Raw genomic sequence first — 120,084 nt, 5'->3', positions numbered from 1 at the left:
GTTAAATAACCTATGCGCCTATGGCGCAGGGGATTGTGGGAATGCGTTGCCACTCTCCGTATCTTCCGCTAGCTTGGCCTTTCTTCAGTCTAGCAGACAGTGTTATGTATGTGTAGCCCGTGGAATTAGATACCACACAGGACACAATTACTTCCGGGGTTCTTGTAGCTTTAATTTTATTGTTTGAACCTTCGAATGCAGATCGTTTTACTGAGTGCATAAATTCCTGTGTCTTTCGAGCAAACAACTCATAAATGTTCACAGATGTGGCAAGTTTAACAGAAAAGATTTTAAAAGGAAAATAAATACAACATACAACATACGGTGCAAAATACGGCAGTGGACTATGTACGTTAAACAGGGTTTAACAAAGACATGTGGAACTTCCTGAAGATCGCGCAACTTCTCACTCTGTCAGTTACCTTGTCATGCCTGCAATGGCGAACAGTGGCCGACGGCTCGCGCCCAAAATCACCGAACATCAACTCCAGTAGCGTCTTTACTTACTACGGAGTCAGAGCACCGTCACACCGCAATCTTCAGGTGCTCCACACAAGAAAAAAAAGAAAGAATACCCAAGATGCACTTGGATAACTTGCACGGAGTTACAATAAAAGTCCGCAACACTGCCACTTACTGGTCAAAACATGCAATGACAACCAAAACTATAAAAATACACTCACAATCTGCTTCACAATTTAACTACATCAAATGACATTTTACATGGCTTGACAGTGTAACAATTACATATATTAACAGTTAAACTATACTAAATTTAAGTGGAAAATTGTTTCAGTAGGCTATCTTATAAAGAATGACACACACACGAGTTGCTCAGTGCAGCCAAGTATATTCAAAGTGATGTAACATGTTCCTGAGCGCGGGTCATGTGTATCTAAGGTAAACTAATGGATAGCCGATGGCATCGATCTATCTAGACCCGTAACATCCTCCTTTTCCAAGTATAAACACATACACATGAAGTTAGTGCAAAATAAAATAACTTTCATATACGAACAACCAATAACAGTGCAACAGCAGTAAATCTCTTCATATCCCATACCAGTGTAATAACCACAGTAGCGTATGATAACATTTCTCCTCTTTTCCCCCTCTCTCCCACATAGCAACCATCAACATTATTCAGATTACATAGTGAGTTTCAGTGGAGGTTTAGACAGCCGTCCAACCCTTGTGTAAGTGTGTCCATCCGAACGCGGAGCGCCAACAGGAGTAGATGGCGCCTTGGGCATGGACCTGATGGGGCTCGGCTCGAACACAGCCTGAGGGGTCTCAACAACAGTTTCTGTAGCTGGATCCCCGTCCGGTGTGTGTGCCGCAGCGGGTTCAACAGGATCGTGCGCGGCTCGTGCAGCTGGCTCAGCCACTCTGAGATCGATCCTGTTACGACGGTACAGGGAGCCATCAATGTCCACAAGATAAGACCTCGGCGCAACCCTGCGGAGACAAGTTCCGACTCTCCAGCGGCCAGTGATATCACCTGGCAGGGGCTTCATCCGTACGACTTCCCCAATTTCAAGTGCCGGCAATTCACGGGCAGATCTGTCATAGAAGGATTTGGCGAGTTGCTTCCTGTGGCGCAGCTTTTCAGTGACGCCCACGACAACAGCTGGTTCCAGGAGCTTGCTTGCCGCCGGGATGGACGTCTTCAACCGGCGGGACATGAGGCGTTGTGCTGGGCTGCTGCCCATGTTTTCCGTAGGTGTATTCCTCCAGTGAAGCACGGCTTTCCAGGGGTCTTCACCATCATGCGCGGCCTTACGCAGAAGATTTTTTACAATCTTCACGGCCGACTCGGCCTTGCCATTCGCTTTCGGGTGTCTGGGAGAGGAGGTCACGTGCTCAAATTCCCACTCAGAAGCGAACCGTGTGAACTGAGCTGTGAACTGAGGGCCGTTGTCTGTAATAACCTTCTCTGGCTGACCATGTCGGGCGAACTGTGCCTTACATCGCTTGATGACTGTCTCTGCAGACATGTCGGGTAGAAGCTCAATCTCCCAAAAATCGGAATAGTGGTCGACTATTAGGAGATAGTCTTTCTGTCTGAAGCTGAATAGGTCCATGCTCAAGACCTGCCATGGCCTGGTTGGTACTTCGTGAGAGAGCATGGTCTCCTTTTGCTGATTGTGGGCGTACACATTGCAGGTCGAGCAGCTGCTTACAAAGTCCTTTATCTCTGACTGCATGTTGGGCCAGTACAATGTCTCTTGAGCGTGTCGGTAGCATGCATCACCCCCTATGTGACTTGAATGTATGCGCGTCAACATTTCTGGGCGGAGTGACTTTGGGATGATTACTTTTTGCCCCCGGAACAGAACTCCGTTCTGCACACTGATTTCATCCCTGAAGGGCCAGTACTCCCTAGCGATGAGGGGCGCTTCCTCCTTTACATCTGGCCAGCCCACGAGAACAGTGTTCTTCAGTGCCTGTAAGCATTCATCTCTGTCGGTGTGTCGTCTGATCTGTTCCAGCCGCTGGTTAGTCACATTCAGGTACTCTGCCTGGTTCACGTGCTGTATGTCTTCCTGCTCTTGTTGCAGAGAGCAGATAGCGTGTCGCTGATATGCAGTCCCTCTGCCGGAGCATCCAGCCGTAGCTCTGCTGAGCGTGTCGCTTATGAACATCTCTGGGCCTGGTTTGTAGATTACCCTCAGGTCGTAGTTCTGCAGAGTCATGAGCATGCTCTGGAGTCTCTTGGGCGCATCGAGAAGTGGCTTGCTGAAAATAGAGATCAGAGGCTTATGGTCCGTCTCTGCTGTGATTGGGTCGCGGACATATAGGTAATGGTGAAACCTCTGGCAGGCGAAGACGATACTGAGACACTCCTTCTCAATTTGTGCATAGTTTTTTTCGGTGGGGGTAAGAGCCCTCGAGGCAAATGCGATGGGCTGACCTTCCTGCATGAGACAACAACCGAGACCGCTCTGGCTGGCGTCGCTCTGGATTGCGATTGGCTTAGTTACATCATAGTAGCGCAGGACGGGCATGGCTGTCGCCAGCGCCTTAAGCTCATGAACCGCCGCCTCATGCTTAGGCAGCCAGTGCCAGGGTGTGCCCTTGTCCAACAGGCGTCGCAACGGCTCGCAGACAGTAGATAGATGAGGCATGAACTTGGCTAAATAGTTAGCGAAGCCAATGAGACGCTGCACGCCCTTGGCATCTGTTGGGTTCGGCATGTCAATAATGGCTCTCACCTTCTCTGGATCGGGCTTCAGTCCAGCAGATGAGAGAATGTGGCCATGAAACTGCACCTCAGCCACCTTGAACTGCAACTTCTTCAGGCCGAGGCGAAGCTTGACCTCGCGGCAGCGTTCCATCAACGCCGCAAGCTTGACGTCGTGGTCGTCCCCAGCCTCCTTGTCTGTGTCCCCGCAGCCGACGACCAGGATATCGTCTGCAATGGGCTCAACGCCCTTCAGACCGGCGAGGAGCTCGTGCTGCTTGCGCTGATATACCTCGGGCGCCACCGATACTCCAAATGGTAGCTTGAGCCACCGCTTCCTCCCCCAGGGGGTCCAGAACATGGTCATGAGGGTACTCTCATAGTCCAGTTTGCATTGCAGGAATGCATCCCGAGCGTCCACTAACGTGAAGACTCTGGCCTTGGGCAATTTATACAAAATGTCCTCCAAGGTAGGCATGATGTAGTGAGAGCGCTTTAGGGCTTTGTTCAATGGTTTAGGGTCAATGCATATTCTCAGCTTCTCCGGTTTTTTAACAATCACCATGTTGCTGATCCAATCTGTAGGATCTGTGACAGGCGCAAGGTGGCCGTCAGCCTCGTACTTGTCCAGCTGGGCTTTGACTGCTGCTTTCATTGCGATTGGGACATTGTGAGGGGCACTCTGTACTGCAGCAACACTAGGATCAAGGTCAAAATGGACCTCCCCAGGCACGGATTCCACAGGGGAGTTGAACACGTCACTGTATCTGTTGATAAGCTGTTCTTTAGTTAGGGCTCCTGGTTGTGTGTGTTCCATTTTGAGCACATCCTCTGGAATTGTGAAATGCATGAGCCCTAAGCGTTCACAGGTGGAGCCTGACAGAAGAGGATGTTGGCTGGTCCTCACTATTTCGAATGAGAGCTTGTGTGTTTGGCCTCTCACAGTACAGTCAGTCTCAAAGGTGCCCATAGAGCTCAGTGTTTCCCCCGAATACAGCTTCAGTCTGGTGTCACTCGGGCGGAGAGGTGTGTTTGGGGCCAGCCTTTTCTTGTCTTGAAAGCCCATTACATTGCAGGTGGCTCCAGAGTCCAGCTGACATTGTTGTGGCTTGTCGTGGAGTTTCAGAGTCACAAACCACTTCTTTCCTTTGGTGTGCACTGCGCCGATTGACTCAAACATGTACAGATCATCTGCACCATTACTATGCTCTGGGGGTTCTTCTGTGTATTCCACACAGTTTACCTTGCCCTCAGCATGCCCCTTTTTGCTCTTTAAGCACACTTTAGAAAAGTGATTAAGTGTCCCACATGACCTACATTGTTTCCCGAAGGCCGGGCAATGCTCTCTGCCCCTTGAATGCGAGCTGCCACAATATTTGCAATTGCCTGCATCTCCTGCTGTTCTGGGTGGATTGCTCTGTTTCCATTGGTTTTGTCTGGGTTGCCTAGCAACGGCATGCACTGCCTCCGGCTGCGGTGTTGTTGCAAACTCCATTGCTCTCATACGGATGTCAGTTTGCTCTGCTGCGCGACACATGTCAATAGCTGTGACCATGTTCAAATCCTTCTCTCTCAACAGCCTGCGCCTAACGGCCTCGCTTGCAACTCCCAGGACTATCTTATCACGGATCATTTCATCTTTCAACTGTCCATACTCACAGGTTGCTGCCCTCTCTCTCAGTCTCGTCACAAAGGTATCAAACGATTCTCCTTCCTCCTGCTTGCAACTCCCGAAAATGTACCTCTCGTATATTGTGTTTTTTGCTGGCTTGAAGTATTTCCCCAACTCTCTCAGTATGGCGTCAGGATCCCCTTGATCATCTTCTGAGAGGTTCAGATTGTGGCGGTAAATATGCCTGCATTCACTTCCCATCACACTTCTTAGAGTAGCCGCTTGTATTTTCTTGTCCTTGCCAAGTATGCCCGTGACGAGGACGTAGTCTTCGTATTCGGCCCGAAAAATGTCCCAATTGACACGCCAATCGCCTGTGAAGCTCATCGGGGACGGTGGTGGAATATTCACGTTAGCTGCCATTGTATGTGGTGCTATCGGCGCCGGTAATGCTAGCGTTAGCTCCTCTGTGACAACGTCTTCAGCAGAAGTACTTTGCTCTGAATCGGAATCCTCCGACATGTGACCTACTCAGGCCTACAAACTTAAACATGCGAGCTAGTAAAATAAGAAATAAGTTCTCCGACTTCTGGCACCATGTTTCAGTGGGCTATCTTATAAAGAATGACACACACACGAGTTGCTCAGTGCAGCCAAGTATATTCAAAGTGATGTAACATGTTCCTGAGCGCGGGTCATGTGTATCTAAGGTAAACTAGTGGATAGCCGATGGCATCGATCTATCTAGACCCGTAACAAAAATCATTTAACATATTTAACAGATTTACCACCCGGCTACATATGCACACATCGACAGTGCTGCATTTGATTTGGTGCTGTTCTATTGTGCTGGGATCGATTGGTGATGCCTGCGGGCTCTGGGTTGTTTCATCGGGTCTGCCTTTGATGCTGTGTCAGTCTAAATAAAGAATGCCAGGGAGAGGTTGTGTCGAGCGACAGCGCTGTGTCCTGACGTGATTTAAAAAATACAATATTGGCGACGAGGATGGCTGATATCTTTCTCCCACCACCTGCCCCCTTCCTGGCATTACCTGGCGAGCCTCCGGTACCATGGACTCGCTGGCTACATAGTTTTGAAAATTACATCATCGCCTCAGGGCTCGACGACGTGAGCCAGGCTAGGAAGACGGCTCTGTTGCTACACTGCTTGGGAGCAGAGGGTCATCGTGTGCTCGGGACTCTGGGAAACGTCACAAACTTTGCCGAAGCTGTGGGACTTATGAGCACCCATTTCGCTGCTCCACAGAGTGCCCTCCTTCGGCGATTTATATTCCGTCAGCGACACCAACTGCCTGGTGAGTCTGTGCGGCAGTACGTAGCTAATTTGCGAGGGCTAGCTAGCTCATGCAAGTTTGGCGCGCTTCAGGACGAGATGGTTCGCGATCAGCTAATCGAACACACCAACAACGCAAAGGTGCGTGAGACTCTCCTGCTGGAAAAAGACGATCTGCTGCTGTCCAGAGCAATTACCATCGCACTACAGGTTGAGGGAGCAGCTGAGTGTGCTGCTATGCTAAATACACAGCAAGTGGCCACCTCCAGTCAAGCTGCCAACGACTCCTCCCTCTACTCACGGCTGCCCCTCGGGACGCAACCCAACCAGAGCGAGGCGGGCGCTGACTCCACTGGGGACGTCTTGCAACTGCAACGACGGCGTTCTCGGCCCCGCCCTCAACAGTCCTGTGGTAACTGTGGGTCTCGTCTCATGTTTCAAGGGCTCAGAACTGCCCTGCCCGTGGCCAGACATGCCGTAGCTGCGGTAAGCACAATCACTTCTCCAACGTCTGTCGATCTTCCCCGGCTGGGTCAGAGGGCCACACCCCCCAGTCTTCAACCGCCGTCATTCACAAGGTGAGCTCTGGGCCAGTGTCATTCAAATCATGCACAGTCAACATTAATGATGTGTGCATCCCCCTGCTGTTGGACACCGGTGCAAGTGTGTCTCTCCTGAATGTTGATACCTACAGTCAATTTTTCGGTTCACTGCCACTGTCCGCACCCTCAGCTGTCCTCTGTGGGTATGGTGACTCCAAAATCGATCTGGTTGGCTCTCTCCAAGTGACTGTCCGCTATGGAACCAAGCTGGTGCCCAATGCAGTTTTTCATGTGGCACGCCGTGGGGCCAACCTGATGGGCCTGGACCTGTTCTCCGCTCTGGGGTTCTCCCTCTTAGACACAAGGGGGGCAGCAATCCTGACCGTCGCCACACCTTGGCAGCAGAAGTGGCCATCGCTGTTTATGGGGCTGGGCTGCCTCTCCGCCTTCACCCATCAACCTCTCCTCAACCCTGCTGTGAAATCTGTCATCCAACCACTGCGCTGCATCCCGTTGGCTCTCCGTGATGGGGTCTCCGCCGAGCTGCAACAACTGCTGGGAGCTGGCATCATTGAACCGGTGGACGCGTCACCTTGGGTCTCAAACCTCGTGGTGGCTAAGAAGAAGTCGGGGGGCCTGCGTGTCTGCGTCGATCTACGTGCAGTAAATAAGGCAGTGGTCCCTGATAAGTATCCACTGCCCACCTCAGAAGAACTCACTGCTGAGTTCTATGGCTCTGAGGTGTTCTCCAAGCTCGACCTCAGACAGGGGTAATTACAGGTGCCCCTCCACCCCAGCAGCCGAAACCTCACAGCCTTTGTGACACATGCAGGAGTGTTTCGCTACACCAGGATGCCTTTCGGTCTCAGCTCCGCCCCTAGCTGCTTCCAGAAAATCATGGTCTCCGTGCTGGCTGGCATACTGGGCGTGGCCATTTATCTGGACGATATAGTGGTACACGGGCCCACCAGTGAAATCCACGACAAGCGCCTTAACATGGTCTTCGCAGCCCTGTCCAAGCACAAGCTAACTCTCAATGCTGAGAAATGTGTCCTCTCTGTGCCAGCCATCGACTTTGTGGGGTTCCGGCTGTCAGCGAGCGGTGTAACTCCACTACAATCCAACGTGGACGCCATTCAGGCCATCCCTGAGCCCAGCTCGGCCGCCCAGGTCGCCTCCTTCCTGGGTATGACAAGTTACTACCTGAGGTTTCTTCCCCAGTACTCTGCGACCACAGCCCCCCTGCGCCAGCTGCTGCGTAAGGACGAGCCATGGGTGTGGTCAAAGGCATGCAGTGACGCTGTGCGTGATCTCAAGACTCAACTGACTTCACCACCAGTGTTGGCTCACTTCGACATCTCCAGCTCCACCTTTGTGACCTGTGACGCATCAGCCACAGCGATAGGGGCTGTGCTGTCTCAAACCCAGAACGGTGTGGAGAAGCCCATTGCCTTCGCCTCCCGTGCCCTCAACCTGACCGAGCAGCGGTACTCTGTGGGTGAGCGTGAGGCGTTAGCCTGTATCTGGGCTTGTGAAAGGTGGCACCTCTACCTCTATGGCCGCTCCTTCACCCTCAGGACAGATCACCAGGCCCTGACAGCGCTGCTGTCCACATCTGGGACAGGCCACAAACCCCTGAGGCTGCACCGCTGGTCTGACCGCCTCCGCCAGTACAACTTCAGCCTGCAGTTCACCCCAGGCAGAGACAATGTTGTCGCCGACCTGCTCTCTCGCTCTGTCTCCACCCCAGCTCCACAGACGGACACTGACTGTGTGGAAAAGGACATTGTCCAAATGCTACACACACCCCTCCAGGCCACTGTCTCTCTGCAGGAGCTGAGGGCAGCGTCCGAACAGGACCCTGTCCTCTCCCAGCTCCGCACCTAGTACATCCAGAACGGCTGGCTTCACAAGGTCCCAGAGGAGCTGGCTGCGTTCGCCCGAGTCAGACAGGAGCTCTCCTGCTGGAACGACACCTGCGTGGCACGTGGGTTTTGCACAGTGGTCCCAGCTGCTCTCCGTGCACGTGTTTTGAATACGGCGCATGAAGGCCACCTGGGCATTGTGAAACTGAAACAGCGCTGCCGAGACCTGGTGTGGTGGCCGGGGATAGACAGAGATATTGAGGCTCTGGTGAAGGACTGTTCTGCCTGCCTTGTGAGTGGCAAGACTGGCCACCAGGCTCCCCCACCCCTGCAACCTCTCGCCTGGCCCTCTCAGCCCTGGGAACACCTGCAGATGGACATTTGTGGTGAGATCCATGGAGTTCCCCACCACCAACGCTTCATGGTGGTCGCCTACGATCTACACTCAAAATGGCCTGAACTCACCACTTCCGGCACTGTGACCTCACAGATCATCATCGACTTCCTGGACTCTCTTTTCTCTCGCTGGGGCCTCCCAAAGGCCATCACCACTGACAACGGCCCTCAGCTGGTCTCTGCTGAGTTCACTGCTTATCTCGAAAGCAAGGGCATCCGTCATATACGCACTGCGTACTACCACCCCCAGGCCAATGGCGGCGTTGAACGTTTTCACCAGTCACTGAAGAACGGCCTCAGAGCACACATGGCCCAAGGGTGCTCTTTCACGCAGGGCATCCGTCACACTCTGCTGCACTATCGGGCCACACAGCACTCGACCACAGGCGTCTCTCCAGCCTCTCTCATGCTAGGCCGGGAACTGTGCATGCCCCTTGACAGGCTCCGCCCCTCCACACCTCAGGCACCTCCCTCTGGGGTCAGAGCCTCAGTCACTCGTCAGCAGACGCGGATGAAGCAACGGTTTGACCAGTCAAAACGAACCAGGGTGCCAGACATCAATGTGTCAGACTGGGTCAGGGTCCGCAGGCCCCACAGGGACAATAAAATGGCTTCATACTGGTCCTCTCCTCTCCAAGTCACCCGTCAGCTGGGCCCAGCCACTTACCTCCTCAGCGATGGCACTCGGTGGCACTCCAGTAGTCTACGGAAGGTGTCAGCTCCGCCACACACAGCTGGTGACACAACCATAGCCATTCCCTCAGCATGGCGAGACGCCCCGGGGCTTCATGCAGCTCCTACACGGGCCCCAGACATTCCTGGGCCTCAGCTTCCCCTGCCTTCTCCCTCCCCACCTCGGCCTGCCCAGCCTCAGGCCGCCCCGCGACCTGTTCGCACACGTTTACGCCCTGGCCACCTAGAGGACTTTGTGTCAACCTTTCATGTTTGAAATCCTGCCGGGGGGGGGGGGATGTTATGTATGCACACATCGACAGTGCTGCATTTGATTTGGTGCTGTTCTATTGTGCTGGGATCGATTGGTGATGCCTGCGGGCTCTGGGTTGTTTGATCGGGTCTGCCTTTGATGCTGTGTCAGTCTAAATAAAGAATGCCACGGAGAGGTTGTGTCGAGCGACAGCGCTGTGTCCTGACGTGATTTAAAAATACAATAGACAGCAAAGACGGACAGCGATGAATACATGTTGTTGCTGAATGTATTTACGATACGCTTCTGCTTTGGAGACGATTTGTCTGTAAGTAACGTATGTAAATTAACGTATGTAATTATCAAACACATTTTCTTAAGGAATGTCATGTCAGAAACTTTTTTTTATCATTTTGGTAAACATGCGCTCTGCTAGTTAGCAGTTACAGCAGTAGTTAGCTCTGTTCACTAATGATTTTTTGATTTGTAGTTGTGCTGTCGTTTTATACTATACTGTGCATGGATAAGAAGACACGCTGGCCGCTGGCCGGCGGGTCTGACCCTTTAGTCTAGCGGTTAGCGATGACCGCAAGAGACATCGGGGCGATACGGGTTCGCTTCCCGGCCGCGGCAGTTCCTGTGGTTCCGTTGTCCCCCGAATTCGCTACATTGGTGTCAGAAGTGGGATGGAGCGGCCGTAAGGCCATCGGAAGCGTAGGCGGCGTGAAGGAGCTGATATGCTTAAGCGCGGGGACGCGCTTCCCGAAGGAGGGGGGGTAGTCTAACGTTCATGGATAAGAAGACACGCTGGCCACTGGCTCGCGGGTCTGACCCTTTAGTCTAGCGGTTAGCGATGTCTCCTGCGGTGCGGGCGATACATGTTCGCTTCCCGGCCGCGGCAGTTCCTGTGGTTGCGTTGTCCCCCGAATTCGCTACAATACAGTACATTGCTGCTTTATATGTGCGTTTATGTAGTTATGTAGTTCTGTGTATAATACATTAACGAATTCAGGGGGCAGCCGGGACGCAAACTCGGCTTCCCGCACCACGGGACTAACGGGTCTGACCTGTTAGCCAAGGGCTAGCGAGTCTAGTTATCTGTGGTAGTTACAATATTTACTGTCAATATGACTATCTTGATGTTTCTATACCCATTTATTTTCTTATTTCTGAAATGTTTCAGTTTTACAAAACAGAAGAAAAAAAAACAACAAAAAAACAAAAGAGGAAACAAGACTTCAGTAAAATACAAGAAAAGTCAAGCCTTGTGTGTTTCTTGGAGGACTTTTGGGTGTTAACCGGCTGTCTAGCTTTGCAAAAGAGTACGTGCTGCGAGGGCAGTACAATGAATATGAACCATCTGTATGGAGTTCACAGGTTAGATTTGACATGTATTCTCTGAATTTACTTTTTTTTTTAAAAAAAATCTGCAATAAATGAATAGACCAAAGACTACAACGAAAACACTCAGTTGTGAAACTTTTAACAGAAATAAATGCGCTTACCTTAGTGCAGAGTTAGTATTTGAAGGATAAAACACAGCTCTAGATAAGTTAACGGACGAGTGAACCAGTCAAACCTAACAGAGAAACTCCGTGTTTGCGAAGAGGACCAGACTTTACATTGTCTGGATCGCTGACCATTCCCTAAGGTAGAGAGACATCTTGCAAACATGTCTTTGTCAAATTCTTTAGTGGTGACCCCCGGACCCTTCAGTTAACACCTCTTCACCACATTTTCAAGATGGTTAGAGGATAAAGCATGCAGTGCAACAGAGCAAGCGGACTGTCATTTACAGAGAGGGTGTTTGATAGAAAACTGATTTACATCATTGCATTGGAAGATGACGCAAATCGATTTTCCATGTTCCTTCAGCCAGTTAAGTAATTTCTCTTGAAAATCACTCATAATGGGAATTCACATGCAGGGAGTGTGAGGCGTGGCATACAACATCTTGGCTTGATTGCTGTATATGTACAGCCGATGCTCATGATTGTCTAAAGAAAGTTGAGAGCTTGGATGGTCTGGCTACAACAGATCACTTACCTGTCTCTATGATATTAAATTGGGCAGCACGGTGGCCCAGTGGTTAGCACTGTTGCCTCACAGCAAGTAGTTCCTGGGTTTGAACCCCAGGCCATCCCAGGTCCTTTCTGTGTGGATTTTGCATGTTCTCCCCATGTCTGCATGGGTTTCCTCCGGATGCTCGTTTCCTCCCACCATCAAAAAGACATGCATGTTAGGGTTAATACTCCTGTCTGTACCTCTGAACAAGGCAATGGAAAGAAGAACTGGAGTTGGTCCCCGGGCGCTGCACCTGCCCACTGCTGTTATACAATAGGATGGATTAAATTCAGAGAACAAATTTCATTGTAAGAATACAATGACAAAATAGTGGTTTCCTAAATGTTGAGAGCCTACCTGAGTTGACTAGTTTTGATAACCATGAACAAAGTGGGAAATTAGATTGGTCAAGACTTACAGAAGATGAATTCTTCTAGCATTACAATTCATTGACCGATAAGCGCCCAAGTAATACTGACATACTACTTGATGCTATTCCATGTTGCAACATTAAATGTAAGAACCACAACCACAATAGTGTTCTATGTATAATACATGATAAAATCGTGAATTGTCTAAATGATGGCAGTAAATCATTCTGCCAAAAAAAAAGAAAAAAAAAAGGGGGGGGGGCTAAAAAACACAATTTCAGGCCAGGATGGAATGAATGTGTCTGAACTCCATGTAGAGAGGCCGAAGAAGCTTTTAAGAACTGGGTTATATCAGGAAAAGCTAGGCATGGCCCAGGGTATGAACACAAGAAACACGCAAACGCTTGATTTAAACATGCTGTACGCTTTAATAAAAGAAATGAAGAGGGCATGAGGATAAACTTCATGGCCAAACAGCTACAGCAAAATAATGCCTATGAATTCTGGAAAGCAGATAAGATGATCAATAACAGTACGATGGGAGTCTGGGTGGCGTGGCGGTCTATTCCGTTGACTACCAACACGGGGATTGCCAGTTCAAATCCCCGCGTTACCTCCGGCTTGGTCAGGCGTCCCTACAGACACAATTGGCCGTGTCTGCGGGTGGGAAGCTGGATGTGGGTATATGTCCTGGTCGCTGCACTAGCGCCTCCTCTGGTTGGTTGGGGGTGCCTGTTCGGGGGGAAGGGGGAGCTGGGGGGGAGTGGCATGAGGCGACTCCACATGTATCGGAGAAGGCATGTGGTAGTCTGCAGCCCTCCCCGGATCGGCAGAGGGTGTGGAGCAGTGACCGGGACTGCTCAGAAGAGTGGGCTAATTGGCTGGATACAATTGGGGAGAAAAGGGGGGGGGAATAACAGTAAGATGCCCTTGCCATCCAGTATTGATGGGGTTACTGAGTCTGAAAAATGTTGCTGAACTGTGGAGAAAAAATTATAAGGGATATTTTTAACTGTGTTAACTGTGTTTCTAACAATGATGGTGTGGTTATTAGACCTGATGAAGTGTGCCATGCCACTGAGAAATTGGCAGTGAACAAAGCACATGGCCTTGACCAAATAACAGCAGAACATCTGAAGCATGCTAGCCAAACAATCTCAGTGTTACTCGCAGTGTGGTTTTAAGAATAAACATGGCAGATTTGTGCACCGAAGGAAGTTGTTAGTAAGTTTAGAAGACATAATACTACAAAATTGACTGAGTTAGTCATGGTAAATTGTTTGTTTAACTACGAGAGCGAGGGGTCCCACCATATTTAATAAGGATATTGTTTTGTTTTGCCCCTCCCCCCCCTTTTCTCCCAATTGTACTTGGCCAATTATCCTATTTTTCCGAGCTGTCCCGGTCACTGCTCCACCCCCTCTGCCGATCCGGGGAGGGCTGCAGACTCCCACATGCTTCCTCCGATACATGTGGAGTCACCAGCCGCTTCTTTTCACCTGCCAGTGAGGAGTTTCACCAGGGGGATCACGCTATTCCCCGCAGTTCCTCCTCCCCCCTCAGGCATCCTGACCGACCAGAGGAGGCACTAGTGCAGCGACCAGGACACATACCCACATTCGGCTTCCCACCCACAGACACGGCCAATTGTGTCTGTAGGGACGCCCGACCAAGCCGGAGGTAACATGGGGATTTGAACTGGCAGTCCTCGTGTTGGTAGACAATGGAATAGACCGCTATGCTACCTGGACGCCCAATTAATAAGGATCTTGCACTTTTGGTATTCGCATCAAACCATGCAAGCTAGATGGGGTAAGAGTATCTCTGGACTCTTCCTAGTGACCAATGGGGGGGTTAGATAAGGTGGAATACTGTCACCTGTTCACTTCAATCTGTATATGGATGATCGTTCTAAAAAGTTAAGTGTGTAAGCCTGTATGTATGGGGAATAGTCTCATTAACCATCTGATATACGCTGGTGACTTAGTTGTCCTGTTTTCTTATAGTGCTGGCTTGCAGCAACTGCTCAGGTTATGGTGTGCACTGTGACATTAAATTTAACTCTAAAAAGAGTTTTGACATGATTGCTAAAACCAAGGAAGATCAGAAACATAATTTTCCTTCATTCTTTATGGCAGACCGAGCGCTAAATGTGGTGAACAAAGCTATCCGGGTCATATCATCAGTGAAGATGACGTTGTGCAGCGCCAATGTTGCAAAATGTATGCACACGCCAATATACTGGTGCACAAATTTCATGTGTACAGATGTTAAAACAACCCTTTTTAAAGCCTACTGTACTCCACTCATTCCAGCTCACTTGTGGTGGTTATAGTAGGCAAAAATGAAAATGAACAGGTGGCATTTAATGATGCACTCACAATTTTGCTCAAGCTCCCAAAATGGACAAGTGCAAGTTATATGTTTGTGACTAGTAATGTTCCCACATTTCATGCTGTGTTTAGGAATTTCATGTACAAATTTGTGTCGATTAATTAAAAAAATGTAATCATAATGGCCCTAACTAACCTTACTTCTCTTGTTTTTGGAAACATTGGAACAAATGTCTATGTGTTTTAATCACTGTGAACTGCAATGATTATATCTTTGTGTTGTTGTCCTCGTATTGTATTGTTTTTTTAATACTGATATGGACCCATGTGAATGATTTCGCTTCCGGTGTGGAAAGATGGTGGCGTGAATTCATGTTTGCAGCGGCCTCACCCAATACCGGTGTGGGAAGATGGCGGCGCGAATTCACGTTTGCAGCAACCTCACCCAGTACCGTCCATGCAGTGTCTTTGTCCACGTCTGCGTCTTAGTTTTGTCTTCGTTTGATGGCTGGGAGAACTGGCACTGGATTGGCCTGTATCCTGTGGGCCCAGGGACCACGGCCCTGCCTGGAGCCTTGCCCCAGAAAGTAACACCGAGGGCGGTCTGAAAGGACACAGAAGCGGGGGAGGCTAAGTTAACTGCTAGCCCGTGCAGACTGGCAGTTCCAATAATAGTAGGGTGTTCTGGCGGCAGCCTCGCCTGGTGTTGACTGTGGTGTTTTTTGGTGTTGTCGTGGGGAGGTGTGTTGAGGGTGTCTGGCTGGGAGAGCTGGTGTTGAATCAATCGGCTGAGGGAGCCTGGTCTGCTGCATCCGGTGGGCCCAGAACTGTGCCCCAAGAGGAAACACAGAGGTTAGTCTGACAGGACGCGGAAGCGGGGCAGGCTAAGCTAACTGCTAGCCCATGCAGACCGGCAGTTCTGACAGTCGTCCTGGCTGGTGTTCGTTTCCCTGGACAGCGATTTTTTTAGTTTGGATATATGTGTTAGTTTGGTTATGTGTTTTTGTCTTTGTGTTGCACTGCTGTGGGCTAGGGGAAATATTTGTCATTTCATCTCATGTACTTGTGCACATGAAATGAAATGACAGCGTTGCTGATTCCCGAAATAAAAGTTAAATTGAATTGATTTTTAAAATTACTTCACCTTTGGTAAAGTCGGACACAATTCAATGTGCTAAACAAGACAAGCTCATCATTTACAAAAACCCAACTGTCCAATAGAAGGAAACACCACTGAATGACAGGAAAAGTTTGTAATTAATGGATCCTTTCTGTCTAAAGACAAATTCTGGAAGGAAAGACCAGAGTAATCTTAAAATTGTGTAACTAGTATGCACGTCTGTCTAACTAGTATGCACGCAGCTTAGATTTGTGTAGTGTAAGAAACATCCCCCCCTGTTTGGAAAGAGTTGGGAGTGGGATATGTCATGAAAGCAAAAGGTACTATGCTTAAATTAAAATGACCACAGGCATGGGTGCAAGTCCATGAATACTGGGATGGCATCCAGCGCTTTACCTGTGCCTCCATCCATAGGGTAGTGGTTGTGTCAGGGAGGGCATCCGACTTAAAATGTTGCCAAATCATTATGCGGATTGACAAGACCGCCATCGGTGCTGTGCCCTTAAATTAAAGCCGTTATTTGCTGTATGAAAAGATAATATGCACCCGCAACTGTGAAATTATTTTATTTGGAGCACATATCTAAAGCATATCTCATTCAAGCCTTGCCTGTAAAACATTACAACTTAATCAAAAACAAAAATTTGCATGTGCCAACTGCAAGAGATGTTGAATCGAAGCACTGAATTGAACTTTGGTCAGGCAAGTTGAGATATCTTTGCAGCCAGCACCTGGTTAAAATCCAAGATAAGCAATGTACACATATTTTGTCCCTTTTGATTGAACTTTTGTAATCCACAATCTATGTCAATAGTGTATTCAGCAGCCAATGTTATGTATATTTTTTGTTTTACAATTTAAGGTTTTTATACTATTTTCATATTGAATAATAGACAACTACAAAAAGGGTCAACCTGAAAAAGAAAATTGAAGGGCTAACGTTTTAGTCACAGATCAGGCCACAGAGTAAAGAAACCAGTGGAAGCGGGTTTCATAAAGACTATTTCTTTATACTGCAAAAATGCTTAATGCCTGAAACAAGAATTAAAAGGAGAGATCCCTTGAAGATCATTCTTTAAAAGAATTGGGTTTTTTTTCTTATTAACTTGACTTGGAGGGAGATTTCCTATCTTTACTAATGTCCAATGTGTGCATACATGTTGTGCAATATAACACTCCAGTCAGTTAGTCCACCCTGTAAAAATAAAGTTCACTTCAAACACACAAAGCTGATATGATCCATCAGAATCAGGCGTCCTGTTTGGTGATGGGAGTTGGAAAGGACAATGGTGGGACAGGGAGGTGGCGTTTGTTAACGGTAGTCCATCCTTAAGTACAGCTCTGCTGTGTGCCCTTTAATTTCCATATGTGCAGGATTCCATAGGTCCATGGGTATGTAAACTCTCCTTGTGTAGGGTAAGAATATTGTTGTTCAGTTCATATTAAGTCCAGTCTGTGTTTATGTGTGCTCATGTTCTCATGTGGTCCTCAGCTCTCAGACCTGACCCTCTGAAGTGTGGACTGGAGGGTGTTTTTGGCACTGCCGCACGACTCCAGGGCCTTGTTGTTTCTATGGGTCAAAAAACAAAAACACTCTTAAGCAGTATTCATGTAAAAGTTCTCAGAAAAACCAACGCTGTTGTTTTAAGTTTTTACAGCCTACAGCCAGTCAGGGTGGGTGGGGGTATGAACAATAGTTATACAATAATACAGCTTGTATGCAATAACAGTTGTATTATTGTAAAATCCAACAAATTATTCTTTGAATTTGGGTTGAAAATTTTCCTATGCCTCCCACAATCCTTATATCCAGGAAAAGATGGATGTTATTGCCCTGGGATTATATAGCGACCACAGTTGGGGCCGATCCGATCCAATATCGGTATCGGGTGCCAATACTGATGAAATTCACTCATCAGATATCGAACTGGCGTTACCGATCCACGACCGATCCAGATCAGGGACAATTTCTTGTCATTTCATGTACTTGCGTACACAAAAGAGACAAAATTTCGTTCCCCCCACCCAGCAGTGCAACACAAAAGACAAAAACACATAGCCAAAACTTCCCAAAAACAGAGAACAAAGCAAAAAAAACCCCCCCACAAAACAGTTAACAGCACAGTCCACCCAGTGCAACAGTCCAAAAATTCCACTGTCCAGAGAACGAACGCCAGCCAGGATGACCGTCAGAACTGCCGGTCCGCATTCTGTAGAATCTAGTCAGATTCTATAGTCTGATGTTTTTATGAATTATAAACATGTAGTAATGCAAATTTAAGCCCATAGCAAATGTGGTATATGAAAGTTCAGGTAGTATGAAGTGTTTTGAGTGTGGGGACGTGGAACAGAAGCGCTTTGCTTGCCCGCATAGAGAGTGGGAAGCAGAGGATACGGAAGCCGCTGACCAGGCAGCTGAAATGGGGGGAGCAGCGAGGAGACGGTGAAGTAACAAGGCCAATGGACATGGGAAAACAAGTGAAATTCCACGAAATGTGCGCCTGGATTCTCCTAAAATCTACAGTAATTCGGAGAAAGCTAAAATGTCCATAGATGACGTAACTGTATCAGAGGGACTCAGTGTGTGTGTGTGTGTGGAGTTAGTGGTGCTGCTGCATAGCCTCCCTGGTGCACGAGGTGCAGTGATGGTGAGAAGGTGGCGGCGGACTGGCCTGTCACCGAAAGCTAGGAGAAGAAGGATGACAATATTATCATCCTCCTTCCCCTAGCACTTGGTGACGACAAGTGACAGGACATCTTCCATTGCTTTATCAAGATTATTTTCACAATTTGATTTAATTGAGGCTTGGGAGAGAGAGAGGAAAAAAAAAAAATCAACCACCAGACAGTACACATGGGTAAAGGTTTCAGGGGCCAGGGTCAGTGCTACCAGGCTAGACAGGGTGTATATCACCAGACACCATGTTTAGTCAGGAGCAACATATTTCCAGTTGGTTCTGAAGATCACCACTTAGTCAATGTTGTTTTATGTCTTTCACCAACAAAAAAATATAAATCTTTCTGGCACTTTAACATAAAATGACTACAGGATAGGTCTTTTTGTCTAAAAAAAAAGAAGAAGTATATTTTGGGTAATTTGAGGAAGAAAGAAGCACAGCTTGACTCTAAGTCAATTAACACGTTAAAGGTGTTGCCCTAGCAATTTGCACTCCTAGACCCATTTGTATGTGAAGCCGACTTACACTACAGTTCAAATAAATTGCTATGGAACAAATTCAACTTTTAATGCATTTTTGTATATTTTTTGCTCTTTCACTAAGGAGTGCTGTGTGGTTTACAAAAGCCTCATGTAACCTTACACATAATAATAATAATGATGATAATAATAGTAATCAAGAAAAAAGAGCTCTGGTATTAGCTCTGGTATTGGTAGACATCCAAATTCAGCTATCCGAATCGGAACTGGAAAAAAAAAAGTGGATCTGTGCACCTCTAATAGCGACTGTATATGTTTTCTGTTCTTCTGGAAAAGGACCATTGTAAGCTTTGCATCATACACCGATCAGCCAAAACATTAAAACCACCTGCCTAATATTGTGTAGGTCCCCCCTCGTGCTACCAAAACAGCCCTGACCCCTTCGAGGCATGGACTCTACAAGACCTCTGAAGGTGTCCTCTGGTATCTGGCACCAGGACGTTAGCAGCAGATCCTTTAAGTCCTGTAGTTGCGAGATGGTGCCTCCATGGACCGGACTTGTTTTTGCAGCACATGCCACAGATGCTCGATCAGATTGGGATCTGGGGAATTTGAAGGCCCAAGGCAACACTTTGAACTATTTGTCATGTTGCTCAAATCATTCCTGAACAATTTTTGCAGTGTGGCAGGGTGCATTATCCTGCTGAAAGAGGCCTCTGCCATCAGGGAATACCGTTGCCATGAAGGGGTGTACTTGGTCTGCAACAATGTTTAGATAGGTGGTACCTGTCTAAGGAACATCCACATGAATGTCAGGGCCTCTGCCTGCTTGCCTTCTTCCGATAGTGTATCCTGGTGCCATCTCTCCCCCAGGTGAATGACGCACACGCAATTGGTTGACCACATGATAGGTGCTTTCGGTGGTGGATAGGGATCATCATGGGCACTCTGACTGGTCTACGGCTATGCAGGCCCATGCACAGCAAGCTGCAATGCACTGTGAGTTCTGACACCCATCTATGGTAACTATTATTAACTTTTTCAGCAATTTGATCTAGGGTAGCTCTTCTGTGGGATCAGACCAGACAGACTAGCCTTTCCTCCCCACGCGCATCGGTGAGCCTTGTTGCTGGTTCACCGGCTGTCCTTCTTTGGACCACTTTTAGTAGGTTGTGAAGGCAAATTGTCTGCCATATAATCATATATGGTGTTTGCTTACTTTTAACCTTTGACCATGTTTAACTTTAGTCTATATTGCTTAGATAGATGCTTAAAGTTCGTATGTAACAGAACAAGGCTAGTGTTATTAAATGTCTTCTCCATGTGAACAAATAAAGGCCTATTGTTAACTATTAGCTGATAGCAGACAAATATGAGAAATTCACTGAGTGTAGCAAAGTCTGTACACAATAATTGGAGAAACAGCTTTGGTGGGACGTGAGCTGGAAAACATGAGATGAGGAGGACAGATAACTGCCCTATAAGAGACTGTAGTGTACTGATTGGCGCGTACTTCAGTGTCTATGCTTTGTGTGCATGTTCATGAGCCTATTAAGTGTGACAATAAAAGATTTTTGTCTTGCTCCTCATTTATTGTCAGAGTAGAATTAAATAATTGCCAAGACATAGGTACTGACCACTGCATACCGGGAACACCCCACAAGATCGGCAGTTTTGGAGATGCTCTGACCCAGTTGTCTAGCCATCACAATTTGGCCCTTGTCACAGTCGCTCAGATCCTTATATGCTTGCCCATTTTTCCTGCTTCCAACTCATCAACGTCAAGAACTGACTGTTAACTTGTTGCCTAATATATACCAACCCTTGACAGGTGCCACTGTAACGCAATAATATTCACTTACCTGTCAGTGATTTTAATGTTTTGGCTGATCGGTGTACAATGAGAAGAAAGCCACTGTATTTTGTCAATGTACCTTACAACAAATTGTATTTTTTGAATGAAATGTTCTCTGCATTTAACCCATCCTATTGTATAGGAGAAGTGGGCAGCTGCAGTGCCTGAGGACCAACTCAAATTCTTTTCTCCATTACTTGGGTCAGGGCCACAAGCAGGAGTATTAACCCTAACATGCATGTCTTTTTGATGCATGTCTTTTAGACAGTAGGAAATCGAAAAAAATGTTCAGTGAAACTGATTGCTGAGTTGACAGACTGTAATTCTCACATTCCATAAATTTATGGAAAAATCCCAGCAACACACCTAATAATGAACATAACTGTATTTGTGATATGTATGCACTCTAGTCACTACTATACCCACCACGTGCATATACAGTACATTTATGAGTGTGCATTATCCTTGAAGGTGACAGTCATGTTTAATCTACAATGAGAGGGGATACCTGGGAGCTGCCTGCTGTCTGTCTCATTCAGTCACGCCCTTACCGGGACATGAAGGCCTCCAGCACAGCCACATTCTCTTTGGGGAAGTAGTCTTGTTGAACAATGTGCTCCAATACCTGGAGGTGCCCAGGCACCACACGCACAGGCTTTACCTTGTCCTCACTCTGGACAAGGAGGGATGATGGGAAGGAAAAGTTGAGAGTGGGGAGAGTTGTGCAGAAGGGGTTGGAGACAAAACAGTTTGGAATGAAAAATTGGAATAATTGCAAGGAAGGAATAAGAGAAGAGGACATGGATGAATTGAGAGTTATATTGAGGATGGGATAAAAAGGGAGCAGTCAGAAGCAGAGAAAAAAAAAGATGAGTAAATTGTCAGGAAGGGAGGGCAATGTGCCCACAATTTGACAAGTTATACTAATGTCAGCTTTCTCCAGAGGTAGAGACATATATATATATGATATCAATCAAGCATACCTTGATCAGTCCAAGCAACACTAGCAAAGATGATACAAAACTGTAACCCTGAAAAGTAGGCGTGGCAAAAGCTTTCTTCAGAACTGCATCTGAGAGAGAGAGAGGGGGAAAAAACAGCTTCAAATAGGAAGTTGGGCTTTTCCACCAGTCAGTTTGTCAGACATTAAAGCAGTGTAGAGATAAAGACACTCTCTCACCAATACTGTCCAACACTGCATTCTTAATGTCCTCGTCATCTTCTTTGTACACAGATGAGATCTTTAGGAAGGCCTCAGCCATCTTCGCAGGGTCTGACACATCCACCTAGACCAAGAAAAAGACAGAAAGTCTTCTTCCACCATATAAAAACACACAAAAAACCCCTACAGCAGCGGTCGGGAACCTATGGCTCGCGAGCCATATATGGCTCTTCCGGTGACGGCATATGGCTCCCAGACAATTTTGAGTTGAAAATTATTTTTTTTTTCAAAAAAATCAGTTTGGAACTGATTTTAAAATACTTGTGATATTTCTTAATAATACTGTGTCATTTTAAAGTAAACAGAAATTAGTTTTGAAGATAAGTTTCACGGGTCACCCGTGGGTCGGGTCGGGAACCAATGGCTCGCGAGCATTTCCGGGTCATTGTAAAGGTGAAGAAATCAATTTTATCAGATAGCCAACTAGTTTATCCGCTTCAACCCTTGTAACGGAAAAGATGGCGAAAAGAAAAAAAGACGATGATTACCGTGCATTCCAGGCTGCGTGGACAGAGGAATTTGCATTTGTGGAGAGAGCAGGATCTGCGGTATGTCTAATATGCAATGATAAAATTGCATCGATGAAACGGTCAAATATAAAGCGGCACTTCGATACGCACCATGCTTCATTTGCATCGAAATATCCAGCGGGGGACAGCAGGAAAAGGGCATGCGAGGAGCTACAGCGGAGAGTGCAGACGAGTCAGCAGCAACTACGTGTGTGGACCAAGCAAGGTGACGGGAATTCCGCTAGCTTTGCGGGGGCTTTGGCAATAGTAAGGAATGGAAAGTCATTCACAGATGGCGAGTATGCCAAAACATTCATGCTTGATGTGGCCAATGAACTGTTTGATGACTTCCCAAATAAAGACAAGATAATCAAACGAATAAAAGACATGCCCCTGTCAGCAAGAACTGTGCACGATCGTAGCAATCAAGTCGAGGAAACACAAATTAAGGACATAAACGCCGGGACATACTTTTCTCTCGCGTTAGATGAGTCAACAGACGTTAGCCATCTATCTCAGTGCAGTATCATTGCCAGGTATGCTGCAGGTGACACACTGCGTGAGGAAAGCTTGGCTGTTTTGCCAATGAAAGGGACAACAAGAGGAGAGGATTTATTCATGTCTTTCATGGAGTTTGCTAAAGAAAAAAAACTACCGATGGATAAACTTATTTCTGTCTGTACTGATGGTGCACCCTGTATGTTGGGAAAGAACAAAGGATTTGTAGCGCTTCTCCGTGAACATGAAAAGAGAGCCATCCTAAGTTTTCATTGCATCCTGCACCAGGAGGCGCTTTGCGCTCAGACGTGTAGCCAGGAGCTTGGCGAGGTGATGTCTCTGGTCATTCGAGTGGTCAACTTTATTGTTGCCCGAGCTTTAAATGATCGCCAGTTTAAAGCTCTGTTAGAAGAAGTTGGGAATCATTATCCCGGTCTGCTTTTACACAGCAACGTGCGTTGGTTGTCAAGGGGGAAGGTGCTCAGCCGTTTTGCAGCTTGCCTGAGTGAAATCCGGACTTTTCTTGAAATGAAAGGCGTCAAGCATCCTGAGCTAAACACTGACTGGCTCCTGCAGTTTCACTATCTCGTGGACATAACTGGCCATCTGAACCAGCTCAATGTGAAAATGCAAGGTATTGGAAATACAATCTCATCCCTTCAACAAGCAGTGTTTGCATTTGAAAGCAAGCTGGAAGTCTTTCTCAGGGACATTGAAACAGGTCGTCTTCTGCACTTTGAAAGACTGTAACAATTTAGAGATGCATGCTTAGCAAGTGACTCCACTCAACATCTGGATCTCCAGCAGCTAGCTGGCTTTACGTTCAATCTCCTGCAGTCATTCAAAGCACGTTTTGGAGAATTTCGTGCGCGCACTGGTCTTTTCAAGTTCATCACTCATCCACATGAGTGTGCAGTGGACAAAATCGACCTGACATGCATCCCCGGGGTCTCTATCGGAGACTTTGAGCTGGAAGTTGCTGACCTGAAGGCATCAGACATGTGGATGAGTAAGTTCAAGTCACTTAATGGAGAGTTGGAAAGTCTTGCGCGACAGCGAGCAGAGCTGGCGAGGGAACACAAGTGGACAGAAATTAAAAATCTTCAACCTGAAGACCAGCTGATTCTTAAAACTTGGAACGAGCTTCCTGTGACATACCACACAATGCAGCGTGTGAGTATTGCCGTATTGACCATGTTTGGCTCTACATATGCATGTGAACAGTCTTTCTCGCATATGAGGAACATTAAGACCAACCTACGCTCACGTTTAACTGATGGAAGCCTCAACGCCTGCATGAAGCTCAACCTCACCACGTATGAACCAGACTACAAGGCCATCAGCAAAACCATGCAGCACCAGAAGTCGCATTAAAAGTAAGACATATTTAATTTATTATACGTTAAAAATACTATATGGCTCTCAATGAAATATATTTAGAAATATTTGGCTTTTATGGCTCTCCCAGTCAAAAAGGTTCCCGACCCCTGCCCTACAGGGTAAAAGGGTAATCATATCCTTATATCATATTAACATCAAGGTCCTTGTTGAACATGTCCACTTTTTTTCTATCTAGGCATTGTTTCATCAAGTGTACGCCTGTGGTACACCTATCCATCCTGGAAGAGGGCTCTCTCCTCTAATGTTTTTCCTGAGTTTCCTCCCATTTTTTTCCTGAGCACTTTTGCTTCATTCAAATCCTTTTTATCCATTTTTAGAGAATGTAATGTGAATAAATGACCGTAACTTTGATTTAGGGCTATAAAAAACTCAACAAAGAGGGAAAAAGCCTCTCTCCCACGGTGGAATACCATCCCAAATGTTACATTTGCATCCCCAAACTCTATTGTGCAGTTCACACAAATGGGTCACTGTAGTTAAAAAAAAATTCCACTGTAGTTACAGCAGCTAACTTCAGAAAGGCATGTTTATATTTGCGTGTATACACACACATCCCCTATACATACCTGCTGTTCGATGAGCAGGGCTCTCTTGGCGCCCAGTTTAAGCAGCTTGTCTGGGGAGGGGAAGCAGAGGAAGGAGGAGACATCCGGGGGCCGGGAGGCTGGTGTAGGGGTAGAAACCTGGGAGGGATGATTTGGGCGGGCGGGAATAGGTCAGCTAATACCATGACATTAAATATACAGACTATGAAACTAATGTTGCCTTTAAAATAGTCTGAAGGATAGATGGTTAAAGAGGACAGATGTAATAAATGTTCAACATCTCTGGGTATTCTTAAGGGATTCAAATTTCGCAACACACATGCTCCTAAAAGTACATTTGTGATATTAAGGAAAAAAGTAAGATGTACAACTTTTCATTCAGACTCCACTTCAGTAGTTTTTACAGATCATACTTCTATACAGCTCTTCAGCTTTTATTTTTTTCAACTCATATGAGCACATACACAGCTTAGAAAATAAATATCCATGAGCCATGACCTAAGGTCAAGCATGACAGCTCTTCCAAATAGCAACACTGACTAGAAACTAATAGGACCATGAAAGAGCAACCCTTATTTAGCAGACCTTGTTCCCAGTGTTTTCCTCTTCTACTTCCTCCTCCTCCTCCTCCTCTAACTCTTCCTCATCCAACTCATCATCTTCATCATCTTCATCATCGTCATCCTCATCTTCCAGCTCACCCTCGTCGTCACTGCAGCAAATCAGCATATAGGTTACTTCTAAGGACTGTTTCTACTGTGAAATGCCATCTTTTTAATCACACGGTTCCAGATGTTGAACAGGCAGACTGTAAGGTGCTCCAGTGTGGAAGAACCAATTATCCTTAGCTCCTGTCACTAAATTATTATTTTTTATTTTATCCCCCCCCCTTATTTTCTCCCCAATTGTATCCGGCCAATTACCCCACTCTTCCGAGCTGGGGAGGGCTGTAGACTACCACATGCCTCCTCCAATACATGTGGCGTCGCCAGCTGCTTCTTTTCACCTGACAGTGAGGAGTTTCGCCAGGGGACATTGCGCGTGGGAGAATCCCGCTATTCCCCCCAGTTCCCCCTCCCCCCTGAACAGGCATCCCGACTGACCAGAGGAGGCGCTAGTGCAGCAATGAGGACACATACCCACATCCGGCTTCCCACCCAGACACAGCTAATTGTGTCAGTAGGGATGCCCGACCAAGCCGGAGGTAATAGAGGGATTCAAACCGGCGATCCCCGTGGCGGTAGGCAACGGACTAGACCGCTATGCTACCCGGACGCACCTCCTGTCACTAAATTATTGAGAGAAACTATGACAAAGATTTGTTTTTGGGTTATATGCATGGTTTTTATATTGTTTTAGCTGTTTCATGTCTATTTTGTTCCTTATCAGGGATTTGGTTTTATCTGCTCTGGCCCAGGATCATATATCATATCAAGTAGGGACCGAATACCAATACACCTGTGAGCCATTTTAGGTTCCTCCCAACATTTATTGTTACATTTCAGGGCTTATCTAAACATTAGGTGTATTTATGTTAGCAAAATCTTTAACTTGGAGATAGAAGACAATTTTCAGGACTGTAGCTTTAAGGACATTTAGAATGATATAAGTATTTTGATTACATTTCAATTATATTTTGAAGAGCAGCACTGAAAGACCCTTAAAGGGGGCATTTACCCTGCTTACTAGGGTTCCACATGTTCAAAATGAATGTAAAACTCAAACTTAGCTGTCACCTATTATCTGCTCAGGATCCAAAGTTCAGAACATCTTTTCAGAGAGAACAAAAATATATAAAATCCAATAAACTAGTTATTAAAAGCATTATTTAGGGCAACAGTGTTAGAACAGGGGTTGTCATAGCGTAATTATGATCTTTAGAATAATCCAGAGTTGGGTGTCTGGGTAGTGTAGCGGTCTATTCCGTTGCCTACCAACACGGGGATCGCCGGTTCGAATCCCCATGTTACCGCTGGCTTGGTTAGGCAACCCTACAGACACAATTGGCCGTGTCTGCGGGTGGGGAGCCAAATGTGGGTACGTGTCCTGGTCGCTGCACTAGCGCCTCCTCTGGTCGGTCAGGGCACCTGTTCAGGGGGGAGGGGGAACTGGGGGGAATAGCGTGATCCCCCCACGCACTACATCCTCCAGGCAAAACTCCTCACTGTCAGGTGAAAAGAAGCGGCTGGCGACTCCACATGTATCAAAGGAGACGTGGTAGTCTGTAGCCCTCCCCGAATTGGCAGAGGGGGTGGAGCAGCAACAAGGACAGCTCGGAAGAGTGGGGTAATTGGCCAAGTACAACTGGGGAGAGAAAGAAAAAAAAAAAAGGGGGGGGGGCAAAAAAAAATTAAAAATAATAATGCAGAGTGAATGCACGAGGCCATTACCTGAGGGAGCCAAGTAGGTCTCCCATATTTATGCCATCCATGGTTTCCCGTAGGGCCTCGCAGCCCTCCTCCCCTAAACAGTTTCCTAAGGAAATGGAAACACAGGAAAATGTTAAATAGTGCAAATTATGTAAAAATGAACCAAAGGAACATACATATAAATTAAATTCAAAATAAACAAATTTGAAGACAGAGTACTGTATATATTGCTTGTGTGATTACGTCACCTTTTGCAACTTAATGGTGTAGTACGTAGTGGCTCACATCCAACAAAGTACACAGCATTTTGTATGACATATCACAGCCACATAAGCAGACACAAAAAAGCAGTGCCACAGTATTTTATGATCCATGACAGACGGTGCTTACACCATCTCTGATGAGGAGGCTGAGCAAGACAGAAAGCTACTATGATGGATATTTATCAGCTGGGAGTGATCAATGCAAATATGTCCCGCTCCAGGGATGTAGCATAGTGGTGGCAAATGTCCATAATAGCCAGCTAAAGTGTACATTGTCAGAAGCCAATGTCAAACACATGCCCTCTCTCAAGTAAAATTGTTAATATCAGGATTCTTTATTTGGAGTGGACAGCTGATCTTGGCATCAACCACTGAGGCCAAGGGTCCATCCTTTAGGGACGTCTGATTCAGCCTCAAAGTTTATAGGGGTTGGGACAGGCTCAATCGACAAGTAAGCAGCTCTTGTGCAACATGGAAAACAATTACTTTGAGCTAAATCAAAAGGGACAAAAATGAGCTAAATAGGAAATGGACAGAAGGGTCATCCCTCCACCATATCTTTAGACCTACTCAGGTGAATGCTGGCTGGATTAAAGTGAAAATGGACTGCCTTTAAAACAGATAAAAATTAAGATAAATAAAAATGAACTCTTTTAGCATGTATACCATTAAGGTCCAGCTTCTCCAGCTGGGCTTTGTCCTTAACTGCCTGTGCCACTGTTAAAGCAGCTTCCTCTGTGATTTCTCCGAATGACAGATTCAGCTCCTGTTGATAAATCAAGCCAAAGAAACACTGAGAATCGTGAAAAACATCAAATCAAAAGCAACAGAAAACAATGGCAAGACAAAGACCGTCAACATTCAGTCAGTCAAGCTACATTTTATATAGTGTTGGAAAGACTAAGAAAATCACACAAAAATACTGTAGTGTGTGTATATACTGAGCAACATTTGTAGTCTACCAGTGCTGCCACTTGTGATACCTTGAGGATCGGCAGTCCCTCTGATACAATTTCTGCAATAGCAATGGCTCCTTCAGACCTCACCAGACAATCGCCAAAGTTTATCACCTGGATATTGCGTAAATGTTTCAGGGCCTGTGAAGGACAGATTTGTTTCAGCTTTATGGTGCCTCTCATTTACATACAAATCAGCAAACAAATAGACAAAATGGCAACTGCAGTTTGGTGACTGATTTGTTTAGGGAAAAAAAAGAGCTATATTTGCTATATATATTACATTCTTAACATATCCTCACAATCTTAGCATTTCAGTGTTTGGCAAATACATGACTTTACATCTAAACACATGAAGCTAATCTTCTGGGTGACGGCACCTGAGCCATGGCGATGGCCCCCTTCTTGGTGAAGGTGTTGTCATTAAGGTTGAGGACGCGGAGACCTGGGTTGTGCTGCATGGCTGTTGCCAGGGCAGTCACTCCTGGGTGATTGATGCCATTCTGAGGCATGTGAACCTCTTCCAGACTTCCCATCAACTGGAAAAACAAGAGTTACCAGAGTGAGATAGGGATAACAGTAGGTTGCTTTAATTGCAATGCTTTTTTACCGGGATTAATGCTTTTTTACCGGGATTAACCCAGCCACTGAGGATGCACAAACTCAGTACAGAAGGGTATACGGCATAAAATCTTTGCCAAATCAAATATGCAGATCATAAATTAGATTTCTATACCAGATCGGTCGAGGCCCGGGTTACCAACAACCACTGCTGGTACTGTTAACCAACAGGGTGCCGGTGGAAACTATGCTACTTTTGGATGAAGGAGAAGGAGAGGGGGAAGGCATGTCCAGAGGCAGCGAGAGAGGAGGAAGGGTAGGAGTGTGGAGGTGAGAGTCGGAACTTTGAATACTGGCACTATGACTGGTAAAGGGAGAGAGCTGCCTGATATGATGGAAAGAAGAAAGGTAGGTATACTGTGTGTGCAGGAGACCATATGGAAGGGGAGTAAGGCCAGGAGCATCGGAGGCGGGTTCAAACTCTTCTACCATGGTGTGAATGGAAGGAGAACTTCCTAATTCTTAAGGAAGAATATGCCAAGAGTGTGCTGGAGGTGATGAGAGTGTCAGACAGAGTGATGAGTATGAAGTTGGAAATCGAAGGTGTATTGATGAATGTTATCAGCACATATACCCCGCAAGTTGGGTGTGAGATGGAAGAGAAAGAAGAATTCTGGAGTGAGTTGGATGAAGTGGTGGAGAGTGTAGCCAAGCAGGAGAGTGGTGATTGGAGCAGGCTTCAATGGGCATGTTGGTAAAGGGAACAGAGGTGATGGGTAGGTATGGTGTCAAGGAGAGAAATGTGGAAGGACAGATGGTGGTGGATTTTGCGAAAAGGATGGAAATGGCTGTGGTGAATACATATTTCAACAAGAGGGAGGAACACAGGGTGATGTACAAGAGTGGAGGAAAGTGCACAAAGGTGGACTATATGTTATGTAGAAGGTGCGATCTGAAAGGGATTGGAGACTGCTAGGTGGTGACAGGGGAGAACGTAGCTAGGTAGCATCGGATGGTGTTCTGTAGGATGACTTCGGAGACCAAAAAGAGGAAGCAAGTGAAGGCAAAGTCAAGGATCAAATGGTGGAAGTTGAAGAAGGAAGACTGTTGGGTGGAGTTCTGTTGTGAAGAGTTGCCGGATGGGTGGGTAAGCAGTGCAGAAATAGTGAGGGAGACAGATAGGAAGGTACTTGGTGTGTCATCAGGACAGAGGAAGGAAGACAAGGAGACTTGGTGGTGGAACGAGGAAATACAGCAAAGTATACAGAGGAAGAGGTTGGCAAGGAAGCCGTGGGATAGTAAGAGAGATGAAGAAAATAGGAGTACAAGGAGATGCAGCATAAAGCAAAGAGAGAGGTGGCAAAAGAAAAGGCATATGGTGAGTTGTATGAGAGGTTAGACACTAAGGAAGGAGAAAAGGACTTGTACTGATTGGCTAGACAGAGGGATCGAGCTGGGAAGGATGTGCAGCAGGTTAGGGCGATCAAGGATAGAGATGGAAATGTGCTGACAAGCGAGGAGAGTGTACTGAGAAGGTGGAAGGAGTACTTTGATGGGCTGACGAATGAAGAAAATGAGAGAGAGAGAGAGAAGGTTGGATGATGTGGGGATAGTGAATCAGGAAGTGCGGTGGATTAGCAAGGAGGAAGAGTGAAGGCAGCTATGAAGAGCATGAAGAGTGGAAAGGCAGTTGGTCCAGATGATATACTTGTGGAGGCATGGAGGTGTTTAGGAGAGATGGCAGTGGAGTTTTTAACTAGATTGTGTAACACAATCTTGGAAAGTGAGAGGATGCCTGAGGAGTGGAGAAGAAGTATACTGGTACCAATTTTCAAGAATAAGGGCGATGTGCAGAACTGCAGCAACTACAGAGGTATATAGTTGATTAGCCACTGCATGTAGATACGGGAAAGAGTAATACAAGCTAGGTTAAGAGAGGTGACGGTTAACGAGCAGCAGTATGGTTTCATGCCACGAAAGAGCACTACAGATGCGATGTTTGCTTTGAGAATGTTGATTGAGAAGTATAGAGAAGGCCAAAAGGCGTTACATTGTGTTTTTGTGGATTTCGAGAAAGCATATGACAGGGTGCCAAGAGAGGAGGTGTGATATTGTATGAGGAAGTCAGGAGTTGCAGAGAAGTATGTAGGAGTGGTGCAGGATATGTATGAGGGCAGTGGTGAGGTGTGCGGTAGGAATGACAGATGGGTTCAAGGTGGAGGTGGGATTACATCAAGGATCGGCTGAGCCCTTTCTTGTTTGCAATGGTGATGGATAGGTTGACGGACGAGAATAGGCAGACTATGTTTGTGGATGACATTGTGACCTGCAGCGAGAGTAGGGTGCAGGTTGAGGAGAGCCTGGAGAGGTGGAGGTATGCACTGGAGAGAAGAGGAATGAAAGTCAGTAGGAGCAAGACAGAATACCTATGCGTGGATGAGATGGAGGACAGTGGAATGGTGAGGATGGAAGGAGTAGAGGTGAAGAAGGTGGATGAGTTTAATTACTTGGGGTCACCTGTCCAAAGTAACGGGGAGTGCAGGAGAGGTGAAGAAGAGAGTGCAGGCAGGGTGGAGTGGGTGGAGAAGAGTGTCAGGAGTGATTTCCGACAGAAGGTTACCAGCAAGAGTTAAAGGGAAGGTTTAAAAAATGGTTTTGAGACCAGCTATGTTATATGGTTTGGAGACAGTGGCACTGACGAAAAGACAGGAGGCGGAGCTGGAGACGGCAAAGTTGAAGATGCTAAGATTTTCATTGGGAGTGACGAATGACAGGATTACGAGCGATTATATTAGAGGGACAGCGCAGGTTGGACGGTTTGGAGACAAAGCAAGAGAGACAAGATTGAGATGGCTTGGACATGTGTGGAGGAGAGGTGCTGGGTATATTGGGAGAAGGTTGCTGAATATGGGGCTGCCAGGGAAGAGGAAAGGAGAAAGGCCAAAGAGAGGTTTATGGATGTGGTGAGGGAGGACATGCAGGTGGCTGGTGTGACAGAGGAAGATGCAGAGGACAGGAAGAAATGGAAACGGATGATCCAGCTATGGTAACCTTTAACAGAAGCAGCCGAAAGTAGTAGTAGCTTTTTTACTGGGATTGTGATAGCCGTTTTGTGCAGAAAATAGATGGCACTGAGTGAACAGACAACATTCGTCTCATGTTAAGGTTAGTGGTAAATGTCACCTGCAAAACCTCTGCTTTTTAGGTTATCGTTGTATTGAAAAACTGGTTGCACAATCACAGCTTTGGTACACAAAAAAGTAAATTGTATGAGAAAATTCAACCTTTTGCCGCCTTTGACAGTGCATTGTTTCCACTATTTACTCACAGCCATAGAAAAGCCTAGATATAAAATGTATAAAGCCCAGTGGATAGTTAGTACAGCGTACCTGGAAGGCCTGAGCCAAGGCTGTGGCTCCCTCATTCTCCAGACGATTTCTTCCTGCAACAAACACCCTCAGGCTGAGGGGGGCACCTTGAGCACTGGACCTTTTATGGCATTCTGTCAATGCTGCAGCCAGGATCTGTCAAGAGAACAGGGATTATAACTTAAGATAAACACAGAACGACGTTATTTGAACAGGAAATGGGAATTATATTTCAAGTCACTTCCAGAAGATTTATACACAAACAAATGTTTTTTTTTTTTGATATTCTATTGCTAGTGTATTTAAGAAAATAGCAAACCCACGAACATTGACTGGAATAATGAGACAAAAACGAATTCATAGAGCCATATCACTCTTCTCTCAATTCCTTCACTGGTGGGAAAAAATTCACCATTGCATTAAAGGGACTGACAAGCACAGAGAGGGAATAAATGTCACTCAGCAGTGACAATATGTGTTGTGAAGGGGTTGCATTCATTTTCAAAAGTTGAATTGCTTTCATTTAGGTAGGTAGGGCTGCGCAAGATATCGTTTCAGCATCATCATTGCGATGTGCACATGCGCAATAGTCACATTGCAAGACATGCGATGTAAAGTAAGATAAATTAACTCAAACACCTCAAAATACAACTTTTTGGTGCTTGATACAAAAGGCAAATTTGTACTATTCTCATTTTCCATGACTAATCTACAAGAGATGCCTGTCTGATAGAACATAATTTACTCCGATTTTGCCGTTTGGACAAATGACACGGTGATGCGTTTGTCTGCGTCTCAGCTGGTGATGTGTGAATCGCAGTTATATCCGCAGGCACTGCGGTTAATCCACGGACTGGGAAGGCCGAGTCATAAAAAAATTAACATTCTGAGTAATAGCGGATATGTTGAGGGTGGGTGGAATAATACATCATTAATGAGGAAAATATTAATTACATTCTCTAAAATGTGGACACATTTGTGCCTGATGAAAAATGAAGCGTTTTCATCAGGCACAAATTAACAGACTAGACTCATTGTGCCGACTGTGGCCTCCATTTGTCTTAAGCAGTAATGAAGGCAAAAAAGAACCGAGAGAAAATTAAAAAAGAAGAATTAAAAACAAAAAAGGGCAGAAAAGTCCCGTGTGGGAGCGATTTAGTGAAATACTTAACCTTGACCTGTCAAGTGCTGGGTACGTACGATGCAACAGCTGCTAAGCACTGTATATATATGATAGCCACAAAACTGGTACCTCAAACATGGTGTAATATGTTACCATATCATCATGCTTACATACATCCCACTGAAAAATAGCAGTCATATGTGATGAGAGCCGGGTGCCTAAATCAGAGAAAATAATTCGGTGGATGATGCGCACAATATTGCAATGAGTTTCTAACTATATATACACATATGTGTGTGTGTGTATATATGTGTGTGTGTGTGTGTGTGTGTGTATATATATATATATACATACATATACACACACACACACACACACACACACACACATAGAAGAAACTCATTGCAATATATAAAACATATGATAGATATCCTGATTATCAATTACAAAAATGAAATTGACTGTGTATGTGGTTGGTATTTTTTTTTTTTTTAAGACCCCCTCCCCCCCGCTCTTTCTCCCCAATTTAGTCCATGGGCCAGAGCCCAAAATTTCCTATTTCGGTACACTCAAGGTGGCAAAACTTACTTATAATTTTTGAAAGGATCCATGTCTGTAGATGATATTTTGGTATGATAACCATTCCTGAGTGGCAGCTGTATCACAGTTATCAGCTCATGAAGTTAACCCCCCGCTAAACTAAATTGCATTTTAGACGCTGGTGCATATCCTGGTTTAGCCTCATGGTCAGGACATTTTTCAATGTTCTATAATATTGTCTTTGGTATCATTTTAAAGGGGACCTTCTTAGCTTTCATTCAAGCCCTGTTGTGGATATTTCTCACAAATATAGAGGTCACTTGAGCTCTTCAACCCGTCAATAACACACATCTTTCTGCAATTTTCGCCTAAACTATATACTTTCTTTTAGCCCTGTGGCATCTAGGAATATCAGGGACACAAAACACAAAAACTGGAATACTCACAGGACTGTAAAGATTCAGGAAATGTATAATATACCCATACTATTTCATTGTGTGAGGGGATTGTGAACCTTAAATTAGAAGGGCATTATTACTAAGAAACTAACTAGACCGAAGCCAGTTAGTCCATGGGACAGACCAGATATCGATATCACCCAAGGTGACACAACTTCACTGGTGCCATTTTATTTGGTACACTAACAGAAGTAAAATAATACATGATAACCTTTCCAAATGAGCAGCTATTTCATTTTTCTTTCAGGAAACCTGTTTCTGTGCCTCTCACGATTGTGTATTTGCCCAGATTTTTACAAATATAGCATTTCAACACCCCTGGTACTGATTAGCCTAGCTTAAACTCTGGGACAGTTCTTAGTTGGCCAACAACCAAGGATAATCAGTACTGTGTACTTCCATTCATTGTGCTAAGCTAGGCTAACGTGCAGCCAGATAGCTTTCTACTAAACACATATAGAGGAAACTGGTATCTATCTTCTTGTCTCACTCTGGAGAAGATTGTAAGCTAATTTCCCATAATGTTAGCATGTTCTTTTAATGTATATGTTAATATGATTAGTTAAAGTGGCTACGAGGAACTTTCATCTTGTGTTGATTTTAGCGGCCTCATGTGGACAAAATACAGCTGTTGCATAGCAACTAGGTAATGTATCTATTTGTGGCTATGTAAGATAAATAATGGTAATATGACGCTGGTGAAGCAAAGTAAACTTTGTTTTAGTAGTGTTCATACACCTAAGTTACATGTATTTGTTTGTATGTCGCAGGTGAAAACTGACTGAATATGGCCACTGGTGAACAAGCAAGTTTTTACCCAATACCAAAGCGCCCACGGGTGGAGTGCATTATCCACTGTTCTGATGATACAGATAAGCTGGTTTCACTACAAAGTGTCGACTCATGGAGAACTCTGCTCAGGGCAGCTCAGATACGAAATCATGCACCAGTTTTGAAACTGGCAAAAGACATTCCTGAGGGACAGATTCCAGCAATCTACTACCACAGAAAGTGTCGCAGTATCTTCACTATGAAGCAAATTCTTGATGGCCTCCTTGCAAAAGAAAAGAAAAGTTGTGTCTCTGCTGAAGAGAAACAATCTAAGAGAGTAGCTCGACATGCTCCAAGTACATCTAGGACTTATGATGCAGAGTGCATATTTTGTCAGAAAAACAGCAAATATTCCAAGAGACAGAATACGAGAGAAGTACTGGTGCAGTGTCGAGAACTGCGAGCTGATGCAAAGATCAGGAGTGCAGCCACAAAGAAAAGGGACAGCAGAATCCTTGCCATTGTGAGTAGAGACCTTGTAGCAGCTGAAGGGCACTACCACAGGTCATGCTATAGACTTTACACCAAAGAAGAGGTTTCCAAAGGAGAGGTTGCCAGCAATGAAGATGATGATGCTGCAGCCCAGTATGAAGCTGCTGTGAATAAGGCATACAATGAGCTGTTCCTCTTCATCAGGATGGAGCTTTTTGGCAATCCTCACGTGATGACAATGACTGATCTCTCTTCTAGACTGGTAGCTTCAATGAACTCCCAAGGCATTGCCCAAGTCAAGGAATCAACCAAGAAGCACATAAGGCGAAACCTGGAGAGTGAGTTTGCTGGAGCCTTGCAGATATTCCCTGATGAGAAAGGAAAATTCCTCCTCTATCCCGATAACTTGTCCATGAGGGAACTTGCCAAAGAAAATCAGTCTCTCAAAAGGGAGCTGCAGACCCTGAAAAGTGTCAGTGCACAAGATGTTATAGCCAAAGCAGCTATCAAATTGAGAGCAGACATTAAAAGTCAAGATGTTCCTCAAACCTGGCCGCCTGAAGTCAAACCAGAAGCAGAATGTCCTACCATTCCAGAGTCGCTCATTATCTTCCTGTACTCTCTACTCACAGGCTCAAATGATCCTGATCATGCATCCCAGAGAGTGCAGTGCCTTCTGCAGTCATTTGGCCATGACATAGTATATGCAGTGACATGTGGAAATACCAAGCCTTCCAAGCACATTGTTCTGCCATTCAGTGTCAAATCGTTGACAGGAAATGTAGAGTTGATAAACATCCTCAACCGACTTGGTCACAGTGTGTCCTATTCACAGATGGAAGAGATCAACACTGCCCTGTGTCTCCAGAAACTCTCATCATCAGGGAGTGGCATTGCCCTTCCAGCTAACATCCATCCTGGCATATTCACAACTTTAGCCTGGGACAATATCGACCGTCTTGAAGAAACTGTCAGTGGTGAGGGAACATCTCACAGAGTCAATGGGATTGCTGTGCAAGCAAAGCCAGTCAACCCACTTCCTGTCCAACCCATGCCCACTGTTCCCAAAACAAAGAAGAGAAGCATTGATGGACCCCCACCAATGTTACCAACTTACAATGCTGGACAACGGGTAGGGCCACCACAAAGCAAAAAGTCAGATGCCGATACTGCAGCCAATACTAAGCTTGCCAGAGAGAAAAACCTTCTTTGGGTCCTAGCACGCATGTCACAACAAGAACAGTCAGTCAGCAGCTGGACAGGCTTCAACATCCTGACTCGAGGAGAGATGACGGTCATCCCCGACAATATAGGCTATCTGCCTACCATCAATGCTCCAGCGACACAAATGTCTACTGTCAACGAGGTGCTTAACCAGTCACTGAGCATCATGCAGTGCTTAGGCCTGAGGAAGATTGTCTGTGTCTTTGACCAAGCCCTGTATGCGAAGGCTGTTGAGATCACATGGAAACACCATGACAAGTTCCATGATATCATCGTTAGGCTTGGGGTATTCCACACCATCTGCACACTGCTGGCAATAATAGGAAAGCGTTTCCAAGATGCTGGACTCAAAGACCTCTGCATTGAGTCTGGCATGATTGCAGAAGGCTCAATTGCTGGTGTTATGGATGGCCGCAAGTACAACAGGGCAGTGTGACTACACAAGCTCCTGTATGAGGCTCTCATGCGACTGACCTTGAATGGTTTCCTGTCCTGGTTGGAAGAAACTCACAGGAATGACATGGTTCACCTGAATGAGACACTGAAGACCATTGACAGCCTTGGGAAAGAAGTCTCACAACATGCTTTGAAGGAGGTCCTCGAGAACAGCTCTTGTACACGCATCATGGATCTATTTGAAGTCTACCGTGAGTTCCTTAGAGGTGGAAACGGCAGCCTCTCGAACTTCTGGATGTCCTATTTGGACATGGTTGAAATCTTGTTGGGGCTCATCCGAGCATCCAGAGAGGGAGACTGGATGCTTCACTTGGCTAGCATTCGAGCAATGACCCCATGGTGCTTTGCTTATGACAGGATGAATTATGCACGCTACCTCCCCTACTACTACGCCCAGATGTCTGAGCTGCCCATCACACACCCAGATGTGTACACAGAATTCATGGAAGGAGGCTTCTCAGTCCAACTGGGCTCCACCAATCCCTTTGGCCGAATCCCTGTTGACCAAGCTATAGAAGAAACGGTGAACAAAGACACCCAAACAGCTGGAGGGACAAAGGGATTCAGCTTGAAGCCAGGAGCTGTGACCAAATATTATCTCACAGCTGAGTATAGAAGCATGTACCTCAGACAGCTGAGAGACCTGACAGGTCAAGGCAGGTGCAAATGGTCTCATCCAGATCTACAGAGTCCAAGGATCAAGAGAGATGAAGCAGATGTCCAGTCTCTCATGGACCTTATGGAGAATAACTGGCTCAATCCTATGTCCCCTGATGAGATTGATTTGGTTAGCCTCTCCACTGGCAACATGGCTCCACCTGATGTGACCATAGATCTCTTGAGAGCTCTTGAGAAAGGAGAAGAGGCCTACCAAGCATTCCATTAAACAAGGTTAGATGCAGACCCACCACCTGTGAAATTCCACGACAAGATGACCAAGCAAAGTCTGAAAACATTCTCCAATGTCAGCACAAAACAAGCTCATGGAAAGAAAGCACAGGATGTGGTTCTGAAGGCAGATAGAAACCTTTTCAGTCACATGATCCTGGTGGCTGAAAGCAGGAAGGTGAATCTGAAGGATGTCCTTGCCTACCCATTGGGCCCACTACCATGGGCACTGGCAAATGCTGATGGGTCCTTACGAAAAACAAACAAGGCTGCACTTGCCAGAGAGCTTGAAAAGAATGTATCTCCTGCAGAAGACATCCCAATCCCATCTACTTCCATCATTGATGGGATGAGCCTGGTCCAAAAAATGAATGGCAACAACAAAACCTTTGCACAGGTGGCAGAGTCAGCCTTGACCCAGGTCCTCCATGAGGGAGCACAGAGTGGGAGGATTGATGTTGTTTTTGATGTCTATCACCAGACTTCGATCAAAGATTCTGAATGACTGAACCGGGGTGGAGACATCACTCTCCAGTACAAGAATCTTGCAGGGGGACACCACGTCCAGCAGTGGAGAAAATTTCTGTGCAGTTCCTCCAACAAGACCAGTCTCATCAAGTTTCTGGTGGAAGAGTGGAAACTCCCACGATACAGAGCTATGCTGCATGGCAAGGTGTTGTACATGACCTGTGAGGAAACCTGCTACAAGTTGACAGAAGATGGGTGTGAGGAAGCAGCAGAACTGCACTCCACACATGAAGAAGCTGACACCCGTCTGCTCCTGCATGCATTGCATGCAGCAAATGCAGGCTCAAAGTCAGTTATCATCACAGCTGAGGACACTGATGTCATGGTGCTTTGTCTTGGCTTCCAGAAGGACATCACCTGTCCCATCTACCAGAAGTGTGGGACTCAGAACCGCACACGGTTTGTCGACATCACCAAACTGGCAAGTTCACTTGGAGACAGCATCTGTGACAGCCTAATTGGCTTACATGCCTTCACAGGCTGCGACACTGTCAGTGCATTCGCTGGTCGAGGGAAGCTGAATGCCCTGAAGATAGTGGGAAAGCACACTTCCTGCCAAGAGACTTTTAGTCAACTGGGACAGACATGGAATGTGAGTGATGAGCTGTTCCAGAAAATTGAGCAGTTCACCTGTCGGATGTATGTTGCTAATAGCAGCACTGCTGAGGTGAACAAACTGCGTTACCAGCTCTTCTGCACCAAAAGGGGAGAGGTTGAGTCCAGCCAGCTGCCACCATGTAGAGACTGTCTCTTTATGCATGTTCAACGAGCCAACTATCAGGCAGCAATAAGGAAGTGCTGTCTGCAGGCTAACCCTGTGGTGTCAAGCCCTACTGAGTATGGATGGACAGACGATGAAGGCAAGCTGGCCATTTACTGGATGCGCTCCCCACCTGCACCAGATGTGGTCTTGGAAATGCTAACATGCAAGTGTGTGCATTCATGCAAAATGCCAAGCTGCATGTGCCTGTCAAATGGACTTCCATGCACAGACATGTGCAGGTTACAGACCTGCAGTAACCAAAAACAGCAGGATGGTCCAGAACTGGACTTTGAACTTGGGGAGTCAGATGATGAGAGAAACGAGCAGTTTGATGAATGACAGTGTGATGATTCTGATGGTATTACTGTGGTAGTAGTCTATTGATGCACAGGATGTTGATTCTGGACTTGGTTACCCAGAGCTTGATAACAATAATGTAACCATATTCACATATACCCATTACCCTACCCATTACCATTACATATACCCACTAATGATATGGGATTACATGTATCATTGACTAAGTATATGTAAATGTCAATGTTGTTTAAAATATTAAAATAGTTCATTACCTCACTATGGTATTCCTTTTTATCATGTATTTTGATTGTGAATTTAAACAAATGTATAGAGACCAGTTTGTGACCTAACTGGCTTTGGTCTAGTTCTCATTTAAGGCTCACAATCACCTCACACAATGAAATAGTATGGGTATATTATACATTTCCTGAATCTTTACAGTCCTGTGAGTATTCCAGTTTTTGTGTTTTTTGTCCCTGATATTCCTAGATGCCACAGGGCTAAAAGAAAGTATATAGTTTAGGCGAAAATTGCAGAAAGATGTGTGTTATTGACGGGTTGAAGAGCTCAAGTGACCTCTATATTTGTGAGAAATATCCACAACAGGGCTTGAATGAAAGCTAAGAAGTTCCCCTTTAAAATGATACCAAAGACAATATTACCCATTACGCTGGCCCATGGACTAATTGTATCCAGCCAATTACCCCACTCTTCCGAGCGGTCCCGGTCGCTGCTCCACCCCCTCTGCCGATCCAGGGGAGGGCTGCAGACTACCACAGGCCTCCTCCAATACATGTGGAGTCGCCAGCCGCTTCTTTTCACCTGACAGTGAGGAATTTCACCAGGGGGGATATAGCGCGTGGGAGGATCACGCTATTCCTCCCAGTTTCCACTCTCCGTCGAACAGGCGCCCCAACCAACCAGAGGAAGTGCTCGTGCAGTGACCAGGATACATACCCACATCCGGCTTCCCGCCGCAGACACCGCCAATTGTGTCTGTAGGGACACCCGACCAAGCCAGAGGTAACATGGGGATTCGAACTGGCGGCCCCTGTGTTGGTAGGCAACGTAATAGACGGCTACACTACCTGGACGCCCTATGGATGGTATCTCTAATATAGTAAAATTATCCATCCATCCACTATCGGAACCACTTATCCTCTCAGGGTCACGGGGATACAGCCTAGTCCAGCAGTCATTGGGCAGCAGGCGGGGAGACACCCTGGACAGGCCGCCAGGCCATCACAGGGCCCACACACATACACACACACATTAATTTCCTAGGGACAATTTAGTATGGCCAATTCACCTGACTTACATGTCTTTGGACTGTGGGAGGAAACGGAGCCCCCGGAGGAAACCCACGCAGACACGGGGAGAACATGCAAACTCCACACAGAGGACAACCCGGGATGACCCATCAAGGTTGGACTACCCCCGGGGCTCGAACCCACCAAGGTTGGACTACCCCGGGGCTCGAACCCACGACCTTCTTGCTGTGAGGCGACCGTGGTAACCACTGCGCCACTGTGCCCCCATAGTAAAATTAGAATTCTGTAATACTGCAGGGTGATGATCAAGGTCCCAAACCCTAAATACTATATTAAGATGGGTTTTGCTTTTGAGACATTTTGGTCCCTCAAAAATAATGATTATAGTTGGAAGCAAGAATTGGTAAGAACTATAAATTTGATACGTAGACCTGTTATGGATTAAAAAAACATCCAAATGTTACCAAGCCCTAGACGTCTGCCACCCTAAAACAGAATTTATGACACACAGATATAAACATCACCTTGCCCCCTCCGATGCCCATGCCACAGTTGTTGAGCTTCAGTTCCTGTAGTGTGTAGCAAGCAGAGCTTTTCAGTAGCTTCTCGATGCCCTTCACCCCATCCGGCCCAAAGGCATTGTCACTGAGGTCCAAAACAGTTAGCCTGGCACCTGCTGTCATCACAGCATCACCCAGGGAATTCTTCAACACAAAAGCGAAAAACAGAAAAATTAAAGGGCAAGACAAGAGCAGGATAGAAGGCAAAAGTATAGTTGCAATGAAAGTGGACTTGCCGAAAACTGTACTGTAGCCAAACGTGTAAATCCCCAGCAGTTTCATACACATTGTTTTACCGACACTCCATGCCAATGGGGTGCATGGAGATTACAGATATTTTGCCATCTTTACCGTCTGCTCACAAAAGGTGCAGCCCCCCTTTAAACAATTCTCAGCAGGACCAGATTTGAAAAGATTCATTCATACCCCTTTCCACCAACGCAAACCTAGTTCTAGCTCTGGGCTGGTTCTAGTGACGGTTCGCATTTGGTTAAACTTGCAAACCTTCTAAGAACTTATTTGCATTTCCATGGGCTACAGCTGGCTAGAGAGCCAAGTCACTGTATACATCTCTGCTTTCCCAGGAAGATGAGACGAGAAATCAGCTGTAGGTTTTGCATATTTTACAATTTACGTATGCCATTTCATCATTAAATTTATGTCTGAGAATTTTTGAGGTGAGAAATCAACTGTGTAGATTTCAAATACTGGCAGTTTTATGAAAATTGATGGTGGATCGAAAATTTGCTCCATTTTCAGAGTTGAGAAGCGCCACAGACTGGTGACCAGCCGGCCAGTCACGCTCACAGACGCCGCTGTGAGCTGGCTGGAACTCTCTCAAGAGACTGGTCTCGTAGACAAGAGGCTTTTATTTCCCTGTTTAGAGATCATAACACAAATGTCCATTATAAAATTAATGGAACGTGTGATCTGCCTTGTGGGGTGATTGGTCTGAAATTTACAAGGTTGCCTTGATTAATCTCTCAATATTTCTTAGAGCGAACTCTTTGGTATTCTTTGTCGATGTGTTTTTACATAAAGGATTTCAGATAGTTATACTACAATTAGGTTTTTACTTGCAGATAAATAAATATGGGGTGTCAAATTCACTCTTTCAAAGTGAATCAAATAATCTATGTACTGATAAAACGCATTATTCGGCAGAACTGACTGTTGCTGCTGGGTAAGTCTTGTTGGTCATGATATTCCCGCCCCAGCCCCTGACGTAGGCGGTTCTTTCTTTTAGCCCAGCAAAGAGTTGGTGCCGCTCTGGAAGCAGTTTTCCTGACTGAGAGCCGGTCTTTGGCAGTTGAAACACTAAACTGGTTTGAGATTAGGCACCAGCTCTGAACCAGCCCTCAAACTGCGTTGTGGAAAAGGGGTATCAGAGGACTTGCCTAGGTGATGTAAGCGCAGCGATGTAAACAGAAGCAAGAATTTTTCAGAACCCAAAACATTCCACTTAGGCTACAGCCACACGTGCGAATGCCGGCAAATGACCATCGCCTGCTGAGGTGAAATTCGTATCTTGTTGTGCTGAATGTGGGCAGTGCAAGATATGACGCACAAGGAAATCAATTTGTTGGTTTGTAGTCTGTTTGAGTGGTTATGGTTGTCGATCACATATGAGCGGTTGTTTGCGATGGGAAAATGTACACTTAAATCCAGAGAAAGATAGATACATTGTTTTCACTTAATTGTCTCACTTGTACATGTTATAGTTTCATAGACAAATACAGAGGAAGAACATTGGTGTACAAGTTATATTTGTATACCGCAAAATATGAATTGATGTTATCAATACATTTTCCATTTATTTACATTCAATGCCTGTCTACCGACTCACTGCCAGCCAGGCAGCATCTCTTTTGTGGGGCAGTTTGTATTTTTCATGGACAATGTCATACAATGCTGGCTGGTTAGACACAGCAACAATCAAAGTCTCCTCCATCCTGGCTCACCAAGAAAACTATAGCCAATTACAGCCAAATGGGGTCAACCACACACACTTCTTTGCTATTGATTGAGGCTGCGGATTTGCCGGTGAAAGTTCACCAAAGTTGAACTCCACGCGAAGCGAAGATGCAAATTTCCTTCACCATCGGAAGCGAGTGTTTGATTCATCCCTTTGCTCGCATTGAATGGAAGTGAATGGAAGGCAAATATCCACCAGTGTTAATTTTGCGCATGTGTGACTGTACCCTTATGGTTTATGGATGTCTGACTGCCTAGCATCTAAATGAAATCCTATGGTTTATGCTTCAAACAAGTATCCTTAACTATTGCCATAGTGTGTAACCTTTGGTTGTTCAAATAGTTTCCTTTTTAGGAATCATGTGAATTGATACATACACTACCGTTCAAAAGTTTGGGATCACCCAAACAATTTTGTGTTTTCCATGAAAAGTCACACTTATTCACCACCATATGTTGTGAAATGAATAGAAAATAGAGTCAAGACATTGACAAGGTTAGAAATAATGATTTGTATTTGAAATAAGATTTTTTTTACATCAAACTTTGCTTTCGTCCAAGAATCCTCCATTTGCAGCAATTACAGCATTGCAGACCTTTGGCATTCTAGCTGTTAATTTGTTGAGGTAATCTGGAGAAATTGCACCCCACGCTTCCAGAAGCAGCTCCCACAAGTTGGATTGGTTGGATGGGCACTTCTTTGAGCAGATTGAGTTTCTGGAGCATCACATTTGTGGGGTCAATTAAACGCTCAAAATGGCCAGAAAAAGAGAACTTTCATCTGAAACTCGACAGTCTATTCTTGTTCTTAGAAATGAAGGCTATTCCATGCGAGAAATTGCTAAGAAATTGAAGATTTCCTACACCGGTGTGTACTACTCCCTTCAGAGGACAGCACAAACAGGCTCTAACAGGTACTATTTAATGAAGATGCCAGTTGGGGACCTGTGAGGCGTCTGTTTCTCAAACTAGAGACTCTAATGTACTTATCTTCTTGCTCAGTTGTGCAACGCGGCCTCCCACTTCTTTTTCTACTCTGGTTAGAGCCTGTTTGTGCTGTCCTCTGAAGGGAGTAGTACACACCGGTGTAGGAAATCTTCAATTTCTTAGCAACTTCTCGCATGGAATAGCCTTCATTTCTAAGAACAAGAATAGACTGTCGAGTTTCAGATGAAAGTTCTCTTTTTCTGGCCATTTTGAGCGTTTAATTGACCCCACAAATGTGATGCTCCAGAAACTCAATCTGCTCAAAGAAGTGCCCATCCAACCAATCCAACTTGTGGGAGCTGCTTCTGGAAGCGTGGGGTGCAATTTCTCCAGATTACCTCAACAAATTAACAGCTAGAATGCCAAAGGTCTGCAATGCTGTAATTGCTGCAAATGGAGGATTCTTTGACGAAAGCAAAGTTTGATGTAAAAAAAATCTTATTTCAAATACAAATCATTATTTCTAACCTTGTCAATGTCTTGACTCTATTTTCTATTCATTTCACAACATATGGTGGTGAATAAGGGTGACTTTTCATGGAAAACACAAAATTGTTTGGGTGATCCCAAACTTTTGAACGGTAGTGTACATCTCCTAAAATGTCACAATGGGGTTTCACTAGCATGAGGAGCATAAAACTCACAACTGCTAGATCATAATATACGGTGGTGCTTGAAAGTTTGTGAACCCTTTGGAATTTTCTATATTTCCGCATAAATATAACCTAAAACATCATCAGATTTTCACACAAGTTCTAAAAGTAGATAAGGAGAACCCAATTAAACAAATGAGACAAAAATATTATACTTGGTCATTTATTTATTGAGGAAAATGATCCAATATTACATATCTGTGAGTGGCAAAAGTATGTGAACCTCTAGGATTAGCAGTTAATTTGAAGGTGAAATTAGAGTCAGGGGTTTTCAATCAATGGGATAACAATCAGGTGTGAGTGGGTGCCCGTTTTATTTAAAGAACAGGGATCTATCAAAGTCTGATCTTCACAACACATATTTGTGGAAGTGCATCATGGCAAGAACAAAGGAGATTTCTGAGGACCTCAGAAAAAGCGTTGTTGATGCTCATCAGGCTGGAAAAGGTCACAAAACCATCTCTTAAGAGTTTAGACTCCACCAATCCACAGTCAGATAGATTGTGTATAAATTGAGGAAATTCAAGACCATTGTTACCCTCCCCAGGAGTGGTCGACCATCAAAGATCACTCCAAGAGCAAGGCGTGTAATAGTCGGCCAGGTCACACAGGAACCCAGGGTAACTCTAAGCAACTAAAGGCATCTCTCACATGGTTAATGTTCATGAGTCCACCATCAGGAGAACACTGAACGACATTGGTGTGCATGGCAGGGCTGCAAGGAGAAAGCCACTGCTCTCCAAAAAGAACATTGCTGCCCGTCTGCAGTTTGCTAAAGATCACAATAGCCAGAAGGCTATTGGAAAAAAAATCTTTTGGACGGATGCGACCAAAATAGAACTTTTTGGTTTAAATTAGAAGCGTTATGTTTGGAGAAAGGAAAACACTGCATCCAGCATAAGAACCTTATCCCATCTATGAAACATGGTGGTGGTAGTACCGCGGTTTGAGCCTGTTTTGCTGCATCTGGGCCAGGATGGATTGCCATCATTGATGGAACAACAAATTCTGAATTATACCAGCGAATTCTTAAGGAAAATGTCAGGACACGTGTCCGTGAACTGAATCTCAAGAGAATGTGGGTCATGCAGCAAGACAATGACCCTAAGCACACAAGTTGCTCTACCAAAGAATGGTTAAAGACGAATAAAATCAATGTTTTGGAATGGCAAAGTCAAAGTCCTGACTTTAATCCAATTTAAATGTTGTGGAAGGATCTGGAACAAGCAGTTCATGTGAGGAAACCCATCAAATATCCTAGAGTTGAAGCCGTTCTGTACGGAGGAATGGGCTAAAATTCCTCCAAGCCGATGTGCAGGACTGATCAACAATTACCAGAAACGTTTAGTTGAAGTTATTGCTGCACAAGGAGGAGGGGGGTGGGGGTGGGGGGGTCACACCAGATATTGAAAGCAAAGGTTCACATACTTTTGCCACTCACGGATATATAATATTGGATAATTTTCCTCAATAAATAAAAGACCAAGTATAATATTTTTGTCTCATTTGTTTAATTGGGTTCTCTTTATCTACTTTTAGGACTTGTGTGAAAATCTGATGATGTTTTAGGTCATATTTATGCAGAAATATAAAAAATTCTAAAGGGTTCACAAACTTTCAAGTACCACTGTATCTGTGTTTTAAATGATAATTTAGATCACTCAAGTGACAAGGTTTTCTTCTCACAACAGCAATAAAATCTGTATACTTATTTCAAGAAGAGGAAGTCTTACCAGGGCAGGAGGGATCTCAGAGCGCAGGCGGCCAGTGAACATGTCACTCCAGTAACAGCACTGAAAAAGACAGTAAAGAAAAACGAAATGTTGAGACATCAGCTGGCAGACACTGGGGAAGACATCCAATTAAAAAAAAAAAAAAGTTTAATCCACCATAACCGCTTATCCTGCTCTCAGGGTCACGGGGATGCTGGAGCCTATTCCAGCAGTCACTGGGCGGCAGGCGGGGAGACACCCTGGACAGGCCGCCAGGCCATCACAGGGCCCACACACACGCGTGCGCGCGCACACACACACACACACACACATTCATTCCTAGGGACAATTTAGTACGGCCAATTCACCTGACTTACATGTCTTTGGACTGTGGGAGAAAACCGGAGCCCCCGGAGGAAACCCACGCAGACACGGGAAGAACATGCAAACTCCACACACAGGATGACCTGGGATGACCCACCAAGGTTGGCCTACCCCGGGGCTCGAACCCAGAACCTTCTTGCTGTGAGGCGACTGCGCTATCCACTGTGCCACCCAAAAAAAAAAAGTTCAATGTGCCACCAAACTATTACTGCCGTTTATACTTCTGTTCCTCAAATCCATACCTGCTAATGTAACACAGTTTGGCATAGAAATGTATAAATGTATCTATGTCATTTAATGGGGTAAGCCATTACATTTCACAAGAATTGTTTTAAAGCCTACTACTTGTAGTGGAAGGGATTAGGGCTGTGTGTAACATTTTGACCCAAAACCAAAATAATCAAGCCATTCATTGCCACAAGAACATTAAGCAGAAATATACTCCAAACCTTGAACTCGCTCTTTGTCTCGAGGGCCTTTGCAATGGCTTGCGCAGCTTCCACCCCAACGGTATTTCCTTCCAACCTCAGAGCCTGTAAACCTTGGAAGTCTTGGATTTCTTTCACAATCTCCTCAACTGGAAAGACGGAGCAGGGTGGGAGAGCAAGAGAGCAATAACAGAGAGAAATAAATGGAAAGACAAAGCATTAGGGATGCCCCCCGAAACCCGGTTCTAAACGGGAACCGGTTCTAAATTAGTAAAAACCGGAGCATTTTTAAGATCCTACGTTTTCGGTTCTGCTATCGGTAGCTGGTAGGTACTCGAGAAATCATGGAGTGAGATTTATATTGTGGCAATTGTGTTTTTCGAGGAATTTAAACGTCGCGAACATAATCTTGTTTGCCGTTTTCTCCATCTCTCTGTCTCTCTCTCTTACTGCGCGAGGGGCGGGGCTGTGCTGTTTTCCACACACTCGCTCACACACGCACAGACAGCTCTGCTCAAGGGCTCATCATGGCGGAGAGAACTAAACGTTCAAATGTTCGGGTATATTTTTCAAAAGTCGATGACAACAACGCTCGTTGCCACAAGTGCAACAAATCATTTGCCAGTAAGGGTGGCAATACAAGCAATCTGTCGAAACATCGTTTGTCGAAACATGGTATTAATCTGCGGAAATGCGGAGTTTTCGACTGCTTTGCTCGTAGTGTTCCATCCACGTCCACTGCAGGTAAGCCGTATGAGCCATAGATACGGAGTTAGCTAGGCTAATAACGAATTATTACGAATAGGCCAATAAATAAAATATAATTGCTTAGCTAATTGTTTAGCTACAAATATATAAGCCATAAATACGGAGTTAGCTAGGCTAATAGCCGGGGACACTATAAGTCAGGAGAGATCACGACTCCTTCCGGAGAAGGCAGATATGTTGATTTTTCTGCAGAAGAACTGTTAGGATAATGTTCTAGGTTCTTGTTTGTTTGAACTTCCGTTAGGCTTTTGCTGTAAAAATGTATTTTTAATATATATATATTTCTTTATCTTTATCTACTTTTATTTTTTATCTTATTTGTTGTTGTTGAATGTTGATTATAAAGTCTATAATTCAGACGCATTTAAAACATTGCTGCTGCTGTTGCTGCTGAATAAATAATATTTGTTTATATTTATATAAAGTTATATAATAGAATAATAAAGCAATGTCGATTCTGTTCTTAATTAAGCGTCTTTTTTTCTTGCATAATAATCAAAAAGAACCGATAAGAGTATCGATAAAGTACCGAACCGATAAGCAGTACCGATAAGAGTAGTAGTATCGATAAAATCCTAACGATACCCATCCCTACAAAGCATAAACAAGTAAGGAGACAAAATGCATTTAAGTATTGGCCATAGCTTGCTAATAGTAATATACAAAAAAATTATACTGATTATGCGGCTATATCTCTTCTCTCCTCCGGCATAATTGTCATAACGAGAAGGTATAGTATACAAAGTTTGTAACAGCCAACACTCACCAGACTCAGCATTGTCTAGCTTTCTCCCTTGGCCCTTGTAGCTCAGTTCTCCTTCCTCCACTCCAGTCTTGGCCAGGGAATCGGCCAACTGTGAAACAATATCTGTCGCCATCGGGGCACCTGAGAAATCAAAACATCCTTCAGTCTGTTATATTCAGATCATCATGGTGTAAACTTTCACTTCGGCCACTAGTCGAAAAGGACCTCTACACTTGCTACGCAGATGACTGAATTTAAATCTAACGTCAGACTGACATGAGTTAATCCCTTGGACACCTAACAGTAAGAAAAAAACAGCGAACACATAACCGGCTATCACGTTTAAATACGAATGAAAGTATTTACCGAAAAACTGCTTAGCCACTTCTTTCTAAGGCAGACCAAATAGCTGACTGCGCTGTTTCCAACTGAAGGCTGTCAACAGCTCACGCTAGCTAACCGGTTGGAGAGCAGAAAAAGGAACTTTATTTACAATAATATATAATACAAAATAAACAAAAACACACCACAGTCAAACATCATTAAAAGTACAGATACTCCCAATATTTTAAAAACATTCATACTGCATTGCTTCTCGTATCAGATTGAAAGATATCCCTGAGAGGGGCTAACCGGTTGGTTGTTGCTAGGTTGATACACAACAAATGACCAATTAAAGCCAATGTTACTAAACACGGAAATCGGCGAAAATCGGTGACGATAATCAGTCAATAAAAGGTTTTGGTCTGAGCGAGTACGCAAGCTTTACTACTTAATCTGGTTAGGCGGTTAGGTAAGCTAGCTCTCTGTGCTAATGCGGCTAAGTTAACTAGCTCGCACGTGTGAAGAGGCTCGCCTGGTAACTCCAACTCACTCATTTGAGAGAAGATCGCTAACTAACGTTAAAACAGTCCAATCTGGAAACGTCTTTGATGCTTTTTAGTATGTAGAACATTCCTATTCTCTGCTTTTGTCCTTACCCGGTAATATCACCCTCACCACAGTCCTATTGCGCTAGCGGGCTATTTCCAAATGTCGTACTCCCGCTCAGTCCGGACGTTCAAACCCGAACACAACACCGCGGAGGACCACGGGACTTGTAGTTCAACACGCCCACCGGCACATGCCTATGGTGCCATTTCAATAAGACGAAATGTTTGTCTTCATTAACAATCAACCCAATATTCTGTTAACTGTCGGCGACCAGGCTGCGGAAAAATATCGTGATTTTAAATTTAAAAAAAAGTGAATTAAAATATGGTACGCAGGGACGAACAGACGCGCCGTAGAAAGTACTTCGTTTATAGAGAAAAGGGTTGCCAAGTCCGTTTAAATACGCAACTCTGGGCTTCTTTTTTAAAATCACGGGTCATGGGTTGTGTTTTTTTGGGCACCGTTAATTGATTAACGGTTTTAGTTAGGAAAATATGACAAGCGACTTCGGGTTTTTTTTTACATGTATGGTAGTTATTTTCCCCAATGTACTGACTGACACTTCTCACAGGCTCACAATTCGCCTACCCACAAATCCCCACGTGGAGCTGCTCCTAGCCCCCTCCCCTGCCTCGCTAGAGCAAAATCACGTTGTAATTCGGAGAGATCTGATTGGTCAAGAGCCGTGTGTGTTATTTAGTATAACAACAACTACTACTACTACTACTACTACTTTCGGCTGCTCCCGTTAGGGGTCGCCACAGCGGATCATCCGTTATTTAGTATAACAACACTGTAGTATAATCACGATCATGCGGTGGTCGTATACAACGTTGTCCTTTCATAATTCATGTTGTGAAAGAACCCTGGTTTACGCGAGTTGCGCCATTTTGTTGAAATGAGCCCGCATCCTCTTGATTTCCACAAACAATGCCGCCAACAAAGTGGTCCAGTGTGGAAAAAAAATGCAACAAAGATTGGGAGAAGGAAAAAGAACTGAAAAGATTGGATACGTCCGGTGGTCGGTGGTGAAAGTAAAGTTGTGTGCAGGTACTGTAAAGCGGAGATTCGTGCTCACCAAGCAGACCTCAAGCAACATGCTAACATAGACAAACACAAGAGGAATGCTAAGCTATTTTCTTCAACCCGTCTAACAGACATCGGGTTTACTGTGGCAAAGCCCGACCAAAACTCAAACAGCTGAACTTCATCTAGCCAGCCATATGTCTTGCCACTATTTTTATGCGATACGTTATGTGACGCTCTCCCCCTTATTGCTCCTGTCCTTTTCTCCTTTTCCATCTCTCCTATCATATTCTACTCGCAAGGGATCAGAGTGGGTAGTGCCTGCCCTCCCTCATATTGCCGTTTTATTTTTATTTATGTTTTGTAAAATAAATTCCGTTTTTGCTTTTCAAACTCCGATTGGTTTCAGTTTAATATGTTGCAGGTTCATTTACTGAGCCTATTTTCATTCAGGCCGTAGCGGGCTTTAATTGTGTTGGACTTATTCTGGGTTTCTTTTATTGGAAGCTGCGGTGACTTGTTTGTCTCGCGAGACTTGGCAACTGTAGTAGGGAATCGAAACTGAACCTTATCGCGCGTCAAAAGTTGCGACGTGTGAGAAACCAGCGTTTTCCTCCTGGATGGTGTCAGCATAAACATTAGTAATTCGCTGTAAAAAAAGGTTTTCGTGTCGACGTTTATTCCCCCCGGGGCAGTGTCCACTTCCACAGACTTTTCCGAGTTTAATCACTTTATAAGTAAGGTAAGTGCCGCAATCGGAGTCGCGCCATGATGGCGAGAAACCAAGGCATGCTCCTTTCCCCCCACTGTGTGTTGACATTGACTACGCGGTATCGGTTGTCTTTTGAGTGTTTGTGTTCTTTCTGCTATATGTCTCCCGAAATTCCTCTGTCATCACCATCTGTCACTGTCTACAACCGCATACGACTGATCAGCTTTCCCTCTTTCCACGGCGCGTTAAGATGGACTCTACGAAACGCAGGGAGGAAATAGACAAAGCTCTGGAATTCATACAGTGAGCGAATGGAGTATTTTTTTGATCGTTGTTGTAAATGTGAAAACCTTTTTTTTTTTTTTTTGCTTTTTGAGTAAGTAACCCAGTTTCGATAACTGAGCTGACTCTCATTTATCTGTGTGCCAGGTCATCTCTACCTTATCCAGAACCTGAAGGCTACCAGGTACCAGCTGTTTATCCATATACAATATTGCATTGTCTGCCTTGTCTCTTTGACTTTTGGTTTGTTTTTGTGTGTTTGTTTATTCATAGGCCATCAACTTGTGATCTTGTGAAAATCATACTAGGGTCACTTAGTATCTCGTTGCAGTACTTACACTTTAGAAATCTCCCTTGGGTTACGATCTCCTTTTTCTAAACTGAGTCTCTGTACTTGCTTTTACCAGTAGCATACCATGTCTTTTTATATCATTTATCCGTGACACTTTTTTTTAAAATGTAAACTCAGTTGATATACTACCATGGCTTATGTCACATTACACTTTTGCTCTCTGTTTTACTAACTTCTCCATTTTTCCAAGGACTTTCTGACCCAGTTAGTGCTCAACCTTCTTGATGAGGGCAACGCGTCATTCAAAGACAACGATTGGGATCAAGCAGTGAGAGACTTCAGCGAAGGGCTGAATGTTGCACAATACGCCACAGCAGAGGAGATTCGTATCCCTGAAGCTTTGTTTGAGAGCCTGTACGTCAGCCGGGCCACTGCCTATTACAACCTGGTGAGAGGCAGTTGGCAGACAGAGGCGTGTCCTTCTTAAAATGTTGATAACATTGCACAGCTATTGATACCAATGAAGTATTGGCATCGTAAAGTGAAAAATCAGTCCCTCATGTATTGCACCAAATGCAAATATGTCACTAGAGGAAAAATGTAGATTGGGCACACCGTCATGCACTCATCCCTGCTTCATGGCCAAGCAGTGGCCATGAGTCAGTCAATTTAAAGGGTCAGGCAGTTGTTTAAGCCTTCAAAAGCCATTTTGTGGCTGAAATACATGATAAGCATGATTAATTCCCATATGAAAGTAGAATGTTATGTTATGTTAACTTAGGATTTAGATCTGCAAAAGATCCCACTGGATCTCTTAAGTTAATGAGATTTTGCACTTGAGGAAATGTGTATTGCAAATGAAACCCTGAAACCGTGGTCTCATTTCAAATGCATTCAGCTTTGTTGTTAGCCTGTATATTGGCTGTCATTTGAGCTCATCTCACCACACTGTTTTTGTTGGTGCTCCCTCTCTCTCTCTCTCTCTCTCTCTCTCTCTCCCTCTCCCACCTTTCATTTTTCTTAGCGGCAGTATGAGTGTGGCATGCAGGATTGTGACAGTGCATTGGAAATGTCTAAAGAAAGTGCGAAGGCACTGTACAGAAAGGCCCTTTGTTTGAAGGAGCTCGGACAGCACAGAGAGGCCTACAACTGCACAACAGAGTGTTTGCTCATTACACGTCTGGTAAAGGAGTGAAAGAAGTTTGGGGTTTTAGGGGGCTGTTTAGTTTAATAACCAGTTTATTGCTGTAGATATGCATTATATGGTTGTGTTACTTCATGCTATTGTGGCAGAAATGAGCCGAATGGCACATTTTAAGGTGTAAAATTTTAAAAAGCAATTGCATGACATGAGAAACATAATGCCCTCATTTTTTTTTTGGTCATCAATTCTGTCTTGTTTTTTTGTTTTTTTTGTGGGCAACACCGGACAGGACAATCAGGTGAATGAGCTGGCACAAGAACTTGCCGTCTCTTTGGGACTAAAAAAACGAAAACCCTACATCAGTACAACAAAGGTAAGACAATAAGATGTTATTTGTTAGCTCTAATTCACCCCAGCATGAAGTACCTGTGGTGGGTATCCTGGGGTTCCTGTTTATTGCTGTAAATACACCAAGATAAACATTCCTGTTTTAAATGGAACATATGAGAGCAATTTAATCTAAACTGAGTTGAGTCACATTAAGTCTTAATTGAAAAAAAAAGGCAGAGTTTCTGAGATCAGATGTTTAACATCAGGAGCTCACAGTCTCTATTCTTTAATGGGACAGAAAATGTAATGTGTATCTATTTGAGAGGGATTTGTATATGATGTTTGCTTACTTTTAATCTTTGACCATGTATGACACCGATACCATGTTAACCTTATTTTACATTGCTTAGATATAGATGCTTAAAGTGCATGTGCAACAGAGCAAAGGTAGTCTTATAAAGTGTCTTCTCCATGTGAACAAATAAAGGCCCATTGTTAACTGTTGATTGATAGCAGAGGAATGTATGGGAGACTCACTGAGAGTAGCAATTCTTTACAACGTAATTGGAGAAATTGTCTTGGTGGGATGTGAGCTGGAAGACACGAGATAAGGAGGGGAAGAACAGACAACTGCCCTTTGAGAGAGACTGTTGGGAGTCTGGGTAGCGTAGCAGTTGCCTACCAACACGGGGAGCGCTGGCTCGAATCCCCGTGTTACCTCGGGCTTGGTCGGACGTCCCTACAGATACAATTGGCTGTGTCTGCGGGTGGGATGCTCGATGTGGGTGTGTGTCCTGGTTGCTGCACTGGCGCCTCTTCTGGTTGGTCTGGGTGCCTGTTCGGGAGGGAGGGGGAACTGGGGGGGGGTAGCGTGACCCTCCCACACGCTACATCCCCCCTGGTGAAATTCCTCACTGTCGGGTGAAAATAAGCGGCTGGTGACTCCACATGTATCGGAGGAGACATGAGGTAGTCTGCAGCCCTCCCTGGATTGGCAGAGGGGGTGGAGCAGTGACTGGGACAGCTCGGAAGAGTAGGGTAATTGGCCGGATACAATTGGGGAGAAAAAAAGGGGGGGAATCCCCCCCCCCCAAAAAAAAGAGATAGACTGTACCGTACTGATCAACGCGCATTCAAGCATCTAAGCTTGTGCGTCATGTTCATGAATATATTATATTAAAGTGTGAAAATAACTGTTGTTTATGGTTTATGCATATTAGATATATAATCAATCTATTATTTAGTTACTATAGTTAGTTAAATGGACTGTGATGCACATCTTTCTCTCTGTCTCTCTCTCACAGACATACACTACACATAAACATCCTCGTAAATTAAACAGACACCTACACCCACTCTCTTTCGTTCCTTTTATGGTCATTTCCACACATACAGAACAAGTTCCATTCCGCCATCACATGCACACTGATGCACACATCACATACACTAATGCATACAATGCACACTATCTCTCATCTGTACACACAAGACCGCTCCTCACTCACATACATTCACAACTACATACATATTAATGAAGGATTTGGTTTCTGATGGTCATAAATGGAAACTGCATTACACAGAACAGATTTCAGGACGTTCTTTCTGGCAAATGGTCAAAAAAGGAGAAAGATTGTGAAAGAGGATTGTTAGAAATGTATTTAAGGTTTGCCTTAGAAACTGCTCTTTGGGTTTCAGCTGATCTTCCCTGGTGCATACCCGAAACTATCCGGTTTTTTTAACAATTTGATTTTGTATTATTTTGAGAAACTAACTTTGTCATTGAATATTTTCACTAAAGATTGACTAAAGTTTATATTTTGTGTTTGCTTGTTCTCCAGTTGCCACAACTCTCAAAGATTCCCGTTTCGGCAATCAGAAACAAAGTCCTTCATTAATATGTATGTAGTTGTGCAGGTCCCACGCTGGGCGCCAATGAAATGCGGATGAAAAAACCTCTAGATTGTCCAGAGACTATAAAGTCTCAACCTACTTATAGAAGACTTTATAAATCAAGAGTATAGCACTGTAAAAATAAACCAGTAACACAATAGAATACATGAGCTAATAAGAAGTAACCTGGTATGCTGACTAGGAATATATTGGACAAAAACATCACACAAAGATGTAAGCAATATTCTCAGCTGCAGGTAAAGGCAGAAAACCTAGATTAAGAACTTTTCAGATTTAGAGACTAGGAAAATTCCCCTACGGCCCTCGTTTACTATCCATCCATCCTAGAACAACCACTTTATAGTCTGCAGTCTTTTTTTTTTTTAAATTTCCCCCCTTTTTCTCCCCAGTCGTACCCAGCCAATTACCCCACTCTCCCGAGCCATCCCGGTCGCTGCTCCACCCCCTCTGCTGATCCGGGGAGGGCTGCAGACTACCACGTGCGTCCTCCGATACATGTGGAGTCACCAGCCACTTCTTTTCACCTGACGGTGAGGAGTTTCACCAGGGGGACGTAGCGTGAGGGAGGCTCATGCTATTACCCCCAGATCCCCCTCACCCCTGAACAGTGGCCCCGACCGACAAGAGGGAGGTGCTAGTGCAGTGACCAGGACACATACCCGCGCCTGACCAAGCTGGTGGTAACACGGGGATTCGAACCGGCGTTCCCCGTGTTGGTAGGCAACGGAATGGACAGCTGCGTTACCTGGACATCATATAGTCTGCAATCTAACAAATATACGTGTAAAATATAAATATACCTAGTTTAAAAAATGTAATATGTAATATAGGTATATACGCTGAGCAATGACAAACAGACAGAAGAGCAAAACAATCAGAGAATTTTGTCTGATAAAATAAATATGCCTGTCCTGATTTCTTTTGATGGTGTTGTATTTTCAGCAGTGTGTTTACAGTAGGACAGGGGGTCATGGCGCCCTGACCACGTTTCTGCCATTCTGTCCATTCCTCCGTGCTCAGGCACGCCTTCCTTTCAGCCTCCCCAAGGCTGAACAGCTGAAATACAGAGAATGCAAAAATCAGTGTCGTCACTGTCAAGAGATTTTTGTTTCACTCCTCATCTAATGTCAGAGTGGAATTAAATAATTGCCACGACAATTTACCTGTATGGATTAATACTTTGCAGTATTGATCTACTACTACTACTGCTACTACTACTATTCTGCTGTCTTGATAACCCATAAAAAAGGCTTGTTTGACAGTTTTTAAGATGAGTGTTTTTTGTGTCACTGCTCTCATCTGTCCCTGAGGCACCATGCAGTCTGATGATGTGTGCCATCATAAAGATGCCGAAAAACTCCACTGCTTTCACTGTTCAGTGTTGAAGGGGCAAATTTTGTGAGCTGAACTCAGCCTCCGTAGACAAGATGGTGGCAAGTGACTCCGCAGGCTGCAAGTATGAGTTAGACTAATAGTGTGCTGTTGCTCAACAAAATGGTGTTTAAAAAAAAAAGAAGCAGCTGATGTAATGACTTGCATTCAAGTCATTACATCAGCGCTTCAGATCTTAGTTGTCGTGTGTGGAGCCGACGTGACGTTAGTGCATTTATACGAGTCATCCGAGGGAGTGGTCAAAATGGTTGGAATGGTGGCATTTATGAAATGGTCAATGATGAGGGAACTTTGCTTGAAAACTGACAGATTGATATCTTCATTGCATGAGCTCTTTATTTACAATCATCTGCATGAACCATTAGTTAATATGATAATCCATCTTCCTAGCTGCATTTTTACCATTTGTTGACTGCAGAGTCCCTCCTTGCCTCCAGTTAGTTGACCATTTTGCCCTGTTCCTTTTTGTTACGGAGTTATCAGCTTGACGTTTTATCATTGTCTTGTGTTTTGGAGTTTGGTAAAGGGAAATCAGTGCAGGTGTCAGGTGTTGGAAATGAGAAAAAGATTTCACGTCCGGGTAGCGTGGCGGTCTATGCCTACCAACACGGGGATCGCCGGTTCGAATCCCTGCGTTACCTCCGGATTGGTCGGGCGTCCCTACAGACACAATTGGCCGTGTCTGCGGGTGGGAAGCCGGATGTGGGTACATATCCTGGTCACTGCACTAGCACCCCCTCTCGTCAGTCAGGGCGCTTGTTCAGGGGGGAGGGGGAACTGGGGGGAATAGTGTGATCATCCCATGCGCTACATCACCCTGGCAAAACTCCTCACTGTAAGGGGAAAAGAAGCGGCTGGCGACTCCACATGCATCGGAGGAGACGTGGTAGTGTACAGCCCTCCCTGGATCGGCAGAGGGGGTGGAGCAGCGACAAGGACGGCTCGGAAGAGTGGGGTAATTGGCCAAGTACAACTGGGGAGAAAAAAGGAGGGGGGAGTTCACCGAGTTACTCTGGATGAAGGTTATACATGATAAAAAAAAAGCCCATGGCCAAAGAAGGCCAAACTACTTGGGCTTAAGTTATGCAGACTATTGTGCTTTATTATTCATAATGATGAATTGGATTTCCTGTTTTTCCCAGGTGGAGACCATCACTGCTGGTGCTGTCAGAAATGAAAATATGGGTCCTCAAGCTGCACAGGCAAGTAACAAAACCTTGTTGCTGGTCACCATCATAGACTTAAAGAAATTCTTTTGCGAGTAACCCATAACCAAGAAGCAGCAATTTTTACCAAAAAATGAGTGATGCTGAATTATATGTAGTGAAAAACATCAGATGGGTGAATTACACAATGTTGATCCCTGGGGGAGGAAGACACAATATGCACACTTTTCTTTCTCAGATATTTGTGCTCAGCTTTTCCTCATCTCTGGATTTTTATGCAGAAATATTGAGAGATGAGAGCCATAGCTCATATATACTATTTAAAAAAAAATATATATTTAAAGGTGCTATATACTAGATTTTGGACATTAACATCGTAGCAAACTGTATGCTATTTAAAGAGATAGTGGAGTAATGGCGTCCTGAGAAGAGATAGAAGTCACACTCCTTCTGTGTGTGTTGTAATCTGAGTTTCTCTGTTCTTTGTTTTGGAAGCCGGTCTGGCCGGGCATGAATGCTAGTGCATGTGAGCAGGATAGCTAGCAAGCTGATAATTATGTTACAGGGATTTAAATCACTCAGCAGATTGGAGAAATAGTTCCTTACAAAGCTGAATACGTTACTAATGTTAATAAAATACCTCTATACTGTAAAAGTCAATATTCCAAGTGAACCGACTGAAATAACAGCCAAAAACGTGAAGGGAGGGGGGGAGAAACGCGAAGGGAGGGGGGAGGTTTGGTATGGTTTGGTCTGAGATGCTGGTGATGAATATCATATATAGCACCTTTAATATTAGTAACGCTGCATGTTCAGGAAGTAACCAGTAATAAGCTAAAATTTTCCTTTTTGTGATGGCTATGATCCTTTTGTTTATTTGTTTATTTATTTGAAAATGTATTTTCTGTGCTGAAACTGCAACGTATTTCCCATCCAGTCATTGGACATTTTAACCATCCTACAACTAGTCTAGTGGTTTTCAATCAGGTTCTCAGGTTACCACCAGTACTGTCCAGACTCAACAAGATGGCGCCGCAGATGGCAGCCTCGGTTCTGCGCTCTCTAGTACTTTTTATGTATTTGTTTAGTTTCCAGCTCTCACTCTCTGATCACATTCAGCAGGGAAGAACTTTTAAACCTCCGACTATCCGCTGGTCCAACTTTTTTACTGTTTAACATTGAACAAGAAAGATTTACCAAGCTTTTAGTTGGAGGAGCAGCAGCTCTGTATAAGCTTCACCGGTGTGTTTGTTAAAACTGTGCCAGTGGGGATTTCGAAATGCGTTCCCATCAATCCACCTGGTGAATGTCTGCTCTCTGGCCAACACGATGGATGAACTGCTGCGCCTCAACAGAACAAACATGGGCTTTTCCAGATCTGCTGCCGTGTGCCTCACTGAAACCTGGCTTGGTGAGCATATTCCGGGCAGCTTACTCAATCCGCCACACTTAAACTCCTCCGAGCGGACCATTTAAACTGAGATCATGGGGAAAAAACGGGGAGGTGGAATCTGCTTCTGTATAATCAAAGGTTGGTGTAAAGATGTCACAGTGTTGAAGAAATTGTGCAGTTCATTTTCATTGGCTATAAACTATTTTACTCACCCTGGAGTTTTCAGCATTTATTCTGGCAGGTGTCTATATTCCACCCCAGGCCTGTGTTAAAGAGGCGTTAAAACACCTGGCTGACCAGATAATAAACATGAAGCACAAACATCCAGATTCCTTTCTAATTATCCTTAGGGATTTTAACAGAGCAAACCCCAGCCACGAACTGCCAAAATACAGACAGCACGTTAAGTGTCCTACCAAGGACAAAAACACACTGGATCATTGCTACACAATATTAAAGGACACCTATTGCTCTGTCCCCTGTGCAGCCTATGGGACTCTCTGATCACTGTCTGGTTCATCTCCCAACCTTCGGGCAGAAATTAAAATCTGTAAAGCCTGTGGTTAAAACTTTGATCAGATGGACCAACGAGTCAAAACTGGAGCTTCCAGTCTGCACTGATTGGAATGTTTTTGAGGCTGCGTCTACAGACCTGGACAAACTTACTGACACTGTGACATCTTACATCAGCTTTTGTGAGGACGTGTGTGTGGCCACCAAAACTTTGTGCACCTTCAATAACAATAAGCCCTGGTTCACAACAAAACTCAGGCAGCTTCGTCAGGCCAGGGAAGAGGCCTATAGAAGTGTAGATAGGATCCTGTGCAATCAAGTCAAAAACACATTGACAAAGGAAATCAGAGGAGCCAAAAGGAGCTACACTGAAAAGCTGAAATACAGGTTATACGATCATGCATCTGTGTGGGGAGGCCTGCAGGACATCACCAACTACAGGAGATGATCCCCCCACACTGCAGAGAACCATCAACTGGCTGACGACCTGAACATGTTTTAGTGCAGGTTTGATAAGCCCACTGTCACACCCCTCACCCTCTCTGGCCACATCATACAACCAACTGTACCTCCTGCCAGCCCCTCACCCCTCCCCGCTGACCCCCCCCCCACCCACCTGCACTCAGGATCTATGAAGAAGCTGTGTGTCAACTCTTCCAGAGACAGAAGATCAGGAAGGCACCAGGCCCAGACAGCATGTTTCCCTCCTGCTTGAAAGTCTATGCTTGCCAGCTGGCCCCCATCTTCACACTGATCTTCAACAGATCACTGGAGCTGTATGAAGTCCCCCCCTGCTTCAAAAGCTCCACCATCATCCCAGTCCCCAAGAAACCCTGTATCTCAGGATTAAATTCTATCCAAGAAAGTTGAATCAGTTCATCTGGATACAGCCTTTATTGATAGATACATTTCATCACTCATCTAAGTGACCTCTACAGTTTAAACTGACTGCAGCTGTCTCCATCCTTATAAACAATACAGCTGCATAACGACCGAAACCAACAATTGGTTTCATGTGCAAATAGGCATGACCATTAACTAGAGTTTGAATGGCCATGTGTACTATTCAGAGAGGATTTGGGAATGTTTGCAATCACAGCATTGTAAGAGGATTTGGGAATGTTTGCAATCACAGCATTGTAAGATGGCGACAGATGTACTCTTAGCCTAGCCTAGCCCCCCCCCCCCCCCCCGGTTCAGGGATGGTCATTCCCTCTTCAGATAGAAGGCCTCTTTGACTCACCATTCAAACCAGTGTTCTTCCCTATCAAGGATGTGCACATCCTCATCCTTGAAAGAGTGTCCACTGGCCTGTAGATGGGTGTAGACTGCAGAGTCCTGGCCTGACACAGTAGCTCTCCTGTGTTGTGCCATCCTCTTGATAGGAATCTAGTTAATGGTCACGCCTATTTGCGTATGAAACTGATGGTTGGTTTCGGTTGTTATGCAACTGCATTGTTTATAAGGGTGGGGATACCTGCAGTCAGTTTAGACTGCAGAGGTCACTTAGATGAGTGATGAAACGTTTCTGTCAATAAACGTTGTGACCAAATGAACTGATTCAACTTTCTTTGATTTTCTTACCTGGATTACTGAGCATTCATAAAGACATTAAGTATATTATTCTATCAAAGAAAGTTCAATCAGTTCATCAGGACTGCAGATGAACGTAGAGGGCTGGCCCCGCCCCTCAGCTCGCACATACAACAGGCTCTGAGAGAGATCTCTCTTCTGGATTGGGGGTAGCAAAAATGCATCAGATGTCTTCATCTTGTTACAAATTAGAAACGGAGTTGGTGAGCTAAAAGGTGCAAGATAATGTTTATATAGCCTGAATGAATAGGAAATTTATTTTCTTAATTTCTCCAATACCGATAGCAGAACCATTAATGTCAGAACTTATCAATAATAGATTTTGGTACACACCACTAGCACCTGAGGACCTGATTGAGAACCACTGACCTAGTCACTTCATAAAAGCTGCCCAAATTTGGTTTGTCTTTAAGGTTAAAAGTTGGTGTTTGTAAGAAGGAATCAGTTTCAGTAGTACTAAAAGGCTGCTCTGTCAATTAATCAGTTTCAGTAGTACTAAAAGGCTGCTCTGTCAATTACTTGGTCACTTTTCATTCCAAGAGAACAGTAAGAGAGCACAAATGATTTTCAGTTTTTGCCAAATGTCTTGTCAAATATCGATGGCAAAGTGTATTGGCAAAACTCTGTAATCTTTTTCTCATTGTCATCTAAAGTTGCTCCAAATTTGTGCTCTCGTCCATTCCAGGCAGGCACTTCTCAAAGCCATGGTGATTTTCGAAGCCAGGGCTTGTATCCCATCGGTGGAATTGCACCAGGTTGGAACTTGTTAAGTTTAAATCTCCATTTTATTACATTACACACTGGCAACAACAGTTTAATATTTTATCACAGCTTTTGTTTTTTTACTCTCCCGAGCAATGTCTCAGCGTTTTAATGACTCAGAATTGAGCAGAAGTTTTTTTCTTCTCTAATTCAGTTGACTTTCCCAGCATGCCTCAAGCCTCCATACCAGTCAATCTCAATTCCACAGTTTTGCCGTACAGTGCACCTGGCCCCTCCGCAATGCTTTCGAGCCAGCTGCCAGAAAAGCCCAGGGTGACCCCCTCGGACTTGGAAACTCTTGAGGACAACGAGTTGATGGGAGACGACCTAGACAGCCTGCTAGACTGCTTCCCTAGTGAGCTAGAGCCAGCGAAGGTGAGGTGTGTGTGTGTGTGGCTGTTTGTGAGGGTGCTGGGCGCTACAACCATGACCTCCACAGTTCTGCTGAGAACAAGTGCAGACTCAGAAAGGAGCGAGTTACCAGAATGGCCCAAACCACTTGTTCACACCCTTGCCCACATTGCCCCAAAATATGCAGCTCCAGGATCGGCTTCTACGCCCGCCTGAAGACCCACAAGCACCTAGAAGGAGGCTGATCATACTCGACCCCGTGTGACCACCAATGATTGTGTGTGTGTGTGTTTTGTTGAGCTATATTTGTGAGGACCAATATGAGTTTTTAACCATAAGAGTGAGGACGTTTTGACCAGTTGTCACTTCTTCAAGAGTGTCTCCATCTGGCCACCTAATCATCCCCCTGTGTAATTGGCTCAATGATTCCTCACTCTCCACCTCAAGCTGATGTGTTGTGAGCGTTTTGGCGCAAAATGGCTGCCGTGCATCACCCAAGTGGGTGCTACACATTGGTGGTGGTTGAAGTGAGTTTTCCCCCCTCCACTGTGAAGCACTTTTGGTGTCAAGATAAAGAGCTACTATATAAATGTAATCTATTACTATTTTAGGGTTAGGATTTGGGTACAGGGTTAAGGTTAGAATGAGGACTAGGGTTAAGGTTAAGGCATGTAAAGTTGATGGTTAAAGGTAGAATGAGTAGGATTTTCCTAAAAATCAACGTATCGTTAGACCGATGGTGGTGAGCTTTAGTGAATTGTGTTCAAGTGAAAAATCAACGTATATACTCATGCAAAATAATCCCTCTCAGTCATCCCTTATGACCCATGTCGTGGCAATTCCACTCTGACATTAAATGAGGAGCGCGGCAAAAATCTCTTGCAGTGTTGTCACACTTTAATATATGTTCATGAACAGAAGCATCCAAGTCTAGAGGCTTGAATGTGCGCCGATCAGTACAGTACAGTCTCTTATAGGGCAGTTGTCTGTTCTCCCCCTCCTTATCTCATGTTTGGGAACACTATTCCAAACATAATTTCAGCAATCAATCCAACAAGAAATGTTACCTTGTAACTATCAATTCCACCCCGCATTTCCCCTTGTGGGCTAGTCCAGCCCCCCTCACTTGCGCGTCACATGACCTTATCAGCATTACTGAAAATACTTCAGTTATGCTGGGCTAGAATCGAGAATCGAGACAGACGCATAAGACCAAATAAGTAAGTTCCCAATTGCAATGGCTACAAAGAAACGCAAAGTTGACACCGAAAATAGACTGTTTAATGAAGATTGGACGGATCAACTTTGCTTCATTCTACCTGAACATAACAATGCTAAGCCAACTTGCTTGATCTGTTCGCAAACGGTAGCGGTCAGCAAAGTTGCTAACATCAAACGCCATTTCGAAACAAAACACAGCAGCTTCAATGAAAGATTTCCACCGAAATCAGATACCAGAAAGCAGAAAATAGCTAACTTAAACTCTGCGTATGTTCACTCTGTTAAAGTTATTCATAAAACGGCTACTGCTCAAGAAAATGCTACCGCAGCATCTCTCCGTGTATCATGGCGTCTCGCAAAGAGCAAAAAACCTTACTCAGACGCAGCGCTTTTGAAGACTTGTGCTGTGGATATGCTGGAGGAAGTGCTCAGTCACGACGAAAAAACAAAAAAATCTGTGACAGAGTTAATCAAACAATTCCCGCTGTCTGATAATAGTGCAACAAGAAGGATAGAAGTTTTAGCCAAGGATTGCGTCTCATCCCTTCTTGCCGATCTCAAAAAGGCAGATTCCATGTCACTAGCCGTCGACGAGTCCTGTGATGGAACTGACATTGAACAGCTTTCTGTTTTTGTGCGTTTTTTTGACGAGAAGTCTTTTCGAGAGGAGTTGCTATGTTTGATCCCATTACATGGGCACACTACAGGTGAAATTATTTTTACAGAACTAACCCAGTCTTTTGAAAAGAATGATTTGGACATGAGCAAAGTTATAGGAATTGTAACAGACGGAGCTCCGGCCATGATTGGTTCTCAAAAGGGTCTGGTAAGCAGGCTTGCTGCCATTAACCCAGCGCTCCTGTCATTCCACTGTATCATTCACAAGTCCATTTTGTGTGCAAAATTGTGTGGGACGATGAAAGAAACCATGGATACTGTGATGCGGCTCGTAAACTTTATTCGCGAGAACTCCAGTCTGCAACACAGACTTTTCAGGGCTCTACTGGAGGAACGGTCAGCGGCACACAAGGACTTGCTGTTGCACAATGATGTACGTTGGCTAAGCAAGGGCCGGGTACTCGAGAGAGTGTGCGAACTGCAAGACGAAATACTCGTCTTTTTAGGCAGCCTGAAAAGCCAGAAGGCACAAACATTTCTTGACGTTTTGAATGACAGCAGTGCTATGGTAAATGTGCATTTTCTGTGCGATGTCACATCCCACCTCAACCAGCTCAATTTGCAAATGCAGGGCAGGAATCACACTGTTGCTGACCTGTACGAGGCCGTTGAAGCTTTCCGCCTCAAACTGAACATTTTTGAGAGAGATCTGCATGCTCCACTTTCCTCGCCTCCAGCAGCACTGCGAGAAGAACCACACACAGGCTGCGCCACAGATGCATGCATTCATGACGCGACTGGTCGAGAATTTCAAGGAACACTTTGACAATTTCAGACTCTCAAGCGAAATCCTGATGTTTCTCCGCCAACCCTTTGCTGTGAAACCAGACGGACGGTGGACTACCGAGGCTAAAAGGCTGCTTCCATCGCTGCAGGAAGCATCTCTCCAGGTAGAAGTCGTGGAACTTTCAAATTCGGATTTAATGAAAGAACAGCATAAGAATGTCAAACCTGCCGAATTCTGGATCAGTGTGCCCGAAAAATTCAGATTCGCAAGAGCCATTGCATTGTTCTTGCTCACATTGTTTCCATCCACTTACATCTGCGAATCATCATTTTCAATGATGAATATGATCAAAAGCCAAGAAAGAAATCGGCTGACCAACGAACATCTTGACCAGTGCCTTCGCATAGCAACAACGGAGTACGAGCCCAACTTCAGGACCATGGCCGCTTCCCGACACTGTCATTTCTCCCACTGAGCGGTGAGTCTACAGTAGTGGACAAAAGTTTAATCCGGAGGGCAAATTCTCATGGACTCAATCGGTTATAAGTTTAGGCCAGTGATATTATGTTTTTTTCAGACAATAACTTTATAAAACGTTTATTAAAAGCTTATGTTTATAACATTTCTTCGTTGTTAGTTTCTTTTCATTAAATATAATAAACATTGGAATCTTACGAATCATCGTTCTATTGAAAACCTACAAATTCGGCACCCGGACTAAACTTTTGGCCACTACTGTATGTGAAATAATTAATTTCTTAGTAAAAGTAAGACTAGTAATATATCGAAAAATCTCTGTTTAAATTATAATACCTGCAACGTATCGACACCAAAACAAACTAACGAACAACATGCTGCTGGAGGTTGAGTGGCCCGTGGTTTTAAAAGTGGCCCTAAAAGTGGCCCGCTATGAAAAGTAATTGGGGACCCCTGGTGTACGGGATGTTTCTGGGCGTTAACCTTTGGGCAGCGGGGCTCTTTAAAAACCTAACGACCAGGTTCCAGATTGAGATCGTAAGCACACATCCAAGAGAAAGCTACAACAGTGGCGGACACAGCACCGAAAAGATGCAAATATAGCCAAGCAGACAAAGCTAATTTCAAAACGAGTATGAATTTGGGGTTGGCTTTCACCTGGTAGCAAGCACAAAAGGAGAAGATGGGAATGAAGAGAGACGCGGAGTTGGCCCGTACACTGTGATGTGTACAGGTCAATGGTCAGGGGGTGTGCGCTTCTCGTGTCGTTGAGCCGGAGAGGAGGGGCCAACTTTGAATGTTGGGTTTACAAACTGCAGCTGACAAATCCTACTCGTTCTACCTTTAAGGTTAGGTTTTGGGGAATGATTAGTTCGTGAGGGTCCTCACAAATATAGAAAACCGTACATATGTGTGAGAGAGTATTCATGTTATTGTGGACTGATGGATTGCAATGTGTTATTGACGTCACAGTTTCTTTTTTCATTCTCCCCTTTATCCACTTTTTAAAAAAATCTCAATCCCTCCTCATTCTGTCCCTCTCTCATTGCCTTCCAGACCCAAACCCAGGCAGCCTTCCTCGACCCCCCAACTTATGACCTAACCCAGAAATCTGCTTGTGTTCCCACTGTGACCCCTGTCCTGCCTGCCCCTACGCTCCAGCTTCCCCCAGCTTTCTTCAGTTCGGCTGTCAGCCAGCTCAACTGTCTGGACACCTTCTCAGCTGTGGGTGGCGGGGACACCCCCAAGGCATTGGTGCTAGATACTCTAGACACCATCTCAACCACTGATGGCCTGGATGCCTTGGACAGTTTTTCGTCCGACCCCACAGGTGGCGCTGGCAGCGATGTACCAAACCTCGGGCTGAGCGCTGCGCTGAACACTGCAGCTCTTGATAGCCTCGATTCACTGGACGACCTTCTCAGTTCACCTTCTCATGTCGATGCCAGGAAAGACACGGATGAACCCAAAGCAAAGCAAGATGCAGAGGGACAGTGCCAGGATGAAACCCTGGACGAAAGTCTGGATGCGTCTCTTGATTATTTAGATACTCTGGATAGCATCTCTGGCCTGGAAGATCATAGCACAGATTTTCCTAAAATAGGTGACAACACACTAAACCCACTTGACTCGCTCGACTCCCTTGACACCCTGGATTCTTTACCCATCTTAGGAAGGGACCAGGCAGCCCTGCCAACAGTCATTGTCGGTGGAGGAGGCCTGGACTCGCTGTCTGATTTCAGCCTACCTGGTGATTACAGTTAAGTGCAGATTTGTATTTAAAAGTATGTTCCTACTAAGCCGGTGAGATTTGAAAACGCTGTTTTCATGGTGAAAACAGGTCGAAAGTTTTCTGTCTACACTGGCATTTTCTGATTGTTTTCTGTCCACATTGAAACAAAACAATAAAAGAAATGGTGAGTCGGGGCGTCCAGGTGGCGTGGCGGTCTATTCCGTTGCCTACCAATACAGGGATCGGCGGTTCGAATCCCTGTACCTCCGGCTTGGTCAGGCGTCCTTACAGATACGATTGGCCGTGTCTGTAGGTGGGAAGCCAGATGTGGGTATGTGTCCTGGTTGTTGCTCTAGCGCCTCCTGTGGTCGGTCAGGGCACCTGTTTGGGGGGAGGGGGAACTGGGGAGAATAGCGTGATCCTTCCATGCGCTACGTGGCGAAACTCCTCACTGTCGGGTGAAAAGAAGCGGCTGGTGACTCCACATGTATCAGAGGAGACGTGGTAGTCTACCGCCCTCCCTGGATCGGCAGAGGGGGTGAGGCAGAGATCGGGACGGCTCAGAAGAGTGGGGTAATTGGCCAAGTACAATTGGGGAGGAAAAGGGGGGGGGGTCCAAAAAAAAAAGAAATGGTGAAGTCTCTTTCATTGGGCATGTGTATGCAACTTGAGCCAGCAGCTTTACCTCAGTTCACATGACAATCATACATCAGTGCAGGCTTGGGCGATTGGTGATTGACTGAGTCCAGTCAGCGGTTGGTTTTTATTGGGCAATTTTGTTTGGGTGATTTTTGGCTTTTTATTTTGCTAATTTAATAGTCTGCCTCCTCGAGAATTCAACTTGGTAAACAGTTAACCTGTAAAGCGCAATTCAAAGTATACAGGAATAGGAACTGGCAGTTGGAATTGGGCCATATGCACTTTTTGTTGCACTTATTTCCGATGAGTCTTTCACAAAACAGGGCGGTGACTAAATGACAATTGAGCCGTCTTTAGTGGTTGCTGTCCAGTGATAAGCAACATCAATTCATACATCATATTTGAGAACTAGAACAAAAACTGCATGTGCAGTTGTGCAGCCTGGTCATTTAATAGCATAGTTACATCTTATTCTCACCTGTTAGTTCATGTGGAGGCTGCAAGCGGAGGCATCCATCTCTGATGTCATCGACCTTTTTTGCCAAATCGTGTTGGACAGCTGTTCAGCCTGTCTTCACAGCTTATTGCTTAGCAAAGATCTCAGAGTGATTTACTTTGTTTAACTGAAGAGTGGCCTATAGGCTGTGATGTTTCAGTAAAATAAGATTTTCACATTAACGCTCCTTTGCAAAGATGGCAAATTACCTCATTTAGGTTCTTCGACTTGCCGGCTGCATCCGGTTTAAAACCAAAATAATCCCGAATAGGGAATTTTGTATACTTTTGTATCCAGTAGGAAAATTTTAACATATCACTCAACCCCACATCAGTGTTTTAAAAAAAAAGCTCTGTTTTCGCTGTCTGTACTACAATGCAAGGGTGGCGTTTTCAAATTTATCTGCTTAGGAGAGCTTTTCTCAAAGAGCTCCGTTTCTCACTGGTTGAAAATGCTGGCATTGTTTAAAAACAAGGCCAAAACCGAGAGGGCAAAAAGAAAAAAAAGCCCTTTCAAACGTATGCATGTTATTGTGGATGTACTCGAAGTCATCGGCAGGGGAGCAGGCTAACTTTTATGTACACCTATAGTACGTAGCTTATGGATTTTGAGACGCCCCAGGCTGCCTATACTGTTAAACTGACTACGTATGTTTGTCGGAGCAGACTTTAACGGCCGGTCACCCACCAGAGTGGCCAATAGATCTGCAAACCAAAACAAACTATCATTTGGCTGGTTACTGGTAGTTATCCCTCACCCTTGGTTAATAATAATGGTTAATAATATGGTTATGGTTATAATATGGTTATATAAGGTCATAATATAATATGTTGTGGAATATGGCACAGGAATCAATACTTAAGAGAGTTGTCATAAGTCTGAGTTAAAGGATGTTGGTTTGCCAGGCTGGGATCACCAGGTACCTCCTGATTTGATATTTTAGGACCAGTTCTGCTGGTCCGATGGCAGTGAGCTTTCAATTAATTGTGTTGAAATGAATTGTGATTTTTTTTTTCCAAATATCACAATATTATAAATATTGCTATTCGATATTAATATTTTTCTACAGGTTTCGTGAAATGGCATAAGGAGCTGTTGTGGCAATTATTTAATTCCACTCCGACATTAAATGAGGTGCGAGACAAAAATCTCTTACAGTATTGTCACACGATTTGAATGTATGTTCAATGAACAGACGCACTCAAGCCCAGATGCTTGAATGCACGCCGTCATCTCAGAGCCCAAACATGCTTATTGTCACAGTCACAATGGCATGTACTCAGAGTTTCTCCCTCATCCTAGTCAGAAGAAGTAGCTGATCTTTATTGTTGGACTGTCATCCTAATACATATCAGAGCTTGCTCAGAGAGTTCATAGGTCAGGTCCCCCCTCGTCCTTACCTTCCAGGTCGTAATTCTCCAGGACCATTCCTCCAGACCTTGTTACACTCCAGTGAGCCGCCCACACATTCCTCTGCTATCAGCTAAGCCATCCATTCAGTATCTGAACCACACATGCTGCTCTCAGGGTCTCATGGTCTCAGGGTCGCGGGGCCAACAGTTAACGATGGGCCTTTATTTGTGCGCCTGGAGAAAGACGCCTTATAAGACTACTTTGTTCTGTTACACATGGACTTTTAGCATCTATCTAAGCAATGTAAAATAAAGTTAAACATGGTATAGGTCATGCATGGTGAAAGATTAAAAGTAAGCAAACGTCAAATATGACTTGCCCTCACAGGAGCACTGCAGTTTTCTATGGCTTGATGTATTTTTGAATGAAATTAAACTGTTGGGTAGCATTTTTGTGAATGGAGGGAGTTTGATTTGACTAACAGCCAGTTATGACCATGCATTTCTAGAGGAATATGGACATCAGGGTATTTTTTGGCTAGTAACGACAAAATGCACTCATTTTAAGCCTTGTGTTTCAAAAGCTCAACATACAAGTGTGCTTCCCCGAGTAAACATTTAAACGACTTGCATTCAGATATTCAGAGATGTAGAAATGATTACATCAAATTTCTTTACAGCATCTGCTCATTGTGCTACAGTGCTTAGATTCAGGGGCAAATGCTGCAATATTAAAATCATCACAAGTATTTTGCGCTGAATAGGTCCCCCCCCCCACCCCTATTGGTGTAACCCTCAGATGGGGTTGAGGGGGCAACCCCATCTGCGGGTTAAATACTAGTTGTCAGATTTTGAGCCCATTATCTTATCCCCCCCCCTTAATTTCCCCCCCTTTTTTCTCCCCAATTGTATCCGGCCAATTACCCCACTCTTCCGAGCCGTCCCAGTCGCTGCTCCACCCCCTCTGCCGATCCGGGGAGGGCTGCAGACTACCACATGCCTCCTCCAATACAAGTGGAGTCGCCAGCCGCTTCTTTTCACCTGACAGTGAGGAGTTTTGCCAGGGGGACATAACGTGTGGGAGGATCAAGCTATTCCCCCCAGTTCCCCCTTCCCCCCTGAACAGGCACCCCAACCGACCAGAAGAGGCACTAGTGCACTGACCAGGACACATACCCACACCTGGCTTCCCACCCGCAGACACAGCTAATTGTGTCTGTAGAGACACCCGACCAAGCCGGAGGTAACACGGTGATTCGAACCGCCGAGCCCCGTGTTGCTAGGCAACGGAATAGACCGCTATGCCACCTGGATGCCCCGGGCCCATTATCTTTTTGTAAAGAAATGACTGAATAGTCGAGGTCAATTTTATTTGTATGGCCCAATATCAAAAATTACAAATCTGCTTCAAGGGGCTTTACAGCAACACAACATCCTGTCCTCAGACCCTCGCATCGAATAAGGAACAACTCTCTAAAAAAAACCTTTAACAGGGAGAAAAAATAGGAAGAAACCTCAGGAGGAGCAACAGGGAGAGCAAGACAATACAGGCCTTTTGTTGCTTAATGTATTTTGTTTTCCTCTTTGCCTTTCAGGTTTCAACCCCCCTCACAGTGCCACCATCCCTGTTACACAGTCAGCCAAGTGTGGCCCCAAAGTAAGGCTTATTATCAGGCTTACATTATCGGTGCTTTCTGTTATTTTTGTCAACCTAAACCTAAGTCTGATCCCTGTCATGTCCACCCAGATGAAAAGCTGCAAAGGACCAAGTGCGCTGGCCAACCCCCTGTCTGCCACCCATGAATTCATGCAGGCGTGTTCTGCCTGTTACTCCCGTGAGGGTATGTTTTGTTTAAGCATTTGCTTTGTATGGAGCACACTGGAGTTTTTCCAGCTTCTCTTCCACCATTCCTACAACCTGCTCAGTGAACTTGACCACGGACACAGGGGGTTGTGGCTCCACATGCTTTAAGGGAAGAGATAGTTTACGGTCTGATTTTCCAAAACGGAGGTGAAAACAGGCCATTATAACAAACCCATTAGGTCAAATACAGATGAAAATGTATTGAGATGAAAATCTAGCATGGAATACCTTTGAAATGTTCTTTCTTTTAAAAGTGAAATGAAAAACATCTATTTTTCTAATTCTAACTTCATTTTTCTCCTTTAATCTCTTCTCCAGGGAAAGGGATTAATAGTTTTGTTCACAAGCCAGGTCTTGTCCATAACTGCAAGAAGGATGTACTGCTGTGCAGGAGAAAGACAGAATATAGTTTGGAGTGGACAAGGGTGCGACCAATTCCTGTCAGGAGCTCCTTCTATGGGCCGTTTGTCCTTTGCAGGGGTAAGGTTTTTAGCATCATCTGTTAAATTTGAGCTACCTGGATCAAGCCCTGTGAATCACATTCACTTTTTAATTTCACTATTCATGGGATTAATAATGGTTCCTAGGCAGTCTGAACATACGGGCATCAGGTGTTCTTGATGTGAATTTCTCCATTTTGGGAACACACGTACATGTGCAGGTAACGTGACTCATCACCATTGACTGATCAGAAACAAAGCTGAGATTCTCATTGGTCCAGATGATGTCACACATAACTCATAGAATTCAGGTTGATGCTAACTTGAATGAGAGTTGGTAGTATTAGGGCAGGTCTTTTGACAGACACTGTTAAACAGTATGCTACTGATTCTGTGCATCAGTGCTCCGTTTGTTAACATGTTTGTTAACATTCAATAGACAAAGTTTGAGGTTGTTGGTTTTTTTTTTCTTTTTTTTTTTTCATGTCCTTCCATTCGTCCAGAGCTGCTGAATTCAGGTGATTTATACCTGTGTAAGTATGGGGAGCAATGCACGTTCGCCTTCAACCAGCTTGAAATAGATGTTTGGACAGAAGAAAGGAAAGGAACACTGGATAGAAGCTTCCTGTTTGAGTCAGATTCTGTCGGACTAGATCCTGGGCTCAGTGTGGCACGCCTTCTGCAAGAACACAACAGTATATTCATGTTCCTCTGTCAGGTTAGTACATATGCATACACAGGTACATACACAACACACACAACACACAGCATGTTCCCAGAAATAAGACACATGTATAATATTTGTGTGTGGGTATATGTCTTCATACACTACATAGCCAAAAGCATGTGGACACCCTTTTTGATGAGTGGATTTGGCTGTTTCAGCCACATCTGATCTACTAGCAAGCCTTCCCAAAAGAGTGGAGGCTGTTATGGCCGCAAAGGGGGAGGGGGGAGCAACTCCATATTAATGCCAATGGTTTTGGAATGAGATGTTCAACAAGCACATATGGGTGTGATGTTCGGGTGTCCATGTAGTGTATGTATATGTATAAATGAGAATATGTTAATCTCCATCTCACAACAGTATGTAGTATACATTTTCTCTCTTTCCATCCCCATTTTTACACATTGTCTACTGTGAAGGCAATTTAATGATTATACAACCAGTGTCTTAAACTACCATATAATCATATATATATATGTATAGTATATATATACACTACCGTTCAAAAGTTTGGGGTCACCCAAACAATTTTGTGTTTTCCATGAAAAGTCACACTTATTCACCACCATATGTTGTGAAATGAATAGAAAATAGAGTCAAGACATTGACAAGGTTAGAAATAATGATTTGTATTTGAAATAAGATTTTTTTTACATCAAACTTTGCTTTCGTCAAAGAATCCTCCATTTGCAGCAATTACAGCATTGCAGACCTTTGGCATTCTAGCTGTTAATTTGTTGAGGTAATCTGGAGAAATTGCACCCCACGCTTCCAGAAGCAGCTCCCACAAGTTGGATTGGTTGGATGGGCACTTCTTGCGTACCATACGGTCAAGCTGCTCCCACAACAGCTCAATGGGGTTCAGATCTGGTGACTGCGCTGGCCACTCCATTACCGATAGAATACCAGCTGCCTGCTTCTGCTCTAAATAGTTCTTGCACAATTTGGGGGTGTGTTTAGGGTCATTGTCCTGTTGTAGGATGAAATTGGCTCCAATCAAGCGCTGTCCACTGGGTATGGCATGGCGTTGCAATATGGAGTGATAGCCTTCCTTATTCAGAATCCCTTTTACCCTGTACAAATCTCCCACCTTACCAGCACCAAAGCAACCCCAGACCATCACATTACCTCCACCATGCTTAACAGATGGCGTCAGGCATTCTTCCAGCATCTTTTCATTTGTTCTGCGTCTCACAAACGTTCTTCTTTGTGATCCAAACACCTCAAACTTGGATTCATCCGTCCACAACACTTTTTTCCAGTCTTCCTCTGTCCAATGTCTGTGTTCTTTTGCCCATCTTAATCTTTTTCTTTTATTGGTCAGTCTCAGATATGGCTTTTTCTTTGCCACTCTGCCCTGAAGCCCAGAATCCCGCAGCCGCCTCTTCACTGTAGATGTTGACACTGGTGTTTTGCGGGTACTATTTAATGAAGATGCCAGTTGGGGACCTGTGAGGCGTCTGTTTCTCAAACTAGAGACTCTAATGTACTTATCTTCTTGCTCAGTTGTGCAACGCGGCCTCCCACTTCTTTTTCTACTCTGGTTAGAGCCCGTTTGTGCTGTCCTCTGAAGGGAGTAGTACACACCGGTGTAGGAAATCTTCAATTTCTTAGCAATTTCTCGCATGGAATAGCCTTCATTTCTAAGAACAAGAATAGACTGTCGAGTTTCAGATGAAAGTTCTCTTTTTCTGGCCATTTTGAGCGTTTAATTGACCCCACAAATGTGATGCTCCAGAAACTCAATCTGCTCAAAGGAAGGTCAGTTTTGTAGCTTCTGTAACGAGCTAAACTGTTTTCAGATGTGTGAACATGATTGCACAAGGGTTTTCTAATCATCAATTAGCCTTCTGAGCCAATGAGCAAACACATTGTACCATTAGAACACTGGAGTGATAGTTGCTTGAAATGGGCCTCTATACACCTATGTAGATATTGCACCAAAAACCAGACATTTGCAGCTAGAATAGTCATTTACCACATTAGCAATGTATAGAGTGTATTTCTTTAAAGTTAAGACTAGTTTAAAGTTATCTTCATTGAAAAGTACAGTGCTTTTCCTTCAAAAATATGGACATTTCAATGTGACCCCAAACTTTTGAACGGTAGTGTATATATATAGAGAGAGAGAGAGAGAGAGAGTGCATTTTTTTCTTTCTTTCTGGAAACCATCAATGGTGTTGATAAAATTGCTCAACAAATGAGGAGCGGAATATTAAGATAGATGTAGGAAAAAGACTTTGATGCATTTCAGTACAAGTTTCTTTTGTGCGTCACCCATTCATGCCAATGTGATTGGCAGCTGAGTGCCTGACGCACGAAACAAGCTTGTACTGAAATGCATTCAAGTTTTTTCCTACATCTATCTTAATATATATATTTAACCAGGTAAAAGTCTCATTGAGATAAAAATCTATTTTTTAAGAGTAACCCAGCCAAGAGAGCAGCATAAACAGTGTTACAACAATAAACACAAACAATATAAACAGACAAATACAGCTGTCACACGCTGCAAATGAATGAGCACAATATCCAGTATGCAATACAAGGTCAAGGACAAAAAGCCTGTTATGATGCACAGACAATTCAAGAGAAAAATTTAGGAGCAATCACATCGACCAAGAATACTAGTTTCCTTAACCATGTAGGACCCATACTATATTTAACTTTAGTTTGTATTGCTTAGATAGATGCTGTAAATGTGCATAGGTAGCAAATTGTCATCAAGTGTCTTCTCCACGTGAACCGAGAGGCTTATTGTTGTCTTCTCCATTATTGACTGTTGGTTGATAAGCAGAGGAGGAACTAACAACCGCCCTATAGTCGCCCCTCGCGGGGAGCACACCTGCTTACAATAAGCATGATCATGGCTCAGCAGTCCTGCTAGAGCACGGTATAAAGGGGCGCTCTTAAGAGAGGGTGCACACTTGTGAGGTTGATTTCATGTGTGCCATGCTTGCAAGCATTATTAAAGTGTGTCAATACTTTTAAGAGATTTTTGTCTTGCTGCTCATTTATTTTGGGCAGCATGGTGGCCCAGTGGTTAACGCTGTTGCCTCACAGCAAGAAGGTCCTGGGTTTGAACCCCAGGCCGTCCCAGGTCCTTTCTGTGTGGAGTTTGCATGTTCTCCCCATGTCTGCGTGGGTTTCCTGCAGGTGCTCCGGTTTCCTCCCACCATCTAAAAGACATGCATGTTAGGGTTAATACTCCTGTCTGTACCCCTGAGCAAGGCAATGGAAAGAAGAACTGGAGTTGGTCCCCGGACGCTGCAGCTGCCCGCTGCTCCTATTCAATAGGATGGGTTAAATGCAGAGAACACATTTCATTGTAACCTGTACAATGACAAAATAAAGTGGCTTTCTTCTTATCGAAAATAACTGCCACGACATCTACCTCTCATCTCTTTTTTTCTGCCCCCCCTTCCCATAATCTTTCACTTCCCAGTTGTGCTATGACAATAAACCAAGGATCATCAGTAAGCAATCCCAAGAAAACCCCACCATGTGCTCCAACCCGTACACTCGCCACATGTTTGAAGCCAATAAGTGAGTAAAGTTCAAAATGAGCGTAAAATAAAATGAGCCTTCCTCCACCCTCAGTGTTTTCACTCCTACGCCATCTCGCTCCCGTCTCTCATACACCCCCTTGCGGATGCTCCCTCCGCGTCCCTCAGGTGCATGGTGTATATGGTGAAGACCAACACTGTGAACTACAGCAAGATCCGCCCGCTGGACATCAACTGCTACCTGAGTTTGTGCCGGCATGCCATCCGCTACGGCTGCCAAAGAGAGGACAGCTGCCACTTTGCCCACTCCATCATCGAGTACAAAACCTGGAAGCTGCAGCGAGACACGGGTAAGTCTGTCGGACACTGTTTCACACTGTAAATCATAATTGATGAGAGCCAGATTTTAGATTTTATTTGCACAAATTAAATCGCTAAACACCAAGTAAAGTGGGGGAAAAAGTGAAGATTGTATGGCGAAGATGGCAAAACTCGAGTCATAAGCTTTAAAGCACAAGACTATTTTTGATGAATGCTGACTTTGTGGTTTTCAGATGAATGCAACTGGAAATTAAGTCATACACACATGATAAGAAAATCATGTATGATGTAAAGGAAATACCATTTCAGTTTGAATTCATCTGAAAGAATGGCTTTATAATTACTAAATTTGTCTGAAATTATAAAAAATCATGTCTATAGCCAGAAGCAAATGTAAGGAGCCATTTTGCTAATCTGTAATGACATCGTGATGTTAAGCTCCATCGATGGAAATGGAAACCGGAAAGGTACATAATCTTTTCAAAATAACACGTCTTAAAAGGATGACTTTATTGTCAAGTCAAGTCAAGTAGGTTTTTATTTGTCCCCAGAGGGGCATTTGTTGTGTAGCAGCGGCAACATTCAAATACACAAACACTCCACAGAACACATAAGGCAAATAAATACAACATGTAGTTTAGGAGAACAAAGCCAACAAAAACCAATGCAGCAGTAAACTGTTTATCAAGGTGGAGCTGGTATTACCTCGTACTGTTGGAGTTTAGCAGTGAAATGGCTGAGGGAATGAAGGAGTGTTTGTATCTTCTTTTTTTTTTTACTACTGGGTATTTGAAGCGGGAACCAGAAGGCAAGGTCTGAGACTAGGTGCAGGGGGTGGGTGCTGTCAGACAGGATGGATTCTGCTTTCCGTCTGTTGTATAAATCAGAGAGACTTTTCTGTTGGGTGCCTGTGATACTACTGCAGACCTTGATCATCTGCGTTGGTGCATTTTTCTGTTTAAGGTTGAGAGAGGCATATCAACCGATAAAAGAAAAGTAATAACCGACTCAATAAAAGATCTGTAGAACAAAGTCGGCAGGGACCTGTCGACACAGAACTTAGCCAGCTTCCTCAGACAAAAAAGGCGCTGCTGGCTTTTTTTTGCGTAGCAAATTGGTATTACAATCAAAGTTCAGCTTGTTATCAATCATAGTGCCCAAGTACTTGTATGACTCAACAATTTCAACCTCATGACCATTAATCTTAGTGGTGACTGGGTTAGAGGAGTTGTGTCTAAAGTCAATACACATGTCTTTAATCTTAGTCACATTTAATTCCAAAAAGGCTCCCTGACACCATTTGGAGAAGTAGTCTATGACAGGACCATGGGAGATTTCATTCTCCTTCAGCAGGCTCACTATCACCATGTCATCTGCAAATTTCACAATGTGATGATTTTTGAACTCACTGCGGCAGTCATTAGTGTACATGATATATAGGAGAGGAGGGAGGACATAGCCCTGAGGGGAGCCGGTTGACGTGGAAGTCAAGCCAGAAAAGTGTCCGTTCATTCTCACTCTCTGAGATCTGTTGGTGAGGAAGTCCAAAATCCATCCAATAATGTTGGTGTCCAACCCAAAATGTTCCACAAGCTTCTGCACAAGCAGGTGAGGCTGAAGGCTGATGAGAAGTCTATGAACAGCAGTCTGGCATGGTTCTTACTACCCTCTAAGTGACTGTGAATGAGGTTAAGCAGTTATGGTTGCATCCTGAACCTCCCTGTTGGTTCAATATGCAACCTGTAATGGGTCGAGAAGATGCTCCGCCCTGCCCAGAAGTTCCTTTTTAATCAGTTTTTCAAATGACTTCATAACAAAGGAGCTTAAAGCTACAGGCCTATAGTCATTCAAAGACTGAGGATGGCTCTTTTCTGCAATGGGAACACTGTAGGTTGTTTCCATAGATTGGGGACCTTTTGCATCAAGAGTGACATATTGAAAATATAACTGAAAATAGGGCCTATTTGAACAGCACAGTGGGACAGCAGATGGCTACCGATGTTATCAGGGCCAGGGCTTGTTCAAACTTTAAAGTGTCTAAAAGTATTCACAACACTGTACAGAAAAGAAAGAGACAGGTTGACCAGAGTTCAGTAGGTTGTTTTAAAACAGCAGTTTCATTACTGAAATCAAGCACATCAAATCTTGAGTAAAACTTATTAAACTCCTGTGCTATAGCCAGATCTGATGAAAAGCCATCTAAAGCCACCTTTTTCTTTGCTTTGTCATTTAAACCAACAATTGTCCTGACACTGTCCCAGGCTGAGCCTAAATTCTTGTTGCTCAGTTTGTACTCAACCTTTTGTTTGTATCCCAATTTAGCCCTCTTAATTTCCCATTTAATTTCCTTTTGTAGAACAGTCAACTCGGAAAGGTTACCTTGCTTGAATGCATGTTTCTTCTGGTTAAATAGCACTTGAAGGTTTTTGGTCACCTGGGGTTTACTATTAGGATAAATCTTGACCACTTTCTCAGGGATGACAATGTCCTCACAGTATGATACCCATGAGCTGACAACTTCTGTGAGTTCATTAATATCCTGTGATGAGTCGATGAACTCATCCCACGCTGTGCAGTCCAGACAGCCTTGCAACGTCAGCGATGCCTCCTCTGACCAGAGTTTCACCTTCCTGGCGAGCTCTTCCCCCTCTGTAGACATGTGCGGTATGTTGTTATAAGATCCACACAAATGTGGTCAGCTGTACTCAGCGGGGGAGTGAGAAGGCTCGGTAGGCTCCTTTGATAGAACCGTAACACTGGTCCAGTATCTTGTCGTTCCTGGTCGGGCAAGACACGTATTTGTGAAAGCTCAGAAGACATTTGTCCAGTGAGCAGTGGTTGAAGTCTCCCAGAGTTAAGTTGGTAGCATCAGGCGAGAGGGACTGTAGTTTCTGCACCGTGTGCGTGATCAGTTCTGAAGCTATGCTCTCGTTTGCCCTCGGGTGAACACGTACCACAGTCACAAAAATCTGCGGGAGCTCCCAGGGCAGGTAGAATGGACGCATAGAAACAGAAAGCAGTTCAATATCCTCGGTGCCTAGTCTCGCTCTTACTATTGTGTTTTTGCACCAGCGTTCATTTATGTATGTACAAGCAAACTTACTTATTGGGTTCAGACCCACTGATGGTCTAAACCGCTCACAATAAGATATTAAGTTAGTTCTGTAGATGCATGAAGCGAGGTCTAAATCATCAAATCAAAGAGCTGTTTAAAAGGTGAGGGGTGTTGGACCTGATGCAGAAGATAAGGCAGGAAGGAGAGCATCGGCCCCCCCCCCCCCAAAAAAACCCAACTCAAACAAAGTTACACAAATGTTTGGGAGGAGATTGAGATTTTGTTGACATCACAGATGAATGTTGTTTGTTTGGCCCCTGGCTGTTAATTATAGTTGTTAATTATTATTGCATAGTTTTTGTTAATTATAGTTGTTAATGTTGACCAACACGTTGTTGAATTGTCTTTGATCAATAGATGAATTGCTCTGTATTAATTGTGTAGTTCAAAAAAGAAACCAGTAGGTGTCAGTAGACTATAAACTTGTGAGTGTGTGTGTGTGTGTGTGTGTGTGTGTGTGTGTGTGTTTACAGGTATCGCTCCTGAACAGATTGTGAAGGAATCGATGAAGTATTGCAAGAAGCAGGAACAGAACCCAAACAAACAGAAAGTCAACAAAGTAAGAGAAAAAAAAATTGAAGAAGTGACATGTTTTTCTTGTCCTTGTGTAGTGTTTATTCTTCTGACACACTTGGAGTTGTGTTCATTCTCATATATCTCTTTCACATGTCTGTCTGCTTCCTGGCTGTTTTTTTTTTAACGTCTGTCTGCTTAATATTCTGTTCCTTGCTTTAAAAGAAGTACTTTATCCGTTAACTTGTCCTCTTTAATAGTGTGTAAATTCAGCACGGTCCCATTTGTGGTAACACTGTCATCCTGAATCTAGCTTTGTCAGTGTTTCTATTAACAGGTTTCTTCAGTTTCACAAACTGACACACCTTTTGATACAAGGACTGAGAGTATGTGACATACTGTAATCATTATCATATAATTGCCATGCAATAGGCATATTTTCTTTTTGAAGATCTAACTCCACAAGCATGCGTGAGTTACAACTTGAGCTTCTATTCCCCCCACAAAAAAAACTGAATTTAAATAAACAGCAAATAATAACTGATTATTCTCCATTCTTTATTATCCTTTTTTGCTTTTGCGAAGACGTCTACCTTTGGTGGATCTGGTGGTTTCAAACCAAGAGGAGGAGGCGTCAGCAGCAGGAGTCTGAACCTGCAGGTGAGGTTTGTCTGTGCTCAGTGCTGGCGGGATGGCCTGACCAGTGAGCCTGACAAATCCCTGAAGTACTGTACAGCCAAGGGCAGACACCTGTGAGTAAGAGCCCCACCCAATAATGATGCAACTTTTATTTGCTGGCTTCTTGATTTAGGATGAAAATATCTTTTAAAGGAATAGTAACTGTGAAATAAATACATGTTGGGTTGGTTGTGAGCGATTTTGAAACACTTCTACTGCTGCAAGGAGGCGCTGTGTTGTCTGCTGCGTGGCGTCCCTTAGGCGCCGTGCTGAGAAAACTCCTCTGGTCTCGATACTAATGTGGGGGTTCACAATCACAGGCAGGGGTTAGCAGGAGCTAGCTATATTTTGAAAACACCGTGAAAGAGTCCACCCTCTCACTTTTGCCTAAAGGGCTTGTGAATGTGCGAACTGATCGACAGCAAGCAGCGACCAATAGAGAAAGCCAGCTTGAAAAAGAACTCTCCTGATTGGCTGATAAGGAGTGGCCATGGAGAAATCTGTCCTCATTTATGGCACCCCGGGGCAACCACAGAGACCAGGTTTTTTTCCTCAGTTCATCTGCTGAATTGATAGCTGTCAGGATGTAGAAAGAGTCCGACCAAATGATATAGAAAGTGTTCTCAATTAAAATCATCGACAGCCGCTCAAAATAGAGAAGAGACAAAATGCTTAAGATGAAATCAACATCTACAGACAAGATTGCGGACAGTGACACTGAAGGCAGCAAGTAAGAATTAGAGAAAGTTTGAATTTGGGGCGTCCGGGTAGCATAGCAGTCTATTCCTTTGCCTACCAACATGGGGATCGCCGGTTCGGATCCCCATGTTACCTCTGGCTTGTTCGGGCGTCCCTACAGACACAATTGGCTGTGTCTGCGGGTGGGAAGCCGGATGTGGGTATGTGTCCTTGTCGCTGCACTAGCGCCTCCTCTGGTCATTCAGGGCGCCTTTTCAAGTGGGAGGGGGAACTGGGGGGAATAGCGTGATCCTCCCACGTGCTGCATCCCCCTGGCGAAACTCCTCACTGTCAGGTGAAAAGAAGCGGCTGGCGACTCCACATGCATCGGAGGAGGCATGTGGTAGTCTGCAGCCCTCCCCAGATCGGCAGAGACAGGGACAGAGTGGGGTAATTGGATGGGTACAACTGACCACTGGGGAGAAAAGGGGGGGGGAATCCAAAATTTTTTTTAAAAAAAGTTTAAATTTAAATTTAAATTTCTTAGTTGGATGAACGCATTATTTTCAGTCATTAACATGACTTGTTAATTTTTATAAAATTCTATCTTTGTTTTTTTACCGTGGGTTTACTTTTCCTTTAAATGTATGTACAAATCTTGTTTTGTTCCAGTAGGTGGCTACACATATTTTGTAGATTTGAACCCCAATGTGATTTTCAAAAATTAGGGATATTGCTGGCGGCACGGTGGCACAGTGGTTAGCATGGTCCCCTCTAAGCAAGAAGGTCCTGGGTTTGAGCCCTGGGGTAGCCCAACCTTGGGGGTCGTCCAGGGTCATCCTCTGTGTGGAGTTTGCATGTTGTCTGCGTGGGTTCCTGCGGGGGCTCCGGTTTCCTCCCAAAGTCCAAAGACATGTAAGTCAGGTGAATTGGCTGTACTAAATTGCCCCTAGGTATGAATATGTGTGTGTGTGTGTGTGTGTGTGTGTGTGTGTGTGTGTGTGTGTGTGTGGGCGTCGGCCCTGTGATGGCCTGGCGGCCTGTCCAGGGTGTCTCCCCGCCTGCCGCCCAATGACTGCTGGAATAGGCTCCAGCATCCCTGAGAGCAGGATAAGCGGTTCAGATAATGGATGGATGGATAAATTATTGCTGTTTTAAAGATTGGCCTTCATCTATGGGGTGATTTATCCTGGTTAACGACCATATTAACAACCTTCTTTTGAAATGCCAACCACAATTTGCAAATGGAGGCAAGAAATCAAGGAGGAGAAAACAAATGGAAAATCGAGCAGGAACCCTAATGTTACCAGTTATCATAATGTGTGCACGTTCAACCATAAATTATTTTCTTAAAGACTGAGAGGGACTCTGCTAGCCTGCCAGTAAGGAATTGCAGTAGTCAATGTGTGATGTTAGGAGAGCCTGTACCAGGAGTTGTGCTGCATGCTCAGACAGGGTCTGATTTTCCTGATGTTGTATAGGGCAAATCGACACGACCGAGCAATTGAGGCCACGTGAACAACCTGGGCTGAGTTGAGTGTAGGTTTTTTGAGCAGCAGCGTGACCCGAGCTTACTTAGATGTGGTGAGGAACACACCCGTTGTAAGTGAGGAGTTGATGATGTTTGTGAGTGCGGAGTTAAGTGTGGGGAAAACAGACTGTAGAAGTTTGGATGGTATCGGGTCCAGTGGACAGGTAGTGGGGTGTGAGTCCAGCAGAAGTTTGGAGACTTCCTCCTCGGCCAGAGGGGAGAATGAGGAGAGTGCGGTCCTGTTGGCTGGCAGCTGCAGACTGAGATGGTCAAGCTCAGAAAACTGGTTACTGATGGCAGAGACCTTGTCAGTAAAAAACGAGACAAACATGTCTGTGGTGAGCAGAGTGTAGGGCATAGGAGGAGGCAGATTGAGAGTGAGTTAAAAGCAGAGAACATTTTCCAAGCATCTGGCACCACAGATCTTGTTCTTATAGTAAGTGGTCTTAGCAGTTTTTAAACTGGAGGAGAATGATACTAGGAGGCTCTGATAGTCGCTGAGGTCAGTGAGCTCTATGGGTTTACACCATTTTCTCTCTGCCACTGTCAATTCCGCCCCTTGCTCTCTGATGACTTCAGTGAGCCGTGGACTTGGGGGGCACAAGCAGGTTTGGATGTTAGAGGGCAGAGATGGTTGGGAGGAGGCTACTGAGGAACAGAGTGTGTCTGTAGCCTCATTGACAGGGAGTGGGAAGAAGTCATTATGAGGAGGTATGGCAGCCAAGACCTCACTGGAAAGTTGAGTCGGTGTGAGGGACCGGCTGTTGCGGCGGAAGGAGACCAATTGCGGAGGAACTTGAGGATGTTCCGGTAAGGTGATCATGAATTGAATAAAGAAATGGTCAGACAGATATAGTGGGGGTGACAGTCAGATTTGCTGATGAGCAGTTCCGAGTCAAAATCAGATCCAGAGTATTGCCCGCTTTGAGTGTGGGATGGGTGGAGACCTGTTTTAGGTCAAATGAGGACAGAAATGACGGGAAGTCAGCTGCTTGGGTTTTGTCAGTATGGATATTCAGGTCTCCCATGACAGTCAGTGGTGTATCATCGTGAGGAATGTCTGAAAGTAACATGTCTAGTTCGACTACAAAGTTCCCCAGTTGACACCCTGGTGGGCGGTATATGACAACCACAAACAACTTAATAGGAGCAGTAACCCCAATTGCATGGTATTTAAAGGAGGAGTTGTTGCTTAGCGGAGAAAGCTTAGTGAATTTCCATTAAAAGTGTAGCGTTTTTAGGGGTGTCCAGATAGTGTAGCGGTCTATTCTGTTGCCTACCAACATGGGGATCGCCAGTTTCAATCCCCATGTTACCTCCGGCTTGGTCAGGCGTCCCTACAGACACAACTGGCCGGGTCTGTGGGTGGGAAGCCGGATGTGGGTATGTGTCCTGGTTGCTGCACTAGCGCCTCCTCTGGTCAGTCAGGGTGCCTGTTCAGGACGAAGGGAGAACTCGGGGGGAATAACGTGATCCTCCCATGCACTACGTACCCCTGGTGAAACTCCTCACTGTCAGGTGAAAAGAAGCGGCTGGCAACTCCACATGTATCGGAGGAGACATGTGGTAGTCTGCAGCCCTCCCCGGATCGGCAGAGGGGGTGGAGCCGCGACCGGGACGACTTGGAAGAGTGGGGTAATTGACCGGATACAATTGAGGAGAAAAAGGGGGGCCCCAAAAAGTGTAGCATTTGTATCTTCTCTTCTCTGAGTCTGTCTTTTCATTTCTGTCATCCTTTTCAGGTGGACCAAAGAGCGCCGGGTGCTGTTGGTGAAGTCCCTAGAAAGGAATAAGTGGGTTCAGGTCCGACCACCTCCATATAGCAAGAACTACCCCGCTCAATATGACGTACGTGTCCCTCCATTCATTGTTTGATTTTTTTTGTTTTTTCCAACGGGTTATTTCAGCCAGACGATCTGGTTGGGAGAAGACATTTACCAGCTGTGCATCAGAGCTGGTTGCTGTTTTACCTCCTTTCAAAATATGGATGAACTAATCAGTGATCTGTTTTGTTTCACCTCTTTTTTTTTCTTTTTTTTTCTTCCTTAAGTGTACGTGTACTACAGACAGTATACATATATTACAGGGACACAACATTGCTGTTAGATTGAAATTTTCATCTCATTTCACCTCATCTTCATCTGAATTTAATTTTTTTCAACACAAGATCATTTTTGTCTTGCCAATGTTCATCCCCCAAAGCAGTTCGAGTTTGTTTGAGTATATAAACTTTATCACGATTTTTTAACACAACAGTCTTTAGTTTGACATTTGTGTTTGACTTATAGCTATGATGGACAGGTAACTTCATAGCTGTCCAGTCACTACAAATACCAGAGAGCCATTCAAAATGAGTTGCCAATGCTTCTGTCCTTCCCCTCATAGCACCTGACACTGGGCCGGATCTGCCCACAGTCTGGCAGATCCGCATAGGAATCACATCCGCCCATAGACCGCCCCCAACCTCTGCACCGATTCTGGCAGATCAATTGCATCCGCTCATAGACCGCCCTGCGCCTCTGGCCAGAGTGTGGCCTCCTAAAATATTGGCCCGTTGTGCAAAAAGACACTGGGGCGGATCCGTTTTGCGGATCCGTGCCAGTTGCTGTGATACATCCGGCCCGGATCTGGCCCAGTTTCATTTTGCTGTCTGGGTCCCTTCCCAACCGCCGAACAAGGAAACATGTTTGAACCTGAGTTCAAGCTACTGATGTTTTATTATCTGTTGGTACCTGTCTTCTGTAAACTTGGTTTGCATGGCCTCTCATCTACATCCGCTACCAGCCTTATTCTTCCGTATTAGGCTGCTTTGGTGAAGTTGTGAAACACTGTTTACCCTGTACTCTGTCCAGTCCTACCAGGCAGTACCCATTCAAATGAGCATTAAGAAAGGCATTCATGGTTAAGATATTCATGGATTAGCCACTATTTTAAATACGCCAGTAATAGTAAAGTATCAAAAAGTGCATTTGTTAACATGTAAATCTTCAAGATCGTGGCTTTAAGCAGTTAGGTTTCAAGTTGCATAAAAAGCAAAGCCTGGGTGCGCGCCACAGTTTATTGCAGGTTCTTAAAACCTTAAGAGCAGAAGCCGAACATTAGGCCAACAAAACAAAGCTGTACTGAGTAGTTTTAGATAATGAAACAAACAAAATCTTCAGTGAACTTTTATGAAGTTATTCCAGATAATGGAATACCCTGCCGGCACACTAGCAGAATTTCTATCAAATGGGCATCCGTGTGGCGTAGCGGTCTATTCCGTTGCCTACCAACACGGGGATTGCCGATTCGAATCCCCCTGTTAACTTCCGGCTTGGTCGGGCGTCCCTACAGACACAATTGGCCATGTCTGCGGGTGGGAAGCTGGTAGCTGCACTAGCGCCTCCTTCTGGTTGGTCAGGGAGCCTGTTCAGGGGGGAGGGGGAACTGGGGAGGAATAGCGTGATCCTCCCATGCGCTGCGTGCCCCTGGTGAAACTCCTCCCTGTCAGGTGAAAAGAAGTGGCTGGCAACTCCACATGTATCGGAAGAGGCACGTGGTAGTCTGCAGCCCTCCCCAGATCGGCAGAGGGGGTGGAGCAGCGACCAGGACGGATCGGAAGACTGGGGTAATTGGATGGATATAATTGGGGTGGGGGGGGGTTGTATCAAATTACTCTATGTACCTTTACAAAAGTCATATTTTAAAACTTGTATTTGATAAATTTGAATCCAAAATTCCAAAACATAATTGTTGGATTGCACTTGTGCATTAGGAATTTAGCTTTTGAAATGTTTATTTTCAAACTTTAAATCAGGTTTGTTACAAGGAAATGGTACATTATGAGGTTGAATTACCATGTTGTGCCAACAGGAAAGAAATGTGTTGAATTCACTATGTTGTATTCCGTGTTCTGGCTTCTCTTCCAGATATGTGCTCACATTTTAGAGAAGAAGAAATGTACCTACACTGGAAAGTGCACATTTGCTCACAGCCAAGAGGAGAGGGAGCTGTGGACATACATGAAGAATAATGACTGTGAGTTAAGACGGGGGCTGTTGAATCAAGCCACCCTGAAATACGCAAACTCAGTAGGTCAATAGGACACTTGGGAGTAAATCAGATTACTTCCTCTGTGTAAATTGACCAATTTCTCAAACTAAATTTTATTGCGGTTGACGTGGGGTATTGAGAGTAGTCTCTGACCAAACTGCTCTACTCGTGAAGTTGAATTGAATTTATTGAAGGATTGCCCCTTGAGATGTAGCGTCTCATTTTCAAGGGGGTCCTATAGGCAAATACAAAATGATAAAACAAAAACAGCATTACATAACACACATACATTGCAAATGCACAGATACAAACAACTTGCTCACCCTCTCCCACCCACACCCCAGTGAAGCAGTAGTGAGTTTAGTCACTTTACAGCTTGCCATCTCATTGCAGGAAGTGGTTTACAATGTTACAGTTTCATTTAGCAGAGACTTTTTTCCCCCTCCCTTTTTCTCCCTAATTGTATCGGCCAATTATTCCACTCTTCCAAGTCGTCCCGGTCGCTGCTCCACCCCCTCTGCCGATCCGGGGAGAGCTGCAGACTACCACATGCCTCCTCCGATACATGTGGAGTCGGCAGCCGCTTCTTTTCACCTGTCAGTGAGGAGTTTCACCAGGGGGACGTGGGAGGATCACGCTATTCCCCCGAGTTCTCCCTCCTCCCCAAACAGGCGCCCCGACCGACAAGAGGAGGTGCTAGTGCAGCGACCAGGACATATACCCACATCTGGCTTCCCACCCTCAGACACTGCAAATTGAGTCTGTAGGGATGCCCGACAAAGCCGGAGATAACACAGGGATTCGATCCGGTGATCTCCGTGTTTGTAGGCAACGTAATAGATCGCTACGCTACCTGGGCACCCCAAGCAGATGCTTTTATCCAAGGCAACAGTACATCCGAGAGTGAATGCAACACAAGCGAGAATCTAGTCAGGAGGCGACAATGCAAGTAAGTGTCAAAAAACTAGGTTCAGGTCTGATAGGACATAGGTGTCAACAGGCAGTGCACAAAGGCAATGCATAGGGTGCATAGAAGCGATTTTTTTTTTAAAATATATATTGATACCATCAGGTGTGGAGGTGTTCAAGAACGAGCGGGGTCTTCAGCTTCTTCTTAAAGATGGAGAGGGACTCAGCGGATCGAATGGAGTTCGGTAACTCGTTCCACCACCGGGGAACTACAGAAGAGAAGACTCTGGCTCATGACTTAGGGCCCCGTTGTCGCGGAAGTGCCCGGTGCCTTTCATTGGCAGAGCGTAGTGAGTGGGATTGAGTGTAGACCTGAACCTGAATGAGGGAGTTCAGGTAGGTGGGAGCCATTTTAGTTGCTGTTTTGTAAGCGAGCTTAAAGGTTTTGAGTTTGATGCAGGCAGCAACTGGGAGCCAGTGGAGGGATATGAACAGCGGAGTGAGATGTGCTGTTTTGGGTTGGTTGAAGACCAAATGTGCTGCCGCGTTCTGGATCATTTGCAGTGGTTTGAAAGTGCATGCAGGGAGACCTGCCAGTAAGGTGTTGCGGTAGTCAATGCGTGATATAACAAGAGCCTGTACCAGGAGTTGTGCTGCATGCTCAGACAGGTAGGGTCTAATTTTCCTGATGTTGTACAGGGTAAATCGCCACATGGGGTTTCAAAGAGTGTCTTAAACAACAGCTAGCTGTCAAATGGTTCAGTGTCCATCATATGCCTTCCATATCTACTTCCCACCATACAGTCCTGCAGCCCTTTAGCCTGCAGTACCTCAGCACTTTAACAGGCGTCCGGGTAGCGTAGCAGTCTATTACATTGTCTGCCAACACGGGGATCGCTGGTTCGAATCCCCATGTTACCTCCGGCTTGGTCAGGTGTTCCTACAGACACAATTGGCCATGTCTGCGGGTGGGAAGCCGGATGTGTGTCCTGGTCGCTGCACTAGCGCCTCCTCTGGTTGGTCGGGGTGCCTGTTTGGGGGGCGCTGGGGGGAATAGCGTGATCCTCCCATGCGCTACATCACCCTGGCAAACTCACTGTCAGGTGAAAAGAAGCGGCTGGCGACTCCACATGTATCGGGGGAGGCATGTGGTAGTCTACGGCCCTTCCTGGATCGGCAGAGGGGGTGGAGCAGCGACCAGGACAGCTCGGAAGAGTGGGGTAATTGGCCGGATACAATTAGGGGGAAAAAGGAGGACAATTCCAAAAAAAGAAGTTATAATGCCATACATGTTACACAATCAATGTTTTTCTTTTTCTGCTGGAATTCCATGCTGATTTGAAACATGTTTTATAAGTGACCAATCAAAACATGAAAGCTGACTGTCTCAAATTTCAGTGCAACCAAAACACAAAAATACAAAAACAAATCAGAAAGTGTCTGCATCAACACGTTCAAGTTCAGTCGGCCATTGATCGTGTGTGTCATGTGGCCAAGAGTTGAGCATGTGAATGGATTTCAGGTATGTTAAAGGTCCCTTGAAACATAATTTAGAGAGTTGCAAACTTACGCGATCTGACATGTGTCCGAATTAAATCCGAATGAGATTTTTGTGGGGGGGGGGGGGTTGGATTTGACTAACAGCCAGTAATGACCGCAATTTTTTGGAATAATATGGACATAAATATGTTGTTGGCTGGTTTCAGTTTGGTGGTAGTAGATCATTTGTCTTCTCTCCATCTCCCTCCCAATTCATTGAATCTTTTTGTGAGCACCCACAAAGTGCACAACGATGTTAACTAAGGATTTATTGCATGTGTCAGGAAGAGAAAAACATCGCTTTTATAAACATAAAATGAAAGAAAATGTTTTGTCTGAGTTTCTAGAACATATCGTCGAATTGATGTATATTAAGTGCCGAAAAAAGAGGAAATCAGAATGAAAATACATTTTTCATTTCATGGGACTTATACTGTAGGCAGCACGGTGGCACAGTGGTTAGCTCGGTCGCCTCACAGCAAGAAGGTCCTGGGTTCAAGCCCTGGGGTAGTCTAACCTTGGGGGTCGTCCTGGGCGTGCTGTGTGTGGAGTTTGCAAGTTCTTCCCGTGTCTGCGTGGGTTTCCTCCAGGTGCTCCGGTTTCCTCCCACAGTCCAAAGACATGTAGGCCATACTAAATTGTCCCTAGGTGTAAATGTCTGTATGTGTGTGACGGCCCTGTGATGGCCTGGCGGCCTGTCAAGGGTGTCTCCCCGCCTGCTGCCCAATGACTGCTGGGATAGGTTCCAGCATCCCCGCAACCCTGAGAGCAGGATAAGCGGTTTGGATAATGGATGGATGGAATGGGACCTACTGTAACATATTTGGGTTCTTTGCATTTTATGTAATTAAACTGTAATTACACAACATTTAACAATCTCACGACAGCATACATTTTAAACCCATTCCTGCAGTGAGGGACATGCAACAAATATATGACATTTGGCTAACCAGCCACAACCGCCAGTCAAATGGAGCCATGGTCAACCAGTCCCTCCCATTTGCTGAGGAGAAATACATCGCCATGCCAACTGACTATGCTGAACCAATGGTGAGTAGGCTGAGTTTGAATAAATGTTTCTGTACCATTTTGTCTTTATTTCAATGTAAGGGAGTGCTAGAGCAAAGTATTAAAATTTAGCTGGATGGCTGACTTGTTCCCACACTTAAAAGCTGAACTGCAGAGTTTTCCATGTAAACAAACATGAATTTATTTTGTATGTTGTATGTTGTGTGTTGTGACTATGTTCACAAAAGCTACTACCTTCTAAGATGTTCAGAAAATCTTAATTTTTAACATCACTAAGGCCTACAGTGTTTACATTACAAGGCTCCAGTGTTTACATCTTGAATTTGAATGCAGTGGCTTGGAGAGGAAGCTAATGTTTTTGTTATGGTCTGGGGACCCTCTTTGCTCAGTAGCGCTACTAATGGCTAAAAACTCTGCAGTTCATCTTTAAGTCTCTTGTATAGGCCTACCCTTGATGGACGGTCTCATTAACTTATTGGGTTTTTTTTCTCTTAAATCTCTGCCAGGCAGTATGGAGGGGATTATGTGTTTGGTCGTGCGCACGCCGCTAATAATCTCTGAAATCACTGGACCTATCATTCTAATTTTTTTTTTTTTTTTTTTTGGTGCACAGTTATGATTGTATGATGAAGAACCTCTTGTGGTTGCAGTGGTTAAAAACCTTTTAAAAACGTTTTTTCTTGCTATCGCCACTCCCTGCCCTCATTCTAGCTCGCTCGACCAGCGCTGCTTTCCATCTCTTCCCGCTCTGAGTCAACCGTGCGCTTGCGTGACTCACATCTACAATTGAGTCAGATCAGGCAGCGATAGTGTCAAAACCAAAACATTATGCATTTGGGTAGGAATCTTTAAAGTAAACAAGAGCTCGATTGTATTTCGCAAGCTAGCAAATTATTCTCTGCTGATCTCAGTACAGAGAACTTTAGGAACACGGGATGGACCAAAAGTCTTCTTCTTTCGGCTTATTCCCCATTTCTCAGGGGTCACCACAGTGGATTTTACAGTTTTCATGGGTACCCTGTGAGGGCACAGCACCAATGGCAGCTGTTGTTAACCATTCCCATAGCTTAGCTATGTTTTCTTACTGTTTTATTGCTTTGGAATGAATGAAAGTCAATCAGCAGAGCAGCTATTCGTCTTTATTAATTTTATATCCTGAAAACTGTGATGGTTAAACACATTTGACGTCTTTTAATAAGGTTTGAAATTATGATAACCTGATTTCTGTCATTTCATATTAGACTCGGTCACTTTAGTGTGAGGGTCTGCCTAGGAGGCTGTGCATCCACAGACTGACTGACAGGCGGAACGCCTTTATTAGGTAGATTTTTTTTTTTTTGAGCACTGCATATTAAAAACTTTTTTCCATATTTCCCATTCAGTTGACTTGGGTGCTGCACAAGTCTTATAATGGCAGGAAAAACACTGGTTATTCTGTCCGTGTACGGAGAAGGGGCGATGCGTATGCCTGGCAGAGATCTGCACTCTACTGAGCGCACTCCTCTAGTGTATTTCAGGAAGATGTATGTTCATTGTTGTTAACATTATTATTATGGTTACATTTCAGAGTGGCTTCCACTGCCATCTATGTGGGAGGAATAGCAACAGTGAGCGGCAGTGGCAACAGCACATCTCCTCTGACAAGCACAAGGACCGTGTGTTCAGCTGCGAGGAAGAGGACGAGACTCTGACCTGGAACTACCGTTTTCCCGGCCCACGCTTTGAAATGTGCCCTAAGTAAGATGCTTCCTTGTCTACCAGGGTTTTGTAACCAACTCATATTTAATTTATCCTGATCCATGTTCCATAATCCAGGTAAGAAAATCCCAGAAAATTGAATCAGTTCACCTGGACACAAAGTTTAGTGGGAGAAGCGTTTCATAAGTGACTGTTAGTCTCAGCTGACTGGCGGTATGTTTCTCCCTCTAAAAAGTGTCCAGATGAACTGATTACACTTTCCGTTACATTTGATGTAAATTGATAATAAAATGTGTTACTTAGCAATGGAACAGTAGAAGAATGCTGGTAGAAATCCCAGTACCAGCCTGAAATAAACGTTGCTGTAGGTGTTAGTACAAAACATTATTCTGTACTACTAGCCTCAAGGTACTGACATTGTAGTAATGGGGGGTTTAGTACCTTGCTCAGAAGGCACACTAACAATAATTTAGAGACAATTTAGAGACACCGCGTCCAGTGTGGGAAGATGGCGGCGTGAATTAATGTTTGCAGCAGCCTCACCCAGTACTGGTGTGGGAAGATGGCGCTACGAACTTAACGTTTTCAGTGGCCTCACCCAGTACCGTCCATGCAGTGTCTTTGTCCACTTTTGCGTCTAAGTTTGTGTCTTCGTTTGATGGCTGGGAAAGCTGGCGCTAATTGGCTGGGAGAGCTCGGTCTGTTGTCCTGTGGGCCCAGGGACCACGGCCCTGCCTGGAGCTGCGCCTGAAGAGGAAACACCGAGGGCAGTCTGACAGGATGCAAAAGCGGGGCAGGCTAAGCTAACCGCTAGCCCATGCAGACTGGCAGCTCCGATAACACCGAGGGCGGTCTGGCGGCGGACCTCACCTAGCGTTGACTGTGTTTTTGGTGTCGTCGTGTGGAGTGCGGGGAGGTGTGTCGGGGGTGTCTGGCTGGGAGAGCTGGTGTTGGATCAGCTGGGGAGCTTGGTCTGCTGCGTCCGGGGGGCCCAGGGACCATGGGCCTGCCTGGAGCTGTGCCTGAGGAGGAAACATTGAGGTCAGTCTGACAGGATGCGGAAACAGGCTCAGCTAACTGCTAGCCCATGCAGGCCGGCACACCCAGGCATTCGCTCTCTTGAAAAGTGAAATTTTTTTCTTTTTTTTTTTATATGTTGGATATGCGTTTTTTAGTTTTTGTAGTTTTTTTTGTAGTTTGGATATATGTGTTCTTGTAGTTTGGGTATGTGTTTTTGTCTTTATGGTGCACTTCTGTCGGCTGCAGGAAATGATATTTTGTTTCATTTCTTGTGCGCAGGTGCATGGAATCAAACGACAAACAAATATTCCTGATTCCTGACAAGGCTGTTTGTATTAGCTAGCTCAGAAAACTTGTATATGTGCAACCCTTTATCCTGCAAGTATCCCCCCTCGTGCAATTTCCAAAAATGAAATTGTGCCCTTCGTTATTTTTGCTGGTTAAAATGGGCTATTGGAAACTTTCCTTTTAATTATTTCAGTTTTGACTGATACGGCATCTCTGTATGAATACATACAAAACATTACACTGTTAACATTTTAACAGAAATCTTTTTCCTAAGAGCATTGAGCCCAACAATTGTAGGAATCTGATTGTAATTGAACTAAACTAGTTATTCCTTATGTCCATACAGTTGTGGAAATTTTGGTCAAAGTAGCTTCAAAAACTCAGTCTTATAGGAGTTCTTCTTGTATCATTTCCTGCTTTACAGGACTTAACTAGCCCCTTAGTGGGATAGTGAAGTCTTGATTACAGCCAAATGTGAGTGCATGCTAGTTCACATCAGGCTGCAGTCTGGTGAAGGAGTTGATGAAAACAACCACAAGCACATAGATGAGTTCACAGACACAGTCTCTGATAGCTGATTCAGATTATTTGGGTGTGCAAACCAACAGTTTCACCACATGTCCAGGTTGCTGGTTTCATAGAATTCAACAGGGTGGGGTGCTGGGTGTAGTGGTCCCAGACTGGTTTGATTACATGGGATTTGTGGCTGCAAGGCCGGTTGAACGTAGTCCTGAATTCTCTCAAACGATGTTGGAGGCGGCTCATGCCGGAGGAATGATTGTTCATTTCTATGGCAACAGCTTGAGTGGACATTTGCCGAGGAAAAAGCAAAGCCTCGGTCTGTCTAGTTGTTGTTCATCAGGAGAGACGTTGTGTTGTACAAGAGTCAGCATACTCAGACAGAGCTGCAAGTCTTATCAGAATAGGCTGAACTTGAAGCATAATTGAAAGCCTTTTATACACAGGAATGTGGAGGTGAGCGTCAATAAGGTGTGGTTTCTAAGTGAGGTGTCAGGTTGTGCCAGATGCATAAATCATTAAGGATATGTTCTTGCGAGGAAAGAGTCACATTGTATGCAAAGGTTAAAAGGTTATGTATACAAGGGGAATGGAAGGAGAGTCAGGAAAGTATAGCTTGGTAGATGACCAATCTTCCCAAGGCCAGGCTCAAATCGTAGCACAGATTTTACGCCTGCGGAGCCTCAAAGCAAAGTAGTTATGTAGAAAAAAGTGGAGAAGCTGTGAGCTGTCAACATATTTGAAACCAGTCATGCTGGGCTGAGCACGGCACTGATGCTCACTTGTTTTTCTGCCTTACTGGGAACTTCAGTCATACCAGCACCACTGACACTAGTGAGGTAGATGACTGTGCCATTTCAGTTTGCATCTTGCACTGTTTTAGCTTCTATAGAGAATTCATTCATCTAGAGCAGGGGTCGGGAACCTTTTTGACTGGGAGAGCCATAAAAGCCAAATATTTCTAAATATATTTCATTGAGAGCCATATAGTATTTTTTAACGTATAATAAATTAAATATGTCTTACTTTTAATGCGACTTCTGGTGCTGCATGGTTTTGCTGATGGCCTTGTAGTCTGGTTCATACGTGGTGAGGTTGAGCTTCATGCAGGCGTTGAGGCTTCCATCAGTTACACGTGAGCGTAGGTTGGTCTTAATGTTCCTCATATGCGAGAAAGACTGTTCACATGCATATGTAGAGCCAAACATGGTCAATACGGCAATACTCACACGCTGCATTGTGTGGTATGTCACAGGAAGCTCGTTCCAAGTTTTAAGAATCAGCTGGTCTTCAGGTTGAAGATTTTTCATTTCTGTCCACTTGTGTTCCCTCGCCAGCTCTGCTCGCTGTCGCGCAAGACTTTCCAACTCTCCATTAAGTGACTTGAACTTACTCATCCACATGTCTGATGCCTTCAGGTCAGCAACTTCCAGCTCAAAGTCTCCGATAGAGACCCCGGGGATGCATGTCAGGTCGATTTTGTCCACTGCACACTCATGTGGATGAGTGATGAACTTGAAAAGACCAGTGCGCGCACGAAATTCTCCAAAACGTGCTTTGAATGACTGCAGGAGATTGAACGTAAAGCCAGCTAGCTGCTGGAGATCCAGATGTTGAGTGGAGTCACTTGCTAAGCATGCATCTCTAAATTGTTGCAGTCTTTCAAAGTGCAGAAGACAACCTGTTTCAATGTCCCTGAGAAAGACTTCCAGCTTGCTTTCAAATGCAAACACTGCTTGTTGAAGGGATGAGATTGTATTTCCAATACCTTGCATTTTCACATTGAGCTGGTTCAGATGGCCAGTTATGTCCACGAGATAGTGAAACTGCAGGAGCCAGTCAGTGTTGTCTAGCTCAGGATGCTTGACGCCTTTCATTTCAAGAAAAGTCCGGATTTCACTCAGGCAAGCTGCAAAACGGCTGAGCACCTTCCCCCTTGACAACCAACGCACGTTGCTGTGTAAAAGCAGACCGGGATAATGATTCCCAACTTCTTCTAACAGAGCTTTAAACTGGCGATCATTTAAAGCTCGGGCAACAATAAAGTTGACCACTCGAATGACCAGAGACATCACCTCGCCAAGCTCCTGGCCACACGTCTGAGCGCAAAGCGCCTCCTGGTGCAGGATGCAATGAAAACTTAGGATGGCTCTCTTTGCATGTTCACGGAGAAGCGCTACAAATCCTTTGTTCTTCCCCAACATACAGGGTGCACCATCAGTACAGACAGAAATAAGTTTATCCATCGGTAGTTTTTTTTCTTTAGCAAACTCCATGAAAGACATGAATAAATCCTCTCCTCTTGTTGTCCCTTTCATTGGCAAAACAGCCAAGCTTTCCTCACGCAGTGTGTCACCTGCAGCATACCTGGCAATGATACTGCACTGAGATAGATGGCTAACATCTGTTGACTCATCTAACGCGAGAGAAAAGTATGTCCCGGCGTTTATGTCCTTAATTTGTGTTTCCTCGACTTGATTTGCCATCATGATGCTACGATCGTGCACAGTTCTTGCTGACAGGGGCATGTCTTTTATTCGTTTGATTATCTTGTCTTTATTTGGGAAGTCATCAAACAGTTCATTGGCCACATCAAGCATGAATGTTTTGGCTTACTCGCCATCTGTGAATGACTTTCCATTCCTTACTATTGCCAAAGCCCCCGCAAAGCTAGCGGAATTCCCGTGACCTTGCTTGGTCCACACACGTAGTTGCTGCTGACTCGTCTGCACTCTCCGCTGTAGCTCCTCGCATGCCCTTTTCCTGCTGTCCCCCGCTGGAGATTTCCATGCAAATGAAGCATGGTGCGTATCGAAGTGCCGCTTTATATTTGACCGTTTCATCGATGCAATTTTATCATTGCATATTAGACATACCGCAGATCATGCTCTCTCCACAAATGCAAATTCCTCTGTCCACGCAGCCTGGAATGCACGGTAATCATCGTCTTTTTTTCTTTTCGCCATCTTTTCCGTTACAAGGGTTGAAGCGGATAAACTAGTTGGCTATCTGATAAAATTGATTTCTTCACCTTTACAATGACCCGGAAATGCTCGCGAGCCATTGGTTCCCGACCCGACCCACGGGTGACCCGTGACCCGTGAAATTTATCTTCAAAACTAATTTCTGTTTACTTTAAAATGACACAGTATTATTAAGAAATATCACAAGTATTTTAAAATCAGTTCCAAACTGATTTTTTTGAGAAAAAAATAATTTTCAACTCAAAATTGTCTGGGAGCCATATGCCGTCACCGGAAGAGCCATATATGGCTCGCGAGCCATAGGTTCCCGACCGCTGATCTAGAGTGGTGTGGCTAGCGCTGTAGCTATGATAAATAAGAAGTCGTTTCTGTCTGGACAGGAAAACAAACCAAGGCTCTGTTCCTTGGGTGTGGTGAAAGAGGTGTTTTCAAGAACACTCGTGTCATTTCACTTCATGCACTCGCATACATGAAATGAAATGAAATGCTGTTGCCCACAGCAGTACAACACAAAGACAAAAACTACATAAAAACACATCCAAACTAACACATATATCAAAACTAAACAAAAAAATCACTGTCCAAGGGAACGAATGCCAGCCAGGATGAATGTCGGCACCGCCAGTCTGCATGGGCTAGCAGTTAGCTTAGCCCGCCCCGCTTCCGTGTCTTGTCAGACCACCCTCGGCGTTTCCTCCTCGGGTGCAGCTCCAGGCAGGGGCCTTGTCTCCCGGGCCCACCGGACGAAGCAGACCAAGCTCTCCCAGCCGATCCAGCGCCAGCTGTCCCAGCCAGACACCCTCGACACACCTCCCCACACTCCTCATGACGACATCAAAACACCATAGTCAATGTCAGGTGAGGCCGTCGCCAGACCGCCCTCGGTGTTATTGCAACTGCCGGTCTGCATGGGCTAGCAGTTAGCTTAGCCTGCCCCGCTCTCCCAGCCGATCCAGCACCACCTCTCTCAGCCATCAAACAAAGACAAAAACTTAAGACGCAGATGTGGACAAAGACACTGCATGGACGGTACTGGGTGAGGCAGCCGCAAATGTGAATTCGCGTCGCCATCTTCCGACACCGGCACTGGGTGAGGCCGCCGCAAATGTGAATTCACACCACCATCTTCCGACACAGGAAACGGAAAACTTTCCACCCCCCCCCCCAAACTCTGAACCAATCAAATGTATTTATCTGGCTCTGGAAGGTCTTGTTAACCACCTTTTTAAGGAGAGGATTTTCCCTAGACCTTTGAGACTGCAGTCTCATTTAGTTTTGGCATCGTGAGACCACTAGGTGACAAGAGAGCTGTTAAGCAGATGGTAACTGCCTGGAGCGTAAACAAGAACAAGAAAGCAATTCTTCCACACTTTCCTGCTGTCAACATGCTAAGAACTGCACACTCCCTCAAGACCTGATACGCCCATGGCATCATTTTGTTTCGCAAAATTAATTTATTTTTATTTTTTCATAACCTCAAGCGCAAGGTGCACCTTTACATTTATGTTGTTAAATATTTGTCTCATTACCACACGCCTGTTTTATGTATGTATTATCTTGCCATAGAAGAAAGACTTTCAGAAAGGAATGTAAACAATAAAACCACATAAAAATAGATTTAATTGGGCAAGAATTGTGTTTGCATGGATAAATTCTGAAATGTTAGAGCTTATGATACACGGTACCAAACAGTACATTGTGTCTTGATTCCTGTTCAGTGTACTATGTGGTCCTCATGAAGGAGAAGACAGATTTTTACAGTGTTGTTATAATTGACAGGTTAAATAGCCAATGTCCCGAGGGTGCAAGTTGTGACTACGCCCACAGTCCTGAAGAGCTGCAGGAGTGGCTGGAGAGGCGGGACTATCTAAGACGGAAGCTGGCCAAAGCCAGGGAGGACATGCTCATCATGCCAGATGAGTCTGACTTTGGGAACTACAACTTTCTTCTGCAGGACTGAGGAAACCAACTTTTTCCAGGAAATAAATTATTGGGATTTTTTTTTTTAATCACCAATTGCTGGTCACCGTTAAACTACTTATTTTTTTATATCCAGGTTTAGGAATTCCAGTTCCTCAGGAAAGAAAATCCAACCTGTGACATGTTTAACTCATAGTTGTTGAAATTCTCTTGAAAAAAAAATGCACGGAGTTGGTTTCCAAAACCTTTATGTTGTTTAACTGTATGAACACTGACACGCTCAACTGTTATGCACAGTGAATGAAAATGATTTTCACATAGTGGCTTATATCTGTTAATATCAGCCCAGTTAAACCAGACTGTGGATGTAGAAATTGCTAAAGTTGCAATATACACTGTTATCATTATTTTATGTAAGGCTGCATAATTCTTAATTCATAATTCTTTAACCTTTTCGTGCATGAAAATCATGCCAATTTTTTTTAAAAATATATTTTATTTTGAAGGGGTTACGTATTTGTCCACTGCAGTGGACACTATGCATCAACGGTATAAAAAGTGATTCAATGGAACCCCATATAGGTCCGAAAAAAACATGTTTTTAAAACATTAACTAAGAGCGAATGGTATGAATACACATAAGAACAATAAATAGCAACAATAGAGAGGGCATTTGAAAAGCATCATTCCATGTCGCCTTTTGTTCATTTATTTACTTTCCATTCTCCTAAAAATGGAGGCAGGTCTCCCTCAAACTGGTTGTCTTTGGTTTTCCAGACATTCCTGCTTTAGTATTGCCCCTGAATGCTGTCAGGTTGCACATGTGCAGCTCCCTCAGCATCCTGAGCTCCCTCAGCTCCACTGTCACTCTCACTAACATTTGCTGAATGCTTTTTTTCTGGCATCCACTCACATCACTGGACTCTTGAGGGAATTTCCGCCACTGTCCTATAGGCCCCTTTATCCCTTACTGCACTCGTGCTCTACAAAATATGACCAAGATGATAACCGTTACTCACATAATAGAACTAATCTGCACAAAATATTGTTTTTACAGTAAATACAGTAAGATACATAATGATAACAAACTGAGTTACAAAAAAGTTACAATAGAAACAAAGTATTTTCAAAACAACAAAGTTGCAGCAATAGTATGACTTGTAGCTGTAATATAGCTGGTGATGCATGATGTCCAATTTAGTAGACACATAGTTAATCGCAATTTACTCGCATCTGTCCTATGCTATTGACAAACAAACCTTATCTATGTTAATCATATAGGCTACGCATATTGCCTACCTACAAGCTACCTGACTATTAAAACACGCTTGATATATCTACTTGGTTGGCATCATGTTTCCAAGATAAGCATTCCCTCCCGCGATCTCAATATAAGCGTAAACTTTTGTTTTACAATTCAGGGAATTCTTACACACAGTATTATCTTTTCCTTAATTTTTCCTTCCGTACCTGGCTAGCTGCCTTGCGCCCAAAGATCACAAGCTCGCTGAGCGGGGCGCTGCGCCTTTGCTCGACACAGTGAAAAGCTGTCATAGCACAGCAAAAGCAAATAGGAAATAATGGGATTCATTCAGAGCCCAGTGGTGCCGTTGGTCGCGTTGTGTCTGAAAGGGCCTTATGCAGTGATGCAATAGTGTCTACTGTAGTGGCTGATATGCAGTTACACCATTGAAACCTGTGCATTTACAAGAAAATGGCTACTGAATAGCTGTCCACTGTAGTGACCATGTGTGAAAGGGTTAGAAGGATCTAAATATGTAGTTGTTGAAAAAGTTGGGTTAGTATACCCAAAAAGTTACTGTATAAAAAAGACAAAATACATTTTTCAGAGAAATATAAATGAAAGTCTTGTGGGTCTTTTGGCTTTGTTTTGTTATGTTATTCTTAGTAACACTGTCAGCCTTTGGTGGTCACTTGCCCACATTGAGATGAGGGAGCCTGTATCCAATTTGGTCTGGAAAAGTTATTAAGTTATTTTGTGGTAGAGTTTATATGACTCCAATAAAAAAAATTTCAAAAAGTTGCTCAGGCCAAAATTAAACACAACTGTGCTATTCATCCAATATTATCAATTGTGATGCATAACGTTTTGTTTATGGCCTTAACCAAAGATGTCTGTGAATGTTCTCATTCATCCAGGTCATGGTTATCCAAAGGAATTGAATTGAGTGCAACTGGACTCACGGATATATACCGAGAGTCCAGTTTCATGGATATACTATACCAAGTCCAGTTGCACTCGATTCAATTCCTTTGGATTAGCCAAAGATGCACGGTACTTCATAGAAGACCCCTCTATTGGATACCAGCCAAGGTTCAATACATGCATGAAAGATAACGGTGTTCAAATTAATTGATCTTTCACATAAAAGCATATATGAAGTCTCTTATAATGATACGGGTTGTGTTTCGTTGATTCTGGACAGCGTATGCATAAGCAAGCACAACTCTATTAATTTCATTCAAAATATGAAATACCACAATTGGCAATCCTGTTATGTCAACTCTTGAGTTGTTCTTTGGAGACAGAGGAAACATTTGAGTACAATGTCTTTTTGCCAAGGGGGAGTCATTTTTTTGGAAGAAGTTGTTGAAAACTGCGCCAGCCTTGTTTACTCCCTAACAGAAACTTCAGTTGAACTGTTATTACTCTGCATTCCTTCATTGTTTATCACTGTGAAGCAAAGCCTTGCAGTTGGAGGTAGAGTTGCTATGTTGCATGATTTGGCCTGTGTTTGCGTTTAGTTTCAGTGGCACCAATTTATCTACGAGGCTTTGTAAATCCCCTCTGATGTTCCAGTTGATTGAAACGAATCGAATGTGATTACAGTCGTCTACCTCATGAGGATGTTTAAAATTACCTACTGTTTGTAGTCCTGCATTGTAGTCACTGTAGTTATCATGATGGAAGTTGAAATGATCTATGTATCTTAGATTTAGGGCTGTGCTGGTGTGTAATGAGCATGCCTTTGAAAGAGAATATATATATATATATATAAATAAATTGCCCTTTTACTTTTCCTAGTCTTTACTAAAACTTAAAACTGTGCGACATGACTTATATTGTTGCCCTGGGCAATGCCACAATCTATACAGAGCCTGTGGCCTGAGATTGTGTTTGCTGGAAATCAAAGACAGCAGAAAGGCTACCAAGATTCTGTATTTTAGTAGTGGGTCGCCGTTGTCCTTTTATGTTTATTTCACATAAGTTCAGTAAACTAATTGGAAGGTTGTTAATGAAAACGTGTAATTGCAAATAGCCATATTGAGGAATACAGTTGGGTTTTTTTAAGTTTTCTACACAATTTTGTTGTTAAAACTACTTTCTTAAGCTGTGAGTTTTTGTGTGTGTGTTTGGGGGGGGTTAATTGTTTTGCAGGATGCTGAGTCATCGTGGTTGCATCTGAAACAAGTTTAACGTGGATGCACGATATCAGATTGAAAAAGTAAAGTCTAACACATGCAGATAAGCACAAGTTATGCAGAAGGAAGGTTTTTTTTCTGCTTTTGTTTTTATTTTTGGTGTGCATATATATGCCTCTCTGCAAAGCATGAGTGTATACGTATAGTGATTACTTTTTTTTTTTACACACCCTGCTTACAATGAGGGACGCTCGGCGATATTACACATGTGTTGTTTAGCCAAAACAAAACGCTATGTGGGGATTATTTTGCGTTTTCTTTTTTTGGACTGCAAAAGCATGTGTTTATTTATTTATTTATTTGTTGTTGTTTTTTTCTTTTTCTTCTTCTTCATAAAGTCTACCGTGAGGGCGGAGAGCATTTGCATTTCCATGCTCTGCGGATGTACCCACACCTGGTCTCCCACATGCCGCCGAGCGTGGCGGAATGTGCTCTCGAAGCTTGTTGTGGGACAGGACCCGCCCCTCCTCCTCCTCCGTATGGCTACGTGATAAGACTGACGGAGGTGAACGGCGAATGGAAGCCGTCGAGCCCCCCCGCGTTTGGGTGCATTTCATTGGTTCTCCGACAATAACACTCCGGGTATTCATGAGATTTCCTTGGCTCATTATAATACCAGTTCCCCCGCCCACATGCGCACACGCGTCCCTGTGACGTGACCCGAAAGAAGTTGCTGAAAGTGACTGAAGTCTTAACACACACGCACACGCAGTTCGTTGTTGTTATTGTTGTTCCTTCTGAGATCGAACCGTCATTTCTGCGTTGGACCAGCTGGATATTGGTCGTTTAAAATGTCTACAGCCAACGGGAAAAGCGACGCCACTGACGTCTTTAAATCCCTCGTCGACTCTTTCTCCTTCCCTGCCTTTGATGACAGCGGTAAGAACACGTTTGATCGTTAACGTCCAGAGGCCCGCGGTCTCTGCTGACTTGGTTTCCATGCGTTCTCGCGGCTGTCTCAAGCCATCACGCTAGACAGCGAGCTACAGGTTTGCTAAGCACGGCAAGAATTGGCGATTGAAGGTCTACATTTTAACGTGTGTGGTGTTAAAAACGTCTTCTCTTTCCCAGTGGCGCAGTCGGAGACTGCTTGCGGTTAATTATTAGCCTGATGATGAACTTTGTACCCGAGTCTTTGTGCGAGTCTGTTTTACAATCCCATGGAAGTGCGTCTGGTTGTTATTATTGCAATATATCGGGTCTACAGGTGGTAATGGGGGGTGATGGAAGGGCGGCAGCCTGCTGGGTAACTTGGCGGTGCCTCTCCTTTTTAATAACTTTCTGCAACTGATGCAACAACGCTGAAAGAGTCATCTCATGTGATTTCATCATACAGTTAGTCTTTTTGATCTGGTCAGTTTTACACGTTATATTTCCTTGCTTACATTTCACTTGATAAATCCCATAGTCGTCATGTCGACAGCCATCTGTTTCTACTAACGTCTAGATTGTTGAAGACGTGGTCCTATTTATAAGTTTTGAGATTTTCCATATTGTTTTCATCAAGCTCTGCTTGCCCCACCTCGAAAAGCTTTTGTATTCGTTTCTACCAGGTGCAGTCGACTACGCAGTTTACATGCTGCCGTTGCACATGTACAATATTGTTAACTTTTGCCCAAGGATTTCACAGACACTCACGATTCCCATATGAACTGTCATTCACTTATTCTGCTGCAAAACAAGATGGAGTTAATCCAGATTCCACATATGCTGTATCCTCAACTGTACCACCACTGTTTCCTCTCTCATATTTATTGATCAAATTTATGATTTGGTGGGGGACGTGTTGATATGGGTTGTAAATATTCTTTTTAAAGTTGTAAGAGTGTTGTTAACACTTAAATTGCTTGCAAATATAACTCCTTTATTTCAAGTTGGTTTTGGGGGTTTCTCTGAATCTGCTTTGAATTGTACGCAGTTGTTTTATACAATGGTAGATTCCTGCAAAGAAATATTTCCCCTGCACCCTTTCTGCTTGCAGAAAGCATAGGGTCAGCTGTGCAGCAGTGTCAGTAATAGACGCATGACTAGCAAGGGGACCTGAACCCGAGTTTGTCTGTTGAAGGGTGGTCTCACCCTGCCACTGCAAAAACTCCCACCAGGCAAAACTGTGAATCTCTTGTTTACTGTACAGACACCCCGACATAACAAGTAGTAGTTACCATGCTTGAATTGGAGAAGAAATCTCATGAATATGCCCAAATATCTGAAAATTGTTCAAAAACCTTGATTCGTCTGGGAATTTTGGGCACATTAGGAACCAATAGAACAAAGTGTGTGTGTGTGTGTGTGTGTGTGTGTGTGTGTGTGTGACAGTATATTTTATATTTGGCTGAATTTAAATTTCAATCATTTGACTCGCAAAGCTTTTTTTTTTAACTCGATGGAATTTCCATCACAGCGCCATACTTATTCTCCGCTTAACTCCACTGTTGTACAGCCACTTTTATACTAGAAAGACAAGTTTTTTCTGGTGATCTTGGAGCTTTTTCAGAAATGCCTTTTCCCCCCCATAAAAATGGGATTTTGTCAAACCCAACTGCAAGAACTTATTGTTATTCTCTTATTTGTTAGGATAAGCAGGCCAAAAATAATTTTTTTAAAAAAACACTGCAAGATGGTGGCATTGTTTATGGGTTTGACACCTACTAACAGCCAACACTGGTTTGAGTAAATTACTGTCCTTCCCTTTTGGCATTTTATCTCTTGTCTGTGAGAAAGTGCATATTCCTCTCCATCAATCTCTTGGCAGATTTGCTGATCGTGTTCTCGTCAAGACGTGGCAATTCCCTTTTCTCTCTCCCTTTTTCTTGTCCTCCCATTGTTCATGAGTGGCATCAGCAACGGAAGGACCTTTTATGAAGATGTTATTCCATCCATCCATCCATCTGTCAATGATTATTTTGTCTTTTTTTTTTTTTACGAGGAATACACAAGCCAAGGGTGTGTTTTCAGTCCCCATGTGTCCAGAAACAATTTTAACTTTCAGTTTGGACACGCTTCTCAGCAATGCTGCATGTTCATGCCATGAAAACACTTTTTGTCCAAATAGACAGACTCTTGATTGCCCTCTGCAGACATCACCCACCAGTCTACCCTGACAGAACACAGCCGCCCCTCTGTGTCTTCAAACAACAGTCAGACCAAGTCACCCCTCCTGCCTGCACTGCCTCGGGAGGAGTATATACAGAAGTTACCACAAAATGAACAGACAGTAGAGGGCACTGAGCACTGTTTACTCAGAATGATCAGGCCAGCGGATGTTTGCACGTATATACTCGGAGGGCTCAGAGACCATGCTTTTTCCCTTGTAAATTGAAGAAAAACAGGGAATATATTTTGAGGTGCTTGCCTTTTAAGAGCCTTCTGATTTTGAAAGACAGAAAATACAAATAGCCGGTTACAAAGGAGTCATGACAAAATTGTGAATTTTTTTTTTTTTTTTTTTGGAGGGGGTGATTTTGCACAAGTGCAAGTGAAAGCTGGTGTAGCTCTTCAGAGCACTCAATGGGTTGTTATGCTTCACGGTCAGGCAGGATTACCCACTTACTTATCCTGTGACACGGTAACTTGATACCGGTGGTGCTTTGCAAAGTCTGGTTAGATGCAGTCTCCTGGTGCACTGCTTCTGTGCATGCTGGTGCCCAGTGTTACATGTAACACGGTGTCCGTGGAGCAGATTGGAATTTAGTGCCTTGCTCAAGGTCACTTCTGCAGTGTTGATGGGAGCGTATACGTAGTGCCCGCCTCCCCATTGGCCAGCCACTCATAGTTCGTTAAATGCCCCTGCTGTCGGAAATGCAGAAGTGCCAACGACCACCAGTAATCCAACGGTTAATTAACGAAGAAGTCCGCTGACAGTGTATGCACCCTGTCTGCTAAAGCCTTGTGTTGAGTGAACATCGGGTCAGGTGTTTTGCAATGAGACTTCTCAGATGTTAAGTACACTAAATACTCATGTCGGTGATGTTCCCCCCGACGCAGTCTCCTTACGCTCGGATCACAGAATGGGCTTCAGAAAGCCCGTCTGTACGGGGGGGCGCACCGTCCAACTAGCAGACAAACTGTATGCAGCACATTTAACACGTTAAAGTTAAACGCGAGGTGCACAGATTAAGATATAATTAATAAGATGCATGGCGGCGACGTAAACAGTCGATTGTCCTTCAGCGTCCTCTCGGGTGTGCATCACGATTAACGATTTGGCTGGTTTGGAAATGAAATTAATAACAGCAGTTGCTGGCAAGACACGCTCTTTGTTTACTTGGGTCGATGTGGTGAGCCTGGGTAAAAAAAGAAAAAGGGAGGGGGGAAGAGTGAGAAGGGGGGAAAAAGAAAGAAGATATGGTGCAGCAGCAGCGTGGTGTGTGCAACGTGGACATTGTGTTCCCGGATTTGAAAAAAAAAAGCCGCACGGAAACGTGAGATGGTCTCCGTGGAGGGGTGGAGGGGCGCGGCAACATACAAACCGGAATTAATGAAAGAGACGCTTTAGTTGCGTTTTGTCTTTTTTTGTTTATTTTATTTTTATTATTAAATCGCGCCGATGTGCGCAAGAGTGGAGCGCGGGTCTCTCTACTTCCGTCTTGGCTTGTTCTTGCACGTGCCGAGGCTGCCGCCCCGCCACTTCCCCCCGACAGTATGCGCTTTCACGTGAGTGGGCGGAGACACGTGTTCGGCCACGAGTAAGAAGGACCAAACATGGCCGACGGAGAAGAGGCGCAGTCCCTCCTGCGTTCATCTTATTATCATTGTTATTATCATTTATTATGCGAAGCGCAAGGTGACGAGTGTGCACAATGCAGTGTAGTGTGAGCCACGAGTGACACAGAGAATAACAGAGATAGATAATGAACACGAGAGGGAAAGGTTACGCGCAAAAGGCGTCAAATCAATTTATAAACTCAAATCTACAGATACCTCGAAATAAGCACAGACATTCGGAGTTTTCACAGCTTTCCTATGTTAAGCGGATATATTTTTCACATTCTTTGATGAACACTAGAAAAAGAGGCATTTTCTTCGTACATTCGCATTTGTGGATATGAAATTTAGCCAGTAATAATTGGATCAGGTGAAATTCTTCTGCCTTAGTTTTATCGTATACAGCACATCCAAACAGAATGCTTGTCCAAAATAGAGAAAAATCCCTGTGAATATTGTCAGTCACAAACCTACAAATATATCTTGCCATAACAACGTAACATGAGGACAGTGCCAAAATAAATGGAGCAACGTTTCAGCAACAAACATTCATGTGTGTGTGTGTGTATAGTTTGCACAAATAATGATGGGCAGGGTAATATTTGTATATGATTTTAAACGATACCTCTCTAATTTCATTAGCAAACAAGTATGGTAACCTCTTTTTGAAATAACATTTTATAGCCCTGTTGTTTTTAAGAATGGCAGAAAAACACACCCAGCCCACTGGTGGAAGGATAGGAGACATTCCTCGGGAACATTAAGGACCCATCAGGTTATGACACCAAGGACTATAGCAAACTTTAGGGGGTATGGGAATCGTATACAAAGCTAAAAACTCCTGATATGATAATTGGAACCTTGACTCTCCGAGATGATGCAGTTATCAAAGCAATTCTTGAGAAATAAAGATCTGTTTGTATGCAGAATGTCTCCAAATAAAATACTGGCGTGGGGAGAAGTTGTGCGTCCTGCGTTCACGTGACGACGATATCACGCACGGATAGAAAATGCGACACCCGGTCACAACAGACGACACTACAACGTGTCACAAGATTTGTATTTCAAATGCCCATGTGAAGTTGCAGGTTCGATGCAAAACGCAGGTGCGGCTGGCGTGCAAACGTGGACGAAGTAGTTATTGGGATGCGCACGCAGTTTTGCCCTTTTACTTGGATGCCCCCTTTTGTCTCGGTTTTGCCACTTTGCACGCACGCATCGCCTCTAGGTGTGTTCGTTGAAAAGAGAGGGAACTTCACCACTGATAGGGTGTATTAATATGCAGTCTGCATGAGACTGGATGTTCCCTTGCAGCAGCCGTTCACGTTTCGCATTTATACCCCATACAGGCCCTACCATGCGACGGGCTATTCTTTATGTGGACAGCTGCGGCCAATGAGCATCCGCACCGCTACTATCTCATATGTACGCCCCCCGTGTGTGCGCGCGCGATAGACCCCCTTTTTTATCCATATTCATATGTGGGCTCCCCCATCTAACCAATCCACGTCTACTATTTCCAGAGGAGGCGTGGCAAGTTTGCACGCAGCTCATGAATATGCAACGGCTCTCGGTGGGTACAGACGCTGACGGTTCGGTGTAGTGTTGTTTTGACTCCAGCGGGGCGATTTTGACAAGCAGATTTCGAAAAAGCAGAGGACGCCGAGACAAGGAACGGCGAACCAAGGCATTTCCGGTCATTTCTCTATCCAGAGAGACTCCCGCATACCGTATAACCGGCCCGATCCGAGGTCTTTAACAATGCCTGGGAAAGCTGCGATCGCCGTGACACTTCAACCCAACAGACAAGCTACGCAGAAATCCTTCCCTTTTGTTTTGAAGAAGATCATGGACATCCCTCCTCCTAACATCCTGGAGGAAGGGGACGATGGTAAGCCCCATGCTATTATTGCTAACCAAAAAACCCCCGAGTCGGAAATCGCAAAAGGCTGCCGTAATATTTCCCAGCTCGTTATTACGGACACAGAGTTGTCGGGCTGTTGTGTCTTTAGTATGTTATCTCTTCCCAAAATCAGTCATGGAAATGTGGTTTTCCCTCTTTATGTCTTCATTTAAGAATATTTGCCACGAACAGGCGGTAGATTGGTAGTGAGGTGGGCGTCCCATGTGTTGTGCCGAGTCGTATGTATGCGTGCGGAGTGAGGGAGTGACGCTCGAGGGGGAGGGGGGGGGGGAGAAAAAGAACAAAAAGTTCTCTTCCCCTTCTGCGGGTCCTGGAGCGGTACACTCAGACAGGAAAGGTGACTAAGCGCAAACAACTTATTGTCGTTGCAGTGAGCCGGTTTATCGTAAATTATATCGTTCCTAGTTTGAAATTAGGTGGTGTGTAAAGTCTCTTGCGCCTGTGGGTGTGCAGTATGTGAAGGAACTAGTAGGATTGCCCCCCCCACACACACCCACCCACCCCTACTTTTGTTTACCAGTCCCAAACCTCGCCTCCGCTGTATCTCACACCGCACCCCCGTCTCATATTACGTTTTAATCCTCTCATTTTTAAAAATATATACATTTTTTTGTTTTGTTTCAAACTTAGTGAAAGGCAATTTGACAGGAGGCCACCTTTGTTTACCACCTCGACCCTCTCTCCGCCCCTTTCCATCCATTCTCTCACTCCTGCTGAGCGCGTGTGTGTTAGCGTGCGTGCGTTAAGGAAATACATATACTAGTTAGGTCAATGGAGTGTGTATATTTGGGTTTTAAAGAGGGAGGTGTGTGTCTGTCTGTGTACATGTGTGCAAAGGTCAAATTATGATATAGATGGATCAGGTGTGTGTGTGTGTACATATGTGCAAAGGGGAAATTATGATATAGATGGATCAGATGTGTGTGTGTGTGTGTGTGTGTGTGTGTGTGTGTGTGTGTGTGTGTGTGTGTGTGTGTGTGTGTGTGTTGAAATAGTAATAGAGAGGGAGGGGTGTGTGTATGTGTGAACACGTACTGAGAAGCAAAGAAAGGCAAATTTTTACCCACAGAAAGCAGTCAAATAACAAGCCACTGTCCCCTCCCTACTTTCTACAATAGAAATAGAGAAGGAGAAGCTGTGTTCCTCTGAGGATGTGGAGTGTGGTGGCACAGGAACAGGCAGCCAGCCCAGCGGAGGCTCCGGGGCCACTGGTGGAGGAGGCGGCAGTGGAGTATCGGCCTCCCTAACCCCAACAATTTGGGAGAAGACCATCCCGTACGACGGGGAGACCTTCCACCTGGAGTACATGGACCTGGACGAGTTCCTCCTGGAGAATGGGATCCCTGTGACTCTGGAGGAGGAGGAGCTGCAGAAGACTTTGACCCCGGAGGAGGGCAAAGAGAAAAGCGTCCCCAAGGCTACTGTTAGCACTACTGACACCACCCCCTCTCCATCTGACACCTCGACCTCTGCCGTCTCGATGTCCTCTCCATCCATCGCCGCAACTGCCACCACCGCGGCGGACCTAGAGCCAGAAGAGCCGGTGACAGTCACTACCCTACAGCCAGCAAAGTTGGAGGAGGATGAAGAGGAAGAGGAAGTCGATGAGGAGGAGGAAGACCAGGAGTCATTAGCTGTGGAGGTCCCTGCAGAGCCAGAAGGGAAAGAGAAAAAGTCTGGTGAGTAACTGCATGGATCTATGGTTGCTTGTATTTACAGAAGAGGTGAAAACTTGTCAGCTTGCTGCTCAGCTTGGAGGAGGCAAGAATGTGATTTTAGTTTTCTTCTGGGTGTGTTGGGCAGACTGCACCTCTTCATCTCTGATGGGAGATAATTGTTTTTTTCTGCTTTTGTCCTGCAATTTCTATGAAACTGCAGGGAAATGCCAGTATAAATGCTAATGTTCAATGTATGGCCGGCCATTAGTAGGGGGAAAAAGAGCAACAAAAAAAAGTTTGTGTCAATCCTACTCCATGAAGTTTGTGTCAGTCTACACCATGAAGATATTCACTTTTTGCAGGACACTGGATATGTACAACCTGGCTCTTTTACCCTGGCACACACATTGACATGTAAATCCAAACACATGTACGTATGTATAAGCACTCATTGCACCGTAGGATCACACATAGTGATAATATTTTAGCTCTGTCAGCACAGCCCATCTGTTTGCTGAGAAAATAAAACTAAATGTCCTTGAGACATTTTCAAGTAAACAGCCTTTTTATTTAAACAACTCTTCCATTATGTGTCTTCTATTACAGTGTCCTTTTTTACAAAGTTGAACGCTGGTTCTGGTTAGTTCAACTCTAAGTCATTTGATTGTTATCTTCAGAGTCTACCGAACACTATACCAAGCACAAAATTAGTTATCGCTAATAGGTTGAACACAATTCCTACTTGTCAGTCTATGTCATCGCTTACCCTCGACAACAACTACCAGGTGTGAGCATATATGCATGGTATGGAAGATAGTAGGCTTATTTGCTATCTCAAAAGAACATCACCACAAAGTGGAGAAACGTGCCAATTTACCTTTATCGAAGTTGTCTCTCTTGGCGTCTAGATAGAGAGCAATAAATATTAACTATATCTGTGTCTGCACTCTGTAACTTTCCCACCCTTCTCATAGAGCGTAAGACTGTTGGCCGTAACACACCGTCCCCCATCGACCCAGAGGCCATCGAGGTCGACATCAATTTCCAGCCAGACCCGACGGACCTGGTGCTGTCCAGCGTACCTGGAGGGGAGCTGTTCAACCCGCGCAAACACAAATTCTCTGATGAGGAGCTGAAACCGCAGCCCATGATCAAGAAGGCCAAGAAAGTGTTTGTTCCCGAGGAGCAGAAGGTTTGCATTCTTAACTGAAACTGGGTCTGGGTTATTGATGTACGAGTGCAGTAAGGATATAGTGATAATATGGCAGTCATAACACTGACTCTGAAAGGCAATAACAGTGATATCATAGTAGTTTTATTAATAAGCAATGTATAATATAATAAATTAGTATACTAAAGTCCACTGGCAATGGTGTACAAACGAGGATATCCACATTCGATGCCTGAAGAAGGTTGATTAACTGGGAGCTGTCATTTTCAGTGTGCAGATGTTCTCTTTTGCAATGGTATACCCATACATTTCCTTAACAGACTATAGGCCCCACTGTGTGGAATGAGCGACATGAAAGATTTTAGGATTATGCAAAAGATCATGTTTTTAGGGTTAAATATGAGAATTTAACAGGATGCAGGCCAGTGTCCCTGGTCACTCTTGGTCAAGATAATAGTATTGCAGTGACCTACTGTAGCATTTGCAAGCAGAGGCTTAAGACTAAATAATGAGGGCTTGTCGGGGATTAGAGATCAGTGATATGGCGATGTTTCGTTTGTTTCAAATCCCTCGTTGCCGTTTCTCCTGTTGAACCAACTCTTCCCTCTCTTTCTTATCATCTTTGTTTTCTCTTCATTTTCTCCCCTTTCCCTCAGGATGACAAGTACTGGTCACGGAGGAAGAAGAACAACATGGCGGCCAAGCGTTCCCGCGATGCTCGGCGGCTGAAGGAGAACCAGATCACGGTGCGCGCCTCCTTCCTGGAGCGGGAGAACGCAGCGCTGCGGCAGCAGGTGGCCGAGCTGCGCAAGGACTGCGGCTGCTGCAAAAACATCCTGGACCGATACGAGGCAAAGTACGGCCCTCTGTAAAAGAAACAGCCCCCCTGAAAAAAAAGTCCCCTAAAAAAACAATTACAACAAAAAAAAAAATCTTCTGAAGTATCAAAGAATCGTGAGGCAAAAGCAGAAGTCCACTCCCCCTCTGAATACAACACAGACTACAAACACAAAGGGAATCTGAAATTGCACTGCTGTAATTGCTGACCACCGGTCACTGCGTCGAGCCCCAGTCGCTGTCTCTCGCGATGGCGCTGGAGAGGCGGAGACACACTGGCAGGCAGTGAGGCAGCTACATTTGGGAGCAGTGGTCAGAGGAAGGCCTGTGGAGAGCGCCTGGCTCCTACACAAATAGAGGAAGGCGGTTGTTCTGGACACTCCCACAGTCAAACATACAGGGAACATATGTCTGTCTACTGGACTGTCTCTAAGACGGGTAAAAAAATAAAAAGGGAAGTCAGGAAGTGAGAGCGGGAGCAGCACACATACACGCCAATGCAGTTTTTCACTGTGCAGAAAGGCGTGTCTGAACAGACCAAAGGAGGAGTAATGTCCGGGTGTGCTGTGCTGTTTAAACCTGCCGTCCTGTTGTGCGCACTCGCTGCGGCTTTTCCTTTTCAAAATATTCAAGTGTAGGCTCAGATGAGGGACGTTTTCAGACCTTGTTTATTTTTTATAACAGAGCGGGACAGGAACAGAGGAACGCGTGATTAAAGGCGTGGTGAATCCAGAGGTGGTATTTGCGAGACCACGAGTCTGAAGAGCGGGAATGATGGAGCTCTTCCCCTTTAGGCAAGGGAAAAGAGGGAGAAACGGCCCTCATGGCGTGTGATTCAGTTCACAGTTCTTCCTTTTGTCTCGGCCTTTGCTTGTAACACGTGCACAGTTGTGCACACACACACACACAAACACACACTGTGTTGAAAAACAAATCTTTGTATATACATGTTCTGCTCCCTGCACCACATAGATGGGGGGTTATCTATGTGTTAACAATTTTTGCACTCTATTCTTAAAAAGTGACGTAGTGTGTGCAGATCAGACACATAGTCATTCGAGACTACAACATGTGGTGGGCTGGCACCTTATTTGTACTACGGCCATGTTTGGGGGGCGAGGGGGGACACAGTAGCTGAGAAAAAAAGAGGCACCAATCACAGTCTGAAGCTCTTGTGTTTTATTTTTCTTTTCTACTAGACTCACACAAGATTTATAAAACACGACTGTTTGGGGTTTTCCCTCCAGATGACGTCTTTCTTTTTTTAAAAGGTAGCAGGACTATTGACCTGAGTTTTTCGGGAGGTTAATGCCCATCGCTGAAGGTATACGTTTGATGGTTCCCAGGGCCCTCACAGGCGGAGGGGTATTTTAAATGTTGGGTTGTTTATTTTACTGCACACTGCAAGTAGAGGGCGCCAGAGCCAACGGTACAGTCAAGAGAAACGGTGAAGACTGGAAATGTTGCCAGACTCGAGAGAGACGTCTGCTCCTTAACAATGTAAATAAATGACTATGTCATGGTCTTTTCTCCCCGATTGTGAGACTGTGTCTGTAGTAACCCAATGCTATCCCTTATGTTTGCCAAAAAAAAGCTACATTATGGTGAGTGCTGTATTTATTCTGATAGTAATAATGCATCTATTGATTGTGATGTACGACAACATGTCAGATGATTATATTTCCTTCGCGGAACAATACTTCTAACAGAACCAATGACTACGCAGGGACATCAATGGGTAAACTGTGCTTATGGATTTTTGTTTAGAAATCAGCTTTATGGAAGGAGCGGTATTGGATTTTATTTTTCTTAATATCTTTACCAAGGACTTAGCAGGTTCATATTTACCTCATCCGACGCTTTGTTAGATGCTCCTTGGGAAGCCGAACCCGTTACCTGTGCTTTCACGGGAAAGAAGTCTTGGCGGGGAGGGGGCGGGGCTACACGGTGTTTAGCTGAAAACAGACAGCACGTTGGCCTGTAAGGGAGCCTCGTTCCGTTTGCTGAAACTTTTTTAAATCCCCCAAATCACAACAGGAGTTTCTGTTTGCCGAAACACAGCCAAGTCTGCGTCTGAATTGGGAAAACACACGACAGACTGTTTTAAGCCACGAGACTCGGTATGTCCAAGTGTCCTCGGCTCGTGTAGGCCTTTCTGGTTGGTCGGCTTGTGTTCATTATCAATGTTGTAATGTTGGGACAGTTTGATACATGTGGCAATAATACTCTCTTATTCAATGCTTGTTTTTTCTTTTTCTTTTCTTCCCCCCCAATGATGTTCAATGTAAAGTCTCTATGATGTACCGAGTAGAGAAATAACCCTCAAGTCATTTGTGCTTCCAAGTTCAAATCCCCTATAGTTTGGGATTCTAATGCATGAAACCCAGTAAAATTGTCATATTTTTCAGAACATTTTACACCAAGTGTACTTATATCTGTAAACTATGGCTGAGAGTTCTCGACATTGTACTAGACTTGTAATTGGATGGATGGATAAGCGGCCACATCGTGCAGTTCTGTCCAGATTTCCTAATGACTTGTTTATTAGTGCATCTACCCTCGTGCAGTCAGTGGTGGGTCGACCTCGGGGCGAACATGATTCGTTTTGATTGCTATGTTGATAATTTTCTATCAAGCAAAAAGTGATCGTTGTCTTAAATCTCGCCGGACAAGTCAGTGATATAGATCAGGAAGGCTACGCGTTTGTTTCAGTTTCCTTGTGGAAACTGGTTCAGTGGAGATTTCTGGTTCAGTAGAGATTTCTCTGCAGGGTTGATTCATTCTGCATCGACGTTCAGACTCAACGGGCCTCCCAGTGCAGTTTGTACCATTCTAGCAGCTGATGAATGGGAACTCCTACAGACTTTATTATGAATTAAAACTTAAAAAAAAACATCCTGCACAAGGTTTACTTAAGGTACCGGGGTAGGAGCGAGACACAGTGGTCATTGATAGAACAGCATATGTAGCAATCACTGTTTTTTACTCTTCAGAAATAGATGTATTACTCCCGGAGGAAAAAAAAATTAAAACATGACATTTTTAACAAGTTAGTTTTATTTGTGAGGTTTTATCTTTTTATAGAAAAAAAATGCATTTTGTTGTGATTTTTATCGTCCTACCCATGCATAGGATATGTGCTATGGCAGTACCATGTCCGAACTGTATCTTATATCATGCATATGAAATAAAGAGGTCTAATGAAACATGAGCTGCGGTCGACCTTGTGTGAGTCATTGCCCAGCTGCAGCCGCCCTGCCTGCCTGCCTGCCTGCCTGCCTGCCTGCCGCTGATGGGAAACAACACACGCTCCATGCTGGAACTGCAAGTGTTGGCGATTGAATATAAATAAATCAAAGGGCTGCATCGTATGGCAGGTCAGCGAGAGATAGCCTTCATCCTCCCCTGTTGGTCAACACACACACACACATACACACACACACACACACACACGAGATTGTATTTATGGATCCTGTGTTGTTTGGATCACCGCTGTCCTGTCCTTGCCGCCGCCGCCTCTTCCTCCTCCTCTTCCTCCTCCTCATCAGTATTCCAGAGGAGTCTGAGATGTTGCGTAATGATCACAGCCACACACAGGGGAGCAGTGTTGCGTAACAGCAACCTCAAAGACCGAGGGGTGGGTGGGGCTATTTTTTGGGGGGGGGGCAAAAAGAAAAAAGATGGGAGAATAGGGGTGGGGGAAGCAGAGGGAATATGGTGGGGGGAGGGGTACAGTGGTTAGGAGGATGGAGGATAGCGAGGAGGTTGGTGATGATGGGGTTGGACCACAGAAGGGACAGAGTGTTGAAGGACATCGAACGAACGGAGGGGGGTGAAGAAGAACCGGGGGGGGGTGGGAGGATGAGGGGGATGGGACTGATGTACAGAGGTGGAGTGGCTCGGGGGTAAAAGGAGAAGGGGGGGGCAAGATGGCAAGGGGAATAGACAGGGGAGAGCCAGAGAGGAAGAAAAACAGGGATGCAGCGAGCGAAAGACAGGCGATAAAGCGAGACGTGTGAGCCGAGCTGATGGAGGAAAGGAGGAGGAGGAGGATGGGATGTGCTGAGTGGGCGAGGAAGAGAAGAGATGGAGGAGAGCATGAGAGCCCAGCCATGCATATTAAATGTCAAACCCATACACGCCGCCGTAGCGAGCAGAGGCAAAGTGTATTCACACCACACCACACGCTACCTAACCGGCTCCGTCCGGTACACAACACGGACTCACGCCGCGCCAGACATATGGGCCGGATGATGAAATGTTAGGTAATATCTGTTGTTGGGATGGGGTCCAGCTGATGGAGAAGGAGATGGGACGCGGTGGTGGTGAAGAGCGGGCCGGCTGCTAATTTGAGAATTCCAGCTCAGTTCCTGAATTATTGATCTAACCTGACATGGATTTTGTTTACTGCAATCAGAAGACACACATTGCAATGTGAGGTCTCCACACACTATGATGCTCCAACATGGATGCGTGTCTGCCGGGTCGTTTCGCATGGCACAGATAATGAGGACAAGACAATTAGGGTAATTTTCCCGTGCTTCTTGTTTTTTTTTGCCATTCAGTTTTTATTACAAACTTAAAAAAGAATCGGATTCAATAAGAAACTGCAGTAGTAACTCCCCATTTCCCAAGGGGCAGCACAGGAAAACAGGTCATTGCATTTCAGTAGTGAAAGATTCATTTTCCATCCACAGGGTGTATACAGATCCAAATACAAAAGAGGGAGGGGGAAAAAAAATACAGGGGAGAAAAGAAATCACTACATTTATTTATATATTCTGAACTTTTCAGTTGTATTCATTTATTCTTAAATGTTAAATCTTACATATAAAATAATTTTTCTTTTTTTTTAAACAACAAAATATTTCAAAGTGCAAAATAAATCACACACACCATATAGATAAGCAAAAGACATCGGAATACAAAAATCCATGTTTTTCCTATTCAGTAATTCTCAATCCTGATTGTAAGAGTCGCCTGCTTCAGAGCAGATTTTGATAGTTGTATGGAGAGGCTCGTCCAACCGGCACGCTTCTGTCCAGCTGATCTCAAAAATGCAAAACACAGCTCGGCTAAAACTTTGTTAATCAACTGACACAAAGAAGCCAGGGTCAGAATGATGCTTGCCGACTGACTCTCGGTTTTGCCTGGGAAACAGAAGAATTCGCAAACTCTAACTAGCCTAGCTCCTTTCAATTCATTTCCAAGGGGCGTTATCAACGGGCACATCTGTGACGCGATTGGATAGACCTACAGCCAATCAGAGCAACAGAAACATGTGACGTAGCGCTTAAACTTTTACCAAATCCTGTCGGAAGTACGGGAAAAAAACAGTTTTCTAAACAATTAAGTGAAGTAGTTTATTATTCTTTTAGAGAAAATAAACCGCCCCGTTCGTTTAATATCACCGCGATAGTGGATATTCAACAGCTTGTTCCACATCCTGCGGCGTGAAACGTCAGCGTTACTTTTTTCTCCCACCGGCGTTCCAGGAAGACCCGCCCCTTCTCTGATTGACTACCTCTATCCCCAACCCTACGCTCACCTTGACCAATTTAACCGACTAAGGCAAAGAGGACTAGCCAATCGGAGGCAGAGTTCCCAGAATGCGGGTGGGAGGGAAAAAAATAAAGCGTTACGTCGTCGTATCAAACCCACCCCCATATTAGAACGGTTGTGATTGGCCCGACCAGGACCAGGTCGGCCTGAACTCTGAACTGGAGGGTGGCCAAACGCATATGCCAGAACAAACGTAGAACATGAGCTCACAGATTCGTCTGGTTTCCAGGATAGAATTGGTTATCTCCCCAGCCAAAAACCTTGGACTAGTTTTCTTACACTGGTGAAGGCAAGACATTAAAAACACCTGCCGGCTCTGAAAAGAAGAGAAAAAAAATACTGAAAAATCCTGGAAACGAGAGAGGAAGCAGGAGACGTTTATCTGGGCATACGTTTGGATTGTAGGGTGGGATTGTGTACTCCAACAACCCTGAACAATTAATAAATTAAATAAATAAAAACGGCTCCCCTCCCACACAGACCTATACTCTCAACCAGGATTGACTAATTACTGATCTTAATCACATTCAAAACACATTCAGTTCCTTCGTCTTGCCAAACCTGCAGTTAACAATGACTTCTTATTGAAGAAATACATCGAGGATTTTTGTCCATTTCTCTTTTTAAAATGGGTTATGGCTATCATATCAGGACCGGTGGACCTGGGTGATGTGGAGAGGGCATCCCAGAAAAAGATGATGTGAGCTGAAGCATAAAGTATATGAGCAAATAAATCGCCAGACCAGGGTGGAAAAACCAAAAAAAGAATAGTTTTCTGTTGACTCCATGCTTTGGGGGTGGATGCAGGTGGAAGCCATTTTGTTCTTGTAATGCAGAATATGTCTGATTTTTGTAACTAAAGTAGTGTGGCAGGCATTAAAAAAAACAAAAACAAAACCCATGGTAGAGATACTGA

At 44.6% G+C, this 120,084-nt stretch overlaps 3 protein-coding genes across 5 annotated transcripts; 2 read left to right on the top strand and 1 right to left on the bottom strand.

Moving 5' to 3' along the window:
- Positions 1-16,265: 16,265 nt before the first annotated feature.
- rangap1a (RAN GTPase activating protein 1a) lies at positions 16,266-50,484 on the bottom strand. 2 transcript variants are annotated; one of them, XM_056288032.1, is made up of 16 exons: positions 50,416-50,484; positions 49,457-49,576; positions 47,944-48,071; positions 47,132-47,191; positions 41,749-41,928; positions 32,432-32,566; positions 28,862-29,020; positions 28,509-28,622; positions 28,192-28,291; positions 27,284-27,368; positions 25,479-25,605; positions 24,915-25,031; positions 21,899-22,004; positions 21,702-21,790; positions 21,227-21,391; positions 16,266-17,276 (listed from the first exon to the last, which is right to left on the bottom strand). In XM_056288032.1, the coding sequence occupies exons 2-15, from the start codon at positions 49,566-49,568 to the stop codon at positions 21,266-21,268; spliced, it is 1,638 nt and encodes a 545-aa protein (XP_056144007.1). In that variant the 5' UTR covers positions 49,569-49,576; positions 50,416-50,484; the 3' UTR covers positions 16,266-17,276; positions 21,227-21,265. The 2 variants fall into 2 exon arrangements, with proteins under 2 accessions (XP_056144007.1, XP_056144006.1); XM_056288031.1 differs by having other exon boundaries at positions 21,270-21,391.
- Positions 50,485-51,972: 1,488 nt separating this feature from the next.
- LOC130119267 (zinc finger CCCH domain-containing protein 7B-like) lies at positions 51,973-103,246 on the top strand. Its single transcript, XM_056287719.1, has 23 exons — positions 51,973-52,136; positions 52,330-52,409; positions 52,536-52,572; positions 52,931-53,128; positions 53,705-53,863; positions 54,114-54,197; positions 58,600-58,663; positions 62,812-62,877; positions 63,093-63,259; positions 67,395-68,097; positions 72,153-72,214; positions 72,305-72,398; positions 72,740-72,901; positions 73,365-73,579; positions 77,034-77,134; positions 77,263-77,444; positions 81,004-81,089; positions 81,629-81,795; positions 85,673-85,778; positions 87,839-87,947; positions 91,324-91,460; positions 93,007-93,176; positions 99,728-103,246. Exons 2-23 carry the CDS (start codon positions 52,357-52,359, stop codon positions 99,906-99,908), a joined length of 3,303 nt encoding a protein of 1,100 aa, XP_056143694.1. The 5' UTR covers positions 51,973-52,136; positions 52,330-52,356; the 3' UTR covers positions 99,909-103,246.
- A 735-nt stretch (positions 103,247-103,981) lies between these two features.
- Positions 103,982-116,817, top strand: tefb (TEF transcription factor, PAR bZIP family member b). Of its 2 annotated transcripts, none has more exons than XM_056287742.1 (4): positions 103,982-104,191; positions 111,059-111,619; positions 112,573-112,790; positions 113,426-116,817. In XM_056287742.1, exons 1-4 carry the CDS (start codon positions 104,104-104,106, stop codon positions 113,639-113,641), a joined length of 1,083 nt encoding a protein of 360 aa, XP_056143717.1. In that variant the 5' UTR covers positions 103,982-104,103; the 3' UTR covers positions 113,642-116,817. The 2 variants fall into 2 exon arrangements, with proteins under 2 accessions (XP_056143717.1, XP_056143716.1); XM_056287741.1 differs by lacking the exon at positions 103,982-104,191 and adding an exon at positions 109,521-109,907.
- Positions 116,818-120,084: the final 3,267 nt, after the last annotated feature.

This window comes from Lampris incognitus, chromosome 10, assembly GCF_029633865.1.
Source record: "Lampris incognitus isolate fLamInc1 chromosome 10, fLamInc1.hap2, whole genome shotgun sequence".
NCBI lineage: Eukaryota > Metazoa > Chordata > Actinopteri > Lampriformes > Lampridae > Lampris > Lampris incognitus.
The sequence above is the reverse complement of the archived record's forward strand: the minus strand, read 5'-3'. Positions and strand labels throughout refer to the sequence as shown.

Excerpts from the sequence above, each read along its gene's own strand:
- rangap1a (XM_056288031.1), bottom strand. The coding sequence starts at position 49,568 with ATGGCGACAGATATTGTTTCACAGTTGGCCGATTCCCTGGCCAAGACT. Across the intron at positions 29,021-32,431 it reads CCTTGGCTCAGGCCTTCCAG|TTGATGGGAAGTCTGGAAGA; the intron begins GTACGCTGTACT and ends TTGTTTTTCCAG. Across the intron at positions 22,005-24,914 it reads CCCTGCTCATCGAACAGCAG|GTGGATGTGTCAGACCCTGC; the intron begins GTATGTATAGGG and ends TTCTTGGTCTAG.
- LOC130119267 (XM_056287719.1), top strand. The coding sequence starts at position 52,357 with ATGGACTCTACGAAACGCAGGGAGGAAATAGACAAAGCTCTGGAATTC. Across the intron at positions 72,902-73,364 it reads GCCGTTTGTCCTTTGCAGGG|AGCTGCTGAATTCAGGTGAT; the intron begins GTAAGGTTTTTA and ends CCATTCGTCCAG. Across the intron at positions 87,948-91,323 it reads ATACATGAAGAATAATGACT|TGAGGGACATGCAACAAATA; the intron begins GTGAGTTAAGAC and ends CCATTCCTGCAG.
- tefb (XM_056287741.1), top strand. The coding sequence starts at position 109,778 with ATGCCTGGGAAAGCTGCGATCGCCGTGACACTTCAACCCAACAGACAA. Across the intron at positions 109,908-111,058 it reads CCTGGAGGAAGGGGACGATG|AAATAGAGAAGGAGAAGCTG; the intron begins GTAAGCCCCATG and ends TTTCTACAATAG. Across the intron at positions 112,791-113,425 it reads TTGTTCCCGAGGAGCAGAAG|GATGACAAGTACTGGTCACG; the intron begins GTTTGCATTCTT and ends CCTTTCCCTCAG.